We start from the raw sequence: 144,179 nt of genomic DNA on the forward strand, positions 1-144,179 counted from the left end.
CCACATCTTAAAAACAACACTCAACCAAAGCTGGGAGAACTCCAACTTCACTCAAAGCTGAGGCAGAAGCTCAATATCACCATCACCCATTAAGCTTCTGAAGTACAAAAATAAATGGCATGTTATAAAAAATTTAATTAGGATAATTTTACCCTTCAATATTTTAGTAACTAATATTTTAAAGTTTGACATTATATTATAGAAATAAAATTTGTCAATGTTGTCATCTATACTACTTTTGTAGTCACTCTACTACACATTTATGAGACTCAGTTGTCACCAGCACATTGAATGACAACACTAATCTTTGTGCATAACAGAATGTAATTCGGGAAAATGGTTTTCCGTAACTTATTTGCTTGAAGGAACTGACTACCCAGGAAAATCTCAAAAATACCTTATCTTCAACTACCAAAAAAATGGCTGGCAGACCATAACAAAAAATTTGATAAGCTTTTTATTTTAATTTGTAGTTTCTGTGGCCTCAAATCTATAAGAAATTGTTTTCTTGGAAGTATTCTTGTGGCATCTATTTTTAAGTTTATTAGAAGGAAAAAAATACCTAGTTCTCTAATATTTTTTCCCTACTGTTTATACACTTTAGTGTATCTATTTGGATTAAAGATAGTTCATTATGGGTTTATTGTATGTTGTTTTGGATTTTTTCTCCTTGTAAAACTGAGATGGCAGAGTTAACATTATGATTTTAATGTCACTCTCATGAGATGTGTAGAGCTTTCAAATAGGATTTTGGGGGAAAAGATTCTTGACTTAAAGGGGGGTTTTTAAAAACTTAAAAATCAAAAGCAGTTCTTACAGATTATTTTGTTTAATGATAGGATCATGAGTACAACAAAACTCTGAAAAGCTAGGAAATCATGATATAATCACTATTACCTTATGTTAGTAATTAAATTTTTATATAAATTTATTGGCTCCAAAAGTACATAATGTTCTTTCTCAAATTAACTATCTAAAACACTCTTTATAAAATAATAGCTTTCACACTATTCATTTATATTGCAGCATTCACTCTGGCAATTATAAATTTATGTAGCTCTTTAATTGACAGAATTTCAAAACAGGAAGCACATAAGGAGATTTTCCTCCAAGTTATATTTAGACTGCTTAATTATATTTGAAAGGGCATCTTCAGATAATAACAAATCCATATCACGGTTATTCCTATTATTGACATTGTCACATTGATTGGATGCGCTGGGGGCCTGGGCGCACACGTGGTCACTGAGCTGCGCAGTCTCGGGGATGCCGGAAATGACGTAGGAGCGGCGGGGGCTCCCCCACCCCCACTGCCTGGTTGAAATCCCGCAGAAGTTAAAAGCACGAAGGCTGGAGTCAAATGCCATTACCTCCCTAAAATACGCGTTATTTATTTCTAAACCGGCAGAAGGATGGACGTGAAAGCTGCGTGAGCACGGGGCGCCCAGTCCATCCGGAGAAGCGTTAAGTTGGGGGTGGGCGTCCTTTCCCTTTGCTGAGGCGCAGTGACAGCTAAAGATAGGGAGCCATCAGAGCTCACCTGGAGGTACCCACGCTGCCCCGTACAGCGGCGACGTGGATGCGCAGGTGAGCGGCGCGGACGGTGACCTGAGGGTTCTCTGTGCATCTCACCACGTGCAGCCGCGGTCTGCATTGTAAAGTGAAGACGCTTTACAGGTATTCACTCCTTCGACCCTCACAACAGACCGCGGGAAACGCACTTGTATTTTACAATTTACACTTAGCAGACCTGGAAGTCACATCGGAAGGGGGTGTGGCGACCGCTCCTCATCCACGGACCCAGGACGCGGAGCCCCTGCCTTTGGATGGAGGCGGGAGCACTTCCTTCTCTCTCCAGTTTCAGGCTCGGGGACTCTAACCCGAGGGGCTTGGTGGGTAGGGAGGGCCTGAGCATCCGAAGCGGGCGGCTGAGGACCCGGAGGGGAGGGAAGAAACCAAGGGTGCGCGCAGTGCCTCTAACCTGCCTGGGGAGCCCTGCTTCAAAAACAAAAGTAGTACTAAATAATCAAATTAAGTCAGGTAAACACTTCCTTTTCCTCTTCTGGTTTCCCGTCCCTCGCTCCTCCCCTTTTCCTCCTCCTCCTCCTTTTTCTTCTGCTTTTCCTCCTCCTCCCCGCCCCTCCCCCATCTCCTCCCGCCCCTCCCCCATCTCCTCCCGCCCCTCCCCCATCTCCTCCCCCTCTTCCTCCCTTCCTGTCCCTCCCGCTCCTTCTCCTCCTACTCCTTTTCATTTATTTCTCCCTAAAGATGATATGGAGAAAAATTCAGAGTGTTTAAAGTTCTTAGGTACTGGTGCTGGTGCTGGGTTAGATTTTGTCACCCAAATTTTTCAGGAAGAGGCAAATTCTTTTTTTAAAATACATTTTTAAAAATTGTGTGTGTGGGGAAGACATACAGTATTAAATTTACCATTTTAACCATTTTAAAGTGTACAGTTCTGTAGTGTTCAGTGCACTCACATTATTTGCGTGCTTAGTAAGCTTTTAAAAGTCAAAGTAAAACATGCATACAGAAAAAAATGACCCAAATCATAAGACATAGCATGAAAAATTATCAGAGTGTTCACTCATAGACAGCCTCCACTCAGGCTAAGAAATGGAATATTCCCAATACCCTCTCAAGTGCTGCTCAGGCCCTCTTCCAGTCATTAGCCGTGCCCCCAAAGGCAGCCTTTAAACTGACGTCTAACACCAAAGGTTAGTTTTGCCCATTTAAAAATTTTGAATAGGTGGGATCGCACAGAATGTATTCTGCAGCATCTGGCTTCTTTCATTTAGCAGTACGTCTGTGAGAGGCATTCATTTTATAGCGTGTGGCCGTGGTTCATTCATCTCTGTTGCTATGTGGCATTCCATAACACGAACATAGCACAGTTTTATTTACCCATTCTAATGATGGACACTTGGATTTTTTCTAGTTTGTGGGCTTGTTACAAATAGCGCTGGTACGTACATGTCCCTTGGAATGGAATTGATGGATCATAGGTTCTGCATGTGTTTGACTTTAGTAAATATTGCCAAATATTTTCTAAAGTGGTTGTACCAATTTCCATTCCCAAGAGCATTGTATAAAAGTCGTGTTGCTGTATGTGGAAGGAAGAATAATGCCCACACCCCTCTCCCTGCCCAAAATCATGTCCATGTCCTTATTCCTGGAACCTGTGAATATGTTACCTTATGTGGCAAAAGGACTTTGCAGCTGTAATTAAGTTACGGATCTTGATGGAGAGAGATTATGCTGGATGACACAGGTGGGCCCGTGTCATCACAGGTTCTTAAACGTGGAACAGAAAGGAAGCGGGTCAGAGGCAAATGTGACTGTGGAAGGGTGGACCCAGAGATGCAATTTTGCCGGCCTTGAAAATGAAAGGAGGCCAAGAGCCCAGGACCATGAGGGTCTCTAGAACCAAAAAGGCAAAGAAATGGATTCTCCTCCAGACCCTCCAGAAAGTAGTGCAGTTCTGACACCTCAATAAGCCCAGTGAAACTGTGTCAGGCTTCTGACCCACTGAACTCTGAGATAATAAATTTGAGTTGCCTGAAGCCACTAAATTTTTAGTAATTTGTTACAGCGTCAATAGGAAAATAAGACTCCACATCCTCAACAGTACTTGATATTACCTTTTAAGTTATTTTTTATTCTGATGGGTGTTTTATGGTAGCTCATCATTGTTTTAACTTACATTTCCCTGATGAGAAGTGAGATTGAGCACCTTTTCATGTGTTTACTTGCCATGTGGATATACTCTTTTACGAGCTGCCTGTTTGCATATATTGCCTGGGTTCCTATTAGATTGTCTGTCCTTTTCTTAATGACCTGTAGTTTTTTGACTATTCTGAAGATACACTCTTTTCAGTTATGTGTGTTGCAGTGATCTGCCACTTGATAGCTTGTGCTCTCTTAATAGTGTCTTTGGGTAACAGAACTTCTAATATGGTCCAGTTTATCTTTTTCCTGCATGGTCAGTGTTATTGTGTTTGAAATCATTCCCTATCCCAAGGCCAGGAAGATATTCTCCTGTGTTATCTTTTGAACCTTTTTTTTTTAAATTGGAGTATAGTTGATTTACAATGTTGTGTTAGTTTCAGGTGTACAGCAAAGTGATTCAGTTATACATATACACATATCTATTCTTTTTCAGATTCTTTTCCCATTTAGGTTATTACAGAATATTGAGTAGAGTTCCCTGTGCTATACAGTTTGTCCTTGTTAATTATCTATTTTATATATATGTGTATATGTTAATCCCAACCTCCTAATTTATCCCTCCCCGCCACCTTTCCTCTCTTTTGAAGCTTTATTGCTTTACATTTCATATTTGTGTCTCCTCTGGAATTGATTTTTGTATATGGAGTGAGGTAAGCATCGAGTTTCATTTTTTTTCCTCATCTGACACCCCAGTTGACCCAGCTCCCAGGTCTGCTGCACTGCTTTTGTCTGTCTCTTGCTACCCTATGTTGCCACTGTTATCATAAATCAGGCATCCACATGTGTGTGGGTCTGCTTCTGGACTCTTCATTTTGTTTTATCAGTCTGTTTGTTTACGTTCACTCCAATACCACACTCTCTTAAGTATTGTAGTTTTGATGTAAGTCTGGATATCCAATAGAGGAAGTTCTTCCCATATTGTTGTTCTTCAAAATTAGTAATAGCGGGCCTCCCTGGTGGCGCAGTGGTTGAGAGTCCGCCTGCCGATGCAGGGGATACGGGTTCGTGCCCCGGTCTGGGAGGATCCCATATGCCGCGGAGCGGCTGGGCCCGTGAGCCATGGCCGCTGGGCCTGCGCATCCGGAGCCTGTGCTCCGCAACGGGAGAGGCCACAACAGTGAGAGGCCCGCATACCGCAAAAAGAAAAAAAAAAAAAAAATTAGTAATAGCATTTCTAATTTTTTTTTTTTAGAATGGCCCTTTGTATTTTTTTTTTTTTTTTGCCTTGGCCCTTTGCATTTTTGCCTTGGCCCTTTGCATTTCCACATAGACATTTAGAATCAGATTGTCACTATCCACACAACAAAAAATTGCTCAGATTTTGATTGGGAATGAATTGAATCTATGAACCAATTTGGAAGACAATTCACATCTTTACAAAACTGAATTTTCTATCTGTGTCCTTGCTGTAGCCTTATATATGTATTTTAAGAATTTAATAGATTAATTTATCTCAATAATTTCTCTAGTTTTCTATATAATGGTCCTGCATATCTTTCACTAGATTTGTTTGTAGAATTTGACTTTTTTAAAATTGAAGTATTGTTGATTTACAATGTTGTATTAGTTTCAGGTGTACAGAAAAGTGATTCAGTTGTACATATATTCTTTTTCAGATTCTTTTCCATTTTAGATTATTATAAGATTTTGAATATAGTTCCCTGTGCTACACAGTAGGTCCTTGTTGATTATCTATTTTATTTATAATAGTGTGTCTGTGTTAATCCCAAACTCCTAATTTTATCCCTCCCCCCATTTAGAATTTGACTTTTTTTTTTTTTTTGATTTATTTTTGCCTGTGTTGGGTCTTCGTTTCTGTGCGAGGGCTTTCTCTAGTTGCGGCAAGCGGGGGCCACTCTTCATCGTGGTGCACGGGCCTCTCATTATCGCGGCCTCTCTTGTTGCGGAGCACAGGCTCCAGACGCGCAGGCTCAGTAGTTGTGGCTCACGGGCCTAGTTGCTCTGCGGCATGTGGGATCTTCCCAGACCAGGGCTCGAACCCGTGTCCCCTGCATTGGCAGGCAGATCCTCAACAACTGCGCCACCAGGGAAGCCCAGGATTTGACTTTTTAAAATGCTATTGCAAACGGCATCAAATTTTAAATTTTTGTGTATAACTATTGGGTGCTGACTTATAATTATAGAATTGACCTTGTGTGCAGTGACTTTGCTAAATTTACTTCTTAATTTTAAGTTTATTTGCAGATTCTTGTATTTTCAACATATACAATCGCATCATTTGTGAATAAAGACAGCTTTACTTTGGAAGAGCCACATTTGATGTAGGGAATATGGAAAAACTGGGTCTCTCATGCATTACTGTTGGGAATATGAAATGGTGTGGCTGCTTTGGACAATAGTTGGAAGTTCCTCAAAATATTAAAGTTACCATATGATCCAGCAATTCCACTCTAGGTATATACCCAAGAGAATTGAAAGCATACATTTGCATAAAAACTTGCATGTGAATGTTTATAGTTGCATTATTCATAATAACTAAAAAGTAGAAACAACCCAAATATCCATCAACTGATAAGTGGATAAATAACATGGTGTATGTCTATACAATGAAGTATTATTTATCAATAAAAAGGAATGACATACTGATCCATGCTACAATATAGGTGAAATTTGAAACCATGATGCTGAGTGAAAGAAGCCAGTCCACACGCTGTATCAGTTTATATAGAAGGTCCAGAACAGGCAAATCGGTACAGACAGGAAACAGATTAGTGGTTGCCAGGGGCTAGTGGTGTATGGGGGTGGTAGTGGTGGGTGACTGCTAATGGGCTCAATGAGAGAGCCCACGTGCCGCAAACTGTAGAGCCCACACGCCCTGGAGCCCACGTGCCACAACTAAAGAGAAAACCTGCACACCGCAACTAGAGAGAAGCCTGCACACAACGAAGAGCCCACACTGCAAAGAAAGATCCTGCATGCCACAACTAAGACCCCGTGTACTGCAACTAAGACCCGATGCAGCCAAAAAAATAAAGAAAATAAAAATTAAATAATAAAAGAAAGACGGGCCTGATGTGTTAATGGAAGTAAAAAAGAAAAAAAAATGATACCAAGACCATACATGTGAAAGGACAGAGGCTTTCCTGACGCCAGAGAAATTGGCTGAGAGGCAACTTTGATGGAAAAGTCATGAACATGATATACAAATCCTATTAGCATCATTCAGAATCAGGATTCCAGCGTTTGAATTCCAACTCCCTTATTTGCCATCTGACTTTTGTCAAAATTTTAACCTCTTTGAGCTTTGGTTTCCTTTATTTGAAAAACGTAAATATCAATACCTACTTCACAGAGCTGTTTGCGTTGAATCTGAAAGTAAACGAAAGCACCTAACAATGCCTAGTACATACATCTCAAAAATATTGCAAAACGTACAATATTACTATTGGGGGAAGCCAGCTGAAGGGTACACGGGACCTCCCAGTACATTCTTTGCAATTTCCTGTGAATCTAATTATTTCAAAATAAAAAGTTAAAAAATGGAGTAGTTACCTTTTGTATGAATTGTGTTGTGTCATGGTACCCATATATGTGTATATTTTATAAATAAATATATATATATATATATATATATATATGTATATTTTAAACCAAATGAAGGAATCAAGGACCAGGAACAGAAGGAATTTTGTTACAAGGAGTTAGTTACACAGAAGTGAAATTGGAGTGGAAACTTTTGTTCTGAATCATAGAACCAGAGGGCAGAGGTAGTATGAAAAGACTTTAGAATCAAGGCATAGTTTAATCACTGAGCTTATCTGGGTTTGACTATGTGGTTTACTTATGGTTTTTTCCTGGTTCAACTTGACTCATCCATTCAGATTCAGAATAATAAATGTTTCCTCAAGCACGTACTCTGCCAGACATCGGGGCAGGCTCTTCCACCTTGCTTTGAACATGGTTGCCACTGATACTTTGTGCATTTGGAGAGAAAGGCATAAAGGAAACCAACGCTGCCATTTTAATTCAGTAATGCTCACTATTTTCACATCTTAGTTTTCCTAATAAAATTAAAATGCGTGGAACAAATTGGATGGGTGCTGTACCTCAGCTGGAATAACCGCAAGATTCCTCAATGCAGAATCCTTTTGGTTCTACTAATCTGGAGCGCTGTGAAAAGCACTGGAGTCCTTAACATGGTGGATAAGAAACAGAGGGTTTACTTTCCTTTATACTCTGTTTACAATGGTGGTTCTAGGTTGCACTGTTTTGCTCAGAACAAGCCTATGCTAAGAAACTGGTGGTCTGGCTGACCATGGACAGAGTTGAAGTTCTGTTGCATCTATGGGCAGCCTTCAACTCCTGTAAATGGAGAAAGGAGAGCCTGAGTAGAGAGAACTCTGGACAGGGTTCAGTTCTGTAGCTATTTTCTCCCTCTAGTCTTTATTTTCCTAAGGTGGTGTGAGAAAATGTATCTTTAGCCAATGTGAATAAAGAGATCCAATGTCTTTGAAAAAGAAAGCCAAACTATGAAAGCTCTAGGAAAAGTTAAGATTTCACAATTTGGAATGTCATCTTGACATGGAGTTTTAAAGGGGGCTTAAAAGAAGCACAGAAAGGAAAGATAAAAATTTCAAATATTTACCTTTATACAATTTACCAAAACATGTATAGGAGGCTTTGGGTAAGAGATTGGCAATTAATAAAAAATTTTTAAAAAAAGGAAACTATTCTTTTTACTGGGGAGTGGCAGTTTGTGGGGGACATCAACCTGGCTTAAAAAAAAAAACCCAGAGATGAATGAAAATAAAGGTTAAAAATTTCTTTAAAAAACATTTTTATTGTATGTCTCCATTTACAGATTCATTCATTTTTTATTATTCAAAACAATAACTAAAAGATCTGCCTTTTATATACTTTCAGCTTTAGGATCATCCTGAAGAAAAAGTAAACAGTTCAATTACCAATACAAAAATTAATAAATGACACAGCAGCAAGCAATGTCAGGTGGGTTTTTTGTTTATTAGCATTTTTTCCCCATGATACTTATTATGTTTGTGTTTCAAGAGTCAAATTTATCAATGTCCAAGGCTCCTTGGCTACTCGTGAAAGTTTTCACTATCATTTGGAAGAGGACTTATTCTGAAAAATCCAGGCCTTAATAGCCATAGTTGGATAATACTTTTTAAAACAGTGACTTGTGACATTCCCTCTATTTTTCAGATTTCAGGGGCAGAGCAGACTCTGGGTTGTGCTCTGACCACTAGACACACAGTTTCCAGCATCCACAGGCGTGACACTGTAAGTACAGTTGGGGTAAGGGCATAGAATAATAATGGCTGTTCTTTAAATACCATCTTCTATGAGGAGGAAACAGTGCCTTTTATAGAGTGAATACTGGTGTAAAAAAAATTTATTGTATGTTTGAGAAAGGACTAGAGAGTGGGAGAAAACATCAAATGTAAAAAACATGCTTGTGCCAAACCATGAATAAGAACATCCTCACTGAAATGTCTAAAAACCGAGCTGCCTCAAGGGACCTGCTGTAACATGGGATGCAGGTAAGACGATAACCAAATGCACAGCTCCTGAACAATATGGACAAAACTATCCAGCCCCTCCTCCTTGGCTGCCTTCCCAGAGAACGTGAGATAAAACTCACTGTGCAGCCTCACTACCCAAGGCAGAGTTAGTTGATCTGTATCCCAGGCTAGCATTTGGTGCATAACCTCTGTTTTATCACCATCACTGAGAATTGTTAAGTCTGACTTTACTGGGTAGATGGTCCAGATCATTCTCTTCACCTTTGTGTGTCCAGGGGCTGAAGCCTAGTTGGCACTCTGTCGATTTTGTGTTGCTGTAGGGAGATCACCAGTTAGTGTAAAGAGCCAAATGCTCTGTCCTCCTACCCAGAATTGCTAAAATGGTAGGTGTCAGCAAGGCAAAATTCTCACGGATTGAGTCAATTGATAGTTTGTGAATTTATAACTCCTTGTCATTTTGAGAGTTAGTATCAGCTGAATTCACATAAGGGTGTGAAACTAGATTGTGCCCGTTTGGCTTTTAGTTTTAATTATTCTATGTTTGAGAAAATTAGACACACACCTAGAGTTAGAGATGCTATTCCAATTTTTATTACTCTCAGAAACCTAATACATACTATGCAATATGCGTTCCATCCTGTAACATCTGAGAGGGAAGTTTTTGGAATAGCTACGTGTGACCCATTTTATTACCCAGAATTATGGATTTCAGAGGCTCTGATGTAATATATTGTCCTTGATTAAGACCACCGTGCAGACTATTCAGAATTTTGTCTCCTCCCCCAGAGCCCAACGTGGCATCACTTACACAAGTCCCTGTGTTGTCTCCCTTGAGGGCATCACCATCTTGGAGGCTTTGGGGAGACGGGAAGGTGGGCTGCACTCCTGGACACAGGACAGTGGGAAGTGGGTCAGAAATCCTGGGTTGGGCCCCCACTCTGCACTGGGAGCTTGCGTTCATCACTTAACACGTGTGGAATAATAGAGTCTGTGCTACACATTTCAGCTGAGCACCTCAAGGGCTACCAAAATTATTAAAGACAAAAAACTAATGCTAGGCGCCGTTCCCCCAGCACCTGCGGGATGCCCAGTACACGGTGCTCGGTTCCGGCCGTTCTTCATTAATCCCGACAATCCCGGGGGCGAGGGTCGCCCGTCCTCCTACAACCGGGTCGCACGCCTACCGCGCGGGCGGTGGAGCGGACCTGAGCCCGGGTCCGGGACGCGGGGGACCAGCGGGGAAGCCCGGCCGTCCACGCGGCTTTGTTCGCGGCGCCCGGCGGCCGGCGCGGAGGCGGTGCTTCCCGCCCGGAGGTGGCCCCGCGGCCCCCGGTGCGCGCGGCCCGGCGGGCGACGCCGGTGACCCAACAAAGCGCGTGGGAGGCCCCGCCCGGCACACGGCGCGGGGCTCCGGCGACGGCAGCAGCCGCGCCATCACACTCCGCGAACCACCGGGCCGGGCTGAGCCGAGAGCGCGCCGGCGGGCGGAGCGAGAGAGGCGGGAGGCGGAGCGGCGCGCAGGCGGGCGGGGCGGGCCGGGTCCGCCCGGCGTCCGGAGCCACCCCCGGCCCGCCGCCCTCGGCCCGCCCTGCGCGTCCCCGCGGCGCCGCCCCCCGCGCGCGTCCACTGGCCGCCGCGCGCACCGCCCCTGGAGCCCCGGGTCCCCGGGCGACGGCGGAGGAGGGGGCGCCGCAAGATGGCGGGTACGGGCCCCGCGGCGGGCGGCGGGCGGCAGGCGGGGGCGCGGGGCGGCGGGAGGCGGGCGGCGGGCTCACGGCCTTTCTTGTCTCCCTCGGCGCAGACCTGTCGCTGCTGCAGGAGGACCTGCCGGAGGACGCGGACGGATGTGAGTGAGCGGCCGGGCCCGGGCCGGGCGGGAGGAAGGGCGGCGGGCGCCCAAGGCCTCGGCGCGGGCTCGGGGGCGGCCGGCGGCCGTTCGGGCGGAGCCCCGGCGGCGGAAGCGGGAGCGCCCCCGTTGATTCCCGGCGCCTCGGCAGGGACGGGGGCCGCGGGCGGGTCGGGGCGCCGCCCGCCGCACGGAGCCTGCCCGAGGCCGCCCCAGCGCCGCGGCGTCCCGGGGTCCGGGGTCCGGGGTCCGTGGCCGCGGAGGCGGAAGGGGCGGCCTGGGCGGGATGGGCCGGCTTCACCGACCGTCTTTCTTCGGCGCAAATGTTGGCGACTCAGCTGGGCCTTCCTGCATCTTCACATCTCGGCTTTCTCGGCGACAGTGAAGTTTTCAGGGCTTGGTCTTTTGCTTCAAGAAAAGCAGAAAGTTTGACATTGTTCCCGGAGGAGTGTCAGAAAGGAAGTGTCTCTCTCTTATGCGCTCTTCCGAGGTCGGAAGATAATTTGGAAATTGCCTTCGAGTTGAAGTGGTGACCCGGGCGGGACGTGTGGGGGGCTTAGGGGAGAGCCCGCCCGGTGCTGAGACTCACTGACCCTAATATCATCCAAGTCGGGAATTCCGAGGTGGCTGCGCTTTGAAATTGCTCTTGTAAATGCCTTGGAGTTAATCCTTATAGCATGTCTAATGTGGTTTCTCGTGCCCACATTAAGCTTACTTTTTAAATTACTGGGTGTTTTGAGTGAAGTGAGGGGAATTTACTCTTTAGGAGTCTCTAAAAAGAAGTATTTCGAAGGTGAATTAACCATATGTAAACTTATCTTTTGCGAAGTCTGGGTTTATGTTTTTTCAGTATAACTATCTCAAGGCAGCAGTGCTCATGTAGTGAAGGACAGCGTTTACATTTCCTTAACGTTGTACCGTAGGACTCTGGGCTGCCTACGAGTAAGTTTGAAATGTTAGTTAAGGCAGCTCTTGATTTTCTGCAAAGTTAGGATGGGAGAGGTTTGGAGAGGTGACTGTCTCCAGACGGGGGCCTCTCAGGCTTGTATTTAGGTTCAAGGCTTTGCAGATAGAAGACGCTTTTCTTCAGCAGGTGTCGGGGACCGTCATTCATTTATTGTCACTTAGGCGCCGTGCACACTTAAAGCTTAAAGGATGAGCTGTACTTTTGCCCTTCGCCCTTAAGGGGCACAGTCTAGAAGGAGCAGCCTACCTGTGCAGGACTCAGCAGTGATTTCTCAGGACCCTCCAGACTTCTGCTTGGTACTGAGGATAGGGCAGTGTGAAGGATGGTCACAATCCATGCCCTCTAGTGGTTTACAGGCAGTTTTAATGTAAGTGTGACAATGAAGGTGTCAGAAGCATCCTAGCACACTTGTTAATAGACAAGACTCGGGAGCTGAACTGCTATTGTTCCGTTCTTGGCGTTGTCACTTTGGATGGACTCCTGCAGCTCAGTTGAACTTTTCTGTGTCTAAGTGTTGTCATTTGTAAACAGCTGTAATTAATATTACCTGCCTTATAGAGTTGTTTAGAGCCTTACATAAATTAATGCATGTAAAGCACTTAGAATAGTAGCTGGGAAATAGTGACTATTTTGTGTTGTTATTATGAGTAAAGAGTGAGGGAAGCTGGAAGGAAAGTGCAAGGAAGGGAACACTGATGTCGACCATTACACCACGGAATTTACATATTTACAGTTGCTGCTAATGCTTGCAATTAACTTTTTTTTAAGGTCCAGTTCATTCCCAGTGTGGTTTTTTTTAAATTGAAGTATAGTTGATTTACAGTGTGTTTTAATTTAGGATAAAATGTTCGACCTTTGAAGGCACAGTTTATTTGCATATTTATAATTTGGTTGAAGTCATTGTTAGAATAATTGCTTGTTTTCTTAGTTGCTATAGTTTCTACAGGTGATAACTTTTACCCAGAATATTCAGGAACAAGGGATCTTGGAACATATGGCCAGCTGAAGGACCACTCGGCATCTGTTTTGAAGGGAGGAGGGTGAGAGGGGAACCTAGCGGTGGGACCTTGGTCCAGGGCGAGATGGACGGGCAGGGAATGGAGAGGCTCGGCACATCCTGGAGAAGGGAGAGGACCAGAGACGTTAGAGAGGGGCTTGGGCTGCCCGCACAACTGGGCTGTGTCTCCTGAGCCCGGTCTTCTGTCTCGGGCAGCGCTGGTGGAGGCCGCCTCCAGACCTGCCCCTTCGGCCAGGCCAGGGCTGAGTCGGCCTTTGGGAGGGGAAGACACTGTTCTTTGCTCCAGCTCTATATTCTTGGTCGCCTTTCTAAACGCAGAACCTAGACTAAGACGGAAGAGAGAGTAAATACTATTCTACAAGTGATGAGAAGCTGGGGCGCCGGCGGGGAGGCCCTAGGTGGGGTCCAGATCTTGAAAGGGGGGGCATTGCCAGACCCTGAGATGAGGCTCTCAGGTCGTTCATTTGATTTGTTTCGTTTTAAGCCCCCAAGTCTCTGTGTAGAATCAGTAGAAAAGTGGGTAGAACTGGAAAAGGGTTGGTCAGAGATGGACTTGACTGGTAACCCTTGGAGAAAAAGAAACAAAATCCTAATGTGTGAAAAATGGCGCCTTGCATGTACATCTCAAAAGATCATAAAGATAAGTAAATATCATCGTAAGGTACTATTAAAATTAAGTTTAGGAGAGTAATGCATTGAAAAACTAAGTTTGTTTTTGGTTAAAAGTGATACTTCCAATACTGTCCGGTGAAACACACTTTGAATTTCAGAGTGAAAGCAGAGCAACTTCCGAGTTGGGTGAACCCTTCCTGTGCCTGGAATGATGGGAGTCAGTGCAGAATTATGGATAGACTTTCAGAGAAAGAGTTTTAAATTTCAACTGTCAGTTCTTCACAGATGCAATTTTGATGTACATTGAAGTTGCTAGACTTCTAAGATAGGTGAGATGGGACTTAAGATAGAGTAGGATTTGGTGAGTTAACGTTTGTAAAAATAATTTCACAGAAGGAGTTTGATTAAAATTTAAATTTCTGTCAGAGTAATATGTTGAAGAAGATTATTTTTTTAAAAAAGATGACGTAACACTTAGTGGTTTGCAGTAGCTTTTGTATGCGGGTGGGTCTTCCCAGTAGCCGTGGGCGTGTAGGCTCTGGTGTGCCGATACTAATAAATAAGTCAGCTGATACGCAGAGGGGCTAAATCATTCTCTCAGTAGACAAAATTCTTAAGTACCAACCAGAATTTTAAGCCAGGCCTCCTGATTCTAAATATTGTATTTTAAACACTGTTTTTTCTTAGATTGCCCAGTTTACACCGTCGAGCAGCCCCAGCTTGCGTAGGCGATTTGTTTGAACCTGTGCTTAGAATAAATACCCTTGAAGATGAATCTAGCATGCTGCCTGAGGTTTAATTTAACCTAGAGGGAGGGGATTCAAATGAGGCTCAGGTGTAAGTCTTTATGTTAACCTCTCTCAGCTGTGACTAGCATGCTGTGGAAGGGCTTTTGGAGCTGTGTTCTGGAATATGACACAGCACAGAATTTTTCCTGTTAAAGTTTTGGAGTCCTTTTACATGATACTGTTTTTCAGGTTTGAAACAGTGAATTAACGATGGATCCAGAACTAATTGGGTGTAACTACCTGGACTAAACTCCATCCAGAGTCTTTGGGCCCTCGACTGTTTCTGAAAACTGGGTTTGATAAGCTTCTTAGAGTCTCGCCACCTGGGGAAGCGAGGCGTGAAAGGTTGGGGCTGTGTGCTGTGGTGGCCAGGGAGTCAGTCGAAAACCTGAGGAAGGTGCCCTTGAAAATCATAATATTTAGAAGTGTTGTTAAATAGGGATTTGGGAGAGTAAGTCATGAGACTTGTAGCATGTTTTGATTGCTACCAGCAAGACTGGACAGGAGAAGTCTTTGTTTAGAGATAATATGGTTGGTGTCTTAGAAAAGGTGCTTAAAAATGGTTTTAGTGGTACCCACATGCATATAAAATCAGTTAATGATGCCTTGGGTCATAATTCCCCATACAGAATTTCTAAAAAAAGAAAAAATGGGAGAGTACTCTTTGTTCTCTGTAACCGTGCATGTCAGCCGCTTGGGCTTGTAGCTGCAGGATGGGGGCGTGGGGGACCCAACACCTAAATGCATAGGTTTTTATTTGTTCTTCTACCTGTGAGAGAGAACAAGCCCTTGCTGGGTGGAGTTCTTAGTCTGCCACGTGTTGATCACTGGTTTATTATTTCGGGTCCTTTGGCCTCATTTCCTCGTCTCATCAAAACGAAGATTTTGTTTATTAAACTACTGTTACTTCACTCCTGTGTTTGCCTTATGTTTTGGAATTTTGCATTTTTCTGTCTTGATGACAAAGAATTTTTGCCATCAGCTACATGAGAGGGTGGGCAGTTTCTGCACTTGAATTGGGGTGTTGTTTTGCTTTTAACTTGGATCTGAAAATAAACATGATTTAATGTTTTGGGAAGAAGAGCGGGTGACACACCTCTGCAACTTTGGTGAAGGTGGTGAGGAGGCCAGTGCTCCCTAGGACTTGTAGGAGGGGACTTTTGCACAGTCTCCCAGCTTGCAGGTCCCCCGAGGGCTACCTCCCCACGCCCGTCCCCAACTCTCTCCTTACAAGTCAGTCTTCTTGGCTCCCTTTCTCCACAGACCTAGGAGCAGACTCCTTTTCTGGCCTAATTGGTATCAGTTGGTTAGTATTCGAGCATTGATCGTGCTGTGCTTCTGGAATATGTCCCGGTATAGTTTAGTAAAGGGGGAAGAGTGCTGGGCTTCATAAACTTAGAGCCAGGTTCAGGCTCTGGCCATTTATTCACTGTATCATCTTGAGCAAGTTTACTTCACTTCTCTCAGGTGTTCTGTCTTTAAGATGTTTCTAGGTTTTCATTTCTTGGCTGTTACAGCTCTCTCAGGTGCAAGTCTCTGTGTGGATGTAACATTCCCTTCTCTCGGGTAGATAACCTGCCAGGCTGTTTTCCAAAGTGGCTGTACGGCTTCCTGCCCCGACCAGCGTGTGTGGGAGTCCAAGGTGCCCCACATCCTTGCCGGGCACTTTAGTCTCTTAAGAGTGTTTTTCTTTGCAGTTTGAATTTGCATTTCCTTAAAGTCTGATAATGCTCATCTTTTTATGTGCTCATTTAGCATCTGTTTATCTTTTTTGGTGAAGTGTGCAAATCTTTTTTTATTGGGTTGTTTTCTTACTATGTTCTGAGAGTTCTTTGTATATTCCGGATTCAGGTCCTTTCTCATATATGGAATTTGCAAATATTATTTTCCATTCCTTGACTTTCTTTTCGTTGTCCTAACAGTGTATTTTGAAGCGTGGAAGTTTGAATTTTGCTGTTCAATTTATTATTTTTTCACAGATGCCCTTTATCAGGTTGAGAAAAGTCCCCTGAGTTTCCTGAGACCTTTATTTATTTATTTATTTATTTATTTATTTATTCATTCATTCATTCATTCATTCATTCCGGTACACGGGCCTCTCACTGTTGTGGCCTCTCCCGTTGCAGAGCGCAGGCTCTGGACGCGCAGGCTCAGCGGCCATGGGTCACGGGCCCAGCCGCTCCGCGGCATGTGGGATCTTCCCGGACCAGGGCACGAACCCGTGTCCCCTGCGTCGGCAGGCGGAGTCTCAACCACTGCGCCACCAGGGAAGCCCCTGAGACCTTTTTTGAAATTAGGAATGAATGTTGGATTTTATCAAATGCTTTTTCTGCATTCATGATTTTTTCTTTTTTAGTCTTTTAATATTATGCACTACATTGATTTTTTAAGGTAAATACTGTTCACTTTTTAAATGGGAAATTTCGGAAATACACAAAAGCAAATGAGCCATCATATACCCACCTTTTACTTACTCTCCTCTAACATCTGAACTTTTGTGGGTGGGGGTTGGGAGGAGGCAGCTAGAGTACTTTAAAGACATCCCAGTGTCATTTATTTTAACTCTGAATATCTCACAGGGCATATACCTGCAATGTGATGTTGCAATCCGCGAACAGAAGAACATCTGAGATTATGGTGAGGTATGGTAGTTTATGAAAGTTTAAATGATTAAATTCTTGAGACATTTTCCTTGCTGGTTCTACTGTAATGAAGCCCACCTGTATAATCACTAAATTCACTTTCATCTTAATATTGATCACCGGATTAAAAGAAGCAACATCTTGCTTGTTTTTTATCATGCTAATAAGCACGTTTCACCATTTCGGGTCAGCCTTAATGGTAACAAAAGAATATTGGTAAACAAAAGTTGAATTTTATATTTTAAATTGGTTTGCTGTATCATCCAGAGAATCACATAAACTTAAAAATTTGAATTGTGCTATCTATGCCTGTCGTGAGCCAATGATTCCAGAATTACAGAAATCAAGAGCTAGAGGACAGACTATATATTCATCCTTCTCATTTTAAGCCTGAAAAAGTTTGGACCCAAGGTCTTGCACACACAGATGGCTTGGTGGCAGAGGGTAAAATACTATTCAGACCTTGTAGGTTTTGAAGTTTTTTCCTCAGATATCCTCTCACATAGTTCTTTAACTTGCTGCAGAAGGGAAGTGGGAGAAATTTCTGGATTTTGTTCATTTTTAAAATTACCACGTGTTGGGCTTCCCTGGTGGCGCAGTGGTTGAGAGTCCGCCTGCCGATGCAGTGGATGCGGGTTCGTGCCCCGGTCCGGGAGGGTCCCACATACCGCGGAGCGGCTGGGCCCGTGAGCCGTGGCCGCTGAGCCTGCGCGTCCAGAGCCTGTGCTCCACAACGGGAGAGGCCACAGCAGTGAGAGGCCTGCGTACCACAAAAAAAAAAAAAAAAAAAAAAATTACCACGTGTTGTCATACTGTGTGTTGGGTGTTGTGCTATCATCTTGCTGACACTATTCCCCGGTGAGGTGTGTAGCCCCACAAATTTACAGAAGTGGCACCTGATGAGGCTTACCTGAACAGTTAAGTAATTTGCTCAGTCACCAACCTTGCATGTGTTGGGTTACATCTAGACCTGGCTGACATGGTCTTTATTACTTTATTACTCTTTATTACTGTACTCTTCCTGCCTTTCAGTTTTGACCTCCCTTAATTTGTCCCTTATTTAGGTTATCTAACCTAGAGGTTCTGGGCGATGTGAAGGTCATAGCATGTTCCAGTTATTTGGTGGGTAAATCATTTTTGTCCAGGTAGTGCCTGCCATGGGAATGTTGGAAGCACAATATACCCTTTTTCTTTGTGTTTTAAAACACTCGTGTATAAGGGAGCCAGTCATTGGAGCAAAAGTGGGTAAGAACACCGGCGTGATCTGATATGTCTGATCCTGGCACTACCTAATTACTGAAGTGGTCAGTCCAAAATCTTATTGCTGAATTTGTATTTAAATTTATATACTGCTTTGAAGTTGTATTCAAAGTCAGATTTGATAGAAATTATTTTCACATTTAAATCTATCAAGTTAGTTTTTGGTAGAAATAAAACCTCAAGACTTTAGATAAATTCAGTACCTCATTTATGGGGACTGGTGATTATTTGGACCTGGATTAGCTCAAGTTTTATGTTTGGATTACGTACAGAAAAAAGGATTACTAACCAAAGCAATTGGGTTAATAGGACTGCAAGGAAAATGTTTGCACACTGGAGAAACAAACACCACATCTATAATGTATGGGAGTCCACACCTGTAAATGCTCTGATATTCTGCATCTCTGACCAGTAGATGCTGTATAGAAAATGTGATCTTGGGCCTCCCTGGTGGCGCAAGTGGTTGAGAGTCCGCCTGCCGATGCAGGGGATACGGGTTCGTGCCCCGGTCTGGGAGGATCCCATATGCCGCGGAGCGGCTGGGCCCGTGAGCCATGGCCGCTGAGCCTGCGCGTCTGGAGCCTGCGCGTCCGGAGCCTGTGCTCCGCAACGGGGGAGGCCACAACAGTGAGAGGCCCGCATACCGCAAAAAAAAAAAAAAAAAAAAAAGAAAATGTGATCTTGGTACCTAAGTTGAAAGTAGATAAACACGCCCCTTCCTGTTTTATGTGCATATATACTTTAGGGAAATGTTTTTTGAAATATTCATAGAGTAAACTTTAGCACATTATTACTGCTTAAATTCAGTTGTGAAATTAAATATGCTCTAGGACAAATTTATACTTATTTACTAGTAAAAATCACTTCTAAGAATTTAGTGAACTTTTAATATTTATTTTTGAAGAAAGGATTTCTGATAAGCATATTGTCACACATTGAAACTTGACATACCTGTTGCTTGAGGATATATATCTGGAACATTTTTATTCTTTACCCATAGCAGACAGCCCAGCACACAGTAGGCCTTCAGTATATAGTTGCTGAGATGAATCGTGATTTTCTGGCCAAGCTGAATAAGGCCATAAACGTATTGTAATTTGCGGTAAAATAATGAAATGATTTGTTTTCAAATTAAACTTATTACTTTGAGAACTTTACGACTTACACAAAGGTTGCACAGGTGTTATAGTTAATTCCCCAAACATCACCTCCATTCAACATTGTTAACATTTTGGCAGTTTGCTCTTTGTTTCTCTATACGATTATAATTACAGACACACAGTGTAATGTATAGGTTATTCTTAATCTTAATTTCTTTGTTGCACCTTTTTAAGAAGTTGTAGACCTGACCATTAGCCTGTATCTCTTAAGAGCGAGGCCAGGCTCTCATAATCAGCACTCAAATTCAGAAAGTGTAGCATTGATGCAAATCAGCTATGTAATATGTAGTTCATTCTCAGATTTCAGCGATTGTCCAATAATGTCCTTTATAGCAGCTATCTTGCCAATCCAGGCTCCTGCCATTGCATTTAGTTGTCATGTCTCTTTAGTTTGGAACAATTTCTCAGCCTTTATCTTTCATGATGTTGGTAGTTTTGAAGAGTCAACTTGGTTTTATCTGTTTCCTCGTGATTTAATTCAGGTTATGCTCCTTTCTCCCTCCCTCCCTCTTTGTGTGTGTGCAGAGATGCTATGTAAGTAATTCCATGATTTTCTCAGTGCTTCATCTCAAAAGGCACCTGATGTCAGTTCTCCATCATTGGTGGTGGTAATTTGATTTTAACAGCTTGGTTAAGGTGTGATGTCTACCAGATTTCTCCACTTAAAGATTCTCTTTTTTTTTTTTCCTGTATCAAAATTTGATAAGAGAAGTGACTTGACGCTGGGGGATATCCCATTCCCAGACAAACATTCACCCGTTAGTATTAGTGTGTGTAGATGATTCTTACCTGAATCAGTTACATTTCCTTGCTGGCTTTCTGCTTTTCAGAAGAGCTTGCCTTTCCTGTTTGTTGGTTTATTTGTTAAAATATTTAAAGCCCCAAATGTTAAGGTAACTCTTATAAATGATTAAATCTGTATGGTGTGTCTCGTTATCTTTCATTTTTTAAGATGTAAAGGACTTGGGAAACAAACAAATTCGGCAAGTTTATTTGTGGCCTTAGCATTATCAAGGGAAAGATTGAAGGAGGACAGACCATCAGCTTTTTTCTGTTTTAGTGGATATTCCTAGAGGCTGTGTGGGGAATAGAAGGATGTTTTCATCAAGCTTGGTGAAAGTTAAGTTGTGCAAATTAATCAGTTCTCTTGGATGTAGTACTTCTCAAAGGTGCTAATATGCTAATGGTCTTGTGAGTGTCTTAGGGGAGGATAAAGTGCTATTAAAAGACCCTTGTCTCCGCAGGTGTCTCTGTGGACTACCTTCTCACTAACAAATGTTAATGAATAGGCATTCTTCTGGAGAAGCATTAGACCCCATTTTTTGGTTTTGTTTGTTTGTTTAGGTAATAAAAAGATTAGCAAGACAGGCTTTGTCTTCTGGGACTTTACCTGTGTTTCGGTTGCGGGGATGGGGGGAACAAAAGGAAAAATAAAGAAGAAAAAATAAAACACTGCGATTGCTGGTGGAGTAAAGCGCAGGCCCCCAAGACTGTGGGGAGTTCACAGGAGGAAGAGCTCGTCATCAGAAAGAGTAGGAAATAACTTCCTGGGTGGTATTTATAAGAAGGTGAGTTTAAGCTGAGATGAGGGTAAAGAGGGCAGACATGGAGCAGATGGAAAAGTGTGAGGCACCTGCAGAAAACGGCCCACAGCCTAGGCTGTGTGCGGGGTTTGTGGGGGCAGATCAGGGGGGCCCTTGGATTACGGTGGGAGAGCGGTGGTACCTTCATCCAGACGGGTGGGGGAGGGGAGGGAGGAAGGGCTTTCGGAAGGCGGAAGTGTTTCTGATTTGCAAACCGGGTGAGGATGAGGAGACTGGAGTAAGTGGACTGACCGTTGTGAGAGTCGAGAGCAGTGGTCTTCCAACTTAATGACTGGATACCTTCTAAAATAATCTCGGAAATTTTCTCTCAGACATTTTCAAGTTTAAAGGTATTTTCAAAATGAAACTGTCATAATCACTTTTAAAAATGGAATCTAAATGTAGCACTTCACACTATCATCCATTTTTCAAAAATTCAAGAATAAACTTAAAATTGGGAATTTTACATTGTTCTTTTTTCTTCTTGATCTTTCTATTTCCTGCACAAAATTTTACCTTAATATATTTTTATGCTTGCAAGTTTTATTGATCACCCTATCACGTTTCTTTGCACTAAAGATATAAGGAGAAATTGAAATTTTTAATTTCCTGTGGCCATAAAAAAACTTTAAAACTTTGTTTTCTTTATTAATACTCAGTTGATCAACCAGAATGTATTGCAAATTATGATAAACACTTGGTAAACAAAATTTTATTAAATAGGTGTCTGTTAATAAAATGGATGGAGCTTTTAAAAAGTAACATGTATTCATGGGTGAATATAATTTATTGCTAGAATAAGACAATATTTAGCATCAATTTCTACTTTTTATTTTAAGAGCTATAAGCCCAGAGAAATTTTGTTGACATAGATAAGTGGATGGAAAGGGTTTTACTAGCGATGCCACTAATTTCCTTGAACTTCCTCCAACCTATGTGTCAAAAATTTGAAAATTATTTTTAATGAGCTATCGGTCTTTCGATTTTTTTGAAAGCAAAGGGTTGAAGAATGAATACCTGACTTGTAAAAGTATATATTACAGCCTTTAGAGAGTTGAACTCTTTAACACTTCATCAGTGTTGCAGAGGGTCCCTTTGCTTTGCAGTGGAGGCTTTTCTGCATGGGGGCAGTGCAGCACTGCAGCCTTGAGGTCACAGGAGGTGGGAGGTTGTGAAGGGAAAGCCTTCGATCCACAGCCCAGGCACATTTTTGTGAGGGAGTACTCCTGCAGGTTGGGGTCTGGTATAGCCCTTGGAGTTATCTGCTTGATTTATTCCTCAGGAAAGCTTCATGTACCTTATGGGGTTCAAATACCCCAGTTTGCTCTAAGCAGACGATGTCAGAGCCTCTGAATTAGGGTATTGGAAACTGAGAGGTGTGGGAATACAGAGTACTTCATAGAAGTAGAATTTCTAGTTCTTAGCGACTGATCAGGTGTGGCGGCAAGAAAAGTGCCTTACAGAGTAACTGAAGGCCTCAAGTTTGAGAACTGTAGGTTACTGGGGAAAATGGTGGTAATCAGAAAGTCATGAGGAAGAGCTGATTTTTTATCAGGTTGGTTTGGACAGTTTGGTTTTCAGAACACACGTGACATGGAGGTGCAGACTCTGAAATACCTGCAAACCTGGCCATGGGGGTCAGAGCAGGAGAACTTTGGGGTCCTCTGCACTGTGAATGGTAGTGGAAGCTGTGGCTTATTGAGGGGAGGAGGGGTGTGTGTGTGTGTGTGTGTGTGTGTGTGTGTGTGTGTGTGTGTGTGTGTGTGTGTGTGTGTGTGTATACAATGTGTATAGGAGGACAAAGTGGGGGGAAAGAAACTACCTACACAAAAGGGTTAGAGAGAAGCAAGAATAGTCTAGAAAGGTAGAAAATATTCCAAGAGAATCCAAGAAAAGAGAATTTAAGATGAGGGTGTTGGGTAGGGGAGTCAGCCTCGTCCCTAGTTTTGGCAGGTTATTGCCAATCTTTGAGAAGAGTCACAAGAGTGAAAGAAATAGGACAGATTGCTTTTGTCTTGATGAGGAGGTGAGCTACAGCTTTAAGAAGTCTGATGAAAAGTCATTTTAGAGACTAGCAGGCTTAAGTTCTGGATTCAGTGTTTCGGGAAAAGCCCAGGTGGTCAGAATGGCCCTTACTTACCTTGTGTTGCCCCTAAAGTGTGGTCCCGGCCACGTGTGCAGGGCCAGCAGCCAGCCTTTCCTTTCCCTCCGTGTCGGAACGTCGTTTCTGTGGTTGAGTCCTCGGTGAGGGGGTTGGTGTTTATGGCCGTGGTGGGAGAATCTCTGTTTAGACAGGGCGGTGAGGTGCTATTCTGAGGCGCGTGAGAGCAGCTGAGCACCTGTGCGCTGCCTCCCGCTGGCCTCAGGCAGGAATGTGGACAGGTGACCCCTCACGCCGCTCTTCCCGTGCTCCTGTGCTCATGGTTGCTGGCACGTTCTTTTTCCTGACTTGGCATCAAATGCATGTATGGTAGTAAGATAGGAATGGAAGGTGATTTTTTGAAGGTAGTTCTGGGGACTTGGAATAGAGGTTTGGGACGTCTGAGAGAAGTGTAAGCTTTAAGAAGAGTAGGCTCAGAAGTCTTGTTGAGTGAGCATGAAATTAGCATGAATGTGGAGCATATCTGAGCCTTGTTGATGGGGAGTAGGACAGCGGCTCATGGTGCTGATGCAGGCAGAGCTAGAATTGCCTCCCTCGGGTGAGAAGTTCTGCTCCTGGGGGGGCCGAGGGCTTCCACGATGGTTAGGGGAGCGAAGCGAGGCTGGCGGTGGTGCTCTCGGAATGCCATGCGCTGACCTGCAGGCGGCTCGGCTTGGGAGAGACACCACGATCTTTGCTTCTTTCTTAATTAAAAAAGAAAAAAGATGGTTTTAATTAATAATTGATCATTTAAATCACATTTTATTATAACATAGTTGAATAAGTGTCTCCGCTGCCCGGAATTTTCACTCAAAGGAGATAATGGTTGAACTTAACTCCGTTGTTGCTTAGAAAATCTCAAGCGCCAGTCCCAGTTACAGGGCGGCAGTGCGATTTCTCCAGCCAGGTAGGAGGAGTTTGCAAAATGTAATAATGTTACTCTGTTAAAAACTAGAAGGCTAAGTTGATTTTGGTTGGTCACTGTCCCCTCCTCCTCCTGCCTCACTTCTGTGTGAACCCTGTGCCCCACGTGTCCTGAACAACTACTCATTTTCTAGACATGACTTGGTTTTCCTCGACTCCCTGTCTTTGGGCTTCTTGGCTTAGGACGCCCTGTTCCGCCTTCTGTCCTGCTTGGCAAACCTCAGTGTATCTTCCCAGAATTGGCTGGGCTTTGAAGCCTTCTCTTGCTCACCAGGGCAGACCTAGAAGTGTAACAGTGGACAGCACACGTTGTGTGTATGTACTCTTACACCGTGCATCTTTCTTGGTAGCATATTTTTGTCTGTGTGCACACACATATATACACATGTGTGTACATAGATACATGCATACAATTTCTGTCTAGTTTTTATATCTGTGTTCCCTGTTGAGTGCCTGGCACTTAAAGTAAACAGTAGATGTGCCGTCCTACTTGTTGAATGAAATGAATGAAAACATTTTAAAACACAGGGAAACCACGATGAGATTCTCTGTATCAGAAACAAATGAATTGCGGGTTCGAGGGAACATGGACGTACTAGCCTGACACCGTATTAGGTGCGTTATAGATGTTATCTTTGTCTGTGTGTCTTAAAGTCTTGACAACAAATAAGTATTTTACATGTGAGGAAATGGAGCCAAATTAATTAATTACTTGCATTAAGTCCACATGCATAGTTCACAAGGAGCAGAACATGAGATTTGGACCCAGATCTGTCTTAACTTTAAAAAGCCTCTGCCCTTTTCACGTCACTGTTGATGTAATTGTGTAGTGATAATCATCTTTAAAATTTCAAATGGGTCCAACTTCTAAATTTTTACGTTTTAGACGCTGTTTTCCTTACATTTAATAGAATGGGATGTTGGTTTCTATAGCTCTGGGTTTCTGCTGGAGCTGGAGCTGGAGCTGGAGCTGGAGCTGGAGCTGGAGCTGGTGCTGGTGTGGGGAGTGGAAAGTGGATGGAGCCCTTCCTGAAATGCAGGGGTGACTCTCTCTCTCGTGCTGCATGGTCTCTTACCTTCATGCGAAGGGGGGGATTCAGTTTTACAAGTAACAAAGATAAATGTCCTTGTTTTATCATTTCTTTCTCTTGTCCTGTTTTTCTGGATGTTCTCTTTAATTTGCATTGTAACACATTTGATTCTTGTCCTGATTTGGAACTGGAAGGATCTATTGAGTCTGATTTGAGGCCAGATGGGCTAACCCTTCAGTATAAGACTTCAGTTCGTATCCCAGGTTTCTATTCCAGTTAGGAATTCTGTTAGAATTCACTAAAAAACACAAGAGTTCATTGACACTTTTGTCATTTAGCTTCTTCAGGGAAGCTTTTATAACTGAATATTAAGTTTTGAAAAATGAGGGTTTCCTACGTAAGTGTAGGGATTCTGTCTCATGTTGACCTTTTAGGTCATCTTCCTTTTTCCTTTCCATCCTGGTCCCCCTTCAGCTACGGAAGACAGTAAATTTACAGGGGAAGAGGGAGCACTGGAATTTGGGGAGCATAGATATAATTTGAAAAAACATTTCAAGTGATCATTGTTTTCATTGCTTTTAAGTCATTTTGAAATTTCAAATAACACTAAAAGCTGACATGATTTCTTCACTTCTTCAGTGTAGGAAATTGGATTTTTAAGGCTGTGAACACTGTAAGGGGCTCTTGCTGCTGTAACGTCCAAGAATCCAGAATCAACTTAGTGACCCAGAAAGGAGGGGCACTGGGGCACAGGTCGGGTGATGAAAGGTCTCTCTTCATCTTCTGTAATGCTCCTTGTCTTCGTCTATTTTGTCTGGTAATAAAATAGCCACTCTGGCTTTCTTATGCTTACTGTTTCATGTTTTATCTCTCTCCTTTTTGTAATCTTTTTCTTTCAACGCATGGGTTGAAATTTTGACTTTAAAAATGTGTTTCTGGTAGACAGACTATAGTTGAGTAACAACTGTAGTTGTTGCCTTGTTATTAGTTTGGGATTCTCTACCTTTTGACTTAAATGTTTAGTCCATTTATAAGTAATGTAATTATTGATTTGGTTGCTTATTTCTATTTGTCTTTTTTTTTTCTCTGTTGCTCCTTTTGTGACTTTCTTTGGGGTTAACTCAGTATTTTTTAGCATTCCATTTTAACTCTCGGTTGGCTTTCTAGCCATCCTTTCTTGCATGTTTTAGAGAGTACTTCTAAGGGTTGTAATTTACATCTTTAATTTACCATAATCTATTTAAAGTTAATGTACTACTTTGCATAAACTATATGATTCTTGTAGCAGTATAGCTGTGTTTACTCCCTCTGTTTTGTCTTTTTTATCTGAGGATGTTATTGACTGTACCATCATTTATGCTGTAGGATTTTTCTTTCTTAGTGGTGATAGTTTTGATGGATTATTTTTTTGTTTCTCCTTCTTGTAACCTGTGGCAGGCATTTGTAGGGTGGCTGGGTAAGACTTAGGTATGCAGTCTGTAGCCATGGTAATCACATCCTTGCAGCCTCCATAGATATGAAATGCAGAGCCATTTAGTCCAATCAAGACTTTTTTAAAAATTAATTAATTTATTTTTGGCTGCCTTGGGTCTTCACTGCTGCACGCGGGCTTTCTCTAGTTGTGGCGAGCAGGGGCTACTCTCTGTTGCGGTGCAAGGGCTGCTCATTGAGGTGGCTTCTCTTGTTGTGGAACACGGGCTCCAGGCATGTGGGCTTCAGTAGTTGTGGCTCGCAGGCTCTAGAGCGCAGGCTCAGTAGTTGTGGCACGCAGGCTTAGCTGCTCCGCGGCATGTGGGATCTTCCCGGACCAGGGCTCAAACCTGTGTCCCCTGCATTGCTGGTGGATTCTTAACCACTGCGCCACCAGGAAGGTCCCAGTCCAATCAAGAGTTGATGAGGAAATCCTGAATTTGGAGAGGAAGATTCAGGACAAAACAGTTCCACAGTTATTGGCAGGAGGCTGCAGTTCTGGGAAATAGAAATGCACCTTTGTCCCCAGTGCCTCTGCTGGAGTGGAACACTCCCTTTTGTACAGAAATAATTGTCAACCATAATGGGTAGAGTGGTAACGTAAGTGGAAGCAAAATATGATTTGTTACCCTCTCAGCATATGTTTCTTGAATACAGTTGTTCAGCAATCTGCATTTGAGCTAGTTGGGGGTATTTATTATAAATGATTGCTCCTGGGCCTCACTCCAGACCTGCACAATCAGGATCTGAATATGAGATCTGGGGTCTGAATTTTAGGGTAAGTGCTCCAAGCTTGTCCTAAACACAGCAGTGTTAGACTGTCACTGCTCTAGGACTCTTCCCAAAAGCCCCTGACTTTTTATGGACCTGAATCAGTACTATTAATGTTTGTCTTCAAGATGAACAAGTGTGTGACTGATGGAACAGTTTGGTCATAGTCATAGAACTCTAGAGCTTGCATAAAGGTGCCTTTGAGGTCATGCCAGCTCAACAGTCTTAGAGGAGGAAATAGGTCAAATGAGAGTGTCTGGGTGGTTTTTACGACTCTGATTCATAATATATAAGGTGCTTTGCTATGAATTGTAGATCAGAATAACCTGTTAAAACTTTTCTGTACTATGTAAGGAATTATTTTCATGTTAGGTGTTATTTTTAATCCAGTTTGACAATCTCTGCCTTTAAGTGGGGCTACTTAGAGCATTTGCACTTAATGTGATTATTGATATGGTTTGGTTTTCCTCTCTCATCTTGCTATTTCCCATCTGTTTGTCCCATCTTTTCCTTTTTCCTTTTATTCTCTTTTTCTGCCCTCTTTTGGGTTCAGTATTTTTTATGATTCCATTTTATGGCCTTTATTGGCTTACTAGCTATATGTTTTGGGTGGGGTTTTTTTGGTGTTTAATAGTTGCTGTAGAGTTTATAATTAGTATGCGCCTTTGACTTATTACTGTCTACTTTCACGTAATATGTATAACAGAACTTTAGGACAATATTCCCCCCTGGTATTCTGCCTTTGTGCTATTGTAATCATATATTTTACTTCTACACATGTTATAAACCCCACAATACATTTTTTATTTATTTTACAGTACATACTTTTGCCTTAAACAGTTAATTATCTTTTAAAGAGATGTTTTTCTATAAGAAGAGGCTTTTGTGTTTGCCCACCTATTCACCATTTCTGCTAGTCTTCATTCCTTTGTTAAGATCCAGATTTCCATCTGGTATAATTTTCTTAGTATTTCTTGTAGTGTAGGTCTGCTGCTGGTGATGGTTGTCAGCTTTTGTATGTCAGAAAAAGTCTTTATTTCACCTTTGTGTTTGAAAGACATGAATTTCAAAGATATTTGAACAATTTCTGTTTACTGGGTATAGAGGTGTAGGTTGACTTTTTTTTTTCTTTCAGTCCTTTAAAGATGTTGCTCTTCTGTCTCTGGCTTCTCATGGCATTCTTTCTGATGAGATGGCTGCTGTCTTGTCTTTGTTCTGTATATAATGTGAGTTGTTCTCTGACTGCCTTGCAGAATTAACTGTCAGTGTTTGACAGTTCATTTATTTGCAAGTTGTTAGTGTTCTGGTTAAACGTGTAAATTCTCAGGTCTGTGTGATCACTCTTTTCTGATCACTCTGTTCCTTGATCACCCCAGACTGAGTTTCTCCTGACCCCTGTGCTTCTAGGGGCGGTTAGAACGTATCTGTAGAAAAGGAGAAGAAGCCTCCGTCAGTCATTCGTGGCTTCTGAACCGATTCTGAGATTCTCTTGTGCCTTTTTGTGCCACTCCACAAGCAATACAGAGCAGTTTTCCTTGTGCTGCTTCGGAGAGGCAGGGGTACCTTTTAGTGCGACAGTGTTACAAGGAGTATTTCTGATGTCTCTGATAGTTGGTGTGGATGACTGCAGCTCAGAGTCTGATGTGATTGTTGTACCTTCAGCCCTGGACTTTGTCTCACAAGATGACATGTTGACGCCCCTGGGGAGACTGGACAAGTATGCTGCGAGTGAGAACGTATTTAACAGGTATGTGCGTATGCTTTCCATTAAGGTGGAAGCACAAGTGTGGCTTTTATTGCATGGATTTCAGTAAACAGACGTATCCAGTTGAAAGTAGATGTCATTACCGCGTGGTCTGAGTCACCCAGCTTCACTGCTGGTCACAGCCGTGGCCACCTTTACAGTCGTTTACTCCTCCATCCTGTGAGCAGGCAGCACTCCTTCTTGGCTTTTTGGCAAAAACAAAACAAACAAACAAACAAACTGCTTTTTTGCTATACTAGGCATAATTTTAATGTTCATTAAAGTGGCTGCTGAGGCGTCAGTTCCTCCTCCAGCAGGTGGTGGTGTGTGCCTGCTGTGGGCCAGGTGACTGGTGGCCAAGGGGCGAGGAACACGGCAGTGACCAGAGCTCAAACTCTCCCTGATGCACTGTTTGTCCACCTAGGGCCCCCAGACCACCTGTATCAGACTTCTCGGGGAAATCTCAAAGTCTTTGCTAATAAAATTGAGTATAGATGTATAAAACTCATTGAGTAAAATGTGTAAAGATAACGTTTTACATAATGAAGAATGATTGTACTTTCCCATATTTATGATAATTGAAGGTAGCTAGTTGAAACAAATTTTCAGTGACCTTAGAAATTTGTCAGATCAGGTAAAGGTGAAACATATTTTGGTAAATATTCAATCTCATCTTGTTAAAATAAAATCCATACTGGCATTTGTCACTTAGGAAATTAGGGACTTAATATGTTATAAAATGTATTAAGAAAAATGTTCTTTTAAACTATATGGATTCTGCCTTTTAAAGTTCTGAATACTAACTATTAATGCCACTGAACATCATATAATTTTCTTTTTCTGTGTAGACAAATGGTGGCCCGGAGTCTGCTGGACACACTGAGGGAAGTCTGCGATGATGAGAGAGATTGTATTGCTGTTTTGGAAAGAATTAGCAGATTAGCTGATGATTCAGGTATATATTTATGCAGAGAAAGGTTTCTTTTACTAAATTATGTTTCTAAAAACTAATGAAAAACTTAGTGTAATGTGAGATTTCTTTGAAATATTCCCTAAGTAAATTATCAAACCCATCAGTAACAAGAAAATAAAAACCTGTTACTAAGATCCAAACATTTTATAGTAGGCCCATTTAGTTTAACTTTGAAAATTTCTCGTAAGAAAAAACTAAGAACATTGTTTTGCATCATGTACATTAATACTATTTTAGGATTAATAAATTCTTTTGAAAAATAATTTTGAATAAATTAAAAGGATGGAGTGGGCTGTAAATTTTTTGGCAAATATAAAATGCATTCTTACTTATAAAAAATGTTTATCACCCCTTGTAAAACTAAGCCTGTTTGTCTCTAAAGTGAAAAGAGGAGGAGAGTCTGCTTAAGAAAGAGGTAAACTTGTTTTGAGGCTTTGAATACGGTTTATTACGTTTTTAAAAAATATTTTTTATGGTGGTAAAACATACATAAAATTTACCATTTTAACCCAGTATTGTTTTGAGCATATTTTTATATTTGATTTTAGAAACGATTCAAAAATCAAATAAAAAAATTTTTCTTAAATCCATGACCTCTTTATTAAAATGTATTATTTTTCAATTTATCAAACTTTTGACATGGCAACAATTCTCATCCTTTAATTTTCAGATGAGCTCATCTTTTGGTAAGCAACTAATTTTATGGGAATATGTTTACTATTTATGTAAGCCTTAAGTATTTTTTTTCTTATAGAAAAAAACATTAGTAAGCTTCCTAATATTCTATCTCTTTATGATGTTCTGTGTACATAATTGCTCATGTATATGCTTATTCCAGAATGGTTTTAGGAGGGTCTCATCAATTATGATTTTTACTTATAATTTATTTTTAGATTTAGCAGAGATAAACAATTTAACTTAAAATTTTGGCACTATTGCATTCCATTGTGTTCATTCCTTTCATAGTAGAGGTGTAGATATTCTTTAAGGTGGAATTTGTGTTTATTTTCTTTCACCTGTTTACCAACTACAGTGCTGTTCTTTACATATATTATATTCTATATGTGTTTTAAAATATATCTCAAGTTGTTGAGTTCCTGATAAATATCTCTCTTGACCTTTACACTTTGAATTCATTCAGTAAACGTGAAAACAGTGCATACTCTATGCCAGGTTCTAGATTAAATGCTGGAGCCTTACTGAGATGAGTAAGACTCCCTGTCATCAAGTTAACAGTTTAACGAATGCAACCGACATACTAACAGTAAATTATACCAGGGAGGGTTGGGGCCCGCTTTGGACAGTTGGTGGCATTTGAGTTGGGTTTGATGGGGAGGGAGGGGAGGAGGGGGCTCGGGAGAGGAAAGGACAGGTGTAGAGGTTTGGGGAGCTCAGGACAGTGGCCCGTTTGGCCAACAGTGAGTTTACTGGGCCTACAGTTTAGAAGAATGAGACTTAAATAAGGTGGTTGAGGGCCAGATTGTAAAGATTTATACTGTGCCAAGCCAGAGAGTTTCCTTTGTTTGTGACTTAGAACAGAAACACAGCAGTGTGGATTGACTTGAGGAAAAGATGGGTGACGGAAGGCTGGTTGGGAGATTCCTCTGACTGTTAGGAGTAGTTTGGGAGGAGTGTCAGGGCCACTGTGATGGGAGCTTCCATGAATTTGAGGATTCTTGTCTCTCCATCAGATATGGGAAAGTTGCAGTCTTTAATATTTTTAATATTACCTCTCCTCCACCCCAAACTCCTTTTTTTTTCATTTTTAAGTTTACTTTTGTTTGAGTATATGTTTTGTACATGGTTCAAAATACAGAACTCCTGTTAGCTACATCTGTTGTCTATAATGAAGCCTTTATAAAGTGAAAGTAGCTGGTCTTAATTAATTTTGGGGTTTTGTTTGCCGTGAAAGGGCTTCCCACCTCAAGATTCAACTTTTTTCTTTTTTTGGCCACACCCTACAGCTTGCAGGATCTTAGTTCCCCAACCAGGGATCGAACCCATGCCCCCCTGCAGTGGAAGCATGGAGCCCTAACCAGTAGACTGTCAGGGAATTCCCTAAACATTTTTTTTTTTTTTTTTTTCCAGTACACGGGCCTCTCACTGCTGTGGCCTCTCCCGTTGCGGAGCACAGGCTCCGGACGCGCAGGCCCAGCGGCCATGGCTCACTGGCCCAGCCGCTCTGTGGCATGTGGGATCTTCCCGGACCGGGGCATGAACCCGTGTCCCCTGCATCGACAGGCGGACTCTCAACCACTGCACCACCAGGGAAGCCCCCTAAACATTTTTTATGTTGTCTTTTAGTGCTTTTTTTTTTTAAGATGAGCATTTTTTTTTAATGAACTAAGTAATCATATCCTTTGCCATTTAAAAAATTTTTTTTTTATTTTTGGCTGAGTTAGGTCTTCATTGCTGCGCACGGACTTTCTCTAGCTGTGGCGAGCAGGGGCTACTCTTTGTTGCGAGGCTCGGACTTCTCATTGTGGTGGCTTCCCTTGTTGTGGAGCATGGGCTCTAGGCACGTGGGCTTCAGTAGTTGTGGCAAGCAGGCTCAGTAATTGTGGCACACGGGCTTAGTTGCTCTGCGACATGCGGGATCTTCCCGGACCAGGGCTCGAACCCGTGTCCCCTACATTAGCAGGCGGATTCTTAACCACTGCGCCACCAGGGAAGTCCTGTCTTTTAGTGCTTTTGATCTTTAAAAAAGAAAACAACATTTGGATCTTTTTTTTGTGTGTGTGTGGTACGCGGGCCTCTCACTGTTGTGGCCTTTCCCATTGCGGAGCACAGGCTCCAGACGCGCAGGCTCAGTGGACACGGCTTACGGGCCCAGCCATTCCGTGGCATGTGGGATCTTCCCGGACCGGGGCACGAACCCATGTCCCCTGCATCGGCAGGTGAACTCTCAACCACTGCGCCACCAGGGAAGCCCAACATTTGGAACTTTGATTCACCTAGAATTTATGTATAGAGAGCAGTATAGGAATCTTATCTTTTTTTCTCACATAACCTGCTGACTTTCCTACCATTACCTGTGGAACAGTTGATCTTTTTGAAATGCCATATCTGTCACATTTAAAGTACACTCGGGTCTTTTCAGATTTTTTAGTTTTTTTAAATCTGTTGGTTTCCTTTAGCATTCACTGACCCTTTATCATCTTAGTTAAGTCTAACTGTAAACCCTCCACTGGCTGGCTGCAATTAGATTAGGACCCAGTCCTTACGGCTTGTCCTGGAGGTTCTGAACTAGCAGAGTTTGAAGATGATGCTGTGTTATACTCGATGTGAGTTCAGGTGAACAGATCCAGTCCTCACAGGAAGTATTGCAGGCTCTGAGGACAGAGGCTGGGATGGGGTCGACCTCACCATGACTGTGAAAAGGATCGCAGGCTGCAGAGCATTTTCTAAGCACTCATGATGTGATGCGAGGGGAAGAGTCCTGAGCTTTCCTGAGGACTCCCCCGCCCGGCAAGGATCTGGTTCTGGGGAGGATGCTTCAGCTCACCTTTCTGTTATTTCCATAGAACCAACTGTGAGAGCAGAGCTGATGGAGCAGGTGCCTCACATCGCCTTGTTTTGTCAGGAAAACCGGCCTGCGATCCCGTACGCTTTTTCCAAGTACTTGCTACCCATTGTGGTTAGATATCTCGCAGATCAGAATAACCAGGTAGGAGGGCCCTGCCCACGTTCTTACAGAAATGGGTGTAGTCTGGGGCACTCCTGGCAGCCTACTGGGTGGTCTCATTGGGATGTTCCTTCCTCTTTGACTTTGTTGTTTTGTTTTTCAAAATGAGGCTGTGAAGAGTCTGGGAGGTCACAGCAACAGACAGCGCCTAGTGGCTGCTGCTCACCTGCTGCCCTCCCAGGCGGCCCTCAAAAGGGTTGGCGCTTGGTGACCTCTTTTCCAGGAATGGCTTTTCTGTTCCACTTCATCTGTTACAGCACACCCTACCAAGTTCTGTCTTTGCAGAATAACCACAGATTTTTATTGGCAAGGTTTTGCCAGTTGTGAACCCCCTCTAGTTGGGTGAGGAGTCCTCAGATTTGTGAAATTCAGGTGTTAAGTTTTGTTACACTGTGTGTGTACTTGGTTTACGTGTCTGTTTTTTCCTAGGTCAGGAAAACGAGTCAGGCGGCCTTGCTGGCCCTGCTGGAGCAGGAGTTAATTGAGCGGTTTGATGTAGAGACCAAAGTGTGCCCCGTCCTCGTAGAGCTGACCGCCCCCGACAGCAATGACGACGTGAAGACAGAAGCTGTGGCTGTAAGTAGAGCTCAGCAAGAATTAGTCACTGGCTTGACTGATAGGAGGCGCTTGTTAAATATGACACTGTATTACATGTTGTAGGTTTGACACATACTGGGTCTCAGAGTAGCCACAAATCACTACATTTGAAATGTAATGCTGGGCTAGAAAGGGACATAGGCTTCCAAAGGAAAAGGTGTCTTTTCTGGGGGCCCCATGCTGTGCAGAAGCACTTGGGAATTCAATGGCTCTATAACTGGGCTCTGAGAAAGCAAGATACACAGCAAGAAAATAATAAATTAACTGTAAATTCATTATCAAAATGGAAAAATAAGATGGCAAAAATAACCAGTTGAATTTTAAAAATCCTGTATTGAATGAAGAAACATTTGAGCTCCTTGAATTGCTGTCGAGCACTTTTCTAGGCACCGTGTAAGCACAGTAGGAAAAAGAGGGATGCTGCTTGGCTACCGTACTTGACAGTATGGTCTTTGCAGGAAGGAATATATGATATAAATTATGATTATTAGAAAAATACACAGATTAAGTCATTATGCACATAATAAAGTCAAGTATTATAGTGAGTTCTCTGGTGTTTTGGACATGGTTAGCAAATATTTTGATTATTTGAGAGCCATCATAAATAGGGTATGAATTTCATATAGTAATATCTGTTATAATTCACATCTATGGTTCCTCAGTTCAGAAAGTAAGAATTCTTATAATAAAACAGAAAAGTGATAAATCCATCTGAAAATTTATTCAAATCTATTTGGATAGTGAGAGTTTGCTATTTAAACCTAATATAATTGCATTTTTGATATGAAAAAAGTTACACTAAAAATAATTTTATAGTGCTTCTGGATCATTCATAGGATGAATTAGATTTTCTCTCTAGTTCCTTTCCGTTGGAAATTCCATTATTTTATTTTTAAATACTCAGGTATCAGTTAATAAATTTAGATATTTTTCAGTAATACCATTTTTATTGAAGTGAACTTCACATAATATAAAATTAACCATTTTAAAGTTTACAATTAAGTAGCATTTAGTACATTCATAATGTACAAAGCACTACCTCTGTCAAGTTCCAAAACTTGGTTTTTTTTTTTTAATTTCACAAGCTTCTCAATAAAAAGGAAATCAGTTTTGGCATAAACGTTGGTTTATATTGAGCAGAGTTTAACTTGCTTTATTATAGTTTTTGACGGGTTTTAAGAATAGTAAAACATTATAATTATAATAAAAGGCTATATCCAGCGCTAGTGTGAAACCTGTGATTCTCTCACAATTGGTTTGTGTTAACTTTGCTATGTTTGGCATTCCCTCCCTTCCCAGTTGTTTGTTTTGGGAATAATTCATTCTAAGAATTTTAATTATGCTAGATCAGTGATACTGTGTATCTCTGGATCGTTAACTTGGGCTTGGAGATGCCTAGAAGCAGTCTGGAGTCAAGAAACAACACTGCTTTGGGGATTGGGGGGTGTCAGTGTCACCTGCCACTCTGAGGAGGCCAGGGCTCTGATAGGGATGGTGCCAGCCTAACAGTGCGTGGGCAGATCTCCGTTTATGTAGGTCTTTTCTTCATTTCATCAATGTTTGGTTGTTTTCAGAAGACACAGCATGTGTGTGTTTTGTTAGATTTCATGTTTTTTAAAAACTGTTGTGAATGATACTGTTTTTAAACATTTTCAGTTGTTCGTTGCTAATTTATAGAAGTACATTTGTTTTTTTTATTCTGTCATATGTCCTGCAAACTTCCTAAACTCACTTATATGTTCCAATGGCTTCTTTGTAGATTCCTTGGGATTTGGTCTGTAGACAGTCATGCATTTATGAATAGAGTTTTCTTTTCTTTCCAACCAGATGCCTTTGCTTCTTGTCATATTTGCATGAGCCAGGAGTAGATGTAATAGATAAACGACGACAGTCAGATTTCTTTATATTCTAACTGCATGGGGGCAGATATTTAAATGCGTTGGGCTGGTTTTCAAAAGGTTCATCCCCACTTTGCCCAAAACTGTTATCTGAATCATGTGTGACGCATATCAGATTTGTGTCCTTGTCTCCCTTGGAACCCAGGCTTTGCAGAGTAAGGACGTGGTCCCCACATGTGTGAGTTTCAGAGAAAACGGTACTTTGCAAGATGAGGACTGCCTCTGTATAGTCATTTCTTAGCAATGCAGATACACTAAATCCAGATCCTTCTTGTGGATAATCTTCTGAAAACTCACCATTTATTCTCTTATCGGGAAAATGTAGGTTTTTTTTTTAAATTTTAAATTTATTAGGCAAAATGATGAATAAGATTGAAACTTTAGGTAAAAATGCAATTTTTAGGATTTTCTCAGGGTTTATTGTACCTTTAATAATGATCGGTTGATTTTAATGGTAGTAGTTAACATCTGTTTTTCTGTCTTCAACTTGGATAAATAAGATGAATTTTTTGTGATGTATGCAGTATAATGATGTCATATCATTTTATACTTCCTTAAATTATATACTTTTAATAAATTAGCAAGCTGGAAGAGTCTTAGTTTGAAGATATATTCAGTGTGGTTTGTTCTTATTTATTTTAGATAATGTGCAAAATGGCTCCCATGGTTGGGAAGGACATCACAGAGCGTCTTATCCTCCCTAGGTTTTGTGAGATGTGCTGTGATTGCAGAATGTTTCATGTTCGAAAGGTATTTTTGTTGTTGTTGTTTAAGAATACGTGGTTCTAGTGGTTACCATATTGATCTGTGAAATTTAAAAGATTATTTTTAAAGAACACTGTAAGATTTTGAAATGTCAGTGATGCTTTTGTTGTCAGGTCTGTGCTGCCAATTTTGGAGATATTTGCAGCGTAGTTGGCCAGCAAGCTACTGAGGAAATGTTGGTAAGTATTGCAGAAATTAACTAAGGAGACTGGACTCGCCCGGTGGTCCACTGGTTAAGACTCCATGCTTCCAGTGCCGGGGGCGCAGGTTTGATCCTTGGTCAGGGAAGTTCTGCATGCTGAGCAGTGCGGCAAAAAAAAAAAAAAAAAAACCAACTAAGGAGAAAGCAGTGCATTACAAAGTAGCACGTGAAGTTTGAAATACATAGTTACCCCCAAAGTGTATTAATATTGGCTTGGCCAAAAAGTTCGTTCGGGTTTTCTGTACTATTACAGAAAAACCTGAATGAACTTTTGGACCAACCTAATACAATTCCATGGATGTAAACCAGAAAGATAATATGACTTTAAGAGTTTAAATTTCTGTAATCTGGGCACTTGAATTTGTGTTTTATTAAGGCTGGTTTGTTAAAAATGCAGATGTGTTAAGAACCATTGATCCCTTTTTAATTCCCATTTCTATAAAATCAATTCTTATTTATTCAAATGAATCTTTAATTTTATTGCAACCCTCAAGTATTTTAGTGACAAATTAAATTTACAGCAGGTGATTTTTAAATGGTTAGTTCCTGGGATAAAAAATGCTTAATGTACAAGTTAATGTACTTGAAGAGTTTCTGAAACCATCCGTTATGCAGAATAATTAACTTTAAGTACAAGCTCTTGGATAATATTTAAGCTGTACATGTTGGGAGCATTTTTGATTTTCCATAGTCAGTAGTGGAATGAATTAGGTGTGATTTATTTAAAACTGCTAAGTGTTAATATTAAATGGGTCTTCTAAATTTCATTAAGAAGATCTAATGTTTTAAATGCTGTGAAAGCAGAAAATGAAATAAAAGTAACCCCTGAAGCCTGCTGTGTGTCTGCCTAACGAAACACCATCCTCTTCGCACAGCTGCCCAGGTTTTTCCAGCTTTGTTCCGATAACGTGTGGGGAGTCCGCAAGGCCTGTGCTGAGTGCTTCATGGCGGTTTCTTGTGCAACATGTCAAGAAATTCGACGGACTAAGTTATCAGCACTATTTATTAATTTGATCAGTGATCCTTCACGTTGGGTAAGGTTTTGTTTAATTATCATTTTTGTAAAAGGATGCATTTTACAGAAGATGTGATTTTGATTTCATAATTTAAGAAATAATTTATCATGTAAGGTATGTTATTGCTAATACTTTTAGGAGCAGACAGTAGACTACTGTATTAACTTTTTTTTTTTTTTAACTGGATGAAATTTCTGTTCCATGCAAATGTTTTATAGGGTCTCATATTCACATTCTCATGGTTTAAATATCCAAGCCAAGATAAAAAATTTTTAAGTAAAAAGGAGAAAATAATTGATGGGGGGGCCTCCCTGGTGGCGCAAGTGGTTGAGAGTCCGCCTGCCGATGCAGGGGATACGGGTTCGTGCCCCGGTCTGGGAGGATCCCATATGCCGCGGAGCGGCTGGGCCCGTGAGCCATGGCCGCTGAGCCTGCGCGTCCGGAGCCTGCGCGTCCGGAGCCTGTGCTCCGCAACGGGGGAGGCCACAACAGTGAGAGGCCCGCATACCGCAAAAAAAAAAAAAAAAAAAAAAAATAATTGATGGGGAACTGTAAATCCTCGCTGAAGAAGGATTGGTATTTTATTCTGTCCTTTTATTCTTCTTAGGTTCGGCAAGCAGCTTTTCAGTCTCTGGGACCTTTCATATCTACTTTTGCTAATCCATCTAGCTCAGGCCAGTATTTTAAAGAAGAAAACAAAAGCTCAGAAGATACATCAGTAGAAGACAAAAATAGGTATGATTTTTTAAAACTTTGCTTTCCAGTTTTACTGCTTGTGAGCATTTTTTTCATTTTCACTATTTTTATAATGTTCTTTTTGGAGAGTTTACTATTTCTCTTGATTACAAAAATTGGTAAATATTTTAATAGAGTTTTATTTTAAATACATTTGTTAAACATCTCTTTGGTTAATTACATATTTAAATGAGAAGATGAAGGTACACGTAACACAGTTAGCTTGGTGCTGGGCATATAGAAAGCTGTAGTGATAGATTTGATACTAATTTTTGTGTAAGTTTATTTAATAAATAATTTACCTAGTAAACCATCTGTTAACATTTAGAATATACAAAGTAATGGTTATACAATTTAAAGGGTTTGGTTTTATAAGGAGTAAAACCTAATTTAGGAATATGTGTTACTACATAGTCAGTTTCTTACTATTATTTTCCTTTTTAGTCAGTTAATTTTATTGTGGATCTTGGATTCTCTGTCTACGGAATAATGATTGTAATCTCTCAATTGAGGGAGAAAGTATTTTAATGATTAGCACCAAATTAGTGCACTTACTAACTAGAATATCAACTTTTAAGAGCATTTAATAAGGCAACCAGATTTTCAAATAAAGCTTAAAGAGGACATCTCTGATTTTTATTTTTAATTTTTTTTGCATTAAAAATTTAATTGAGTTTTAGTTTTTAAAATTTATTTTAGTATATCCTTAGGGGGAAAACGGTTCAGACCTAAGTTAGTGCATGGGAAATAATGCACAGACTTTGACAGGTGTGCACTTGAGCTCAGTTAAGTGCCTGTTTCTGAAACAGCCCTGCCTGTAATGCCTGAGTTACCAGAGTGCCTTGTCCTCCCTTGTCATGATGCTAATGGACATTTTCTTCTGTAGGTCTTGATACTGTGATATTTGCTTTCTTGGTGTTTTGATTTGGCACTTCTTTCTTCTGTGCTGCCTTGTTTTACCTTTTTGCCCATTCTCCTATTGTCCTGCTGAATAGCCAAACAAACCTGAGGTACTGTTTTTTGTAAAGGAAGAAAAATCACTCTAAACCTGTCTTCCTGGCAAGAAAAGTCTGTCAGTTCTTTTTTTTTTTTTTTTTTTTTTTTTTTTGCGGTACGCAGGCCTCTCACTGTTGTGGCCTCTCCCGTTGCGGAGCACAGGCTCCGGATGCGCAGGCTCAGTGGCCATGGCTCATGGGCCTAGCCGCTCCGCGGCATGTGGGATCTTCCCGGACCAGGGCACGAACCCGTGTCCCCTGCATTTGCAGGCAGACTCTCAACCACTGTGCAACCAGGGAAGCCCATGTCAGTTCTTTTGAAAATAGCTGCTGTAGGGAATGTGACAGGGTGATGAAGTGGAGGGGGAGGGGTGTTACCTGCTCTTCAGTTTTAAAGTCAGCCACCCTTTCACTAATGGTACTAATTGTATGAAGACTGTCGCATAGCTTTTATTTATTTTTGTATCTGGAGAGAGTCTAGGAAGTGAAAATACAAATTTACAGAGAATTATTAGGACGGGGTCAGCAAACTTCCTGTAAAAGACCACGCAGTAAATATATTCGATCTCCGTCAGAACTCCTGCTTTGTGGGAGCAGCCGTAGACGGTCCATGATGCATGGGCTCAGCTGTGTTCCAGTAAAACTTTATTGACAAAGACAGTTGGTGTGGCTACCATGGCCGGTAGTTTTGCTAACTGCTGGTATAGGACATTATTGGAAGAGCTATTTAAAGGCAGTTAGTTATCTTTTAGCTACAAACCTTAACTCCTCTTCCATTGTAGTGAGGTCTGTCTTAGTGTCAAGTCAACACTATTTGTAGCATTGGATTTTCAGTATATTATTAGACTTCATTGAATTGTGTTAATGATATAAGGGAGGGAGGAGACAGTTCCTGGCTGAGAAAGGAGTTCTGTTAAATATTTTAAAAGCTGTTGTGTAGTCCTAGGTATTACTAATCTCAGAGCCATTAACTAATTTGCCCTCTCTTAAATACTGCACTGGCTTTTGTTTTGAGCTGTCTTAAATCTAGTTTTGTTATTTAAGGTTGACTGATTGGTTGATTATGCAAAAATTAATTGAGCACATGAACCAGCGACTGTAGACAGATGAACCAGGACTTGGTTCCCATTCTCGAGGTCCTCTCAGTTTCCTAGAATTCAGATTTCTCAAACGAACATCTCACAAAATAAGCAAGTTTTTGGCAATATATTTCCGCTACCATTTATTTCTTTTGTAGTGTTTCATCTGATCCTGGAAACATTTAATATCACTTAATACTCTTTGAAGCATTTATTGATTATAAACCTCTGACTTTATAAAATACCAGGTTTATCTCTCACTCACCCTGGATCAGGGTGTTCATACTTCTTTGAAGGTGTTAATAAAAGCTGTGCTTCCATGGGCTTCCCTGGTGGCGCAGTGGTTGAGAGTCCGCCTGCCGATGCAGGGGGCACGGGTTCGTGCCCTGGTCCGGGAGGATCCCACATGCCGCGGAGCAGCTGGGCCCGTGAGCCGTGGCCGCTGAGCCTGCGCATCCGGAGCCTGTGCTCCGCAATGGGAGAGGCCACAACAGTGAGAGGCCTGCGTACCGCAAAAAAAAAAAAAAAAAAAAAAAAAAAGCTGTGCTTCCAGAAGCAGAGTTAAGCATTTAGATTTTCACTTTTAAGTTACGTGAAATGAGCAGCCTCTTTTCTGGTTTAGTTAAACCAGCTATTACACTGCTCTCCGAATACACTGCCTTCTTTGGGTTCTCCCTGTTTCTGTCTGGGACACCATCCTGTTTCATCCACACCTCATTTAACAGAGAGAATGTCTGGACAAACTACCTCCAAGAATCTTGGAGGAAATTCAGAGCTTTTGCATCCTGGCTGTTCATAGCACTGGCACATGAGCACTAATTTTAGTCGTATCTCTTGGTTGTGTATTTTGCACACATCCAGGGGACTGCACGTCCCCCCGCGTAGCAGCCTGGTTTTTATCTTTGTGTATTCTGACACCTTCACCAGGCCTGGCACACGCTCGGCACATGATAAATGTCGAATGAGTTATTGTTAGAAAATAATAGATTTTATCTCAAAAGCCTTAAGTAACTGCACTGCTCTTGCTAGTTTTTGTCAGTTTAGCTTAAAGCTAACTATGTGTAAGTAAAATTGTTACTGGTACAAATCTGGAAGTATTTCACTGATGTTGAGACTCCATTATGAAGTCACAGCACATGGAGGCTGTGTCTGCTCTCATCTCAGGATGCAGTGTTCTGGGACCAGATGTTCCCAGGGCACTTTCCTAGGCCACAGTCTTGAGTTACTAGGTCTCTGAAGATACTAACTCTCAGCTTAGGCACCAAGGAGGCATAGGTTCTCTTGGAGATGCGTTTCTGGCTGACGCTCTGCCGCACTTGTTCCCTACACCTGCGAGGAGCCGGGCTACTCCACTCCTCATGCGAGCCCTCAGTCTCCTCCGTTCTCCTCAGTATAGCGTTTGCTTGTATGATAGCGTTTGCCAGACTGACCATTAGGAATGTCAGAATTCTGGCGTTTAGCAGCTTGATTGTGCACTGACTGTTACCCAGCTCCAGGAAAAAACGTATTTAGAGAATTTATATTTTTGACGGTTTATTTTGAAGCAGACGGTTTATTTGTACAGAATTTAATACTTCCCAGAATTTCATGAGGGAAAATGTTTTTGTCTCTTTAAAACCGTACAAGGAGTTTGAACTTGGGACAAACTAGTAATTTTTCATAAGGCAAATAGAATGACTTGGCCAGTGATTCTCTTTGTTTTTCCTGCTGAGAATATTAAAATTTAATTTTAATGCTAAGATGAGATAGTGATCCAGGAACTTCAGGCCCTTGGAATAGTTTCCCATACTAAATGGCCTTTTAATTGGGTTCTTTTTGCGAATTTTAAGTGGAAGTTTCTTAAATTCATCAGATAACAAGTGGAGTCTTAAGTTTCAGCCATTTGCTCCCCACCACCACCAAACAATGTCCTGTTACTATAATTTTTATTATTATTTTTTTAATTTTAAAATATTTATTTATTTATTTATTTTTGGCTGCGTTGGGTCTTCATTGCTGCGCGTGGGCTTTCTCTAGTTGCAACGAGCAGGGGCTACTCTTCGTTATGGTGCGTGGGCTTCCCATTGCGGTGGCTTCTTTTGATGCAGAGTGCGGGCTCTAGGCACGTGGGCTTCAGTAGTTGTGGCTCGCGGGCTCGAGAGTGCAGGCTCAGCAGTTGTGGCGCACGGGCTTAATTGCTCCACGGTATATGGCATCTTCCCGGACCAGGGCTCGAACCCGTGTCCCCTGAACTGGCAGGCAGATTCTTAACCACTGCGCCACCAGGGAAGTCCCTACTATAATTTTAAAAATTCAGTTTGCATGATATCAGAAAAACTGTAAAAATAGCCAAAGAATCCCATAAACACTTCTTCCAGATTCTCCAAATGTTAACATTTAACCATACTTGCTTTATTATTATTTTTTTCTGAATTCTTTGAGATAAGTTTTAGACATATTCTTTTCACCTTTCTTAAATATTTCACTCCTCAAAACACAGATACTAATACATAACCAGACTCTAATTACCAAAATTAAGAAATTAACACAGATACAATACTGTCATCTAGAGATTTTATTCAAATTTTACCCATTATCCCACTCGTGTTTTAAAACAAAAGAAAAAATATCTTTAATAAAGGCATGATTGGAAAATATCATGTAATTCTTACACATATAGAAGACACTTATTTTGCATAAGAGCACTTGCTTCGGGACTGTTTTGGAGAGGGAAAGGATGCTACAGACATCGAGGCCAGTCCCTCATTTTATGAATAAGGAGTAAACGTGGAATCTGCAGCACCAGTGCTGGGTGAGACTCGAGTTCTCGCAGTTAGTGTGTGCATGTTATGTATTTTATGATTATAAGCATGGTGGAGAAACACCAGAATTTTAAATGCTATCACTGTGTGGTATGTTTTCAGATGAAGTATTAAATATTTTTATCTGTGTCTAAAAAAATATTTTTTAAAATAATCACGTGTTTTTTAAAAAATTCGTTTCTGAAAACAGTGTGAACATTACTATGAGATAAAGTGCAATCAGGGAAGTTGGTGATCTCCTGAGAGCACATATGGTGGCTCTGTAACTGGGATATCACATCGGTGGTAACGTCACCTTCCAGGGCACAGGCCGGGTGAGCCTCCTGTTTAATGTCTTTCATTGTGTATATTTAAGGGCCCATGTTTCAAGGGAGCACCCCACCCTCACCTGACAAATTTACCTACATATCCATCCTCACTTCCCTTTCATGTTTCTTAGAAGAGCTGCCTCTCACCCATTTAATCTGTCCACCTGTGTTCTCGAGCCCCTAGCCTTCCTTCTCAGAAAGACATTGCTTTATCAGGGATTCCATCAGTCTCCTGTGTTTTCAGTTCTTCATCTCTTCTGACCTTTTTCTCTGAGCCTGAAGAATGCTCGTCTGAAGCATCCTCTTGTACAGGAGAAATGCCGTGCTCTCTGTCACTCTGCACGACTGTCATGACACGTATGCAGGCCAGTCCTTCTGAGGTGCCCTCCATTCTGTCTGGGCTCTGACCAGTTTCCCCGGGACGTCACCACGTGGAATTCCATGAAGATCCCGACTCAGCCCACCCAGACTGAAACCCCCTCCTCAAACTGCCCTGGTGTTTTTCACTTGCAGTCGGTGCCACCAGCACCTGTTCAGTCGCTCGGGCCAGAAATCTGGAAATCTTCACAGGTTCCTCCCTTTGCTTCTCATGCCCCGCGAGCGGGAAGTGAGCAGTCGCGTTGGCGTTGGCGTCATTTGAGTGTGTTCCCGTCTTCTGTAGCCCCGACACACCACCCTGTTCAGAAGGGCACCCCTGCCTCTCTTCACCTGCTCTGCTGCAGTCCCTGCCGCCGGGCGCACCTCCAGCCCGCTTCCTGTCCTGCTTCCGGGTGGCCTTTCTGAAAGAACGCATCTCAAAATGTAACTCTCTTCACCCCTGCCTTGTCTCCTGTACCTAGGGTACGTTCCGGAGGTGTTTAGTGTGGGGCTCGGTGGCTCCGCCGACTTTTCACTTTTCCATCGGTTCCCTCTCTGAGCCATCGTAAACTCATCGCCGTTTCCTGAAGGTGTGGCACCTCTCCTGTCACCCCTGCCTTTGCATATGCTGCCTGAGTGCGGGTTTTCCCTTAGCCGCGTAAGCATGTGTTGGTTGCTCCACCCACGGCTCCTGTCACTCCCTGGAAAGCCTTTCCTTGCCGCTGGCGCCTCTGCCTCCGGGCCCTGCGTGCTTGCTCCCTCCTTACCACTCTGAGGGAAGTGTTTACCTCTGATGCTAATCTCAGGAGCAGCAGCTGCCTCTCATTCACATAGGAACCCTCACCACCAGGGTCGCCCCCTGGCTCCTAGCAGGTGCTCAGCATGCGTTTGTTAAGGGTAATTGAGTCAGATAAACTCTGAGGGGCCGTAGAGCCTCAGCGTAGGTGGTGGATGGCGGTGACCCGTGGGCCGTGGCCCCGGGGCTTGTACCACCTCTCTGTCAATTAAGTCACGGCTGCAGGGGGGAAACTTCGGGGAGTAGAGCTGCAAGTGTGGAAGGAATAAAAATAACTTTCTTTACACTGAAGGGGACTTTAACGTAATTTGCGGGATAGTAAATAAGGATCTTTTCTAATGCTGTGTAGAGGGATTTTTTTTTTTCTTTTCTGTGTAAGCAAGGAGGTTTTAATTCTCAGCTTTTCGATAGGTCATTGGAGCACAGTGGCAATACCATATCCTAAAAATCAGATAATTTTATGGTGTATTTAGCTTAAAATGCATTGTGAGAATTTATCTTCCTACTATTTCTTTTTAGTTTTTTTATTATTGAAATTAGCATGGTATTATAGAATCCCGGGGTTCTTAAATGTTATCTCCTCCAACTGTTACGTAATACTTTAATATCTAGACTTAACAGATGTTTACATCATTGAGCACAGAACAACTGATGGAAAAGGAAGCATTATCAGTAATATAAATAAACTACTGAATTTATATGGATACTTTGTAATTTTTAATACTTGTCTAAATGCTTCATGTAGTATCTTTCATTGTTTTTCTTTCAGTAATTATTTTTATACTTTCACTTTCTTTTTCCCAAATAAAACGATAAAAGGACCAGAGATGAAGAAGTCCCAGAGGATGCACAGATCAGGCCAGAGGATGTTCCTACGGACCCCACTGTTTGTAATTCCAGTGTCAAACTGGAAGGTGCACCAGACCCGGACATCGGTGCTGAAAGCCCTAGGAAGCCTCCAGGGGACAGCTCATTACCTTGTCCTTTGTCCTCAGAGCCTAATCAGGAGGCAGCTAGTCATGAGGATGATAAAAAGCCCGGCACCTGCAGGTCTGCCTGTCGGTTGGAGGTGGGCGCCAGTGCACAGGACTCAGCTCCCCTAGATCAGGAGTTGTACAACTCCTTCCACTTCTGGAGGACTCCTCTTCCCGAAATAGATCTAGATGTGGAGCTGGAGCAGGGCTCTGGGAACAAACTCAGCCCCGAGGGGCTGGAGGGAATGCCTGAAGCCACCGCCCCGGCTTCTGCAAACATCACCATGGCCACCAGAAAGGAACTGGAAGAGATGATAGAAAACCTGGAGCCACACATTGACGATCCCGACGTGAAAGGTATGGGAGTCAGTTCTTTATTCTGATAAAAAATGTTATTTCCTGACTTTTTCCCCAGGAAAATTGCCTTTTAAAAATCTATTTTGACCATTGTCATCATGTATTCTTGTCTGGATAAATGTGATTAGTCTGAATTTTAGGAAATAAATTTCAGATGAGCTCGTCACTGTGTTCCTAAGTGTAGCATGTACAGATGTGTTGGTTCAAAAATCGTCCTCTGACTTGTTCACACTCACTCACTGTTTTTACAATTTTAACCCTTGAGTCCTGCCTTAACTCTTCTGCTCTGGATCTCATAAACCTTTTATAAACAGCAGATGCAGTGCTGTGTTTTACGGAAAGACTGTAGTCTGTTAGCAGTGGACAAAGATACGTATCTTCCTGTGGAACGTGGTGTTTTAAGAGCTGTGGGCGTTTGCGAGGGTCTTGCTTGTGTCTTTGTTTCTCAGTTGGGACCTTGTTCCATTGGGTTACACTTGTGTCACCTAGATTCTGCCATTGTGAACGGCAGCCTTGAAGGTTGTTGTGTGTAAAAATAACAAGTTGCTCTCGCTCAGTGGAATAGGAGTGTGGGAATGAGGTCCCAGGCCACCCCACTCTGCCTGCTGGGGCCAGGGGGTGGTTTACGGTCTGGGGGCAGGAACCTGATGCCAGTGACATCAGAGCTCCTACTGAGCACGCTAACCAGTGAAATCTGAAATGTTACCGTAAAACAAAAAACAATTTTGAAAAATCCCCAAACTGCAAGGCTTCAGATCCTTTATCACTTTGTGGATTTTTTTTTCCTTGTTCATTCTAGAAGCTAAAATTTCTAAACTGTCAGTTTGCTCAATGTTAGCAAAATACCTATTTTTAAAGCAGACAAAGCGAAACCTTCAGTGTCCTTCTAAAACACGCAAAACCTTGTTGTGTTTAAACTTGGAAATTTCATCCGTGGAGGTGATATTAGCAGTTATCTTTATTTGGCTTTAATGTATCACGATTTTTAAAGATTTCCTGTGGTAATTTTATGCTTGGAGAAAAACTAAATGATTTGTTTGATTAAAGGCAAATTCGTATCCTTGATGGTTGAAAGTTATTTTAGTTTGACTGGCAGACAGTCACCTTTTCCAGAATGCTGTGAATAGTATCGGGCGCCGTGAGCCTCTCTTGAGTCTGTGTGTGCAGTTTATCCTCGCCATTCGTGGACCAGTAGTTCATTCCTCCTCCTTATGAGTGTTTTCCGTAGAATGTCCTATTTTCTATCCCTCGCGGTGGATTAGTTTCTCTGAAAACCTCACAGCTTTACTGCTCTCGCTAGTTCCTCATTGTGGCTCCTGCCCTTGATTTTTACCCCCTTGAGCCCAGAATTCTGCATTTTATGACAACCTGGTGATGTAGCAAATACTGAGGTTTGGTTTTGTTTGACGAATTAGAATCTTCATCAGAATCTCTTGCCTTTGCCCTCTCCCTTCCACCCCAGATGAGGAGGATGGAGACAGAATTACACCTCAGATGTGCACATCTTGGGGTGGTCAGCTCTTGATAAATGTTGTCTTTACAGGTTTCTGCTTTTTGTTGAAATAAATTTTATCATTTGTCAACTGAAGTTTGATTCAGTTGATCAAACTTCAGTAACTTTTAAGTTTTGTTTTTTTGTTTTTTTTGTTTTTTGTTTTGTTTTGTTTTTGTTTTTTGCTGTATGCGGGCTTCTCACTGTTGTGGCCTCTCCCACTGCGGAGCACAGGCTCCGGATGTACAGGCCCAGCAGCCATGGCTCACGGATCCAGCCGCTCCGCGGCATGTGGGATCCTCCCGGACCGGGGCACGAACCCGTGTCCCCTGCATCGGCAGGCGGACTCTCAACCACTGCGCCACCAGGGAAGCCCCTCAAGTTTTGTTTTTTTTGTATGCTCCTTACCTTTATGGAAGAAAGATTCCTAACTGGCCTTTGGCCTGTTCTGGGAGCTCTCCCTGTACACACCTGCTAGTCAGTTCTTTGACACGTAGTAGACACCTACTAAATATTGATGGAAATATTGAATAAGCTACTTTAAATGCTTTTTTTTTAACAAATAAGCTAAAAGTAATATGCGTAGTTTGCTTTTTTAAAAGCCCTACATGGGGCCTCCCTGGTGGCGCAAGTGGTTGAGAGTCCGCCTGCCGATGCAGGGGATGCGGGTTCGTGCCCCGGTCTGGGAGGATCCCATATGCCGCGGAGCGGCTGGGCCCGTGAGCCATGGCCGCTGAGCCTGCGCGTCCGGAGCCTGCGCTCCGCAACGGGGGAGGCCGCAACAGTGAGAGGCCCGCATACCACAAAAAAAAAAAAAAAAAAAAAAAAAAAAAAAAGCCCTACATGGACACATATGAGCTTCAGGATATGACTTTGTGTTTCAGAAGGTGACTAACACTGTTTGACTTAAACTTTACAGGCTGCAATTGAGATTTTAGTAGTAATACTATATTATGATTTGATCAGTTCTCTTTCTAATTCAACTCTTACACCTGTTAACAATTTAAATTTGTCATGTTGTTCTTTCTGTCCATAATGTTGATACTTTTGTAACATATTCATCGATTGACTGATTCATCCAGCATCACTTATCGAGCACCTATTATGTGCCAGCTACTCTTCCAGGCAGTGACTATATACCAGCAGCAGACCAGACAGAAATCCCAGCCTCAGAGAGCACAGAGGGTGAGACACTTAGTGTGTAAACTGCCTGTGTCAGATGTTTTGCAGCAAAACATTGGTGGGCAGGGTTGGGGGCGGGAGGGCTTCGGCTGCAGAATTCCCGAGCATATGAGGGCATACTAAACCCGTGTTAATTGTAGTAACTATTTCTGACTTTTCATACTATTAGAAGGTGTTTTGGGTTTTTGAAGGGTGTACCTTAACTGTGGGTGCTTTTTCTTTTCTAGTCTGCGGTTGTGGACAGTCTGTCAGAGAATGTCTACCTTTTTGAAAGGCAGAATTAACCCCAAATTGGAAACTAAGTTCTGGCCAGGGACTCAACTAGTTATGTTGCGTGTGTGTATTCTTGACTGGGGGCAGGGGAACGTCAGGGTGAGGTGGACCCTCAGAGTCGAGTTTCTGCTTTCACGAGCCACTGGGTCCCTTGTTCTTTTCCATGCTGTTTGGTGGGAATGTCATGGGACACAAGAGCAAGAGTTGGGATTTTTTTCCTCTAAGGCAGCCTTTGCTTCACAGTCTTAGCAATTTAACTCTTACCTTCTTTGAAGCATTGATAGATTAATTTTTTTTTCTTTGTGGGTCTCTAATCAAAAAACTTAAGTGTTTCCAGGAACTAGAATGAGATGTTCCTGTCAGAAAAAGAAGGCCCTTTCTCAGCTGTGGAACAGAAGTAGATCCTACGTGGAAGGACAGAAAGGGAGGTAGTAAAATGGGAAGAAGGTGTAAGAGAGCCCCTTTTCCAAACTCCCTGGCGTGTGGCATCACCAGGCTGATTCAGGATTGAGCCACGGCTGAATAGTGACCGGTGCCGGTTTGATTGGCTGTGGCCAGTTCACAGACTGCAGAGGGGAAGCTGGCCAGGCCAGCAAGTGCAGAGCTCTCTCCAGTTTCGTTAGGGCCAGTGGAATAACTGGGTCCACTGGACAGTTGTGGTCTGAAAAATCATATTGTTCGTTGATTGTAAGCAAGAAATTGTTAGGAACTTGTGACTAACCTCCAGGACGGTGTGCGAGAGAGATGGAAAGGGTGAGCTCAGCCAGACCAGCGCTTCGGGCGGGGGCAGGAAATTCCAGGTTCCAGGCTGTCCCCGATTCTGAGCACGAGTCACCAGGGACCGCGTGGGCTCTGATCCTGGGGTTTCCGCCCGCATCGTGAGGAAAACGCAGACGTGGTGAAGGCCTGTGCTTCAGTTTCCTTCCGCTGGTCGTGGTGAGCCATCCACTGAGTCTCAGGCAAGCCTGGGTTCTCCGGGGCCACGGGCTCTCCGTGAGTGGACATGAGGTCGTCCTCATGACCTTTGTGCCAGTCTTTTGAAGGAGGTAACCTCAGTGTGACGCACTGAAACTTTTGTGAACATACAAACCTAAAGGTACAGAGTAACATAGACAAGGAGGAGGCTGTCGTTTACTCAGGTTGGTGGCCTGTGTGAGGCGTGTTCTGTGAAAGGCTTCCCAGGAACAGGTCGTGATGCATGAGGGAGCCCACCCTCACACCCCCCGCCTGCATCTATGGGGGCAGAAAGCATGTTCCGGGCCATCGGCCTCCTTTAGTTCTGTTGTGATTTCATTGTGGAAATTTGGAGGATTCTAAAAGGGGAGCTGAAGTGAGTAAAGGATTAGTACAAATTGCAGCTGGAATTCCCAAAAGAATGAGGATGCTTTCTGTGAGTAACTTTTCATGATTAGACACCTTCAGTTTAATCTGTTCAGTTAGGTCATCATCCTGTATGTTTCTTGTGTCTGTCTTGCTGGGTACCTTGTATACTTAACTAGAATTTTATAAATGCTATAGCATAGTAATAGGTTATCTTAATAAAATACTGATTGCTTTTTAATAATCTTTAAGTAGAGTGGGAGCACACTTTCTAATCTTTGTACTAAATAAATTTGCAGGTAAACTTTATAAATTCCTATATTTTGAGCATCCAGGTGGATTGTTACTTGAAATAATGCTAAACAATTTCTTTTTGCTAAATTCTTCATTTATTTTGGGGGGAAGGAAGAATGCTTTATCTTCACTTTGAATGACTTTTATAAAGAAGATGTAACTCAAAACGTAGACAGTGCCATTTGCCAGGCTTCAGGGCTGCTGCTTGGTTATCTGTCATTTTGGTTTCCTGCGAGTGAGACAGTGCTCGTTTGGGATCCCTGTGTTTGGGACAAAAGTCACTAAGTTCACTTTCAAAAAGAGTTAGAGAAAAGTAAAATAAACAGGAATGAGATACGAGATGTTTAAATGTGACTGCCACAGAAATCTTTGTAATTCCCATTGTTTTATGTTGGCAGGGTCTGTGTGACTGCTCTCCTGCTAAGATAGCTTAGTAAGTAAGCCTCGCCAGTCCCGCTCATGTGTTCCCAAAACATAGTTCACTGACCCTGAAATTGACTAGATAGCATCTCTCTTTTCATACTAACGCAGAATAATGTACAGTAGTGGGTAAACATTTTTAATCTCATGAAAGCATATTAGTTTTCTACTTTTTCCCTCAGAGAACTAATGATTGACCACAGTAGAGGTTTTTTCCAGCTTTTCGATGGCAGTGTCCCAAAAGCACTGCGTCTCATTGATCCCATAACCCTGCGCAGGGAGAGCCCGGGCACCCGCGGCCCCGCGCTCACAGCCCTGTCGTTCCGCCCACAGCACAGGTGGACGTGCTGGCCGCCGCCCTGCGCGCCTCCAGCCTGGACGCCTGCGACGAGGCCAGCGAGGCCGCCCGGAGGGCCCCGCGGGATGAGCTCCCTGGCTGCAGACTTGACCACGGCACCGCCGGGCCTTTGACGAGCGAGGCCGTCGAGGTGAGGGCTCCACAGGGTGTGCACAGTGAGCCGGGTGGCCCCGGCAGCGTTTGCGGGGCGGCCATGGTGCTCGTCACGGCCCAGTTACCACGTCCTGTCTGTCGCTGGTTTTCTCCGTCTCCCTCCTGCATAAAGTAAAAGTCATCGTCACCACGTCCTGTCTCTGTGACATGAGTGTCATGTCCAGAGCTTGGAGTTAATAGTCAGCCCCGGGACTGTCTACATGACCACTCCGCAGCTTCAGTGTGGGTGTGGCTCACTGCAGTGAAATAATCTTACTGGAGACAAAGCCCTTTATCAAGAGTAATTAACTCTTCCCTTTTCTTTTTGGAGGGGTGCTTTGTTTCTGATGGGACCATTTCACTGCAGCGAGCAGCACAGTATTCTGAGCGGAAGATCGGGACTTGAGGCCGTGTTGCGGGATTATCTGGACCCTGGAGTGTGCGGGTGGGTACTGTGACCAGCCCGCCTGCCTGTGTCCTGCACCGTCCTTCCCAAGCCCCCCAACCCCCAACCAAGCCAGCACCACGCGGTGTCAGTAGTTCTCACCCCTTGTGTGTGTCGGCGGGAGAAGGAACACATGCTGGTGGCCAGAGGCAGGTGGTCTCAGGTCAGAGCGGCCTGGACGCTGAGCTCAGGGAGGGGGGCCTCATACGCATGGGGGCACGGGGGTCCCAGGGCCCCAGTGGATTCCTGGCTTGTTTTCTGTTAGATGACACCCGGTATAGTTAGAAATCTTGCATAAAACCAGGGCTTCAGAATGCAACCCTGACCACTTAGTATCATCGGAGATTTCAGTACTTTATCTGAGTTTTAGAAGGTGTTTTGTTTTCATTTTGGGGTTGGCGGGAGCTGTTAAAAAAGTATTGGGTCAGCCAGAAAGTTGGTTCGGGTTTTCCTGTAACATCGCATGACAACCCCGAATGAACTTTTGGGCCAGCCCAATATATTTGTGAAATTAGAAACAGCCAGGAATAGAAATAGTAGAAGAAAAACTGTATGACATACCATACAACAGTTGCCTGAAGCCCCCTCTAAATACTGTTTTATTGATAGCTAATTTTAGATATTGGGACCTTTTCAAAATTACTTCTAAATTTACTTTTTAATTACATTTGTTCTGGAATTTATTTTCATACATTTAGCAACCTATTCTGAAAGCTTGATTTAAGGGCAGGGGAATTCTTATGAGGTCTTAGGTCTGTTTATAAATGTTTAAGAGCATGAAGAATTTGTACGTATTCTTATCTTTTGGTGGCCTTGAAAGGTGAGTAACTTAGTAAGATAGTTTAAATGAAGGGAACTCGCAGACAGGACAGTTCTTTAAGTGGCCGTTCTCTCCCGACAGAATATGGAGTCCACCCTTCGCTACATTCATGATGATTCAGACTCGGGCACCAGTGGTGGTTGTAGCCCCGATGAGGAAAGGAGAGCTAAAGTGCAGGTAGGTGACCCAAAACTCTTTACTTTGTGTGGGTGCTGTTAAGTCCACTTTTAAACCCGTTTCTCACCAAATTTGGCCCTTCTGATAATGTTTTGAAAATGAGGGCTGATATATCATACTTCTGATAAGAAAATTCAAGCGGTCGAGTAAAATACAAGCAGAAATCTTCCTCTTCTCACACCCGTGACCCCTTCCCCTCCAGGGTGACCACGACCATGGGTCCTCTTGTATTTCCTCAGCGCACCTAGGCGGACGCGCCAGCGCGTCGGCGTGCACCTTTGTCTTTCAAAGACAGATAGAGCCAGGCCGTCACGCCTGGGTCTTCATGCCTGAGTTGCCAAGGATTGTAAGGTAGAGCTTGACTTCAGAGAGGAGAACGTGGGAGTATGGCCCAGAGCCACTGTAAAGTGCTGTCGGCTGGCAGGGTGACTCGAATCGGAGGCTTTACATGTGGGGTCGTTGGAATGTGGTGATGCCTGTCTTTCTTTTTTCTTTTCTTTTTTAAAGAGTCGTGTCTTGGAGCTCTTTGCACAGGAGCACAGACTCTCCCCCTTCCCCGCCCCAGCACAGCACCCACGCGGCCCCGCGTGAGCAGGGCTGGGACGGGCGTCCAGATGTAGGTGTGCTGTGATATTACAAGTAAAGCCACATTCATCGTGATCATGTCTGTGCTTTGCTCCTGGGACTGTCTGTGCATTATTATAAGTAGATTGCCTAGGTCAAAGGGGGGTGAGTCCTTTGTTTTTGTTTGTTCTATTTATTAAAAATGGAGTTGGTATTCATAGTGTTTTAAAACATGCTTTTTCAAGCCAGTGCATACAGATTGTCTCATTCCTTTAATGAATTTCCATTTTAATTTATTTTTTAAAAATAGATAATACGTTTACAAAGTTCAGAATTCAGCTTCCTTCTCAGCTTTTCTCCTCCAGCACCCACTTTGCTTTTCCCCCAAAGCAGCCAGTTTTATCTTTATTTTGTAGCTCCTTCCAAAGCTATATTTCACATACATAAGCAAGATCGTAGATGTGTTCTTCTTGTCCTCGCATTTATACAAGTGGTTAGAGGTATGTACACTTTAAGTTTCTATAGATAATGGCTAAATTTCCATCCAAAGGCGGTTGTTGTCGTTTTAAGATCCTTGTTGGTGACAGTGCAGAAGAGGGCCTGCTTAGCCTCACCTGCTAGGTTAGCCTCATCCACTAGGTTAGCCGCATTCAGTAGGTTACCCCAGACTCTGTAATCTCTGCCAACACTGAAAGGTGCTGATCTTATTTTTAATGTATCTCTTAAATTTAGTAAGCAGCTCTCATCATCCTCCAAGCCGTTTTCTGTTTTAAGATCTTGTTTGTTGTTTTCCTTCTTGAAGCTGCTTTTATTCATTTATACATGTATCTCCCTTAGCGTGTTTTCTTATCTCTTTTCAGTTATTGGAAACCTGAAACTTGGAGATTGGTTTTTCACTACTATATGAGGTGCAAGTATGCCTAATTTACAAAGTCTGCACTCTCTCTTGGTTAGGACGTTGTGCCCCAGGCCCTGCTGGATCAGTATCTCTCCATGACCGACCCCTCCCGGGCGCAGACAGTGGACACGGAGATCGCCAAGCACTGCGCATACAGCCTGCCGGGCGTGGCACTGACGCTCGGCCGGCAGAACTGGCACTGCCTGCGCGAGACCTACGAGACGCTGGCCTCCGACATGCAGGTGCGGGGGCCCTGTGCACGTTGCCTCGCGTGCAGAGAGCTTGCCGGTGACACCAGAGCACTCCCCCGTGGGTCCAGGCTCCTCCCTCCACCTGAGCAGCCTCTCCTCTTTTTTGTCTGAAGTGCTAGAATTAACTTCCCGTTTGACCTGCTGAGGTTCCTAACTCAAAGGTGCTGTTGTCTAAAGTTTACATGCAGATGAGTTCTCGAGAATATAGGGTTTCATTTTACCCCAGAAACAGTGTTGTACATGCTCCCTCCCTGATATTTTTCAACCTTAGCAGAACTGCAGTCGTGTTAGCGCTGCCCAGGTCTGGGCCCGGCAGGCAGCGCAGTGTGGGTGGGAGAAAGTTGATGGGTATGTGCGTGCCCGTTTGTGCACACGTGTGCTCACCACCACCACCCGTTTGAGAAACAAGAAATGGGAAACATTGACCCTTGGTCGTTTGTGGCTTTTTGTGGCTATTTTCCCAGGCTTTGCCGACTTCATCCCCCCGTCCTTGGGTCTGGCTTCCATACACCCAAGTCCGTTTTCCTTCAGCGACCTTCATCTCTCAGTTATTCGAAGGCATCTACTGAGACTAATTTATACTGAGTTGTGAATGGTTATCCCTCGGTGTCTCAGTTGACTCGGCAAGTTGGAAGTCGAGAATCCCTTTGGGAACATAGTTTAAGTCCCTCCTCCGACCTCTGGAGAAGCTGATCCCTGCTCAGCCCTCAGGGGTGGAACTGGGCGTGGGACACATGGCCAATGACCAGTGAGTGTTTCACCCTCTCTATGAGCGGCTTTCCACCTTTATTCTGTGGACTCTCGGAGCTGCTGGTGATGGGGGCGGCTCTGGATGGGCAGGGCTTATCCGAACATCCTGCCTTCTTCCATTTGATACATTGAACATGGGTACAGCATTTGATCTCAAGAACAGGTTCTTGTGTTTGGGGCCGGGGATAAAGCCTTTGTTCTAAACAGCTTCTCAGCAGGTAAAGCTTTAAACTAAATAACAAAGTAAAATTTTTAAAATTAAGGCCACATGAAGAAAAAGATGTTTTTGACATATAAAGTTTCCTGTAAATGGAGCGCATTTCTGTTCCGGTGTTCTTTTCTAGGGCTGCCTGCAAGAGATTTTCCCAATCTTGTCTCTTTTTTTTTTTTTTTTTTTTTTTTTTGGCAGTATGCGGGCCTCTCACTGCTGTGGCCTCTCCCGTAGCGGAGCACAGGCTCCGGACGCGCAGGCTCAGCCGCTCTGCGGCATGTGGGATCTTCCCGGACCGGGGCACGAGCCTGTGTCCCCTGCATTGGCAGGCGGACTCTCAACCACTGTGCCACCAGGGAAGCCCAATCTTGTGTCTCTTTAATTGCCAGTTCTTTAAAACGAGTTTTGTGGTTGTTTTTAATCCAGGGTAGTCTGTGCAGAGTCGGGAGGGGCACAGTGCAGGGAGAGGCACACCAGCCAGCCTTCGATCTGTGTGGGACGCCAGGAACTTGGGCATCCAGTGCTCCAAGAGCTACACTGGCTTCACCACCAGTGATCTCCAAGCATTTTTTTCCTTCCTAAGTGAAAGGGAGGTAATATATACTGTGCAGGGATTTTGCATTTTTCTGCCAGTTTTTGATAGAAAGTAGGCATTTAAAACTTGGTATCTATTATTACTATTTTATTCTGATTTAACTTGAGATTAATAACATTCAGATATAATAAATTAACCTTCATGCATTGTGCAAAAGTTAAAGTACCAAGACTTTGTGATCAGCTTACTCACGCAGTTGTCTTTATTTCTGCAGTGGAAAGTTCGAAGGACCTTAGCCTTCTCCATCCACGAACTTGCAGTCATCCTTGGAGATCAGTTGACAGCTGCAGATCTGGTTCCAATTTTCAATGGATTTTTAAAAGACCTCGATGAAGTCAGGATAGGTGTCCTTAAACACTTGCATGATTTTCTGAAGGTAATTTTTAAGTTCTTTTGTATAAAAACACACTAAAATTCTACTGTAGAGTTAAAGTTTTGACTTTATGCTGCCATCAAGATAGGTTTCTGTAATGTTCTATGTAACAAATGTAGCCATGAGTTTGATGGTACCATGTGGTTAAAAAATAGTCCCCTTCTGGTCAATTTTGCTAGTGTCACTTCAGTGTTTAATTTAAAAATTATGCTAAATTTCATTTTTAAATGACATTAGATCATGGTTAAAAACATTTGTACCTTTTTTCTCATAATTACTGAACTAACATGTAGGAAATTACATGGACATTAAGCCTTCTGTGGTGTGTCCTCACCCCTCTGATGTGGATCTCTGGTCTCTGACATGAGCAGTGCTGACTTTACAAATTGTTTTATCCCGGAGAACTATTGTAGTCGTAAAGTTTGAGGTGCAGAAGTATCATAATTGAAATTGCTCTAATTGTCCCAATAATGTCCCCTCAACTCAGAATCCAGTGGGGAATTGCACACAGAATTTAAATATCACGTCTCTTTAGTCCTCTTAAATCTAGGACAGTTTCCCTGACTTTTCACCTGTAATGTCATGGACCTTTTTGAAGGGGCCAAGCCAGTGGTTTTGGAGAATGCCCCCCAATTTGAAATTGCCTGAGCGCTGTCACACAGTTAGATTCAGGTTAAACAGGTGTTGTCTGCCAGGAGTATTACCTCTCTACCTAGGTCCCTGGGTGTTTTTCTGAATGGGTTGCGTCAGGGGTAACACGATGTTGGCTCTTGGGTCCCTGGTGATGCTGAGTCCGGTCCCTTGGCCGTGGGTCAGCTTACTTTTCCATCGAGGTTATTGACTCCTCAGTGGGCGATTCTTTCGAACTCTGAACAGCTCTCTCCCTGAGTCTTTCACACAGTGCTTTTGCATTTCTGCATCTGTACCTGGTTCTTGCCTGAATCACTTGTTACTGTGTGAGTTGTAAAATACTAATTTTCTGTTCTTTGTAATTCCTTCTGTGTTTACTAGTTAGTATCTCCTGTAAAGATAACCTTTACCTTCTCTTCCTCTGCCTTTTTGGAAGTTTTTTTTAGTATCTGTGGACTCTAGAATTACTTTTTTATTCCGTGTAATATAATCGATTTCTGTCGGGTTTTTTTGTTTCTTTGTTTTTTAACATCTTTATTGGAGTATAATTGCTTTACAATGGTGTGTTAATTTCTGCTTTATAACAGAGTGAATCAGTTTATACATATACATATGTCCCCATATCTCTTCCCTCTTGCATCTCCCTCCCTCCCACCCTCCCTATCCCACCCCTCTAGGTGGTCACAAAGCACGGAGCTGATCTCCCTGTGCTATGTGGCTGCTTCCCACTAACTATCTGTTTTACGTTTGATAGTGTATATATGTCCATGCCACTCTCTCACTTTGTCACAGCTTACCCTTCCCCCTCCCTGTATCCTCAAGTCCATTCTCTAGTAGGTCTGCATCTTTATTCCCATCTTGCCCCTGGGTTCTTCTGATCATTATTTTTTCTCTTTTTTTTTTTTTAGATTCCATATATATGTGTCAGCATACAGTATTTGTCTTCCTCTTTCTGACTTACTTCACTCTGTATGACAGTCTCTAGGTCCATCCACCTCATTACAAATAATTCAGTTTCGTTCCTTTTTATGGCTGAGTAATAGTCCATTGTATATATGTGCCACATCTTCTTTATCTATTCATCTGTTGATGGACACTTAGGTTGCTTCCAGGTCCTGGCTATTGTAAAAAGAGCTGCAAAGAACATTTTGGTACATGACTCTTCTTGAATTATGGTTTTCTCAGGGTGTATGCCCAGTAGTGGGATTGCTGGGTCGTATGGTAGTTCTATTTTTAGTTTTTGAAGGAACCTCCATACTGTTCTCTATAGTGGCTGTATCACTTTACATTCCCACCAACAGTGCAAGAGGATTCCCTTTTCTCCACACCCTCTCCAGCATTTATTGTTTGTAGATTTTTTGATAGTGGCCATTCTGACCGGTGTGAGATGATATCTCATTGTAGTTTTGATTTGCATTTCTCTAATGATTAATGATGTTGAGCATTCTTTCATGTGTTTGTTGGCAATCTGTATATCTTCTTTGGAAAAATGTCTATTTAGGTCTTCTGCCCATTTTTGGATTGGGTTGTTTGTTTTTTTGATATTGAGCTGCATGAGTTGCATGTATGTTTTGGAGATTATTCCTTTGTCAGTTGCTTCATTTGCAAATATTTTCTCCCATTCTGACGGTTGTCTTTTTGCCTTGTTTATGTTTTCCTTTGCTGTGCAAAAGCTTTTAAGTTTCATTAGGTCCCATTTGTTTATTTTTGTTTTTATTTCCATTTCTCTAGGAGGTGGGTCAAAAAGGATCTTGCTGTGATTTATGTCATAGAGTGTTCTGCCTATGTTTTCCTCTAAGAGTTTGATGGTGTCTGGCCTTACATTTAGGTCTTTAATCCATTTTGAGTTTATTTTTGTGTATGGTGTTAGAGAGTGTTCTAATTTCATTCTTTTATGTGTAGCTGTTCAGTTTTCCCAGCAGCACTTATTGAAGAGGCTGTCTTTTTCTCCACTGTATATTCTTGCCTCCTTTATCAAAGACAAGGTGACCATATGGGCGTGAGTTTATCTCTGGGCTTTCTATCCTGTTCCATTGATCTATATTTCTGTTTTTGTGCCAGTACCATACTGTCTTGATTACTGTAGCTTTGTAGTATAGTCTGAAGTCAGGGAGCCTGATTCCTCGAGCTCTGTTTTTCTTTCTCAAGATTGCTTTGGCTATTCGGGGTCTTTTGTCTTTCCATACAAATTGTGAAATTTTTTTTCCTAGTTCTGTGAAAAATGCCAGTGGTAGTTTGATAGGAATTGCATTGAATCTGTAGATTGCTTTGGGTAGTAGAGTCATTTTCACAATGTTGATTCTTCCAGTCCAAGAACATGGTATATCTCTCCATCTATTTGTATCATTTTAAATTTCTTTCATCAGTGTCTTATAGTTTTCTTCATACAGGTCTTCTGTCTCCTTAGGTAGGTTTATTCCTAGATATTTTATTCTTTTGGTTGCAGTGGTAACTGGGAGTGTTTTCTTAGTTACACTTTCAGATTTTTCATCATTAGTGTATAGGAATGCAAGATACTTCTGTGCATTAATTTTGAATCCTACTACTTTACCAAATTCATTGATTAGCTCTAGTAGTTTTCTGGTAGCATCTTTAGGATTCTCTATGTATAGTATTATGTCATCTGCAAACAGTGACAGCTTTACTTCCTCTTTTCTGATTTGTATTCCTTTTATTTCTTTTTCTTCTCTGATTGCTGTGGCTAAAACTTCCAAAACTATGTTGAATGATAGTGGTGAGAGTGGGCAACCTTGTCTTGTTCCTGATCTTAGTGGAAATGGTTTCAGTTTTTCACCATTGAAAATGATGTTGGCTGTGGGTTGGTCATATATGGCCTTTATTATGTTGAGGAAAGTTCCCTCTATGCCTACTTTCTGGAGGGTTTTTATCATAAATGGGTGTTGAATTTTGTCGAAAGCTTTCTCTGCATCTATTGAGATGATCATATGGTTTTTCTCCTTCAATTTGTTAATATGGTGTATCACGTTGATTGATTTGCGTATACTGAAGAATCCTTGCATTCCTGGGATAAACCCCACTTGATCATAGTGTATGATCCTTTTAATGTGCTGTTGGATTCTGTTTGCTAGTATTTTGTTGAGGATTTTTGCGTCTATGTTCATCAGTGATATTGGCCTGTAGTTTTCTTTCTTTGTGACATCCTTGTCTGGTTTTGGTATCAAGGTGATGGTGGCCTCATAGAATGAGTTTGGGAGTGTTCCTCCCTCTGCTATATTGTGGAAGAGTTTGAGAAGGATAGGTGTTAGCTCTTCTCTAAATGTTTGATAGAATTCACCTGTGAAGCCATCTGGTCCTGGGCTTTTGTTTATTGGAAGATTTTTAATCACAGTTTCAATTTCAGTGCTTGTGATTGGTCTGTTCATATTTTCTATTCCTTCCTGGTTCAGTCTCGGAAGGTTGTGCATTTCTAAGAATTTGTCCATTTCTTCACGGTTGTCCATTTTATTGGCATAGAGTTGCTTGTAGTAATCTCTCATGATCTTTTGTATTTCTGCAGTGTCAGTTGTTACTTCTCCTTTTTCATTTCTAATTCTATTGATTTGAGTCTTCTCCCTTTTTTTCTTGATGAGTCTGGCTAATGGTTTATCAATTTTGTTTATCTTCTCAAAGAACCAGCTTTTACTTTTATTGATCTTTGCCATCCTTTCCTTCATTTCTTTTTCATTTATTTCTGATCTGATCTTTATGATTTCTTTCCTTCTGCTAACTTTGGGGGTTTTTTGTTCTTCTTTTTCTAACTGCTTTAGGTGTAAGGTTAGGTTGTTTATTTGAGATGTTTCTTGTTTCTTAAGGTAGGCTTGTATAGCTATAAACTTCCCTCTTAGAACTGCTTTTGCTGCATCCCATAGGTTTTGGGTAGTTGTGTTTTCATTGTCATTTGTTTCTAGGTATTTTTTGATTTCCTTTTAGATTTCTTCAGTGATCTCTTGGTTATTAAGTAGTGTGTTGTTTAGCCTCCATGTGTTTGTATTTCTTACCGATTTTTTCCTGTAATTGATATCTAGTGTCATAGCATTGTGGTTGGAAAAGAGACTTGATACGATTTCAGTTTTCTTAAGTTTACCAAGGCTTGATTTGTGACCCAAGATATGATCTGTCCTGGAGAATGTTCCATGAGCACTTGAGAAGAATGTGTATTCTGTTGTTTTTGGATGGAATGTCTTATAAATATCAATTAAGTCCATCTTGTTTAATGTATCATTTAAAGCTTCTGTTTCCTTATGTGTTTTCATTTTGGATGATCTGTCCATTGGTGAAAGTGGGGTGTTAAAGTCCCCTACTATGATTGTGTTACTGTCAATTTCCCCTTTTATGGCTGTTAATATTTGCCTTATGTATTAGGTGCTCCGATGTTGGGTGCATAAATATTTACAATTGTTGTATCTTCTTCTTGGATCGATCCCTTGATCATTATGTAGTGTCCTTCTTTGTCTCTTGTAATAGTCTTTGTTTTAAAGTCTATTTTGCTTGATATGAGGATTGCTACTCCAGCTTTCTTTTTTTTTTTTTTTTTTTTGCTGTACGCGGGCCTCTCACTGCTGTGGCCTCTCCCGTTGCGGAGCACAGGCTCCGGACACACAGGCCCCGCGGCCATGGCTCGCGGGCGGCTGTGGGATCCTCCGGGATCAGGGCACGAACCCGTGTCCCCTGCATCGGCAGGCGGACTCCCAACCACTGCGCCACCAGGGAGGCCCTCCAGCTTTCTTTTGATTTCCATTTGCATGGAATATCTTTTTCCATCCCCTCACTTTCAGTCTGCATGTGTCCCTGGGTCTGAAGTGGGTCTCTTGTAGACAGCATATATATGGGTCTTGTTTTTGTATCCATTCAGCCAATCTGTGTCTTTTGGTTGGAGCATTTAGTCCATTTACATTTAAGGTAATTATTGATATGTATGTTCCTATTCCCATTTTCTTAATTGTTTTGGGTTCGTTATTGTAGTTCTTTTCCTTCTGTTGTGTTTCTTGCCTAGAGAAGTTCCTTTAGCATTTGTTGTAAAGCTGGTTTGGTGGTGCTGAATTCTCTTAGCTTTTGCTTGTCTGTAAAGCTTATAATTTCTCCGTCAAATCTGAATGAGATCCTTGCTGGGTAGAGTAATCTTGGTTGTAGGTTTTTCTCTCTTTCATCTCTTTAAATATGTCTTGCCACTCCCTTCTGGCTTGCAGAGTTTCTGCTGAAAGATCAGCTGTTAACCTTATGGGGATTCCCTTATGTGTTACTTGTTGTTTTTCCCTTGCTGCTTTTAATATTTGTTCTTTGTATTTAATTTTTGATAGTTTGATTAATATGTGTCTTGGCGTGTTTCTCCTTGGATTTATCCTGTATGGGACTCTCTGTGCTTCCTGGACTTGATTAACTATTTCCTTTCCTATATTAGGGAAGTTTTCAACTATAATCTTCTCAAATATTTTCTCAGTCTCTTTCTTTTTCTCTTCTTCTTCTGGGACCCCTAAAATTCGAATGTTGATGCGTTTAATGTTGTCCCAGAGGTCTCTGATGCTGTCCTCAATTCTTTTCATTCTTTTTTCTTTATTCTGCTCTGCAATAGCTATTTCCACTATTTTATCTTCCAGGTCACTTATCTCTTCTTCTGCCTCAGTTATTCTGCTATTGATCCCTTCGACAGTATTTTTAATTTCATTTACTGTGTTGTTCATCTCTGTTTGTTTGCTCTTTAGTTCTTCTAGGTCCTTGTTAAATGTTTCTTGTATTTTCTCCGTTCTATTTCCAAGATTTTGGATCATCTTTACTATCATTATTCTGAATTCTTTTTCAGGTAGACTGCCTATTTCCTCTTCATTTGTTAGGTCTGGTGGGTTTTTATCTTGTTCCTTCATCTGCTGTGTGTTTCTCTGTCTTCTCATTTTGCTTAACTTACTGTGCTTGGGGTCTCCTTTTTGCAGGCTGCAGGTTCGTAGTTTCTGTTGTTTTTGGTGTCTGTCCCCAGTGGCTAAGGTTGGGTCAGTGGGTTGTGTAGGCTTCCTGGTGGAGGGGGACTAGTGCCTGTGTTCTGATGGATGAGGCTGGATCTTATCTTTCTGGTGGGCAGGAGGTCCACATCTGGTGGTGTGTTTTGGGGTATCTGTGGCCTTGTTATGATTTTAGGCAGCCTCTGTGCTAATGGATGGGGTTGTGTTCCTGTCTTGCTAGTTGTTTGGCATAGGGTGTCCAGCACCGTAGCTTGCTGGTCATTGAGTGGAGCTGGGTCTTGGCGTTGAGATGGAGATCTCTGGGAGATTTTCACCATTTGATATTACGTGGAGCTGGGAGGTCTCTTGTGGACCAGTGTCCTGAAGTTGGCTCTCCCACCTCAGAGGCACAGCCCTGATGCCTGGCTGGAGCACTAAGAACCTGTCCTTCACACGGCTCAGAATAAAAGGGGGAAAAGAAAGAAAGAAAGAAGAAGATAAAATAAAATAAAAAAGTTATCAAAAATACGAAAAAAAATTTTTTTAAGTAATAAAAAAAAAACGGACAGACAGAACCCTAGGACAAATGGTAAAAGCAAAGCTATACAGACAAAATTACACATAGAAGCATATACATACACACTCACAAAAAGAGAAAAAGGGAAAAAAATATATATATATATCGTTGCTCCCAAAGTCCACCTCCTCAATTTCGGATGATTCATTGTCTATTCAGGTATTCCACAGATGCAGGGTACATCAAGTTGATTGTGGAGATTTAATCCACTGCTCCTGAGGCTGCTGGGAGAGATTTCCCTTTCTCATTGTTCGCACAGCTCCCAGGGTTCAGCTTTGGATTTGGACCCGCCTCTGTGTGTAGGTCGCCTGAGGGCATCTGTTCTTCGCTCAGACAGGACGGGGTTAAATGAGCAGCTGATTTGGGGGTTCTGGCTCACTCAGGCCAGGGGGAGGGAGGGGTATGGAATGCAGGGCGAGCCTGTGGTGGCGACAGAAGCCAGCGTGACATTGCACCAGCCTGAGGTGCACTGTGCGTTCTCCTGGGGAAGTTGTCCTTGGGTCCTGGGACCCTGGCAGCGGCGGGCTGCACAGGCTCCCAGGAGGGGAGGTGTGGATAGTGACCTGTGCTCGCACACAGGCTTCTTGGTGGTGGCAGCAGCAGCCTTAGCGTCTCATGCCCGTCTCTGGGGTCCGCGCTGACAGCCGCGGTTCACGCCCGTCTCTGGAGCTCCTTTAAGTGGCGCTCTTAATGCCCTCTCCTCGCACACCAGGAAACAAAGAGGCGAGTAAAAGTCTCTTGTCTCTTCGGCATCTCCAGACTTTTTCCCGGACTCCCTCCCGGCTAGCTGTGGCGGACTAGCCCCCTTCAGGCTGTGTTCACACAGCCAACCCCAGTCCTCTCCCTGGGATCTGACCTCCGAAGCCCGAGCCTCAGCTCCCAGCCCCCACTCGTCCCGGTGGGTGAGCAGACAAGCCTCTCGGGCAGGTGAGTGCTGGCCGGCACTGATCCTCTGTGCGGAAATCTCTCCGCTTTGCCCTCTGCACCCTTGTTGCTGCGCTCTCCTCCGTGGTTCTGAACCTTCCCCCTGCCACCCCCAGTCTCCGCCTGCGAAGGGGCTTCCTAGTATGTGGAAACCTTTCCTCCTTCACAGCTCCCTCCCACTGGTGCAGGTCCCGTCCCTATTCTGTGTCTCTGTTTTTTCTTTTTTTCTTTTGCCCTACCCAGGTACGTGGGGAGTTTCTTGCCTTTTGGGAGGTCTGAGGTCTTCTGCCAGCGTGCAGTAGGTGTTCTGTAGGAGTTGTTCCACATGTAGATGTATTTCTGATGTATTTGTGGGGAGGAAGGTGATCTCCGCATCTTACTCTTTCGCCATCTTGAAGCTCCTCCTGTCATTTGTTTTGACCATCAAATCTGGCAAATAAGAGCCCCTTAAAGCCACCTCCTCTGTCCTTTTGATCGGCCCCCTCACTTCCAGGCACATCTTACTTTCAGGCCTACCTTCTCCTTTCTCTCCAGCCGGGAGTCAGGATCTCCCCGAGGAGCCCTGGTCTTTTCTGGTGGAGAGTTGGGATTTAGAAGCCAAGATCCAGGCATTAGATGTGCTCATTGTTCCCGGACGTCATTTCTTTTAGGCTTTTTCAGGGGACAGGAGCTAGGAGGGGGTTTTTTGGTTTGGGTGTTTAAAAAAATTATTTAGTTCATATTGCATCTTCCAATCCAGTACCATTTCCTCTCCTTTCTTCACATTTTTTTTCTTTTCTATTGTGGTAAAAACAGTTTTCGAAAACGTTCAATTATTTAGTCATTTGCTCAATTCTATGTTTTAGAACTGTTCCAACATCAAATTAACCAAGTAATGGTCAAGATTTCCTTCAGCACTTTCTGTCATTAGAACATGTTCCATGAAGATATATGGTCAGAATACTGAGTTTAAACTTAGACTTTTTCATTGTGACTCTTATCTGTTTGATGTAAGTTAAATTTACTTGCTTCTGTTTATATCAACTTGTAGGGTTTTCCCCCTTGTATAAATATTTATAGAATGGTTATTGGGATAAATTTATTTTTTTCACTCAAATATTTATTGAGCACCTACTGTATGCCATCATAGTGCTGTCCACTGGGCTCACACTATGAGTAGGAGCATAATCCCTGTCTTCAAAGGATCTGTGACAACAAGGATGTCACAGGAGTGTTCTAGTAAAGCTTTGCCCGGGGACAAGGGACAGTAGAGGCCACTTACTAGCTCAAGAAGCAAATATTTCAAAAGGGGAAAATGACTCTTGAAGATAAACGGGATTATCAGGGAAAATGGACTTAATACCAATTTTTAAAACAAATGTACCTACTACATCTATTCTCCTTCAGAAGAACTAACCATGTGATTTAGAGTCATTTTTTTTAAGCAGTCTGGTAAAGGAAATAATGTCTCTGCCAATGTCCTAGTGAATATTTTTATTTGTTTCTTCAGCTTCTTCATATTGACAAAAGAAGAGAATATCTTTATCAACTTCAGGAGTTTTTGGTGACAGACAATAGTAGAAATTGGCGCTTTCGAGCTGAACTGGCTGAGTAAGTTCTCATACTTCATCAGACTGTGTTTCGGGGTGTGTGTGTTGCTTCGTCTTTACCTTTCCTGGATTTCTTCATCACTTTGTGTGGGTCCAAGTTTTTGCCTGGTATCCTGTTCCTTTAACACTGCCTGTAACACAGGTCTTGCTGGCAGTGAATTTTCTCAGCTTTTTTTTATAAGACCATGTCACCTTCACTTTTTTTTAATTGTGGTAAAATACACATAACCACTTTTGCTGCTGGTGCAGTGTCCCCCCGTATAGTTGTAGAACATTGCGTCCTCCCAGAAGGACACCCCGTGCCCATAAGCAGCGGCCCTGCAGCCATCAATCCGCTGTCTCCGTGCGTGTTTGCGTTTCTGAGCGTTTGCTCCAGATGCGCCGCGTAACCCCCAGCCTCTGTGCACGGCTCCCTCACTCAGCGCAGTGTTGTCGGGGTCCATCCGTGCGGCAGCTGCGTCAGAACGTCGTTACTTGTGATGAGTGAATAATCCTCTGATGTGAACGTACCGCCTTTTAACCCATTCATCTGGGTGGTTTCTGCCTTCTGGCTGATGTGAGTGGTGCTGCTGTGAACATTGATGTACTGATACAAGTTTTTGGACGTGGATTTGCCGGGTCATCCAGTAATTCTGTGTTTAACTTGTTGAGGAACTGCATGAGTGTGTCCACAACGGCTGCAGCGTTTTACATTCCCACCAGCAGTGGATGAGGGTTCCCATTTCCCCACATCCTCCCTGGCACTTGCTGTTTTCCTTTTTTTTTTTTTTCTTTCTAATTGTAGCCAGTAGTACAGTGGGTGTAAAGTAGCATCTCACTTGGGTCTTGACGTGCATTTCTTTAATGTTTAGTGATGTTTAGCACCATTTCGTGTGCTGTTGGCCATCTGTATATATTCTCTGGAGAAATGTCTATTCAAGTCCATTGCATATTTTTTAATCAGGCTGCTTGTCTTAAATTGGGTTGCTGAATTGTAAGAGTTCTTTATTAAATATTCTGGATTCTGGACCTCACCTGCATTTTCAAAAGATACCTTTGCTGGGTATGGAGTTTGGGGCTCAGTTTCTTTCAGTGCATGACAGGATAACTGCCCTGAGTTCTGTCTTGCCTGGCCTCCTCTGCAGCTGTTGTGGACGGCTGAGCCGTCCAGGCAGCAGGTGCTGGGTTGGTTGGTTGGTTGGTGGTGTCTCCGTATGACCTTCTGTGCCCTCTGCACTTCATTTCGTCCAGCCGTGGGCTGCTGCTGCCTTTTGCTGATGGTGGAAGCTGGGGCTGGGGGCCTCCTCGTCTCATGCTCTGCGAACCCTCTGCCCCTGTATCCCTGTATCCCTTCATCCCTTCAACCCCCCGCCCCTCTGCCCCTGTATCCCTCCGCGCCTGTATCCCTCCGCCCCTCCGCGCCTGTATCCCTCCGCGCCTGTATCCCTCCGTGCCTGTATCCCTCCGTGCCTGTATCCCTCCGCGCCTGTATCCCTCCGCCCCTCCACTCCTGCGTTCCGGCATCCCTTTACTCCCCTGTCACTCTTCTCTCCCCAACCCCCGCGCACGTACCTCTCGTTCCCTGTGCCCCGGTTGCCACGTGGTGGAGGGCGCCGGGTGCTGGGCGAGGGGAGGCTCTCTGCCCCTTGATTCTGCCTCGGTCTTGGGGAGGTCTGTGTGCTGGGCTCCCCAGAGCCCCCACCCGCCCCGGGGCTCGTGTCTCAGCCCTGTGCCCGTGCTCGGTCAGGGCAGTGCTTCCCACGCCTCCCCAGCAGGACGAGACTTGCGCTTGGCTCCGAGGCTCTGCGGCCCCACGCCGGGAACGGGCTTTTCCCGTCCCCTGTCTCCGGCTGCAGCCTGGCCTTGCCCGGGCGGGGGCGCGGACAGGCTTTGCTGCCCCTCCACCGGCCGCAGGAGGCTTTTGCTCCTTGAGAGCGAGGCCTCCCCGTGCGCCCCAGGCTGGGAGGGGGGTCTTCGGGGCGCCTCCCTGGGGATCCGCGTGCCCTCGGGCGGGGCGGCTCATTGCTGTTTGTCTGTGTTGTCCGCCTCCTGCCGATGGCACACGTAACTCGCCGCAGACACGCAGCCCGGGAGGTGGGAGTCTCAGCATGTCTGCGGTCCTCCTGGGAGGGTGTCGCTGCGTCCTCCACTCGGGCCCCTGGGGGACGCCCTGGTCCCCGGTTCTCGGTGACTTGGTGGGAGTAGGCGCAGGAGGGGCCTCCCCGTGTCCCCCACCCCTGGTACCAGAGCCTCCCTGAGAAGCTTCCCGGAGCCTGACTGGTACACAGCAGGCTGCCTGAGGCTGCTGGCACCTTCTCACTAGACGGCTGCTGTGTGGACGGGAGTTTCCCAGCAGGTCCTCAGCAGTCACTGCGGGACCGTGTCCCGTGGCCCCATGGAGCCAGCCGGGACGCGCTTTGCTCTGTGTCCGTCGCCGTGGATACAGTTCCGCAGTGTTTGTGTCCTGAACGTGTGTGTTGTTTAGATGTAGATCCAGACACGCAACGTCCAGGCCAATCGCTGGTCTCTGCATGTGTTCCTCTCACAGACACGACCCTGGTGACTCATGCTTCACACGAGCAACCTATTTTCATTTGTCGTGTTTATTGTTGAATCGTAATTGTATTTTTATTTTTATAATTCACTTTGTAGACAGCTGATTTTACTTCTAGAGTTATACAGCCCCAGAGACATTTATGACTATCTACGCCCCATTGCCCTGAATCTGTGCGCAGATAAAGTTTCTTCTGTTCGTTGGATTTCCTACAAGTTGGTACGTGTTCAAGTTCTTACAGCCTTAGCCCAGCACATGTTTGGTGAGAACACCGGGCAGAGGTGTGGCTCACCAGTGCGTGCCCCCCTAGGTTGGCGAGATGGTGCGGAAGCTGCACCGGGCCGCGCCGCCCACCTTTGGGGTGGACCTCATCCGTGAGCTGGTGGAGAGCTTCGGCCGCTGTCCCCGGTGGTCCGGGCGGCAGGCCTTCGTCTTTGTCTGCCAGGTGAGTGCGGCCGCACCGGCTGCCTGTCTCCTTGGGCCCCTTGCCCCCCTCCACACCCTCGCTCTCATCCTTGAGAGCAGAGCTTCGCCATCTGGCTCACCCTTCCCCGCTCCGTCCCCCGAGCTCCCGAAAGCAGTGCTGCCCTGGCCGTCGTCCTGGTCCACGGAGTTTGCGAGTCTGCGGCTGTGAACATGACTGTGATGCCAGGCCTCCGTGGGGCAGGTCACAGCTGTGCGTCTCTGTGGGGACTTAACTGTATCACTTTGTTTTGAGCTCCTGAGTGCCTGAAATATTGTTTTAAAAAGCTGTAACTGAAACCTGAGGCACTTAAGTTGTTTCTAAAAGGTTTTGCGAGCTGGTATTACTTACAGCCTGTTGGACTGAGCTGGCAGATTGAAGCAGGTCTTTCTGTCCCCAGACCGTCATTGAAGATGAATGCCTGCCCATGGACCAGTTCGCTGTGCATCTGATGCCACACCTGCTCACCTTGGCAAACGATAGGGTTCCGAATGTCCGCGTGCTCCTCGCGAAGACGCTGCGACAAACTCTGCTAGAAAAAGGTAGGCGGGCGACCCACGAGGAGAAGGGTAGGTGATGGGGACACGGGACAGGTGGACGCCCGAGCGGAAGGGTTGGGGTCGTAGGAATAGTCTGGTCCGAGAATGTACTGCGACTTAGTGGTGGTTCCTGTCGAGAAAGGACACAAAGCCGATTAAGGGGCGAGGAGAGCGGTGTTGGATTTTCACTGTTCTGTTCTAGGTGAATTTTTCTTTATAATTTAAAACTTAGTAGTTTGAAAAGTTGGAAATTCAGTGAGGACTGTGTGACGAATACTGCCTTTGGTTCGCCCCACGTGAACATTTGTCGCTGCCATTGGGGCGGGAGGCGTGTTTGAGTTTCCTCCTGCGTTTCATTCATTAGGTGGAAGACGTGCCCCTTAGTGTTTGCTTTGCTGCAAATTATGAGCACCTTAAGATTCAGGTTGTTTAACTTATTGTAATCCCCCAGAAATGCCTAATAAATATCCTTTGAATGCGTGAATTCATGAACAAAGCACAGAAAGAAGTTGGTAATAGACTTCAAAGAATAGGGGCAAATTAACGTTGCTTCTTTTTTCTCCTTTGGAATTTATCATGTTGAACAGACAGAGAGGACTCTGGTTTTGTGTGTGTGGTTTGTATTTGGAAATGTTTTTCCTTTTACTGAGCTAATTAATAGCTAATTAATAGCTGTAACAAGTACAAGTTTCAACATATTTACTAACATTGCTGCCATTAAATATCATGAGATTTAGTCTGTTATTAAAACAAGATAGGCGCTTCCCCGGTGGCACAGTGGTTAAGAATCCGCCTGCCAGTGCAGGGGACACGGGTTCAAGCCCTGGGCCGGGAAGATCCCACATGCTGCAGAGCAACTAAGCCCGCACGCCACAGCTACTGAGCCTGTGCTCTAGACCCCACGAGCCACAACTACTGAGCCCACGTGCCACAATTACTGAAGCCCACGCACCTAGAGCCCGTGCTCTGCAGCAAGAGAAGCCACAGCAGTGAGAAGCCCGCGCACCGCAATGAAGAGTAGCCCCCGCTCACTGCAACTAGAGAAAGCCAACAGCAACAAAGACCAAAAGCCAACAGCAACAAAGACCCAACACAGCCAAAAAAAAAAAAAACAAGATAAATCTTCTAATTCTCCTACATTTGGGGATTTTTTTCATAGAACACAAGTCAATTTGGATTACTGTTTATAATCCAACAAAGCTAATTTCATTTGTGATTTGCTCTTCCCGTTTCCAGAGTATTTCCTAACCTCTGCCAGCTGTCACCAGGAGGCCGTGGAGCAGACCATTATGGCTCTTCAGATGGACCGTGACAGTGACGTCAAGTACTTCGCAAGCATCCACCCAGCCAACACCAAGATCTCTGAAGATGCCATGAGCACGGCCTCCTCCACCTACTAGACGGCGTGGACCGGGGTCTCCCCACTTCCGGGGAGCCGAGGTTTGGCTCGTGACCACACATGGCCTGGGACAGCTGTGGGGGACCTTCCTCCCTTGCAGACTTGATTGCAGGTGCAAGTTGCCTACACCGATACCAGGGATTTTCAGAGTCAAGGGATAGTACAGTAAACACTATTATCTTGACTTGAAGGGAAAATAATTTCTCAGAGGATTATAATCGTCACCGAAGCCTTAAATCCTTCTGTCTTCCTGACTGAATAAAACTTGAATTGGCCTAGCATTCTTCTTGTGGAAGGGATGGGACTCCCAGAGGCCTGCGTTGCTTTCTGCTGGTTTAATTTAATGACTGAGAGGTGGAAGTGCAGCCAGAAGGCAGCCGCGAGCCGGGATGGGGAAGAGACCTCCAGTATTAACCCTCGCTGTGTCCACACCGGCAAGGCCCTGGTGGGGTCTGAGGCCAGCTGCCCAGTCCAGCCCCAAGTGTGAATAGTTTTTGACGTGTGTGAACGGGAAAGGAGATATTTTTTGGATTTCTCCTAAGGGCTTGATGCTAACACTAAGTAGAGTCTGATTTTAACTCTTAAATGCAGCATATTGCTGTGCACATTTACAGAGCCTTTGCTGAGTATCTATGTCCTGATTTTTTTTCATGCTGGTCATGACCCGAAGGAAATTTATTAGCACGTATACTGTATGTCAGGTGTTTTTGACTTGATCATGATCAGCTCTGAGGTGCAACTTTGTCTCACATACTGTACATACCTGTGCCTCCCCTGGGGAGGGCCGCAGTCTGTAATCATGCTGTTCAACTCTTGTGCACAAGTTCTCTTGTTCAAATAAAATTTATTACTAAGATCTATACAGAGAGATAGATACACTTTTGACTGTTTTCTAGATATCTGCGAATAATTGCAATTTGTGACCTGTATTAATGATTTTAGTATAAAATGGGAAAACTAGATTAAAATATGTCTTTTAACTAGTTCAGTAATTTCTTTGAAATCTACGCACACCCCCGGGCCAGTTCTGCTCTTGGCTGGCAGGGGGGCCTCCTGGGCAGCCCCCCACCGAGGGCAAGCGTGCACCTGGGGCTCACCCAGGGGTCTTCACTCCCAGGAGAGGCCTCAGAGCCCAGGTCTGCCTGTGCAAGGGGCGGTGGTGGAGCCTGCCTGCCCACGCGTGTCTGCATCAGGTGAGATGCTGCGTGAACGTGCTTTTATGAAGGGCTGTGGAGAGATGCTCGTTGCTTTTTTGAGCCCAGGTTGGAATACTCTTGGCCTCTGAGCGGCCGCGGTGCTTCTGTGATTTTTGGTTTTGTCTCCTCAGCTAGTGGGGACTCCCCAAGTTTGTAGTTAAGCCGAGTAGGGCCTTAAACCTTGGCAGGTAGATTTGGGGATACACAGGGTGCTTCCTGTATATGTCATTACAGATGAGCCTTTGGTCTCTTGCTTTATAACCTGGATATTTGTGCACTGGGAATAATGTGTGACCAGATTCCACTGAGACAAATGAATCAGTAAACACAGGTAAGGTGGGGCACAGGTAATAAGGGTTGGGCCGTGGAGTGGAAGGTGGTAGGTGGGTGGCGGCTGGGGAAGACGTCTTGTCAGTCAGCCTCAGAGCAGAGGTTGAAGGAGAATGAAATCTCTTTTGATGTCATTTAGCCTGATTTTTGAGGTGCACGTTCTCTGCTATTGAGCTATAATAATATACTTTGCCCCTCCCCCAAACTTTGGTTCTGTAAATTAATAAGAATTCTACACTAATAACTGCAATCTTTTAAAACAGTGGTAATGATAATAGTCCATTTTGGGGTAAAGAACTTGAATTTAGGCCAGCTCTTCCTGTGTGGCCTCGCGCAGGCCCATGTCACCGAGCCGCGTCCTCACACCCTCGGATCCCGAAGAGCCGTGATTCCAGGTTCCCTCCACAGCAGTGGACAGGGAAGGACACCAGCATTGTTTAATGGCTGAGGCCGCCCCGGTTTGAACCATCACTGACGGCGCTCAAAGAAGACGAGGCTGGACCGTCAGCTCCTGATTTCAGCTCTTACTTTAGTGGCGACAGTGCAGCCCCCCCGCGTGGCCCCGGGTCCTCCGGCAGGTGTGGATGGAGTCATGGCCACTGAGCCCAGAGGATGGAAGGAAACCGGCCCCTGGAGGCAGCGGGACACTTTCGACTCCACGGTTCTTCCAGATCCCCCAGAGGCAAAAACAGCCTGCAAACCAGTTAGTAACCAAATCTTTTAATTTCACGTAGAAAAATGAATAATGATATGTCCTCATAGGTAATTGATATTGGGTAGCTAATCTCACGAGAAATTCTGTGATGATGTGGGACTTTTGAGTGACCAGGGTGAAGAGGAAACTTTTTTTTCCCCGGAATTGGAGCTTCCTGCTCAGCCGATGTCCTTGGCCGTGGCCGGTGCTTCTCTTCCACCGCCTCCTGCAGCCCCTTCCTCGCCTGCCTCCTCTGGCCGGGCCTGGTCCCCGGTCCCTGCATCCCTGCCCAGGAGGAAGCGCCTGTGAGCTCTCGCGAGTACGTGAGTGTCCCTCCCTGAATCTGCCACCGCGAGGCCACCAGCCCTCCTCTTTGACTCTTAGTGGCTTGGGGGTCACCTTTTTGCCTATGAGCTTTGTCCTTAAGCCCTGGAGATACTTCTTTTTTTTTTTTTTTTTTTGTGGTACGCGGGCCTCTCACTGTCGTGGCCTCTCCCGTTGCGGAGCACAGGCTCCGGACGCGCAGGCTCAGTGGCCATGGCTCACAGGCCCAGCCACTCCGCGGCATGTGGGATTTTCCCAGACTGGGGCACGAACCCATGTCCTCTGCATCGGCAGGCGGACTCTCAACCACTGCGCCACCAGGGAAGCCCCCTGGAGATACTTCTGATGCCAGACCCGTGCAGTTTGTCTAGAACCCTCTAGAACCCTGAATTGGCAAGGGCTGAGGCCCTCGGAGCTGTCACAGAGCCAGCCTGGCAACTCAGCCCGTGGGGGACCCTTGCACCCCTGCCCGGCGCCAGGTGGGCCTCCTCCTGGTAGCACTACGTCCCAGGGAGTGGGTGCCAGGGCCCAGAGGGCAGGCCCGGTGTGTCGGGGATGCTCCCAGGAGGCGGGAGCAGCCGGTGTTAAATTGACCCCCGACAGGAAAAGCGCTGCGCCCTGGGCCCCGGACACCCGTGCTGCTTTTCTTGTGCGGTAACGTTTTCTGTGCAGGATTCCAGGAGTTGGAAGCAGCGAGCGACAGGGAGGAAAAGGTGGAGGCTCCCAGCAGCTCAGAGCCGAGCCCATGCCTCTTGGAAGGTGACGATCCTCTGACTGAAACCAGTTACAGAAGGTGAGCCTGGGAATAGACGTGAGTAAGCAGGACCTCGAGGTTTCCTGCGTTCGCCTTTATAAACGCATCAAGAGCAGGGTGCGTGGAGAGGGACAACGGGGCCCCGCGGAGGGCTGCTCCCGGGTGACCTGCCTGGGGCACAGCCCTGGGCTCATGTGTCTCCTCCCCACCAGAAGCTGGACTCTCAAATCCTCCACCAGAAACTCCCAAACTGGGTGTTTTGTGACCCCTTGAATATGAGTGTTTTGTCCTGGTGGAGGTTTGACCTTGAGAACATCTTGACTATTTGTAAACACAAAATACCAACTGTGATTCATTTTTGTTGAACTCCTTTTCTGCTATGAACCCCACTGACCCAAGTTAATTCCTGGACCATTTTCATAGGGAACTAATGGACTAGTTTTAGTCTCATCTAACAGAAGTTATTTTCCTTAAAAATTCTTTTCCTAGAAACTTAACAAGTGATCAGATTTTAGTCCCCAGGACGTTTTATAGCACTGTTACAGTTTGATGTCTGACAAGTCTTACGGAGGGTATATTTGGCTGATTTAAATTTGGCAAGATTTGATGCAGAGTTTTTAGTCTGTACCCTAATCAGCTGTGTGTAGTGTTCATGAGCTGATGGTGGTTATTAATTGGATGCGAACATCTACTGGGCAGTGTCGTTACATGTTCCATGAGGAAGCTGTGAGCAGCTCCTGGAGGCCTCTGAGGTGGGTGGCCTGCAGCCCCGTGGATGTCACCACACTGACTCAGAGAGGTGTCCCAGCCAAGAGCAGGCGGGCCTCCACTGTCAAAGATGCTGCAGCAAAGGACGTTGTAGGGACTGTTCCCCAGGAAGACGCCCAGGGGAGGGAGAGCAGGATGAGGCGGGGGACCTCTCACAGGGACACTGGGACCGTCTCACTGCAGGCGGGGCCGGGCCCAGAGGACGTTCCCAGGGCCTCAGGCAGAACAAGAACAGGAACAGTGGAGTGTGTATGTGTTTGTGTGCAGCTGTCTTGGATGGTCCTCTATTCTGAGATTTTTCTGGGGTTTTGGTGTGTTTTGGTTTTTAAGTATCTCTAGTAAAGTGCTGGTGATTTAGGACAGGGCCGCTGCAATGTTGCTGTACGTTCAGTCACCCTGGATCCCGTTAAAATGCACGTAATGACCCAGCAGGTCCGGGGTGGGGCCTGAGGCCTGTGCTCCTAACAGGAGCAGGGGGACATTGTTGATGACAAGGCCCTGGAAGACCCTGTGGGTGTGGGATCTTACCTTTTCCAGATTAACACTCTCCATAAATTTGATACATTAATTCCAACAGCACAGAATCAAAAAGGTTGTTGTCTGGCATTCAGTATTTGTACTCTATTTTCTCAGTTGCAAGTCAGTGCTTTGATGCGTTCGGAGTCCGTGCCCACACGGAGACAGGAGGTCACGACCACAGCAGCTGTGCTGGCAGCACGGTGCTGAGTGGCAGGCGAGCCCAGAGCCCAGGGTTCCTAGGGCTGCTCTCCTGCAGGGGCCCCACGGCCGAGAGGCACGGCAGGCACAGGGTGGCAGGATCAGGTGGCGGCCCCCCTGCTCCGTTTGGCTCGACATCTCGTAGAGCTGCTTCCCTTGGTGCCCAAGTTCAGCCCACAGGTACCAGCAGCAGCCTGTGTGCATTTGCTTAGCGAGTGTCCCCACGATTTGACAGTCAAGGCCAAGAGCCAAACCTGGTCAGGTCTAATCCATCCTCCCCCAGGTCCACCCCACGTCGCCTACGTGTACTGTCTGTGGGTCGTGCACTTTGTCTTACGTTTACTACATTGGGTCACCTCCCATCTCTCTCAAGGAACAATAGCTCTGACCTGTACAGCACTTGGGGCCACTTTGACCTTTTGTACTACGTGTCATCAGCCCAGTTGTTAGTTGAGATGCTATGGTAGGGTGGCCAGACTGAAAATAAACATACAGAAAAGGAGAGAAAAGCCAGGAAAAGAGTATGTTATTGAGGTTACTGCTTTAGGCAAAAAAGCTCAGGAAAAAAAAAACAAAAACAGGACACCCAATTAAGTATTAGACAACCTTATACTCAAATATTAGTCACTGTTGATCTGAAATTCAGCTGTAACAGGGTGTCTACTTTTACATGGTAACTTCCCAGTAAGGCCAACCCTAAGTCAGCAGACTGAAGCCCGGGAGCAACACCTCTCCTCAGGAGACTCTGCCCCCAGGACGGTGGCCCTGAGGTAGCGTGTGCCGTGGGCAGCCCCACCTGATGGCGAAGCTAACGCTTCATCCAGAGAACTCACCATTCCTTCTGTACTACTGCGCCCAGTTTGAAGGCCAACATCAGATGGCATTGAGACAACCTTATTAGCAGTAAATGATATATTTTTTTATCCCCATGTGAGAAACGCAAGAATTTGGGGTGGGACCTCCTTCAGAAGGCTACAGACACCCCTCCCCCCAACCCCAAGAGCAGCTCTTCCTTTCTCCAGTTGTAACTGGGATGTGCAGCAGCTTCTTGCCTTTAGATGGACCTGTGACCCTCGGTTCAGATGAGCATCAGGCCTGTTTCTCCCCCCGCCCCCCAAATTCATTTGTTTTGACCCCATTGGAAGTTTGGGCCCAGGGGTCCTGCAGGCACCGCTTCATTCCCTCTCAGTCTCGGGGCTGTGCGGTGATGGTGCAGGCAGCCACCCCCAGGGGCTTTAAGCCTCAGTCTAGACTCTGGCCCCAAATGGAGCCCCACGTTACCACACCTAGACTACTTAATTAATTACCGTCTCAGCTCTCCTAGAAATGGAATCTTAAACCAGTCAGTTGGAAATCGCCTGCTCTGCACTAGTTGGGTCATCTGACTGATAGACCCCTGACATCTCCTAAAGGCAAATACAGGCACACCTCATTTTATTGTGCTTTGCAGAGACTGCTTTTTTTTTTTTTTTAATAAACAAATTGAAGGTTTGTGGCAACCTTGAGTCAAGCAAGTCTATCGGTGGTGCCATTTTCCAAACAGCAATTATTTTTTAATTAAGGTATGTATATTGTTGTACACAAAACGCTATCACACACTTAATGGACTACAGTATAATGGAAACATAACTTTTATAAGCACTAGGAAACCAAAAAATTTGTGTTACTTGTTTTATTGCGATATTCGCTTTATTGCGATGGTCTGGAACTGAACCCACAATGCCTGAGTTCTGTAACTTTGCAATAACTAACCCACTTTTTTGCCTAAGATAACTTCCTTGTTCCTGCTCCCTTTTGCCTTTCTTTGTACAGCTTCTTGGAACTCCTTTTATCTGCCAGATTGGATGCTGCCTGATTCTATTTTTGCTCAAATAAACTGTTACATTTTTTAATATGCCTCAGTTTATCTTTTAACAGTTCTCGTGTCAGAAGTGGGATCTGAAGGAGAACCCTGATGGCCCCAGGAGCAAGGAGCAACCAGGCGTAGGCACCCGCTGGGCCCTTGGGGCTTGCTGCCTTCTCAGGGCGCCTCTGGAGGTCATGAGGCCCTTCTCAAATCCTAGTTCTACAGCTTTTGCGTCATGAGCTTTCAGACTTTCTTTGAACATTTCTTTTTCTGGACTGGGTTTGGAAATTGGCTGGAGTCAGACTAGGTGGAATTTAGAAACTGGACTGAGTCTGGGTTCATCTGGATCTGACTTGTAAACCAGACTGTGTCTGCAGTTGAACTGGGTCTGACTTCAGCTGTGCTGGGTCCATGAGGCCTCGGGTGAATAAAAGTTTAAGACTGAACAAGCAGGTTAGCCTTACCAAAGATAATCTTGAATTACAGTGGCTACAGAGGAGAACTTTTAATCTAGGTAAGTTTATCCATTTCTGAGGTGTCCTAGAGAAAAAGGGACCTCAGCCAGGCACTCACTGTAAAGGGTGAGGGAAATTTCTCTCTCCTCCTCTGCAGTGTCTGGTGACCGGGAAGACACCCCCTGGGACACCCAGCTCACCCCAGCGCCTGCAGACAGGATCCTGGGAAAACTGAAGAAGCCGGTGAAGGGTGAGAATTCTACCAAAGTCAGCTCTGCCAGGTCTCCACTGCTGTGCCTGGTTGAGAGGAAGGTAAAAATGTCATGTTGTCACTCACTTTCCAAATTCAGACTAGCAGGCAAAAAATACTTGTTAGAGTTAAGTATTGATGGTGACACATGACTGTGCTTTCAGGTACCCAGTGGTTGCTGATCCTTTCTCTCCCAGGGACAGCTATTGCCATCTTGTTGTGTCCTGAGAACTTGGCTTAGTTACCGTCAGGTTGGAGGCCCCCAAAATATGGCCAGGCAGAAGTATGGGCTGCACCCCGTTTGCGGCCAGGGTCCTACAGACTGTCGCCAGCTCTCAGGATTGTCTAAAGCTTGCTTTCTTTACGGGTGGCTCTGCATCTTGGGTATCTTTTGCACCCTCATTGGGGATGCCACTTGCATTCATGGGGTTGTTCACTACTGCCGATAATATTCAGAGTTTGTCCTGGCTGAAACCTGACAAGATATTTGAAAGGATTTTTTTTTTTTTGAAAAGTAGCTCTATGGGCAGAAGTTGGCCAAATTGGAAGCTGATATTCAGAGCCTGACAGGAACTTCTTTTAGGCCTTCTGTCCAAAGCTGGAATGAAACTATATACCCAGAGGGAAAGAAAAACATTCTGAAGCCTTTGGAATGTTTTACTAAGTCCTTCTGCAAACACACACCGCTCTAAATCTAGAACTTAGGAATCTTTTGATTTCCATCTTAGTTGACCTTCCCCCTGATATGAAGAAGCAAATGTAGTTGGCTAGGTGGGCAGCCCCTTGGTACCATTCAGGTTCCCACCCAATTCCTTGAAGACTTAAAAACCACTGTACTTGTCTTACGAACCGAGTCTTTACAAGAACAGTAATGCGGCTCTAGAAACAATCCAAAGCTCATCTGTGCTTTTTATCAATCCTCGAACCTCCCCTGTTCATCTCAAAAGGCTTGTAGGTGTCATAAAAGATCTGGATTTAGGGAGCAAAAGTCCTTGTTGGTGGAACATTCTTCCTCTGTGCCTTTTTTGGTGTAAGTACTCTCCCCGGCCTTCTCTATGCAATTCTCATCAGGGAAAAAGGAGAGAGGCTACTGAAAACGGGGGCTATGAAAAACCTTTAAAACTGTCACCAGATATTAGTGAAAAGTTGAAGCCATCTGAGCCAGTAAACTTATTCCATCTGCCAGAAACGCAATTTGGATCCAACTGTTCTTTTATAAACTAGTGAGTTTTGCATTATTATACCTGTCTTGTGGCTAAAATTTTATTTAATTGAAATATAGCTGATTTACAATTTTATGTTAAATACTGCTGTACAGCCAAGTGATTCAGTTACATGTATATATGTGTTCTTTTTTTAAATATTCTTTTCCATTATGGTTTATCACAGGATATTCAATATAGTTCCCTGTGCTGTACAGTAGGACCTGGTTCTTTATCCATCCTACCTCCCACTCCATCCGTCTCCCAACCCCCTCCCCCTTGGCAACAACTAGTCTGTTCTCTGTGTCTGTGATTCTGTTTCATAGATAGGTTCATTTGTGTCATATTTTAGATTCCACATGTAAGTGATATCACAAGATATTTGTCTTTCTCTTTCTGACTTACTTCGCTTAGTATAATCTCTAGTTGCATCCATGTTACTGCAAATGGCATTGTGTCATTCCTTTTTATGACTGAGTAATATTCCATTTGTGTGTATGTGTGTGTGTGTGTATACACACGTATATACATATACATACCACATCTTCTTTATCCATTCATCTGTCAGTGGACACTTAGGTTGTTTCCATGTTTTGGCTATTGTGAACAGTGCTGCTGTGAACATAGGGGTGCATGTATCTTTCTGAATTACAGTTTTGTCCAAATATATGCCAGGAGTGGGATTGCTGGATCATATGGCAAATGGCAATTCTATTTTTAGTTTTCTGAGGAACCTGCATACTGTTTTCCATAGTGGCTGCACCAATTTACATTCCCACCAACAGTGCAGGAGGGTTCCCTTTTCTCCACACCTTCTCCAGCATTTGTTATTTGTAGACGTTTTTTTAATGATGGCTATTTTACTGGTGTAAGGTGGTACCTCATTGTAGTTTTGATTTGCATTTCTCTGATAATTAGCAAAGTTGAATATCTTTTCATGTTCCTATTGGCCATCTTCTCTCTTTGGAGAAATGTCTATTTAGGTCTTTTGCCCATTTTTGGATATGGTTGTTTTTTGTTGTTGCTGAATTATATGAGCTGTTTGTATATTTAGGAAATTAAGCCTTTGTTGGTTGCATCATTTGCAAATATTTTCTCCCATTCTGTAGGTTGTCTTTTCATTTTGTTTATGGTTTCCTTTGCTGTGCAAAAGCTTGTAAGTTTGATTAGGTCCCATTTGTTAATTTTTCTTTTTATTTCTATTCCCTTGGGAGACTGACCTAAGAAAACATTGGTACAATTTAAGTCGGAGAATGTTTGCCTATATTCTCTTCCAGGAGTTTTACGGTGTCATGTCTTTTATGTCTTTAATCAAGGCTAAAATTTAAAAACAAACACTACAAGACATCTGCCTGTGTCTGTCTGTATGTTTATGTCTGTGTGTATATGTGTCAGTTTTTTCTACCTCCAAATGGTATTACCAAAAATTTGTAAAGAGTTCTATTTAATTGGCTTAAAGACAAACAAGTGTTATGTAAATCATGTATAGTCCCAGAAATATGGAAACTAACCCAAATGTTTTTCAGGTTCACCTGATGTAGGATAATCTTCAGTAAATAAAGGCTAGTTTAAGTTTGTTGGTTTAATTAAAACAGGCATGTCTTTAGAGTTATCAGCATAAACTATAATATTAATACTTTTACTCTACCTAGGTTTATAAAAAATCAAATAAGCTTATGTTACCTCTGTTACAGAATTTGTCAGCAAGAAAGATAACTTAAGATGATTAGCTGTTTAATGTCTCATGAAATTTTCATGACTAAACATTAATGTTAAGAACAAGTGAATTAAATAGATGTAACATAAAAATTTATAAACTTTTCAATAATTACACTTTATGGTATATCCACTTAAAAATAGTTTCCAAAATCTTTTTTGTAACTTGAAACCTTAAAGTTAACTTATCTCAGTATAAATGATGGATATTCATTGAATATCTAGGTCATTTCCAAATAAGATAAAATACTGAAACATTAATTACTGAACAAATGTTGATCTACTTTTGGCTTCCTTTTTATAGAGGAACTAAAGATATTTGGGTCTATTAGCAAACAAGTTTTGTGCCACGTTGGGAAATTTAATGAGGATATGTGCTTCTAGAAATTAGAAAATGTATTTATAAACTTGCCAATCAACAGAATGATAATGTAACAGTCCACAACTACTTACTTCTTAGTGTTCACTAGGAATTTAGGATTCTAAGGGTTAAGAATTCTAATCACTATAAGTCGTTAAAACTACTCAAATAATATGGGTGAAAAGAAACTGTATGAAAAGTAGTAAGGCAAGTAAAATGATTGCTTCAGAATGAGAAAGGTAAAAATCCTAGGACAAAGCCTGAATGGAGAGCAGAAAGCTGTAGAATGTTCGTGGAAAAGGCATCTTGGGAAAGGAATTTTAGATGTCATCAAGCTGGCTATGTGTTTTTTTTGTATTTTTTCTTAATGTCTTTTTGTTTTCTGGGGGCTTTTTAAAATTTTTTTTTATTCAAACAAAAAGCCACAAAAATTATAATCATCCTCATCAGTTCACTCAGTCCCATGTAATTTTTTTCATCTTAATCTTTTGTTAGCACTTTTATGAATTCATCAGTTTTCCATTAGAGTTCTGAAAATGCGTATTCATTCAGTTCAGCAGTATAGTCAGTTACCAGAAACCTGTATTTTTCAGAGTCTTTTTGATGAATTCCTTGAAGATGAAACCCTTTTATAGAAACATTTTTGCAAAAGCATCAGAGTACACCCAGAACTGTCTGTAAATGACAAAAGACTTAAAAAATGGCCATGGTTAAAGATTTGATGAAAGTTCATAATAATGCAATTGACAAGAACATTTAGTTATTTCTGAGATATACATTTTAAAGTAATAACTAGAGTTATGACTTACATTATACCAGAACATAAAAGATTTTTAGAAACTTCATGTAATGTCTGAAACATTTATATTAACATATTTCCATACAAATAACCCAAAGAAAGTTTAGCATTAGTTGTTTTGTTTTTTTATACTGCAAGTCCTTATTAGTCATCAATTTTATACACATCAGTGTATACATGTCAATCCCAATCGCCGAATTCAGCACACCACCATCACCACCCCACCGTGGTTTTCCCCCCTTGGTGTCCATACGTTTGTTCTCTACATCTGTGTCTCAACTTCTGCCCTGCAAACCGGTTCACCTGTACCATTTTTCTAGGTTCCACATACATGCATTAAATTACGATATTTGTTTCTCTCTTTCTGACTGACTTCACTCTGTATGACAGTCTTTAGATCCATCCACGTCTCAACAAATGACTCAATTTCGTACCTTTTTATGGATGAGTAATATTCCATTGTATATACGTACCACAACTTCTTTATCCATTCGTCTGTCAGTGGGCATTTAGGTTGCTTCCATGACCTGGCTGTTGTAAATAGTGCTGCAGTGAACACTGGGGTGCATGTGTCTTTTTGAATTACGGTTTTCTCTGGGTATATGCCCAGTACTGGGATTGCTGCATCATATGGTAATTCTAGTTTTAGTTTTTTAAGGAACCTCCATACTGTTCTCCATAGTGGCTGTATCAATTTACATTCCCACCAACAGTGCAAGAGGGTTCCCTTTTCTCCACACCCTCTCCAGCACTTGTTGTTTGTAGATTTTCTGATGATGCCCATTCTAACTAGTGTGAGGTGATACCTCATTGTAGTTTCGATTTGCATTTCTCTAATAATTAGTGATGTTGAGCAGTTTTTCATGTGCCTCTTGGCCATCTGTATGTCTTCTTTGGAGAAATGTCTGTTTAGGTCTTCTGCCCATTTTTGGATTGGGTTGTCTGTTTCTTTAATATTGAGCTGCATGAGCTGTTTATATATTTTGGAGATTAATCCTTTGTCCGTTGATTCATTTGCAAGTATTTTCTCCCATTCTGAGGGTTATCTTTTCGTCTTGTTTATGGTTTCCTTTGCTGTGCAAAAGGTTTTAAGTTTCATTAGGTCCCATTTGTTTATTTTTGGTTTTATTTCCATTACTCTAGGAGGTGGGCCAAAAAGGATCTTGCTGTGATTTATGTCAAAGAGTGTTCTTCCTATGCTTTCCTCTAAGAGTTTTATAGTGTCTGGTCTTACATTTAGGTCTCTAATCCATTTTGAGTTTTTGTGTATGGTGTTAGGGAGTGTTCTAATTTCATTCTTTTACAGGTAGCTGTCCAGTTTTCCCAGCACCACTTATTGAAGAGACTGTCATTTCTCCATTTTATATCTTTTGCCTCCTTTGTCATAGATTAGTTGATCATAGGTGCGTGGGTTTATCTCTGGGCTTTCTATCTTGTTCCATTGATCTATGTTTCTGTTTCTGTGCCAGTACCATATTGTCTTGATTACTGTAGCTTTGTAGTATAGTCTGATGTCAGGGAGTCTGATTCCTCCAGCTCTGTTTCTTTCCTTCAAGACTGCTTTGGCTATTCGGGGTCTTTTGTGTCTCCATACAAAGTCTAAGATGTTTTTTTCTAGTTCTGTAAAGAATGCCATTGGTAATTTGATAGGGATTGCATTGAATCTGTAGATTGCTTTGGGTAGTATATTTTCACAATATTGATTCTTCCAATCCAAGAACATGGTTTATCTCTCCATCTGTTGGTATCATCTTTAATTTCTTTCATCAGTGTCTTATAGTTTTCTGCATACAGTTCTTTTGTCTCCCTAGGTAGGTTTTTTCCTAGGTATTTTATTCTTTTTGTTGCAATGGTAAATGGGAGTGTTTCCTTAATTTGTCTTTCAGATTTTTCATCATTAGTGTATAGGAATGCAAGATATTGCTCTGCATTAATTTTGTATCCTGCTACTTTACCAAATTCATTGATTAGCTCTAGTAGTTTTCTGGTGGCATTTTTAGGATTTTCTATGTATAGTATCATGTCATCTGCAAACAGTGACAGTTTTACTTCTTCTTTTCCAATTTGTATTCCTTTTATTTCTTTTTCTTCTCTGATTGCCGTGGCTAGGACTTCCAAAACTATGTTGAAATAATAGTGGTGAGAGTGGACATGCTTGTCTTGTTCCTGATCTTAAGAGGAAATGCTTTCAGTTTTTCACCATTGAAAATGATGTTTGCTGTGGGTTTGTCATATATGGCCTTTATTGTGTTGAGGTATGTTCCCTCTATGCCCACTTTCTGGAGAGTTTTTATCATAAATGGGTGTTGAATTTTGTCCAAAGCTTTTTATGCATCTATTGAGATGATCATATGGTTTTTATTCTTCAATTTGTTAATATGGTGTATCACATTGATTGATTTGTGTATATTGAAGAATCCTTGTATCCCTGGGATAAATCCCACTTGATCACGGTGTATGATCCTTTTAATGTGTTGTTGGATTCTGTTTGCTAGTATTTTGTTGAGGATTTTTGCATCTATATTCATCAGTGATATTCTGTAATTTTCTTTTTTTGTAGTATCTTTGTCTGGTTTTGGTATCAGGGTGATGGTGGCCTCATAGAATGAGTTTGGGAGTGTTCCTTCCTCTGCAATTTTTTGAAAGAATTTGAGAAGGATGGGTGTTAGCTCTTCTCTAAATGTTTGATAGAATTCACCTGTGAAGCCATCTTGTCCTAGGCTTTTGTTTGCTGTAAGATTTTTAATCACAGTTTCAATTTCATTACTTGTGATTGGTCTGTTCATATTTTCTATTTCTTCCTGGTTCAGTCTGGGAAGGTTATACCTTTCTAAGAATTTGTCCATTTCTTCCAGGTTGTCCATTTTACTGGCATAGCGTTGCTTGTAGTAGTCTCTTAGGATGCTTTGTAGTTCTGCGGTGTCTGTTGTAACTTCTTTTTCATTTGTAATTTTATTGATTTGAGTCCTCTTCCTCTTTTTCTTGATGAGTCTGGCTAATGGTTTATCAATTTTGTTTATCTTCTTAAAGAACCAGCTTTTAGTTTTATTGATCTTTGATGTTGTTTTCTTTGTTTCTATTTCATTTATTTCTGCTCTGGTCTTTTTTATTTCTGCTTCATTGTTTCTGCATTGTTTCATTTATTTCTGCTCTGATCTCTGCTAACTTTGCTGCATCCCATAGGTTTTGGATCGTCGTGTTTTCATTGTCATTTGTCTCTAGGTTTTTTTTTTTTTTTTTTTTTTTTTTGCGGTATGCGGGCCGCTCACTGTTGTGGCCTCCCCCGTTGCGGAGCACAGGCTCCGGACGCGCAGGCTCAGCGGCCATGGCTCACAGGCCCAGCCGCTCCGCGGCATATGGGATCCTCCCAGACCGGGGCACGAACCCGTATCCCCTGCATCGGCAGGCGGACTCTCAACCACTTGCGCCACCAGGGAGGCCCTCTAGATATTTTTTGATTTCCTCTTTGGTTTGTTCAGTGGTCTCTTGGTTATTTAGTAAAGTATTGTTTGGCCTCCATGTGTTTGTGTTTTTTATGTTTTTTCCCATAATTCATTTCTATTCTCATAATGTTGTGGTCAGAAAAGATGCTTGATATGATTTCAATTTTCTTAAATTTACTGAGGCTTGATTTGTGACCCAAGATGTGATCTATCCTGGAGAATATTCCGTGCACACTTGAGAAGAAAGTGTAATCTGCTGTTTTTGGATGGAGTGTCCTATAAATATCAATTAAATCTATCTGGTCTGTTGTGTCATTTAAAGCTTCTGTTTCCTTATTTATTTTCATTTTGGATGATCTGTGCATTGGTGTTAAGTGAGGTGTTAAAGTCCCTCACTATTATTGTGTTACTGTCGATCTCCTCTTTTACAGCTGTTAGCAGTTGCCTTATGTATTGAGGTGCTCCTATGTTGGGTACATATATATTTATAATTGTTATATCTTCTTGGATTGATCTCTTGATCATTATGTAGTGTCCTTCCTTGTCTCTTATACCATTCTTTATTTTAAAGTCTATTTTATCTGAGTATTGCTACTCCAGCTTTCTTTTGATTTCCATTTGCATGGAATATCTTTTTCCACCCCCTCACTTTCATTCTTATGTGTCCCTAGGTCTGAAGTGGGTCTCTTGTAGACAGCATATATATGGGTCTTGTGTTTGTATCCATTCAGCAAGCCTGTGCCTTTTGGTTGGAGCACTCAATCCATTCACGTTTAAGGTAATTATTGATACATATGTTCCTGTGACCATTTTCTTAATTGTTTGGGGGTTGTTTTTGTAGGTCCTTTTCTACTCTTGTGTTTCCCACTTAGAGAAGTTCCTTTAGCATTTGTTGTAGAGCTGGTTTGGTGGTGCTGAATTCTCTTAGCTTTTGCTTGTATGGAAAGCTTTTGATTTCTCCATTGAATCTGAATGAGATCCTTGCTGGGTAGAGTAATCTTGGTTTGGTTGTAGGTTCTTCCCTTTCATCACTTTAAGTATATCATGCCACTCCCTTCTGGCTTGTAGAGTTTTTGCTGAGAAATCAGCTGTTAACCTTACAGGAGTTCCCTTGTATGTTATTTTTCATTTTTCCCTTGCTGCTTTCAATAATTTTTAATTTTTGCCAATTTGATTACTATGTGTCTCGGTGTGTTTCTCCTTGGGTTTATCCTGTATGGGACTCACTGCGCTTCCTGGATTTGGGTGGCTATTTCCTTTCCCATGTTAGGTAGTTTTTGACTATAATCTCTTCAAATATTTCCTCTGGTCCTTTCTCTCTCTCTTCTCCTTCTGGGACCCCTAGAATGCGAATGTTGTTGCATTTACTGTTGTCCCAGAGGTCTCTTAGGCTGTCTTCATTTCTTTTCATTCCTTTTTCTTTATTCTGTTCCACAGCAGTGAATTCCACCATTCTGTCTTCCAGGTCACTTATCCATTCTTCTGCCTCAGTTATTCTGCTATTGATTCCTTCTAGTGTAGTTTTCATTTCAGTTATTGTGTTGTTCATCTCTGTTTGATCTTTAATTCTTCTAGATCTTTGTTAAATATTTCTTGCATCTTCTCGATCTTTGCCTCTATTCTTTTTCCAATGTCCTGGATCATCTTCACTATCATTATTCTGAATTCTTTTTCTGGAAGGTAGCCTATCTCCACTTCATTTAGTTGTTTTTCTGCGGTTTTATCTTGTTCCTTCATCTGGTACATAGCCCTCTGCCTTTTCATCTTGTCTATCTTTCTGTGAGTGTGGTTTTTTTCCCACAGGCTGCAGGATTTGGCTATGTTTTTTAAAAAATAAGTTTTATCATCAAAATACACAGGTGCAAAATTAGAATTTGACTTTTCCCTCTTAAAAAGACAAAGTTCTCTTCGATTATTGGTCTGCTCTTTAAAGAACTAGTTTTTGTTTGTTTGTTTTACCTTTTAATTAATCTGCCTGGACAGCCAAAATTTTGTACGTTACCAAAATAACTGACTCTGCTTCATGTTGTCTTTATCAGGTCTTTTCTTACTTAACAAAACCCAGTCTTCTCAACATAAGGAGCACTAACTTTTGTTTACCTTCTCTATTTGCATTTAATATCTGGTACTGTCAGTTTGGTGCATTATTATATCATAATGATTTGTGATCCTATTTAATCAAATGTTTGATCCTTTGACATTCTCTTAAAATCAAATTACTAAATAAGAGTCTTTTTGACCTCATAGTAAACTTTGAGGTTTCCCAGAGGGCTCCTGGAAAATCTCAAAGGATTTGCCTCTCACCTTGTGAAACATAGATGTCAGATTACATTTTTAAGTCTTTTGTCATTTACAGACAGTTACTGTTTTACTCAGATGCTTTTGCAGAAGTGAGACTCACAGAAAGGACCCTATTGAGGACTCTTGACCACTGACACCGCTGCCAAATTACAGGGTGTTGAACCTCGGGTATTTCACAGCTGAAAAAGACTCCACCGGACATCTGGCCCCGTGCAAACGCTGGAGGCCTCAAATCAAACCGACCAGGAAGAGGAGCAGCTGACATCAAGGTAGGATGCTTCCTCCCAAGATGTCAGATCAAAAGGTTTGAGAACCTTTCTTTCCACATTTCTTTCCATTCCTCCTTCCCTCCCTGACCATCCTTTTCCTAACTCCTACCCCATGAAGGCCCTTCTGATTCTTCTGTTCACCTTTTGCTTTTGCTCTGGCCTGGAAAGAGAATGCCATTGTCTCAGGCCATCGCCAAGCTGGGTGATCGGACCTCCAAGTAACTGCTGGACTTGCCAAGAGGCTGATGATCAGGTAGTTCTGTCCATCACAAACTTCGCCCTGATTCCCAAAGTGACAGTTTCTCTGGAACAAACTCAGCCTTCTCTCTATCATATCAGGACCCTGGGTCCACTTCCCCATCTCTGGTTAGCAACCCCAAACCCAGGGAATATTGCATCCAGGCTAAAAAAGGGACACGAGACAAGGGTAACCAGAACAAAACCACAAGGGTAACCAGAACAAAACCACCTGTGCAGCCCGCGGATCCTAAAATTTTACTGGCCTCCCTGGCTGTCACCTTTCCACTCCTGAGCCACAGACTCAAGCCAAAATTACCAGAAGGCATTCATGATTCAAAATTCACTTCCCTCAGCAAATCTCCACTCTCTTGGCTAGGAGAAAGTGCAAGTGAGGCTATGATCAGGGACCTCTCCTTAACTCTCAAGGATACTGCAGAATCTGCTGCTAAACCAAGAGCTGCCCAGCAAAATATCCCCAGACTCTCTGGCCAAAGTTGTTCTTGATAATAGGATAGCTCGTGGTTACCTTTTAGCTGAGCAATGAGGTTATCTGTGCTGTGGCCAACACCACCTGCTGCACCTGGATTGACACTTCTGGGGAAGTGGAAATTCAGCTCCATAAGATCATTGAACAAGCCACATGGCTGAAGAAAATGATTCCTTCAATAGGCTCTTTCTTTGACTTACTTGACTTTGATTGCTTAGGGTCTTGGGGACCCCAGACATGGGATGATACTGCTTGGAATAATCATAGTAGCCACGCTGGTGCACTGGATTCTCTCAAAAGTGTTCAATGCATGTTTGCAGCCACTAACCACCGAGCAAATGATCTCCCTAAGACTGGAACGTCAGAAAAGGAACAAAAAGAACAACCAGCTTAAAGAATGTGAACCCACATGGACGAAGCAAAAGCTGTGAGAGCTCCAGAGCAGTAGCTGGGAGTAGGGCCAATGCCTGAAATATTGATCACAATTCTCAGGCTGAGAGTCTGATTAAAAGGGGAGAATTGTTAAAAGACAAAATAGTGGGCCCAAAATGGAGTCCCCTAAACCAACGGCCCCCAATGTTTGTGGCACCAGGGACCGGTTTCATGGAAGACAATTTTTCCATGGGGGTGTGGGGCAGCAGTTTTGGGATGATTTAAAAGCATTACATTATTATTACATTGTAAAATATAATGAAATAATCATACAACTCACCACAATGCAGAATCAGTGGGAGCCCTGAGCTTGTTTTCACTTGCCACTCACTGATGGGGTTTTGATATGAGTCTGCAAGCAACTGATTTATTATGGTCTCTGTGCAGTCAAGCCTCTCTGCTAATGATAATCGGTATCTGCAGCCGCTCCCCAGCACTAGCATCACTGCCTCAGCTCCACCTCAGATCATCAGGCATTAGATTCTCATAAGGAGCCGTACCCTAGATCCCTCACATGTGCAGTTCACAGAAGGGTTCACACTCCTTTGAGAATCTAATGCCACCGCTGATCTGACAGGAGGTGCAGCTCAGGCAGTAATGCGAGTGATGGGGAGTGCCTGTAAATACAGATGAGCTTCGCTTGCCTGCCGTTCATCTCCTGCTGTGCGTCCCAGTTCCTAGGTCTATGGCCCGGGGTTGGGGACCCCTGCCCTAAACGAAGCCCCCATGTCACCAAACTGAGACTAAATCATAGTTTTTGCTTCCCCAGAACTGGAACCTGAAACTGTCAACCGGGAGTCGCGTGATCAGCACCAGGCAGTGATCTGCCTGACCTCTGCCATCCCCTACAGGAAAGTGACCTGGCCATGACCAACCTTTCTGCCAAATCAGGCCAGCTGACCTGTGCATCGGCTGGAAGGACAGAGCTCACCTCCCACCGGAACCAGGGCATTGCTCACAGAAGCAGCTGCAGATCCAGGCCAGCTCAGCACAAGCCAGTGTGGAAGAGGAGGAGGATGGTGGCAAAGCCTGCTGACCAGCAAGTGGGCGTTGACTCTGCCGAGGTGAGGGATGCAGTGTGAGTTGACACACAAGGTTCTGTGCGCTACTGGACCTTGAATGACTATCAAACCAACTCCTCGCCAGCTACAGGCCACTGAGTTATTTCAAAGAAAGAACAGGTATGAAAAGTGGAATTTTTTTTTCCTCAAATGGCTGTTGAATTTATTTGCTTGATCAATAATGGTCCTGGCAAAAATTAGTTAACACTGAGACAACTGTGATGAAATACTAATTTTAAAAATTCATGACACTGTGATAGAAATGAGAGTTTTAACATAAAAGAATCCCTTCAATATTGCCAGCAAATATAAAATGAATGTAACATGACCGACAGGACGGCAAGAAGGCTTTTTATACACTTATATTTGACACCTGACTGTATTTTCAGTCACCGTAATATCTTCTCTCCGGATTTAAAAAAATAGTATGCTGATTTCTATAACAAAGCTTTTTTCGTACAAAAATCAAATAATGGCCAACAAGTCACAACAGTGCAATAGGTAGAGAATAAAAAACCGCATTAAACAGGTGCTGAAAATAAATACTAACCAGGAGGAGAGGACAGAGCCCTCGGGGGCAGGGGGTGTTTCCATCACCTTGAGTGTGTGGGGTTTGTCTTCACAGCCGTGAGAGCCGACAACCTCGTGAAGCCACTGACTCGGACACAGCAGGACTGGACCACGTGCCTACAAGCCGGCCTCCCAGACACCTCGGGTTGCCAGAGACGTGGTGGGGTCAGGACTACGGCTGACCCCAGAGGAAAGCCATCTATCGCTCAGCCTGGTCAACTGGGCACCCAGCAGCAGTTCACCCAGCCCCTGTGGACACTGACATCTGAAATCATGTGTAAGAGCATAGCTACCCATCCATATGGCTTATTCAGGCAAAGAGATGCTTACATTCTAGCCCAAGCAAGCAACCCACAACGTTATGTTCTAGTGGCAGGTTGGAGAAACAAATCCTCTGTGTGGATGACCCAGGTCTGGGCAGCCACTCCCACGACCCAGCGACAAGCATCTGCTGACCCCAGGCGGCAGGAGCCGGGCGGCTGTGGTGACCCTGGCCGGCAGGCAGGCTCCGGGGCAGCTGTGTCTGTGGCTGCACAGGCTGCTGTAGTGACTTGGGCCCGGGGTGTGGGGCAGGGAAGGTCACCCCCGTGAGAGCCACTCAGGCCAGTCGGGAAATGTGAGGCGGCTCCCAGGACAGAATCTGCACTGCGGAGGCATGAAGGCACAGGCGAGAATGGCGGGCAGCAGAGACCCTGGAAGGGGACACGGCACGGGCAGGAGTGGGGCTGCCTTGTTTGGTTCCCCCTTGAACGAGAGAAAAATCCTGATTCTGCCGTAATAAAAAGGAAAGAAAGACGATTTTTGGTTTAAAAAGAAGCCACTCAAGGGTTAAAAGTTACTTTAAGTTAACAAAGGAAATTAATCTTCAAAGAAGCTGACACTAGCTGGAAACTCATCTGTGCCCAACAAGCCCGCACCGCGTGCTGCTCTGTCCTCCTGTCACCTGCGCTGAGCACCGCCCACATGGAGGAGGCGTCTTTACAGTGGGGACAGTGGAGGCAGCGCTGATGGGGCTCCAGGCCGCTGCTCCGGGCAGGCAGGTGGCGCTCAGATGGACGTTTCCTTCCTGTCCCTGCCGGGTGAAGGCCGGGGCTGCTCCTTGCCACCCGGGGGCAGCTCCCTGGTGACGGGCTCGGGCTCGGCCTGGGGCTCAGGCCGGGCGCGCTGCAGCTGGAGCAGGCGGAGCTGCACCCGCAGCTCGATGATGGCCTCACGCTCCTCATGAATTGCCTGGTTCAGGTGGTTGTTCTTGATCTTGAGGGACAGGGACAACAGTGCTCATGTCAGCAAGAAGGCTGCAGGACGACAACTCCCGCTGACCACAGCAACCTGGCGCCACACCGGAGCTACCCGCCCTCAGTCAAAGAAGTCCAGGTGACGCCCCCGCCCCGCAGACCTCCCTCCTCCTGCAGGGGCGGCTGCTCAGCCCCGCTTGCTCGGCGCCCTTCCCGGGGCCCGTCCCTTCCTTTCCTGCCCACTCCAAGCGGCCCTGTGCCGACCCGGGGGGCAGCCGCCCTTGTTCAGACCGGGGGGCTGTTCCCTTCATTGCAGCAGCCTGACCTACAGCCCAAGCGCTGAAGTTCTGGAGGACCGTTTTCCTACTCAGCATGTTCGTATGCTCTGTAAAATGCTGAGCAGGACAAGGTGCTGCCAGCTGGCCCGTCTCCCACAGCCCCCTGGCCTCGGCCCGCGGCTCTGGGGAGAGGACTCCCGAGCTGGGATCCGGTGTGGAATTGCTGGTCTGTCCCGGCACCTGCCTGAGGGAGGGGAAGCCGCCCATGGCCCTCGGGCTCCTCTGTGAGGGGGGGAGGGCGAGGAGGGAGACTCTGGTCAGCGTGCTGCCGGCTCCCCGCGCCGTGTACGCCCTGCGCGCTCCCGCGGGGACACGCCCCGAAGTCCCCCTCCTCGGCCTGCCCGTCAGTCACTGAGGGCAAGCAGAACACATCTGCCGGGAGCCCCGCGCTTGCCGCGACCTCAGTGCAGCCTCGGGTCCCGCGCGCCCACCTCCAGCTCCTCATTCTGCCGCTGCAGGTCCTGCAGGATGAGCTGCAGCTCGTCCTCGTCCTCGCTCTCACTCTCACTCTCCGATGAGTACTCCTCGGTCTCGCTGCGGCCGTGCTGCTGGCGGCTGCGCAGGGGCGGGGACAGGGCGGGAAGTGCGTTACCGGCCAGCAGAGACAGGCCCGTCGTCTGCCTCTAGACTGACCAGCTTTCCGTGGCTGCACTCGATACCGCACCGTCCTTAAGACTTAATAAAGAAGAAACTGAAGGGTCACTCTGACGCCTCCACACGGAAGGCTGAGCACTGGCCACCTGTGCTCATGCGGCAGTCGGCATCCCTGGAAACCAGCCCACGGCTCTCCCTCACCTCTGGATCTCGGCGATCTCCGCTCGGAGGCGTTCCATCTCTTCTTTCTCTGAGGCGATCTGTCGGCGCAGGAACTGCTCCATGGCCAGGAGCTCCTCCTGTTCAGTCAGGATCTCATTCTCCTAAATAATGACCACTGGTGAACACCTTGAAGAGTCTGAGTCTAGGAAATTTCACTCTTTTGGGGTATCCTGTCACCCTGAATTGTTTCGCCCCATACACTAACAAACACACAAGCTATGGGAAAGCTTGTTGTACTGCACACCCAAAAAATACCCCATTTCCCTAATGTCAAGAAAAGGCTTCTTTGAGAAAAGGTAGACTAAGTTGTTTGGGAGCAATGACTAGATTTTTCTCCAGACATAAAACGCCACTTAGGAATCCTTCTTTTGCAAAGGCTCTGCATGCCGCCAGCACACTGGGCACAAAGCAAAGTTCAAGTGACTCCGTGTGTTTTTGCTTCCCAGTCCTTTCTGAATGCCTACCCACTGAGAGAATCTATTTTAGGGCCATGGTGGGCTTTGACAGTGTCACTAGGAAAGAAGGACCCAGGAGATGAGCAGCTGGTATCAGCATCACCTGAAAGTAGATCTAGTGATGGAAAGATGTTCACAGAAGAAATCTTTTTTCCTCACCACAAGCCACCATCCTCCACAACCCATGTCCCCAGAGATAATATTTAAAAAACAGTAAATATTCTCCTTTAACAGAATATGCATTTCTAAAACTGATTAGCTCACCTAAGGGGATAAATCCCTATCTGCCCAAGATCTAGCTAGCCCTTTCAACCTACTGAAAAGAACCAAAGCAGACAAAACTTAGGAGGTAACAGAGATGGAAAGCTACAGAAATGAGCTGGAGGCAGCAAAGGTCTACAGCATTTTTTTCCAAACTAACAGGTAGTGAGAGGATAAGAACCTGTGATCAAACATGAAAGATGCTAGGGTCAAGTTCTAAAGTCAGCTACCCAAAGCCTCCCATGTGCATAAAGAGTCTCTCTCGGAGATGTGATATACATATTCCCCAGGTGTTTCCAAACGCCTGGAATACAGTAGATACTCAAGAGCTGTTTGCCAAATCGATTAATGAATAATCAAACAATTCATCTCCAGCAATTAACTTTCACCTGCAAGGAATAAAATATCTAAAAGGTGTTATTAGCAACAACTATCAGCTAAAATCTGTTACATTTCAAGGATCTCAAACTTTGTGACATCAGGAAGAACAAATTTTAAAATACTGAAGTCCAATCTCATTAATATGGAACAACTACACTAATTTGTAAATTAGGAGAAATACCTATAACTCAAGACCTGTGTGTGAGTGAAATGAGATGAAATAAAACATCTAGAACAGTTTCCAGTAAGAAGCAATCACTCAGTACAGCTGAACATTTACGCAAACACCACATAAAGGTTAGGGCCAAATACAACAAGTAAACCCCTCTAAAACCTCTAAATCTTCTTCTAAGTTTGGTTAAAAGATTCATACCTCTGTAGTTAAGCTTCTCAAATTATAATATAAAATGACCATCAGCAGTCTGGCAACACACTCCTGAACAACCAATGGGTCAAAGAAGAAATCAAATATTATCTTGAGGCAAATGCAAATGGAAGCACATCATACCAAAACTTAAGGGACGCAGAAAGAGCAGTTTGGAGAGGGAAGTTTATAGTGCCAAATGCCTACACTAGGAAAAAAGATTTCAAACAGTGTATATACCTCAAGGAACTAGAGAAAAAACAAACTAAACCTAAAATTAGCAAAAAGAAGAAAATACTAAAATCAGAGCAAAAATAAATGGAGACGAGAAAAGCAATACCAAAGGTCAATGAAATGAAGAATTGGGTTTTTAGAAGATAAACAAAATTGACAAACCTTTACCTAGATTTAGAGGGGACTTAAATAAAATTATAAATGAAAGAGGAAACATTACAACTGATACCACAGAAATACAAAGAATAAGATACTACTATGATGCCAACAAACTAGATAACCTAGAAAAAATGGGTAAGTTTTTGTTGTTGTTTTGATTCCCTCTGTTTGCCATTTCTTCCTGGGTAAGTTCTTAGAGGCATTAAAACCCACCAAGACTGAATCATGAAGAAATAGAAAATCTGAACAGACCAATAATGAGTAAAAAGATTGACCCAGTAGTCAAAAACCTCACAACCAAGAAAAGAGCAGAACCAGATAGCTTCATGGGTGAATTCTAACAAACATTTAAAGAAGAATTAACACCAATCCTTCTCAAGCTCTTCTGGAAAATTGAAGAGGCAGGAACACTCCCAAACACATTTTACGAGGCCAGCATCACCCTCGTGCCACAGCCAGATTACAGACACCACAAGAAAAGAAAGAGGCCACTATCCCTGATGCACACACATGCAAAAGTCCTCAAAAAACATGCTAACAAACCAAATTCAACAATACATTAAAAAGATCATACACCATGATCAGGTGGGATTTATCTCTGGGATACAAGGATGGTTCAACATAACACAAACCAATAATGTGATACACCCGCATTAACAAAATGAGGGATAAAAATTGTATTATCACAGAAGATTCAAAAAAGCATTTGACAAGATTCAACATCCTTTCATAATAAAAACTCTCAACAAAGTGAGTATAGAAGGAACATACACAGTGACATGATATGCTCATATGACAGGCCCACAAATAACATTATACCCCAGTGAAAGGCTGAAAGCATTTCTTCTAAGATCAGAAAAAAGACAAGATGCCCATTCTGTTCAATATAGTACTGAAGTCCTAGCCAGAGTAATTAAACAAGACATAAAAGGTATCCAAACTGTAAAGAATTAAAATTGACTGTCTGCAGATGACATGATCTTATACACAGAAAACCATAAAGATTCCACCAAATAAGTGTCAGAACTAATAAACAAATTGAATAAAGTTGCAGAATACAAAATCAACATACAAAAATCAGTTGCTTTTCTATATGCTAACAACCATCTGAAAAAGAAATTAAGAAAACAATTCCATTTACAATAGCATTAAAAAAAGGCAATAAATTTAGATATCCCATGTTCATGGATTGGAGGAAATAATGTTAAAATTTCCATACTACCAAAGTGAGCTACAGATTCATTGGAATCTCTATCAAAATTCCAATGGAGTTTCTCACAGAAATAGAAAAAACAATCCTATAATTCACACAGAACCACAAAAGACTGTAATAAATAGCCAAAGCAATCTCTCTCTCTCTCCCCTTTTTTTTAGCCAAAGCAATCTTAAACGAGATGAACAAAGTTAGAGGCCTCATCCTACAATCAAAACAGTGTGGTACTGGCATAAAAAACAGACATATACACCAATGGGGCAGAACCGAGTCCAGAAATAAATCCACACAGTTGTGGTCAATTGATCTTTGACAAGGATGCTCCTACACAATGGAGAAAGGACAGGCTCTTTAATAAATGGTGTTGAGAAACCGGTTTTCCACATGCAAAAGAGTGAAAATGAACCCTTACCTTATCTCACTCCATACACAGTAATCACCTCAAAATGGAGTAAAAACTTAAATATAAGACCTGAAACCATAAAACTATTAGAAGAAAACATAGGGAGAAAGTTTCTTGGCATTGAGTCTGAGCAATAATTTTTTAGATATGACCCCAAAAGCACAAATATACAATAGACAAATGGGACTGCATCAAACTAGAAAGCTTCCACATAGCAAAGGAAACAAAGGAGTGAAGAGACAACCTATGGAATGAGAGAAAATATTTGCAAACCCTACATCTGATAAGGAGTTAACGTACATATAAAGAACTCAACAGTAAGAAAACAAACAACCCAATTAAAAAATGGGCAAAGGACCTAAATAAACATTTCTCAAAAGAAGACATACAAATGGCCAGATATATGAAAAAATGCCCAGTGTCACTGATCATCAGGGAAAAGCAAATCAAAACCACAATGAGATAACACCTTCCACCTGTCAGAATGACTTTTATCAAAAAACAAAAGATAACAAATGCTGGCGAGGATGTGAAGCAAGGAAACCCTTGTTCTGTTTTAGTAGGAAGGTAAATTGATGCAGCCACTATGGAAAACAGTATGGAGGTTCCTCAAAAAATACAAAATAGAACTATCACATGATCTAGCAATCCCACTTCTGGATATATACCCAAAGTAAATGAAAACAGGATATTGAAGAAATATCTGCACCCCCATGTTCACTGCAGCATTATTCACAATAGTCAAAATATGAAAACCACCAAATGGTCAATGGATCAATGAATAAGGATGTGATATATATATATTTATAATACACATGTATACACACACACACACACACACACACACATATATAAAAATATATAAAAAACATATAGGGACTTCCCTGGTGGTCCAGTGGTTAAGAATCCGTCTCGCAATGTTGGGGATGCCGGTTTGATCCCTGGTTGGGGAACTAAGATCCCACATGCCACAGGGCAACTAAGCCCATGCGCCATAACTAGAGAGAAGCCCGTGCACGCACTGCAACAAAGCGAACAGCCCAAGCACCGCAATGAAAGATCCCACGTGCCACAACTAAGACCCGACACAGCCAAAAACACAAATAAATATTTAAAAAATAAAACGTAAACACATACATATAAATACACACACCATGAATATTAATCAGACATAAGGCAATCCTGTCATTTAATACAGCATAGATCAACCTGGAGGACATTAGGCTAAGTGAAATAGGCCAGACAGAAAAAGACAAATACTGTATGATCTCACTCATTTGTGGAATCTAAGAAAAAGTTGAGTTCACAGAAGCAGAGTGTCGAACAGTGGTTACCAAGGGCTGGAGGGTGGGGAAAATAGGGAGGTATTGGTCAAAAAATACCAAGTTGCACTTAATGTTGAATGACTAAGTCTAGAGATCTAATGATGATGATGAGAGTTAATGATACTGTACTGAATACTGGAAATATACTACGAGAGTAGACTTCAGGTGCTCTCATCACAAAAGAAAGGTAACTGTGTGAGAGGATAATGTTAATTAGCTTGATTGCAGTAATCATTTCACTATGTAGAGGTGTATCAAATCATCATGTTGTACACCTTAAATATATACAATTTTTATTTTTTAAAAAAGAATCTTACAAAATAGAGAAAAAGAGTTTAGGGCCTCCCTGGTGGCGCAAGTGGTTGAGAGTCCGCCTGCCGATGCAGGGGATACGGGTTCGTGCCCCGGTCTGGGAGGATCCCATGTGCCGCGGAGCGGCTGGGCCTGTGAGCCATGGCCGCTGAGCCTGCGCGTCCGGAGCCTGCGCGTCCGGAGCCTGTGCTCCGCAACGGGGGAGGCCACAACAGTGAGAGGCCCGCATACCGCAAAAAAAAAAAAAAAAAAGAGTTTAGCTTACCTGGGCAAGAAGAATATTTATGACTTCTTCATTTTCATTCATTTCTTCTTTGGAAACATCCTCCTTTGAAAGACTGGCTATCTCTTGTGCAATCTTGGTTTCACACTCCTGTCAAGTGAGAGAAATGAAAAGCACTGGTCAGCCTACTGTTAACACATTCAACAAATTCACACCATCACCAGTCCAGAAGTTTCCTTCTCACCTCCTAGAACTGAAAAAATAAGAGTGACACAGCCAGCTGAACCATCTGGACATATGGGCATCTGCTAACTGGGCTTTGAAAATAATGTGTGGATCTCAGTCTGTGGCTGCACTGGAAGAAAAATGTTCAATTTTAATGTGCTCACCATTTCTGGAACCCTCCCACATAAATTACCTTGTGTAATACTTTTTTTTTTGGAGGGGGTTGATTTTAAGCATACAGTTCAACTGGTTTTGACAACTGTATACAGTCAAGTAACCACCATCACAATCACGACACTGAACATCTCCATCACCACGAAGTGCCCTTTGGCTCTTCCACCATCTGCTGCCCCTGGCAACCACTAACCTGCTTTCCACTGCTCTGGTTTTGTCTTTTCTTATGTTTCATATAAACTGAATTAATCAGTAAGTAGTCTTTTTTATCTGGCACATTGCTAATTTTGATTCATCTATTTTGTCGTTTGTATCAGTAGTTTACCGAGTAATATGCCATGATGTGAATGTACTCCAATTTGTTCATCCATTCACCAGCTGATGGACATTTCGGTCCTTTCTAGTTTTGAGCAATTTTAACAAGACCTGTTATGAACACTGTGTATTTGCTTTGTGTGGGTATATGCCTTCTTCTGTTAGGTAAATACCTAGGAGTGGGATTGCTGGGTCAGATGGTAACCTCATGCTTAACTTTAAAAGAAAATGCCAACTGTTTTCCAAAATGATTGAACCAAGAGCAATACAGGAGAGTTCCACCTGCTCCACATTCTTGTCAGCACTTGGTATTTTTAATTTTAGTCATTCTGGTTGGTGTGTAGTAGTATCTTGTGATTTTAAGTTGTATTTCCTTAATGACTAATGATGTTCAGCATTTTCACATGTGCTTATTTACCATCCATATATAATCTTCAGTAAAGTGCCTGTTCAAATTTTTGCCTTTTTAAAATTGAATTGTTATTGTAACAAATGTACCACTCTGGCAGGAGATGCTGATAATGAGGGAGGCTAAGCATGAGGGGGGAAGGGGTATATGGGAACTCTCTGTACCTTTCCCTCAATTCTGCTATGAACCTAAAACCGTTCTAAAAAAATAAAGTTTAAAAAAAATTGGTTTAAGAGTTTTTTATACATACTAGTTCAAGTCCTTTATCAAGTGTGTGTTTTTTGCAACTATTTTGTCAAAGTCTCTGGCTTGCATATTCATCTTCTTAATATCTTTTGAAGAGCATGTTTTGATGAAATGTAATTTACCAAATTTTTCTTTCATAGTTCAAGGACCTTGTGTCCTATTTAAGAAATCATTCAAACAGCTCATACAACTCAGTAACAAAAAAAACAAAAAACCCAATCAAAAATGGGCAGAAGGGCTTCCCTGGTGGTGCAGTAGTTGAGAGTCCACCTGCCGATGCAGGGGACACGGGTTTATGTCCCGGTCCGGGAAGATCCCACATGCCGCGGAGCGGCTAGGCCCGTGAGCCATGGCCGCTGACCCTGCGCGTCTGGAGCCTGTGCTCCGTAACGGGAGAGGCCACAACAGTGAGAGGCCCGCATACCACAAAAAAAAAAAAAAAAAAAAAAAAAAGGGCAGAAGACCTAAATAGACATTTCTCCAAGGAAGAAATACAAATGGCCAACAGGCACATGAAAAGATGAAATCATCATCGCTAATTATTAGAGAAATGTAAATTAAAACTACAATGAGGTACCACCTCACACTGGTCAGAATGGCCATCATTAAAAAGCCTACAAATAATAAATGTTGGAGAAGGTGTGGAGAGAAGGGAACCCTCCTACACTGTTGGTGGGAATGTAAATTGGTGCAGGTTCCTCTAAACACTGAAAAATAGAGTTGCCATATGATCCAGCAATCCCATTCCTGGGCATATATCCAGACAAAACTATAATTTGAAAAGATACATACACCCCTATGTTCACAGCAGCACTATTCACAATAGCCAAGACATGGAAACTACCTAAATGTCCACTGACAGATGGATAAAGATGATGTGGTATATATATAAAGGAATATTACTCAGCCATAAAAAAAAGCCATTTGGGCCTCCCTGGTGGCGCAAGTGGTTGAGAGTCCGCCTGCCGATGCAGGGGATACGGGTTCGTGCCCCGGTCTGGGAGGATCCCATATGCCGCGGAGCGGCTGGGCCCGTGAGCCATGGCCGCTGAGCCTGCGCGTCCGGAGCCTGTGCTCCACAACGGGGGAGGCCACAACAGTGAGAGGCCCGCATACCGCAAAAAAAAAAAAAAAAAAAAAAAAAGCCATTTGCAGCTACGTGGATAGACCTAGAGATTATCATACTAAGTGAAGTAACTCAGAAAGACAAATACCATATGTATCACTTATATGTGGAATCTAAAACATGACTCAAATAAACTTATCTACGAAACTGAAACAGACTCACAGACATGTGGTTGTCAAGGGGGAGAGGGGTAGGAGAGGGATGATGGATTAGGAGTTTGGGATTAGCCGATGCAAACTAGTATATATATAGGATGGATAAACAACAGGGTCCTACTGTATAGCACAGGGAACTATATTCAATATCCTGTGAAAAACCATATGGAAAAGAATATGAAAAAGAATATATATAAAAAATATATATAGGGCCTCCCTGGTGGCGCAAGTGGTTGAGAGTCCGCCTGCCGATGCAGGGGATACGGGTTCGTGCCCCGGTCTGGGAGGATCCCATATGCCGCGGAGCGGCTGGGCCCGTGAGCCATGGCCGCTGAGCCTGCGCGTCCGGAGCCTGTGCTCCGCAACGGGGGAGGCCACAACAGTGAGAGGCCCGCATACCGCAAAAAAAAAAAAAATATATATATATATATATATATAAAGAATATATATACATATAACTGAGGTACTTTGCTGTACAGCAGAAATTAACACAACACTGTAAATCAACCATACTGCAATCAAATTAAAAAAAAATCACTGCCTAAGCCAAAGTCAGTAAGATCTTCTCCTCTGTTTACTTCTGGAAGTTTTTTTAGGTCTTAGTGTATGATTCATTTGGAGCTGATTTCTGTATATGTTGTGTGGAAAGAGGGAAAAAGTCAGGTTCTTTTTTTTTTTTTTTTTTGCATATAAATATCCAATTGTTCCAGCACCATTTGTTGAAAAGAAAATCCTTCCCTAGTCAATTGTCTTCGCATCTTTGTTGAAAATTAACTGCCCACACATGTGTTGGTCTATTTCTGGACTTTCTTTTCTATATATCTATCCTTATCCAATATCGACTGTCTTGATTACTATAGCTTTACAGTAAGTCTTAGTATCAGGTAGTGTGAGCCCTCCAATGTTGTCCTTTTTCAAAACTGTTTAGGCTATTCTAGGTCATTTGTATTTCCACACAGATTTTAGAAGAGCTTGTTAATTTCTACCAAAATCACCTGTTTAGATTTTGAATGGAATTGAATCCACAGATCAATTTGGAAAAACCTAACATCTTAACAATATTGAGATATAAATATATTTTTAATTTATGTCTTTTTTTTTAGGTTCACTATCCAATAGTTCATTGCGAATATACAGAAACACAGGAGACTTGTACATCTGATCCTGTATGCTACAGTGTCGCTAAAGTCACTTATTCGATTTTGTACAGATTCCTTAGGATTTTATATAGAGACAATAACATCATCTACGTATAAAGACTGATTTCTCTCCAATCTGTATGCCTTTTTTTCTTGTTTTAGTGCACTGGCTAGAACGACCTCCAGTACAATGTTGAATAGAAGTGGTAAAAGCAGAAATCCTTGCTTGTATACCCAATCTTAGAGGAAAGCATTCAGACTTTCACCATTAAGCACAATGTAAATCAGAGATTTTTTTCTGTAAGTGCCCTTTATCGGGCTGAAAGGCAGTGACTGCGAGTTTCTGTCACGAGTTAAGTGTCAAATTCTGCCAAATGCTTTCTCTGCATCTACTGACACGATCTTGTGGTTTCTTATTTTTAGTCTGTTAATATAATGAGTTATATTACTTCTATCTTTAAAAGTCATTTATTCCTCAAAGTTTAAATCAACTTGATGGAACCTTTGGAGCACTTTGTGAATTAACAAGCAGACATGAAAAGATAGCATCGGGCTTCCCTGGTGGTGCAGTGGTTGAGAGTCCGCCTGCCGATGCAGGGGACATGGGTTCGTGGCCCAGTTCGGGAAGATCCCACATGCCGCCGAGCGGCTGGGCCCGTTAGCCATGGCCGCTGAGCCTGCGCGTCCGGAGCCCGTGCTCCGCAATGGGAGAGGCCACAACACTGAGAGGCCCGCGTACCGCAAAAAAAAAAAAAAAAAGATAGCATCAAGAAACTGGCAAAGTAGAGGTAATCCATCCCTTTCTATATTGGCTCTGGTTTGCTATTTCACAATTCCTTTATCCAAGAGAGATGCAGGAACAAGAGAAAGGAAGCCGAGCCCACGTGAGCCTGTCCTGGGTCAGAGACCCTTCATTAAAGGCTGATGGGCAATGCCACATGGTGGACAGTGACCACAGGAGGACTGGTTGGTCTGTCACTAAAACCTGATTCCAGGCCGAATCATGAAGGGAATAATTAATTAATTAAAAACAGGCACTGGAAGCAAAAGATAGATAATCTGGCAAGTGGGGAAAAAGGAAGAAAAATACGCAGAGGGCGTCTGCTAGTCCTAGAGTGCAGGTGTAGAAACTCCATCACAGCTTCCTTCCTGACAAAGCTATCCCCACATAAGTGCAAACTGCTGCCCTCGAAGCAACATGGGTTGTCTTGTCTTTTAGCAAAACCACAACTGCGACCCACCATGGACCATGCTGTCCCACTCCGACAAATGCTAACTCATGTTCCTTGGAAGTGCTCTTTGGACCCTGGCATTGGATCTGCACATGGGTTGTAAGAGGGTCCAGAGATTTGGGACCTCAGCCTTGGCGTGGCTGGGAAACTCAGAGTCCCAGCACCAAGCAACACACACTAAACTAGAGAGAGACCAACAGTCTGGCTCACGAACCCCAAGCTCATCATGAGACACACGCCACCCTGCCTGTTACCAGGTAAAGAAAGCCCCTCCTGATCTTCGGTACCTCCATGTGTTTCTAAAGAGCTGACTCAAAGCCCTCAAACTCCCCTGCAGTCTTTGAAACATATCACCATCTGACTGCTTCTCACGCCTGGAAACCTGTTCACAGGTACAACCAAGCAGGAAATGACAAAACATCTTTTAGCCAAACAGTCTGTTTAATTAAAAAACTCAACTTTCTAAATTAAATGAAGCATTTCCCTGATACCAAGCTGAAGGATCAATAATCCAGAAGTAGGAACATGTAAACAAATCTCCCATAAGGGAACTTTCCCTCAAAAGGTATTTACACTGGGTTGGCCAAAAAGGTCGTTCAGGGCTTCCCTGGTGGCGCAGTGGTTGAGAGTCTGCCTGCCGATGCAGGGCACATGGGTTCGTGCCCCGGTCCGGGAAGATCCCACATGCCGCGGAGCGCCTCGGCCCGTGAGCCATGGCCGCTGAGCCTGCACGTCTGGAGCCTGTGCTCCGCAACGGGAGAGGCCACAACAGTGAGAGGCCCACGTACAGGAAAAAAAAAAAAAAAAAAAAGGTCGTTCAGCTTTTTTTTTTCCAAACAAAAACCCGAACGAACTTTTCAGCCAACCCAATATAAATTGGGTCGTACTTTAAAAAAATAACTTAAAATGCTATATAAAAGATTCCAGTGCACTCTTTTTACATTTCATTATAAACATGATGTGCCAAAATAATAAATTTACTCACTTGTCTTTTAGCTTCTCTCAGTTTTCTTTTGAGGGCTGTCAAAATTCTTTGTACTTCCCATAATCTTTCCTCTTTAGATAAATCCTTTATCCCACCCTGAAGATCTCGATGTAAACAGTTCAAAAGAAACTCCTAGAAAGTAACACACCACACACTGTATAGGATTCCATGTCTTGTCATCTTAAAATAAAACCACATGCAATTTCTAAAAATGCAGAATCAACTACTTTTCAATTATCATTAAAAAAATGACATAATGGGGCCTCCCTGGTGGCGCAAGTGGTTAAGAGTCCGCCTGCCGATGCAGGGGATACGGGTTCGTGCCCCGGTCTGGGAGGATCCCATATGCCGCGGAGCGGCTGGGCCCGTGAGCCATGGCCGCTGGGCCTGCGCATCCGGAGCCTGTGCTCCGCAACGGGAGAGGCCACAACAGTGAGAGGCCCACATACCGCAAAAAGAAAAAAAAAAAAAAAAAAAAAATGACATAATGCACGAATTGTTTTTTCAAGGCTATGACTGAAAAATCATCTTTATTTTTTCTGCCTGAGCATTGGGCTCTAATCCATCAATTTACAATGGTTCCCAGTAGTCCATTCACATCCCTTCCTCCAACACATCAACTACTAAGAAACGGGAGCTCAGAGCAGACAAAAGGGAAGAAAGGCAAGCAGGGATTTGATAACTTGTATGCAAACAAAAGATGTAATAATTATCAAATGTAAGTAAACGTCTTAGCCTTGAATTTCTTATTGAGCTTGCCAAACACACACAACCAAATGGCACTGTTTCAGTAGCACAGTGGGAAAACAAAGGATTTGGGGTCAAATCCTGGCTCTTCAGCTTAGTCATCAGGTGACACAGCATAAGTTATTTAACTTCTCCAAATTTCATTATTCTTATCTGTAAAATAAGGCCAATAAAGCAACCTTGTCCAGATAAGCTAACATTTTTGGACTGCTTACAACATACCTGGCACCATGGTGAACGCCTTTAACACATTATTTAATTTAAGGTTATCTTCAATCAAACCTAGAGAGGACTCAGTTTTACATGCAACCCCCGAGGCTTCAGGAGGTGAAGCAACGTGCCTAATTAGGAGCGGAGCAAGAGTTTAAGCCAGGTCTTCTGACTCCCAAACCTGTGCTCTGTCCACTACGATGTTCTGCCGCAACTGGCAGGACATAGTGCCAGATGGGAAGTTCTGGCTTCAGTGTGCCATGAAGAGTGTGCCTGACACAGCTCCAGACACTCAGGAAGTGTTCAAGGAACAGGAGGCCATCGTCCTCAGCACTGCAGTCTCCCACAGGGTCAGAGCGAGGGCTGGCTCTGGGGGCCGGGAGGGGGGCTGCACGCACCTGTCTTCTTATCTCCTCCTTGATGCTCTCCTGGGTCTCAGGCAGTGTGGGCATCGTGGCCATGTTAGACCATCGCAGAGGTTTCGTCACTTGCTTCAGTGTCACATTTCCGAAAAGCTCTTGCACGTGTGTGAAAAACACATATAGGACACGATTGCTAATCTAAAAAAAAAAAAAAAAAAAGAAAAGATTTGCAAGAAAAATATTAAAATTATCATTTCATTTCATTTGTGTGTCTGTTGCCTAAGTGCATCCTCAGTAGGGACTAGACATGTTTTGCTAATTAGTCCAATTTAAAGAAGAGAATGAGAAAGTATGGACTCAGCACTATGAGGAACTGCGGGGAAAAAGCCAAGAAATGGATGCAGAGGCCAATGATCATCAATCTGTTCTGTTTTAGCACCATAACATTAACTGATTTTTTAAATCTTGTGTTCTTTATTTTCAAGTTACTGTGATATATTTTAACACATGCAACTGGATCTACTAAGGAACAAAGGAGCCTGCAGCTGCAGAGCTGGGCTGAGTGTGGTAGTGGGGGCTCCAGAGACGAATGCTTCTGGGCAGACTCCAGAGCCCGTGTTTAAATAGATGCTCCAATGCTAAGAGACCAGGAAGTTAGGCTGGCTAAAAAGCTAATAAAAGAAATTATTTCCTACCTAACACTTATTCTGATAACACACCTGAATCTTCTGTGATACCTACACCCCTACTACTATTATATTAAGTAACAATGTAATATTTACCAAATTCTGAAAACTTGACTAATATGAAATTTGAGAAACATTTTGCTTCCAAAATATAATCAACAAGCAATAAAGGAATCTTCAGTGAAAGAAAATACACTCTTATATGTAACGGTGTGTTATAACAGTGACCAATAATAACCTGGTATATTGGCCAAAAAGGCTTAAAATAAAAACCATAACCCCATCTCATGTTTTGCCCTTTGTTTTTGGCCTGAGTGAAATATCAGTAACTCCAATTAAAGGAAAACACATGCTCTACGCAAGCACCAAGTGAGCAGCAGAAAACGAAGGCCAGGAATGTATGTTGTAAAGAGACACCGATAGCACACCACCCACCTCTCTGAAACGCCTCCTCAGATGAAGATTCTGTAAAATACTCTATCTGCACCTCTTCATCAAGTCCTCAGGTCAAACCCCTGACCACATGAATAACGTTAGGCCCCCTTGAGCCTGAGTCTGTATGTGTGTGTGATATGACTAAGCAGTAACGCTCTTTGATGAAGTAACTGAAATCCTTAAAACACTACAGATGAACTGTAACTGCAGGAACCTCGGGTTCCTCTTCCACTAAGGACATGTCACTGTCATCAGGAACTGCTCACAAACCACACCAAAGGCTGGACAATATTCAAATTTCACAGCCACAGCTAAAAGGCCAACATGCTCATTACCTTACATGCCAACACTGTCCACACTGTGAAAGAAAAAGGCCAACATTCAGGCTAACCCCTTACCCACCGTTCCTGGTTCACTGCTTGGTATGTGACTCAGCAACAGGAAACCCTCCCTGCATCCCCAGGGCCGGCCGTGTACCTGGACAGTCGGGCTGAGCACTATAGAAATGTTCTGGATGTTCATTTTTGTTTCCAGCTCCTTGGCGATAACGTGGTCCATGTGCACGATCAGCCAGGAGACCAGCAGACGGTTACACTCGGGCAGCTCCTCCAGCAGGTGCTGGAACTCCTGCACCTTCTCGCCCTCCGAGCTCCGCCCACAAGCCTCTTCAAAGCGGGGCAGCAGCTCCTTGGTCAGCAGGTTCTCGGGCAGGTCCCGCAGGTATTGCTTCAGCAAACTGGCTACAGTGTTAGGCTCATACTCTTCCAAGTTTGGAGACTCCTCTCTGTCATAGGCTGCTTTCAGCTCATCCACCTTGGATTTAATTCCTTAGAATATTCGAATTCAAAAGAGAAAGAAAGTATCAAGAAAAAAAAAAAATCAAACACACAGCTTTTTTCCCCCGTGTGCCTACCCCTGGGGGAGATCAGAGAAGGGCCATCCTGACCATATGAAGTGTTAATCTGCACACGGTTCATACAATTCCTCCATTAAAGCAGATAAAAGACTACACTTAGAGGATGAATTTAACCAAAAGCTAAATGATAATGGACAAACTCAATACTCAAAACAAAAGTCAGAGTAACCACAGAAACATCAAGCAAATATGCCAATCGATTCAGGGAAAAAAATTGTTTTTTATTTAAAGATAGGTAGGTAAAAATTCAGGCAAAAATTAACTACAATCCAAGCATATGCCTTGTTCTACATGAGCGGCCAACTGCTTTTCCTAACTAGTCACAAGACTGACAACATAAAATACAACTCAGTACATACAAGCACGTTGCAAAAAGTTGTGGGTGACTACTCTTTTATAAGTAAAAATTTTATCATAAATGCAAAAGGTGAGTTCACTATCTAAACAAACTCTTTGATAATTATTCATTACATAATACCCATCTAATTTCTAAGTTTAAGTTCTTTACATGTTTTCTTAATCTGAAACAGGGTTAGAATAAAAGAAAAGTGAAATTTTGGGTTACTAAAATCGAATTGTTTTGCTTTTCTTACTGGACAGAAACACACACAAATGTTTTTCAGACACTAAGTACTTTAGATTTTTAGTCCAATGTGCATTTAAGTGACATAATTCAGTGACGCTGATTGCTCATGAGAACACAAGGTAGCTTTCTGTTGTTTTCAATACTTAAAACTTTAGGCCAACACAACAGAATACTATTCAGCTATAAAAAAGAATGAAATCCTGCCATTTGCAACAGCATGGATGGACCTAGAGGGTGTTACGCTACGTGAAATAAGTCAGAGAAAGACAAAATACTTCATATGTAGAATCTAAACAAATAAAACAAACTATATTTTGAATATAACAAAAAAGAAACAGACTCACAGATACAGAGGACAAACTAGTGATTACCAGAGGGGAAAGGGGAGGGGTGAGGGGCAAGTGAAGGGTAGGGGATTAAGAGGTACAAACTACCATGTATAAAATAAATAAGCTACAAGAATATATTGTACAGCACAGGGAATATAGCCAATATTTTAGAACTATAAATGGAGTATAACCTTTAAAAATATTGAATCACTATGCTGTATCCCTGAAACTTAAATAATTTTGTACATCAACTATACATCAATTTAAAAAAAACTTGAGGCCAATTATTGGAAACAAGCCACAAACTAAGGCGGACAGATTGTAATGGTAAACACAAACACTCGAGTGTCACCTAGTCTGAGCAGCATTTTACAATCAATAGTGCTTACATCTGGGCTCTGACATTCCTTATGTGAAAACCTTTTAATGCCATCACAATAAATCAGTAACTTAATCTAGCACTGACAAAATGAAGTCAACAACTCCAAATAGGAGATAATAATATGAATCTTATTTTTGTGTAATCTTTATTTTGAGGCGGAAAAGTTAGAAAATAATTCCTTTTTTTTTTTTTTTTTTACTTTTACGAGTAAAACATGGTGTGTGGTAATTTTAATTGAAATTCTTGACGAAGACCTCCTCTCTCTCTCACATACATTTTATAGATTTGTAAATTTCCCCCAACAGTGCCTGCCCAGAAAATTGCACAAGTGAAAAGTGCACAAATTTCCAGGTACAGAAAGAGCATACGCAAAATCATAGATTAGCTTTAAAACTGGAACTTATATATGGATAAGTGAGAATCAGAGTTCTCCACCAGAAAACAATACTGTTAGCATTCAAAAAGAAAAGTCACAGCCATAAACTCTGTAGTCCAGAGTGCTGAATGCAGCATTTTGCCAGAGCTTCAAAAATAAATACAAAATTGATCAAAGCAGCAGCTTGGCCTCTAAGGAGCCAACAACCAAAGGAGCAGCTCAGTTTGAACACTGTGACACGTGAATTCAGAGAAGGAGTCCCACACCTCCGACTCCAAAAGAATGCAAACATCAAAAATAGGTAAAAGATTGGGCTTCCCTGGTGGCGCAGTGGTTGAGAGTCCGCCTGCCGATGCAGGGGACACGGGTTCGTGCCCCGGTCCAGGAAGATCCCACATGCTACAGAGCGGCTGGGCCCATGAGCCATGGATGCTGAGCCTGCGCGTCCAGAGCCTGTGCTCCGCAACGGGAGAGGCCACAACAGTGAGAGGCCCACATACCGCCAAAAAAAAAAAAAAAAAAAAGATCAAAGACAAAAGAATCCTTTGAACAAAGCTGTAGGAACTCTTCAGAGAAACTTTCACGTATAACAAAATTTCTTCACACCTATCAAAATCACGTGAGAGAAGCAGCTATGTTAGTACTGTGTAGATCTTTAAAAATCCATCATAAATTTTTCTTAAAAGGCAAGTTTCAAATTCATTTAAATGTGTTTATTTTTATGTAACTAAGGACTTATAAATTCAAATTCAGTGCCTAATTCATTTATCTTATTTTCTATAAAATAGTAGCATTTTAGCCAAAACACTCTTAAATGATAACATGTTACCTGTGGGATTATGTAAAGGTCTCCCCAGTGATCAAACATGTTGGCCCTTTCTTAACAAAGCTTAAATATCAAATCCACCTTCTAGAAATGTGCATGAACCAATTAAATGGAAAAACTAAATCTAGTCTCTTTATTCTAAATGTGTATGATTTAACTCATCATGAAATATGCATGAGCAACAGTGAATGTTATAGCCTCAAGGTCCAGGACCAAGACACTGAACCATGGGAACATGATGACAACAGCACGGATGCCACACAGGTCAGGACTTGCATCCTACACCAACATGAAGCCACCCTGCTCTGTAAGAAACAGAGTCTTCTACTTTAGACAGCATGCATTTTCCTTGATTTTAGACACCCAATATGAATTACTTTCCTGCCAGTATGAAATGTAAGTTTTCATACACACAGAACATAGAGAAATGGAACCTCAACTTCACTAATGCACATAAGAGCCGCGCCTGGACACAGAGGTATCCACATCTGGGACCTAAACATTTAGCAAGAACATTGTGCATCCCTCAGCTGAACTCAGGAAATACTTAAACGACTGTCAGTAACTGTGTCTTGTGGCCAAGAAGCATCCTAAACCCAGATGTCCTTCCTCCCTGCTGACCACCCTCCAATGCCCAGCCTCACGGAGGCACCCAGGTGAGGGGCACCCCCCCACACACACACACACACAGAGCGTGGGGGTCTTTGTTCAACGGGAAGGATCAAGGAAATGAATGAGGTTTAGGACCTGTGTCACAATTTTCCTCCCAAGTGAGTATTGTTCCCTTCCTTTGAAAAGTGGAAGTGAAGCTAATCTTTATAAACCAGTACATGTGGCACAAGCCCCATACCTGACACTCTGTAGATGCCTTCACACTTCATGCCATGCTTCTCCACATAATCCACACACTCCCGGAAGACGGCCGGCAGCCGAACACCATCGTACATCATGGTCCTCTCCACTGCATCAGCCAGAGGAATCCCAAAGATGGGTTTGAGATTCGGGACATCTATCTGAGGCACCTCTGGCTCCTGAATTGGCTTCTTCTTTTTCTTCTTTTCCTTCCACTGTTTAACCACGTCAGCTGCTGTCAAGTCTTTTGACTTTTTCTCTTTATGTTTTTCCTCTTTGTGTTTTTCTTCTTTATGTTTTTCCTCTTTGGGTTTCTCTTTTATTTTAAAATCCTTCTCTTTCTTTTTAGAAAAGCTGGGCTTCTTGAAAACATGGATCCCCTTGGACCTCTTCATTTTGGAAGGACTTTCGGCTTCATCTCCAGAGCTATCTTCCTGAAAGGCGGCATAGCCTTCAGCTGCCAAAGAAATGCAGGGAGCATGAGTCAGGTGTCTGCTGAATGTCAAACTGTCCATTTTCAATGTCTGAAAACAGGACAAAGAAGTGCCACCTGGCCCTAGCTACCTAGCTTTTCATGCCATGGCCAAGCCCTCCTGGTACTCTCAGCAATTCGTTCAACGGCTTCCCAGCTAAAATGAGGCGTTGCCGTGACGTCTCCTGACCACAAGAGGGCGACGAGCAGAGAGCCAGTAACCCTTGCAACTGGTTTTATTTTATACACACATGCAATTGGAATTTTTGCAAACCAAATTATTATAAATAATCATTTATTATCTTAATTTATGTATTATCTACACAGAGGGCTAATGGAGAGAATCCCTATATAATGCACAGCATTCTTTCATCAGCTGAATAAGGCCCCTCTAACTTACACTCTACTTAGCTTAGGTTTCTTCATATTTGGTTCCTATAATGTGAAGCAATCTCCAGTCATGACACGAAATGCACTACTGTTCAGACGCTCCCGTCATCCCCATCACACTTTGCACTCCTGTCTCCAGCTGTTAAGTTCTTTTTTTTTTATTAGTTTCTGCTTTATAACAAAGTGAATCAGTCATACATATACATCTGTTCCCACATCCCTTCCTTCATGCATCTCCCTCCCTCCCACCCTCCCTCCAGCTGTTAAGTTCTTTCTGCAGATGGCAGCTGGGACTGAAGCCTCATTTGGGGAGAACAGAACCAGGAAACTCCCTAATCTTGGGATGGTGGCCACTTCCCTGCGTCAGAAGCCCTGGTTTCACACTGATAACTGCTTAGTATCAATATTAGAGTTATCCTTGTTTGGTTTCACTGTTCTTTTTTTTTTTTTTTAACATCTAAAACTCTCCTTTTCTTTAGCCAACTACCTCACAAGCTATTTTATAACAAAAATGAAAGGTATTGCATACGTTTCCCTCTAATTAAAGTACCGATACTACAAACCCCACACCAACCAGAATGGCCAAAGTCTTAAGGGCATAATACCATGACAGAAAGCAACTGGAGTTCTCAGACACCACTGGTGGGAGTGTCAACTGGTACAGCCACTCTGGAAATTGTTTTGCAGGATCTACAGATACTGAAATGAGCACGGCCTGTGAGCAATTCCACTCCCAGGCACACACACAACAGAAATGCATAAACTTGAACAATGACGTTCACAGAAGCACGATTCATAACACACACTGAAGACAACCCAAATGACCAATAACAGTAGAATGGAAAAATAAATTCTAGTATATTAGTGCAAAATCCAGCAATAAAAATGAACAAATTACTGCCGTATGGAATAACACGGATGAATCTAACAAACATAACACTGGGCAAAAGAAACTACCCACAAAAGGAAACCTACTTCCATGTACAAAAGTCCAAAATCAGGCAGTGTCCAGATGTGCTGGGCATTCCCTCTGAAGGAGCAACAGGCAATTTCTAGGATGCTGATAAGGCTCTATTTCCAGAGCCTTGTACAATAAGTAATTAGCACAGGTGTATCCGTTTGTGATTCATCAAGTTGTACACAATTTGTGCATTCTATCCAAATGTTATGCTTCAAATACAAATTAACTTAAAAATACCGTGAAACTAAAATCACACTTACTTAAAATAACTCACCTGATTTGCTTTTAACATGCTAAAAAGCTATGTCTAAACGATTCATCCTTACAGAACAGGAATCATAAATGGAATGCATGGTGGCATTTGCTTAAGAAAACGAATACATACTTTTTTCACCATGTACCCCAACTGGCCTACACAACCTCGCCAAGAGAGTAAGACTGTATAAGGACAAAATTTCAATATTTACTTTTATTTAAAATTTAAGAAACCTCCACCAGAAAACTTCACCATTTCTGGAAATTCAGTATTTTTATTTGTGAGAATAACACCCTAAAATACAAAAACTGAGATGCAGAAAAATAAAGAAAATATAAAACAAGAGTCTTTGGATATATTTCTACAAGATAGCAGGTACACATGATGAAAGTAGAAATTTATCTAAACTTTAGCTACAGCACAGAGAAAATGGCACTTACTCCTTTTTTCCTTTTTCTTAAATTTTCCTTTTTTCTTCCCATGGTCCTTCTCATCATCAGACACTATATCGGGAGGCTCGTGGAGGCTGTCATGGGGAGGCGAGGGCTCGCCCGTGCGGTACAATCCAGGAAACTTAGTGGGGCTGATCTCCTCAGAGCTGGGGGTGCGGGTGAGCCCACTGCCATGCTCCACCCTGCGGTGCTCACCAGGGCTGCTGGTGGGGGGCAGGAAGCACTCGGTCATGCTGCCTCCCTGACGACAGTGAGGAGGGCGTCTGTTACCTGCCCATCACCCCTGCAGAGGGAGAGAGCACATCACAGTCACCCAACGACCACCAAGACACAAGGGCGCCACACACACACACAACACAGCAACTAATCTTGCATTTACAAATCAAAAATATTTTTCTTCACAACCCCCCTTTAAAAATAATTGTTCATTTTGTCATCTCAAGTTACATTCATGCACCACACATTTCGCTTCTCAAAGAGTTGGTTGAAAGCACTGGATCTTCAAGTGTGAAAAAAATGAACCAAATGAAAGTGGGTTCTTAAAGTAGGACACAGAGTTTCCTCTCAAAAAGAACCCACCATTGTAATGGGCTTCATTTTGGATTGCTATCCAACATAAAATCCTAATTTTTTTAAAATTATGGCCAAACAACCATGAATAATAAATTAAGAAGACTGTTAATATAACTACACATGAATAGCTCAGTATCAAAATTTACAAAACAATTAAAGTGATATATACAGATCATTAGCCGTAGTTCTGTACTGCACTGGACAATTCATGTTGATAACAGCTATTTTATCTTGGACTGGAATTACGTTGAAAGAAACAATGGAACCCTCATTTGCTCAGTGCTAAAATACACACACAATAGTTTCGCTAGAATGGACACTACAAAGGACAAATGCGGATAAACAACAAGGTCCTACTGTACAGCACAGGGAACTGTATTCAATATCCTGTGGTAAACCATAATGGAAAAGCATATGAAAAAGAATGTGTATATATATGTATAACTGAGTCACTTTGCTCTACAGCAGAAATTAACACAACATTGTAAATCAACTATACTTCAATAAAGAATTTAAAAAAATAATTAAAAAATCCAAAGGACAAATGTAAGAAAAGTCCAAGATTTGTTTGCATTTTTTTCTTCATTAGACAGATGGTACACAGTACTGTGTTTAAAAGTTACTTGGATTAGTTCTTATTCCTCTTTAATGTCTTCATGATATTAATTTGAAAAACTATTAGAATCACTTGTTTCTCTTTGCACTCACTTTTAAGGTGATTTTGCAATTTTAAAAATCCACAAACACAAGTGATAAGACTGCTATTTGTGACCATAAACAAAGTCAAAACACAAACAGATGTGAAGAAAATGTGTAAATTATGAGCTAATTTCTCTAAAAAGCAAAGAGTTCTCACAAATCAAGACACCTACACAAAGAATGTAAAGCAGTTCATAGAAAAATGACTAATATCCACATGAAAGTAATGTTCAAGTACAATTACAATTTTAAAAACAAAACAATAAGTTACCATTTTTCTAACATCAGACTGGCAAAGAACAAAAAAGGTGATTAATACCAAGTGTTGGTAAGGATGTAATCAAACATTTGGGAGAATATCCACTGACAGCTGAAGCGCAAACTAGCACAGTCTTTTTTGAAAAGCAATTTGGCAATATCTATCAAAATTTTATTTTTTAATTAATTAATTTATTTTTGGCTGTGTTGGGTCTTTGTTGCTGTGTGCAGGCTTTCTCTAGTTGTGGCGAGTGGGGGCTACTCTTCGTTGTGGTGTGTAGGTTTCTCATTGCGGAGGCTTCTCGTTGCAGAGCATGGGCTCTAGGTGCGTGGGCTCAGTCATTGTGGCTTGTGGGCTCTAGAGCGTTGTGGCGCACAGGCTTAGTTGCTCTGCAGCATGTGGGATCTTCCCGGACCAGGGCTCGAACCCGTGTCCCCTGAATTGGCAGGCGGATTCTTAACCACTGAGCCACCAGGGAAGTCCCTATCAAAATTTTAAACGTGCTCTCTTTGATCCAAGAATTCCTCTTTTTAGGAACTTACCCTTCAGATATACTTTTACAAGAATTCAAAGATGTGTACATGAAAATACACGTTTTAGCACTGTGACAGCAAAAACAACATAATCTAAACGGCTATCAATGGAAGATCAGTTAAATTATGATTGATCCAAATAATGGAATATAAACTCACACACATGCAATTTCTGAAATAGTTAACAACTGTTAACTCTTGGAAGTTGTAAAAGGGGAGGGAGAGAAAGATTTCTTTATTTTTTATTTTATCCTTTCTACATATTTTGAGCCTTACCATGCCCATCTATTACTTGTATTACTATTACTGGGTTTTTTTTTAAACGAACAGGCCACTTTTTTTAGTCTCATAAAAATTGTGTTTTTGACAATATTTAATAGTGTGGGGAAGGCAATTTTATTTATAGCACAATATCAATTTTTAAATAAACATGCAAAAAACTGTAAGAACAAGGGAACTTTAAAAATAATTATCTGTGAATTATAAGATTATAAGTGATCTTTTTACTTTTCTGCATTTCATAAGTTTTCTACCCAGTATACATTACTGCTTGTCTAATCAGGAAAAACATTAAACAGGAGAAATTCCATCAAAGTAGCTGTAAGCATCACTGTAATTTTTTAGGTTTTCTTCATGGGTCCTGACTTTGGCTACTATTTTTCCAAAGTACATTCTATTTTTCCCTTAATTGAAGAGATGGTTTTGACCATCCCAGGTTTGAGAGTTTAAAGAGAGCCAAGATCCCACCAGCCTATCAGTTACACATCACAGGTGAGGAAACTGAGGTCCAAAGACACGGGAAGCCAAAGCACAGGTGCGGGGAAGGAGCATAGCTCGACACAGACAGACCACTGACGGGCATCCTGTCCCCATGGACCCATGTCGTACGCCTCCCTGCATGCTGTCTTCCTCATGCCCTGGAACCCAGCCCTCCTTCCAGGATCTTTGCAGGGCCAATTCATACTCGTCTTTTAACATTAAGCCTGCAGATGGGCAAAAGGAATCTTTCTGGAGTGAGGAAAACGGTCTAGATTTGACTGTGGTGATGGTTACAAACCGTAAATTGACATTTTAAGTGGGTGAATCTTATGGTATGTAAATTATACCTAAAAAAAACTGTTTTAAAAAAAGGATCAAGTACCAGTCACGCTTTCTCCAGGAATCCCCCCTCATGCCCACCCCGCCCAGTCTAAGCCATGCCCCCTTCCTGTGCACGCAGAATCCGCGGAGCACACCTCCAGCGCTGCACAGGCCTTGCTGGGCTTTAATGACCTGTGCGCACAGGGCCGTCTTGCCCAGTAATTCGCGAGTCCTAGCATTTCACACACAGCACAGGCTGCACAGGAAGTAGTCATATGTTTGTTTACTTAACAATCTAATTAGTCTCTTCTATGTTCTCAACAGGCTGTGTCGGCTAACGACACAAAGATGAGAAGAAATGAACCAGCCCTTAGCCTCAACTTTTTTTTTTTTTTTTGCGGTACGCGGGCCTCTCACTGTTGTGGCCTCTCCCGTTGCGGAGCACAGGCTCAGCGGCCATAGCTCACGGGCCCAGCCGCTCCGCGGCATGTGGGATCTTCCCGGACCGGGGCACGAACCCATGTCCCCTGCATCGGCAGGTGGACTCTCAACCACTGCGCCACCAGGGAAGCCCCCTTAGCCTCAACTTTTAATTACAGAAACAAAGAAAGGAAACCCACATTTTATTTGAGTTCCTGTGGCTTCAGGAACTTTCATATACATTAACTAACCTTATATGTCCTGCGAGAAAAGTGTTTTTCCATGTTTACAAACTGCAGAACTAAGGCTCAGAGAAGTGAAGTAACTTACCCTATGCCACACAGCAAGAGATAAAACTGGGATCTGCTTGACTCGAAACACACATTCTTTCCAGTAACCTGCCCTCTACACACACACACAAGAGGGCACACTTATGCCAGGAGGAGCAGGGCATTACAGACACAAGCAGAAATGTGGGGCTTGTTATGAGAATGGCAAGAAGACAAGTCTGATGGGAGCAGTTTCACGAAAAAGCAACAGAAAAGACACTGAAAGACAAGGTGGCTCTGAACTGAGAGCCAACTGGAGCCAAGCTGAAGGGCTCAGGCACCATGCGTGGGTCATCACCAAGTCCAAGGCCAGGAAGTGACAACACTGGGGCTAAGAGGAATGAGGGCAGGACCGCGAGCAACAGAATGCCGGGCAGGTTCGGACCATTCCCAGCTCTGTGCTGCTGCAGCAGCTGGTGACTTACAGTTCAGTCTCCACAATGAACTGACAAAGAAGAGAGTTTTGTTCAAGACGCACTGAACAGATTATCTTGCAAAAACTACTCCAGAGAAATAGCTGTTGACCTGACTCAGCCACAGTTGGAAGGAAAGGAAGGGGAGCGGCTATCGGCACACAGGAAGGAGTGAGGCCCTAGTAGAGGGCGATTTCAGAGGAAAGAACACGCTGGCGCTGGGACAGTTCTGAGCACTGGAGAGCCACAGCAAGCCTGAACCTCGCTGAATAAGAGGGCAGGAGAGGGAGGCCTCGAATGGTCCACAGTAAATTTCAGCATAAGTAGCCAAAGGAAATAAGATAAAACAAATTAAAAAATTAGAAATTCCTACTCCTGAGGCAAAAGGGGAAATGATGTAAACTTGTAAACATTTAAGAAAGGATACGTATCCCTATTCCTCCTGGTGAACACAGCTAAGAGAAGACAACAGACTGACAGGTAGAGCAAGAAGGCAGACAGGCTAGGGACCTCGGGATCCGAGGACCAACACTGGTCCCTGAGTTTTCTTTTTGTCTCTACACCGCTGACTTACAGCAAAAGAAGCCAGACAGACGGGCGGGCTCAGATAAAAACAACAACAGAAGCCTGCCCTCTCCAGCCGAACCACCAGAAAGGGACAGCTCTGCCAGACAGAAAACTTTCAGATAACAGTGGTCTACTCCAGCCAAACACCACAGAAAAGTAATCAGGACAGCATGGTACTGGAGCAAGGACAGACAGACAGGTTAGAAGAACAAAACAGAAAATTCACAGGGACTCACATGTACACAGTCAACTGGTTGTCAACAAAGGTTCCACAGGAATTCAGGGGGAAAGGCAAGTCTTCAACAAGTGGCATGGATAACCATGTGGGGAAGAGAGGTGGTCAGCTCCTCCATCACATCACCCACAAAGTGTAATTCATGATAAATCACAGACACGAGACTTAACTGCTAAAAACTGTAAAACTTCTAAAATAAAACATATTTTTGAGAACTTGGGAGAAGAATATCCCAGACAGGACCAGAAAGCATAACTATAAAATTAAAAATTGACAAAGTAGACTTTTTAACAGAAGCAAACACTTCTGCTCAAAAGACACTATGGGGACTTCCGGATAAGATGGCGGAAGAGTAAGACGCGGAGATCACCTTCCTCCCCACAGATACACCAGAAATACAGCTACACGTGGAACAACTCCTACAGAACACCTACTGAACGCTGGCAGAAGACCCCAGACCTCCCAAAAGGCAAGAAACTCCCCACATACCTGGGTAGGGCAAAGCGGAGAGATTCCCGCACAGAGGAGCGGTGCCGAGCGGCACTCACCAGCCCGAGAGGCTTGTCTGCTCCCCCGCCGGGGCGGGCGGCGCTGGAGCTGAGGCTCGGGCTTCGGTCAGAGCGCAGCGAGAGGACTGGGGCTGGCAGCGAGAACTCAGCCTGAAGGGGGCTAATGTGCCACAGCTAGCCGGGAGGGAGTCCAGGAAAACTCTGCAGCTGCCGAAGAGGCAGGAGACTTTTTCTTCCCTCTTGGTTTCCTGGTGCGCGAGGAGAGGGGATTAAGAGCGCCGCGTAAAGGAGCTCCAGAGACGGGCGCGAGTCGCGGCTGAAAGCGCGGAGCCCAGAGACGGGCGTGGGACGCTGGGGCTGCTGCTGCCGCCGCCAAGAAGCCTGTGTGCGAGAGCAGGTCACTGTCCACACCGCCCTTCCGGGAGCCTGTGCAGCCTGCCACTGCCGGGGTCCCGGGATCCAGGGGCGGCTTCCCTGAGAGAACGCACGGCGCGCCTCGGGCTGGTGCAACGTCACGCCGACCTCTGCCGCTGCAGGCTCGCCCCGCACTCCGTGCCCCTCCCTCCCGCCGGGCCTGAGTGAGCCAGAGCCCCCGAAGAGGCTGCTCCTTTAACCCTGTCCTGTCTGAGCGAAGAACAGACGCCCTCCGGCGACCTACACGCAGAGGCGGGGCCAAATCCAAAGCTGAGACCCAGGAGCTGTGAGAACAAAGAAGAGAAAGGGAAACCTCTCCCAGCAGCCTCAGAAGCAGCGGATTAAAGCTCCACAATCAACTTGATGTACCCTGCATCTGTGGAATACATGAATAGACAACAAATCATCCCAAATTGAGTAGCCAGGAGTCAGTGCTGTGCCTCTGAGGTGGGAGAGCCAACTTCAGGACACTGGTCCACAAGAGACCTCCCAGATCCACATAATATCAAACGGCGAAAATCTTCCAGAGATCTCCATCTCAACACCAGCACCCAGCTTCACTCAACGACCAGCAAGCTACAGTGCTGGACACCCTATGCCAAACAACGAGCAAGACAGGAACACAACGCCACCCATTAGCAGAGAGGTGGCCTAAAATCATAAAAAGTCCACAGACACCCCAAAACACACCACCAGACGTGGACCTGCCCACCAGAAAGACAAGATCCAGCCTCATCCACCAGAACACGGGCAGTAGTCCCCTCCACCAAGAAGCCTACACAACCCACTAAACCAACCTTAGCCACTGGGGACAGACACCAAAAACAACGGGAACTACGAACCTGCAGCCTGCAAAAAGGAGACCCCAAACACAGTAACATAAGCAAAATGAGAAGACAGAAAAACACACAGCAGGAGAAGGAGCAAGATAAAAACCCACCAGACCTAACAAATGAAGAGGTAATAGGCAGTCTACCTGAAAAAGAATTCAGAATAATGATGGTAAAGATGATCCAAAATCTTGGAAATAGAATAGACAAAATGCAAGAAACAGTTAACAAGGACCTAGAAGAACTAAAGATGAATCAAGCATCGATTAAAAACACAATAAATGAAATAAAAAATACTCTAGATGGGATCAATAGCAGAATAACTGAGGCAGAAGAACGGATAAGTGAGGTGGAAGATAAAATAGTGGAAATAACTGCTGCAGAGCAAAATAAAGAAAAAAGAATGAAAAGAACAGAGGACAGTCTCAGAGACCTCTGGGACAACATTAAACGCACCAACATTCGAATTATAGGGGTTCCAGAAGAAGAAGAGAAAAAGAAAGGGACTGAGAAAATATTTGAAGAGATTATAGTTGAAAACTTCCCTAATATGGGAAAGGAAATAGTTAATCAAGTCCAGGAGGCACAGAGAGTCCCATACAGAATAAATCCAAGGAGAAATACACCAAGACACATATTAATCAAACTGTCAAAAATTAAACACAAAGAAATCATATTAAAAGCAGCAAGGCAAAAACAACAAATAACACACAAGGGAATCCCCATCAGGATAACAGCTGATCTCTCAGCAGAAACTCTACAAGCCAGAAGGGAGTGGCAGGACATAATTAAAGTGATGAAGGAGAAAAACCTGCAACCAAGATTACTCTACCCAGCAAGGATTTCATTCAGATTTGATGGAGAAATTAAAACGTTTACAGACAAGCAAAAGCTGAGAGAATTCAGCACCACCAAACCAGCTTTACAACAAATGCTAAAGGAACTTCTCTAGGCAAGAAACACAACAGAAGGAAAAGAACTACAATAACGAACCCAAAACAATTAAGAAAATGGGAATAGGAACATACATATCAATAACTACCTTAAATGTAAATGGACTAAATGCTCCCACCAAAAGACACAGACTGGCTGAATGGATACAAAAACAAGACCCATATATATGCTGTCTACAAGAGACCCACTTCAGACCTAGAGACACATACAGACTGAAAGTAAGGGGATGGAAAAAGATATTCCATGCAAATGGAAACCAAAAGAAAGCTGGGGTAGCAATTCTCATATCAGACAAAATAGACTTTAAAATAAAGACTACTAGAAGAGACAAAGAAGGACACTACATAACGATCAAAGGATCGATCCAAGAAGAAGATATAACAATTGTAAATATTTATGCACCAAACATAGGAGCACCCCAATACATAAGGGAAATATTAACAGCCATAAAAGGAGAAATCGACAGTAACACAATCATAGTAGGGGACTTTAACACCCCACTTTCACCAATGGACAGGTCATCCAAAATGAAAATAAATAAGGAAACACAAGCTTTAAATGATACATTAAACAAGATGGACTTAATTGATATTTATAGGACATTCCATCCAAAAACAACAGAATACACATTTTTCTCAAGTGCTCATGGAACATTCTCCAGGATAGATCATATCTTGGGTCACAAATCAAGCCTTGGTAAATTTAAGAAAATTGAAATTGTATCAAGTATCTTTTCCGACCACAATGCTATGAGACTAGATATCAATTACAGGAAAAGAGCTGTAAAACATACAAACACATGGAGGCTAAACAATACACTACTTAATAACGAAGTGATCACTGAAGAAATCAAAGAGGAAATTAAAAAATACCTAGAAACAAATGACAATGGAGACACGACGACCCAAAACCTATGGGATGCAGCAAAAGCAGTTCTAAGAGGGAAGTTTATGGCAATACAATCCCACCTTAAGAAACAGGAAAAATCTCGAATAAACAACCTAACCTTGCACCTAAAGCAATTAGAGAAAGAAGAACAAAAACATCCCAAAGTTAGCAGAAGGAAAAAAATCATAAAAATCAGATCAGAAATAAATGAAAAAGAAATGAAGGAAACGATAGCAAAGATCAATAAAACTAAAAGCTGGTTCTTTGAGAAGATAAACAAAATTGATAAACCATTAGCCAGACTCATCAAGAAAAAAAGGGAGAAGACTCAAATCAATAGAATTAGAAATGAAAAAGGAGAAGTAACAACTGACACTGCAGAAATACAAAAGATCATGAGAGATTACTATAAGCAACTCTATGCCAATAAAATGGACAACCTGGAAGAAATGGACAAATTCTTAGAAATGCACAACCTGCCAAGACTGAATCAGGAAGAAATAGAAAATATGAACAGACCAATCACAAGCACTGAAATTGAAACTGTGATAAAAAATCTTCCGACAAACAAAAGCCCAGGACCAGATGGCTTCACAGGGGAATTCTATCAAGCATTTAGAGAAGAGCTAACACCTATCCTTCTGAAACTCTTCCAAAATATAGCAGAGGGAGGAACACTCCCAAACTCATTCTATGAGGCCACCATCACCTCGATACCAAAACCAGACAAGGATGTCACAAAGAAAGAAAACTACAGGCCAATATCACTGATGAACATAGATGCAAAAATCCTCAACAAAATACTAGCAAACAGAATCCAACAGCACATTAAAAGGATCATACACCATGATCAAGTGGGGTTTATTCCAGGAATGCAAGGATTCTTCAATATACGCAAATCAATCAACGTGATACACCATATTAACAAACTGAAGGAGAAAAACCATATGATCATCTCAATAGATGCAGAGAAAGCTTTTGACAAAATTCAACACCCATTTATGATAAAAACCCTCCAGAAAGTAGGCATAGAGGGAACTTTCCTCAACATAATAAAGGCCATATATGACAAACCCACAGCCAGCATCGTCCTCAATGGTGAAAAACTGAAACCATTTCCACTAAGATCAGGAACAAGACAAGGTTGCCCACTCTCACCACTCTTATTCAACATAGTTTTGGAAGTTTTAGCCACAGCAATCAGAGAAGAAAAGGAAATAAAAGGAATCCAAATGGGAAAAGAAGAAGTAAAGCTGTCACTGTTTGCAGATGACATGATACTATACATAGAGAATCCTAAAGATGCTACCAGAAAACTACTAGAGCTAATCAATGAATTTGGTAAAGTTGCAGGATACAAAATTAATGCACAGAAATCTCTGGCATTCCTATATACTAATGATGAAAAATCTGAAAGTGAAATCAAGGAAACACTCCCATTTACCATTGCAACAAAAAGAATAAAATATCTAGGAATAAACCTACCTAAGGAGACAAAAGACCTGTATGCAGAAAATTATAAGACACTGACGAAAGAAATTAAAGATGATACAAATAGATGGAGAGATGTACCATGTTCCTGGATTGGAAGAATCAACATTGTGAAAATGACTCTACTACCCAAAGCAATCTACAGATTCAATGCAATCCCTATCAAACTACCACTGGCATTTTTCACAGAACTAGAACAAAAAATTTCACAATTTGTATGGAAACACAAAAGACCCCGAATAGCCAAAGCGATCTTGAGAAAGAAAAACAGAGCTCGAGGAATCAGGCTCCCTGACTTCAGACTATACTACAAAGCTACAGTAATCAAGACAGTATGGTACTGGCACAAAAACAGAAATATAGATCAATGGAACAGGATAGAAAGCCCAGAGATAAACCCACGGACATATGGTCACCTTATCTTTGATAAAGGAGGCAGGAATGTACAGTGGAGAAAGGACAGTCTCTTCAATAAGTGGTGCTGGGAAAACTGGACAGGGACATGTAAAAGTATGAGATTAGATCACTCCCTAACACCATACACAAAAATAAGCTCAAAATGGATTAAAGACCTAAATGTAAGGCCAGACACTATCAAACTCCTAGAGGAAAACATAGGCAGAACACTCTATGACATAAATCACAGCAAGATCTTTTTTGACCCACCTCCTAGAGAAATGGAAATAAAGACAAAAATAAACACATGGGACCTAATGAAACTTCAAAGCTTTTGCACAGCAAAGGAAACCATAAACAAGACGAAAAGACAACCCTCAGAATGGGAGAAAATATTTGCAAATGAAGCAACTGACAAAGGATTAATCTCCAAAATTTATAAGCAGCTCATGCAGCTCAATAGCAAAAAAACAAACAACCCAATCCAAAAATGGGCAGAAGACCTAAATAGACATTTCTCCACAGAAGATATACAGACTGCCAACAAACACATGAAAGGATGCTCAACATCTTTACTCATTAGAGAAATGCAAATCAAAACTACAATGAGATATCATCTCACACCAGTCAGAATGGCCATCATCAAAAAATCTAGAAACAATAAATGCTGGAGAGGGTGTGGAAAAAAGGGAACACTCTTGCACTGCTGGTGGGAATGTGAATTGGTACAGCCACTATGGAGAACGGTATGGAGGTTCCTTAAAAAACTACAAATAGAACTACCATATGACCCAGCAATCCCACTACTGGGCATATACCCTGAGAAAACCATAATTCAAAAAGAGACATGTACCAAAATGTTCATAGCAGCCCTATTTACAATAGCCCGGAGATGGAAACAACCTAAGTGTCCATCATCGGATGAATGGGTAAAGAAGATGTGGCACATATATACAATGGAATATTACTCAGCCATAAAAAGAAATGAAATTGAGCTATTTGTAATGAGGTGGATGGACCTAGAGTCTGTCATACAGAGTGAAGTAAGTCAGAAAGAGAAAGACAAATACTGTATGCTGACACATATATATGGAATTTAAGAAAAAAAATGTCATGAAGAACATAGGGGTAAGACAGGAATAAAGACACAGACCTACTAGAGCATGGACTTGAGGATATGGGGAGGGGGAAGGGTAAGCTGTGACAAAGTGAAAGAGCGGCATGGACATATATACACTACCAAACGTAAGGTAGATAGCTAGTGGGAAGCAGCCACATAGCACAGGGAGATCAGCTCGGTTCTTTGTGACCGCCTGGAGGGGTGGGATAGGGAGGGTGGGAGGGAGACGCAAAAGGGAGGGGATATGGGAACATATGTATATGTATAACTGATTAAATTTGTAAAATAAAAAAAAAAATTAAAAAAAAAAGACACTATGAAGAAAATGAACAGTCAAGGTAAAGACGTGGAGAACAATTTACTGTGTCTATGTGTGTGTGTCTGTGTGTATGCGCCTCACAAAAGACTTACACCCAGAATATATAAAGAACTTCTACAATTCAACAATAAACAGACAATCCAAAACAAAAATGGGCAAAAGAGTTGAGCAAACAATTTACAAAGGAAATTATATGACTGGTCAATAAGCCCACAAAAAAGCTCCACATCACTAAACATCAAAGAAATGGAAATTAAAACCACAATGAGCTATCAACAGACACCATCTAGAAGGGCTAAGATTCAAACAGAACTACAATTCCTAACATTGGTGAGGATGTGGGGCACTGGAAAGTTAAATATATTGCTGGTGGGAATGTACCATTTAACCACTTTGGAAAAGCATCAATATTTGGCAGCATCTTTTACAGTTGAACCTTTACCATATGACCCAGCAATTCCACTCCTAAGCATTTACCCAAGAGAAATGGAAACATATGTTCATGCACAGACATGATCCGAGTAACTTTATTCATACCAGATAAAAACTAGAAACACCTGCATTTCCAGTAACACTGGATAAACAAACTGTAATATGTTCACACAATGGGATATTAGCGTTTTTTAAAACGAACAAACTACTCATGTATACGACAGAACATATGAACTTCAAAAGACAGCACACCAGACACACTAGATTACATAAGGTGAGACTATTTATAGGAAGTTCTGGAACGGGCAAACTCACCTCTGTCCAAAGAATCGAGGCGTGTGGTTGTGGGGATGTGGGGGAGAGGCAGGGACTGAGCACAAAGGAGCACGAGAGAACCTTCTGGTTTGATGGCTACGTTCTGTCTCTTGATAGGCCTAAAGTCATTTCAATACTATTGACCATATTCCTTATGCTGCATGTTACATCCCTGGAGCTTTTTTTTTTTTAATAACAGGGTTTGTACCTCTTAATCCCTTTCACCTATTTCAACCCTCCACCTCCCTCCCTTCTGGCAACCACCTATTTGTTCTCTGTATCTATGAGTCTATTTTCATTTTGTTTTGCTTGTCTTGTTTTTTAGATTCCACATACAAGTGAGATCATATGGTATCTGTCTTTCTCTGTCTGACTTATTTCACTTAGCGTAATGCCCTCTAGATCCACCCAAGCCGTCACAAAAAACATTAAACTGTGCATATCACTGAAAATAAATTAATAAAATCAATAAAATCCCTCAGATGGGGGGGAAAAAGCCATGGAAGCTATATAGAGATGATCATGAGCCATTAAAAAATATGAACTCTCCTCAAACGTTGCTACTCCCACCTTTACCTTCAGCATCCCACCTCCCCCCACACCCAAAATCACTACAACAGGAATGTCTACTTTCAGTCTTTCCCAACTGAAAGCCTGTGGCTGGTACCTGTGCGAAATCTCTCTCCAGAGAAAACTGAAGGTATAAAAAGTTACTTCTGCAATATCTAACAAAAACTATTAAAAGTATATAGCAAAAACCATACATCTAGAATTTTACTTTAGAACCCCCCCAAAATTATAACATTGAAATGCAATTTTTCACATAAAGAGAACAGTTATGACAGTTATAACTGAGGTAAAGCCAAAAAAAAAAAGGTTTCATAAAACTAGACTCAAACTTAATAATCGCTTAAAAACATCCACTCCTCCAAAGAACTAGGATATGCATTGTTCTTAAAATAGTCTTTTCTGCTTATGTACCACTCTTAATCAGCACACATAATAATAATCATTCACCCATGCAAAGGGACAAAACAATATAAGTAGGAAAGACAGACTGCTAAATTAAAGTCTCCTGAAATGAGCTTTTGAGAATAACGCCAATGATTTATTAAACTTGATAATTCAACACAGAAAAAAGCCTCGTCAAGAAAACCCATAGCTTGCTTAACTAGTTCACACGTTAAGCAAATCCAGTATTTATAAACTTTCTTTATTAAATACCAGGCTGTAAGTCACTGGAAGCAGCTTTTCCTCATTTTTACAGTTTTTAAAAATAATCTGTAAATTAAGTCTCTAACCCAAATCTCTACAAGGGAGTCCAAACACTGATTCATTAGTACCTCACATACTGAACACTAACCAGCATTAACCTACCATCTGGGAATGTCCAACTTTGTAAGCAGTATTTGCACGCCCAGTACATTCTTATTCTTCAAATTTTCTCAGAATTAAAGGACAAGAGTGTCCAGATCACAAGGGACCACCTCACACCATACATGAAGAGACCCACGCCAAAGCACATCATGAGGTTTCGGGGTACAGAGGACAGAAGGATCATCCTGAAAGACTCCTGCCAGGCAGGGAAGAGGGCAAGCAACTTACATACAAAGGATCACGATCAACTTGTCAACGGGAACACTGGAAACTTAAAGACAATAAAGGAATATCTTCAAACCTCTGACAAGACAGCTAGTTCCAAGGACCATTCAAGTGCACAGGTAGAATAAAGATGTTCCAGACACACAGTGGCAAGGACTGTACTCCCCCCGTACACTTGTTCGAGAATCCTGATGCCCTGAAATGAGACCCTGATGGGCGGCAAGGAACCCCATGAAAAGCAGGCCTGTGACCAGGTAGTGACACAGTCCCTGTGACCCAGGGGAAGAAGGGCTCCAAGGACAAAGGGAGTCACAGACATCTGACTGCGGAAAAGAAGAGTAAGACCTGGTAAAGAACTGCTGGAACTTTTGGAATATATCTGTCATGAGAAAAGAGTAAAAAGCAAATAAAAATAAGAAATAACCATTAACTCTAAGAAAAAGGGAAAGGTAGATGAGAAAACGAAATTGTAGTCCACTGCCTGGCTCAGGGTCACACAGTATTTGTGTGATCATCACCATGAAAACGATGGGTGCTGACAGAATCAAACACCATGCAGGGCAGGATGATGCCGGAGGGCTGGGGGCAGGGGGCCCGGCGAAGGTCTGAGACACCCAAATCCTCATCTACCCTAACACGTAGGTTAACACAAGACGTCCAAAACTGCTATCTTCAAAAACAGCAGCTTAAGGATATTATTTAGATAAAGGAAATAAACACCAAAAAAAAAAAAAAATAGCTGAAAGGAAAAAACTAAGACCGAGAGGGGTGCAGGAGCGAGGCGGGGAACAGTGCAAGTCTTTAAACTGGGCTGGGGTCCCCAAGACCACCCGCAAGGTCGGCGATTCACTAGATGGACTCACATAAGTCAGCAAACAGTCATGCTCACGGCTGCGATTCATTACAGAGAAAGGACACAAAGCAAAAAAACAAAGGAAAAGGCACAAGGAACCAGGCACATGCTCCCGGAGGTCCCCGGGCAGTGGAGTCACAGGGACATGTGTGAAGCACCATGTGCTGGGCAGCTCCTCACTCACAGCCCGAGGTCCCCGTGGAGCCCGGTCACATCGGTGTTCTCCGCCGGGCGGGTACCGAAATCCCAGACTGCCAGAAAGACGGCAGGTGTTATGCGTAAACCACACTGTTTTACAAACCGCTGAGGCCCAGTAAGCTACTCTTCTCATTTAGAGGAAGTTTTATATGCTGTAGGGAACAGGTATATAAAGAGAAATCCCCATCAAGGGATTTTTCTTAAAACATGAATATTACTATCCAAGAAAACAAATGTTAAGTTTATAAACTGAGGTGAGACAAATAATCCTTCAGACGAGGCAGATAAGGTTTAGAGGGTTTCCTATCATCCACAGTGAAATCCTCACCATGCAAATATGTGCGAGGTTTATGGTGTGTGCCCCGTGATGCAGACCAGTATACACAGTTACAGGACTGAGTAATTTCTCATGCACACTCCCACAGACCAACTGTCAGCCCATTAGGCTGTTACATAATTAGTCCTTTCAAATCTTCCAGCATTTGCTTAGGTCTATACTTCAGTAGAGATTTTACTCTTGGGTTACTGTTTCTTTTCCGTACTCTCCTTATAGATCATCAAACTTAATCTTTATTTTAGTTTCTCCCCTACCCCCAGGAGCTTATCCAAACAAATAAACTTTCAATTAGCATCTCACATGCCACTCACAGAAATTCACTGAATGACATCGTGATTTAATGTTTTCCACTCAACATTCTCAGTGTCACTGATTAAAACAATATGCCTGAGATAAGATATGTGTGTAAAATCAGTTTAAAAGATGTGAAATTCCGAAGTTCATCATAATGAATACGAACGTATGAATGTCTTTTTAAGGCTGACAATAACTTTTACATGACTGATAAGAAAACAGAAAAATTCACAAGTTATTTTAGGACACTGATATAATGCAAAATGTAAAAATCAATGTCCAGATGAAACAGAAATCTAAAGGGCACAGATTATGCCCATTATTTAAGTGAACGTTCAAACTCTGAGGATCAGAATGCCAGGTGCTGGAAAATGAGCAGCCAAAACATACAGGATCTAGCAGCCAGAAATAATCCCACCTTCTGCCTGGGATGAAAGGCTGCAGAGGACACAATCCAGCTCTACATACAGCTGTCCAAATCAAAGAGTATGTATGTGTATTAAGTATGGGGAGAAAAGTCCACATTGCCTTTACACAAAATCAAAGGTGCTACCATCAGCAGTCACTCTAATTCAGAGGACAAAAAAAAAAGTTTTCTTATTAAAAAAATAAATATCGGGCCTCCCTGGTGGCGCAGTGGTTGAGAGTCCGCCTGCTGATGCAGGGGATACGGGTTCGTGCCCCGGTCTGGGAGGATCCCATATGCCGCGGAGCGGCTGGGCCCGTGAGCCATGGCCGCTGGGCCTGCGCATCCGGAGCCTGTGCTCCCAACGGGAGAGGCCACAACAGTGAGAGGCCCGCATACCGCAAAAAAAAAGAAAAATAAATAAATAAATAAAAATAAAAAATAAAAATAAATATCATTTGGTATTTACCAGTAAAACAGCACATTTTTAAAGTAGTGATATATCCTTTGGCTGGGGAGGAGAGTGGTGTCTTTCCTGCCACATTTCATAATCACAAAATCTATTCTCAAGTAAATGGTAAATTAGAAGTTAACTTGGGGCCGGGGGAGACCAACAAACGTTATTTAATAATTTTTGAAATGCACACCATTGGTTACAACAGAAACTGGGTAAAAGTATCTAGTCCATGGTTCCCAGACAGTGCGCAGAGGCACCCAGAGCACTGTAAGCAAACTCATCCCAGCCACGGGGAGCTTAAGGGAAACAGAGCGGTATTCAACATCTGCCAGACGCTGTACAAACTACCAACTAAAAGAAGTTCAGTTTCAACATTAGACTGTGCACATTCCTTTCAACAGCATACCTCTGTGAAGCTGGGTTTTCTGGGGTAGCTATGATTTAAAGAAAAAAAAGAAAAATGGGGGACTTCCCTGGTGGCGCAGTGGTTAAGAATCCACGGGTTCGAGCCCTGGTCTGGGAAGATCCCACATGCCGCGAAGCAACTAAGCCCGTGCATCACAACTACTGAGCCTGCACTCTAGAGCCCATGAGCCACAACTACTGAGCCCGTGTGCCACAATTACTGAGCCCGTGTGCCACAATTACTGAAGCCCACACGCCTAGAGCCTGTGCTCTGCAACGAGAAGCCACCACAATGAGAAGCCCACGCACCACAACGAAGAGTAGCCCCCGCTCGCCACAACTAGAGAAAGCCCACGCGCAGCGACGAAGACCCAATGCGGCCAAAAATAAATAAATAAATTTATTTATTTATTTATTTTTAAAAAATCAACATGGGACAAGAAGTAAGGGTGGTGCTGTTCAATATGATTGCAATGTATTATAAGCTGTGTGGTGTCCAACAGGCACACACAGACCACTAATTTTAGTTATTTAAGAGTGAAATAATTTATTTTCTCTTTCAGCTTATGTGTACTATTTTTCAAATGGTTACTAACTTGCCAAGCCATAAGTACGAATTTAGTTGTGTGGGCCTAACAACATCATTCAGCATACTATTAAGCATTTCCATTAGGCTGACACCAGGTCTAAGAGCAAGATATGTATAAGATGAGGCTGAAATATCGTGTCACAAAAGAAAGATGTTATGAAAGATGCTTGGAATCAAGACAAAAGGACTCAGAAGTCAACTAGAAGAAGCTCTCACTGGCCAAAGATGGGACACTATATGAGCGCCAATAAAATTAATAACTGCCATGAACTAAAGTATCAAGTATATTTAAATCCACGAGTTCATAATGATACTCAAAAATAAAATTTGGGCTTCCCTGGTGGCGCAGTGGTTGAGAGTCCGCCTGCCAATGCAGGGGACATGGGTTCATGCCCCGGTCCGGGAAGATCCCACATGCCACAGAGCGGCTGGGCCCGTGAGCCATGGACGCTAAGCCTGCGCGTCTGGAGCCTGTGCTCCGCAACGGGAGAGGCCACAACAGTGAGAGGCCCACGTACAACAAAAAAAAATTTTTTTTAATAAATAAAATAAAATTCATTGGTCACTTTGGAGGATGCTAGAGAACCATGTAATTATTTGGAATAACTGGTAAATAGAGGGGGTGGGGAAGCATTTATCCTGAATCTGCTATTCAAAGTGTTGTTCAGTGAAGTTTCTTTTAATCAAAATCTTCCATCTAATAAAGAAATAAAAGACTGTCACCACTTAATAAGCAATTTAAAAATAGATACTGGCAACGATCAATGACTGCTAACAACACAGACAAAAAAGAGAGAAAATCACACCAGCCTCGCAAAAATAAACTAATGAAAACTTAATCTGATTAAGCCTCAAAATCTGGGGATATGCAATTTAGTTTCTTTAGTTAATACCAAAGAAAAAGAGAGGGGAAGGAGGAAGAGTGGGGGGATGAACTTAAAAATTAAGAGACTTAAGACCAAAAATGAGAAGACAAGCCACAGACTGGGAGAAAATATTTGTAAAAGATATACCTGATATAGGACTATTATCCAAACTGCACAAAGAACTCTTAAAACTCAACAATAAGAAAACAAGCCAATTGAAGACACTTCACCAAAAAAAGATATACAAATGACAAATAAGCATATGAAAAGATGCTCCATATCATGTATCATTGGGGAATTACAAATTAAAACAAAAATGAACGTGACTAAAATAAATCTAGATTTTTAAAAATTTATTTTTAAAAAAAATTTTTTGTAACTGTGGTGACAGATGTTAACTAGGCTTATTGTGGTGATCATTTCACAATATATACAAATATCAGATAATTATGTTGCACACCTGAAACTAATATCATGTTACATGTCAATTATACCTCAGATTTTTTTTAAAATGACCTTAAGAAAGAAATAAGATACCACTATACATCTATTATAATGGCCAAAATTCAAAACACTGACAACACCAAGCACTGACGAGGATGTGGCACAACAAGAACTCTTATCAGTGCTGGTGGGAAGGCAGAACGGTGCAGTCACTTTGGAAGACAGTTTGGCAGTTTCCTACAAAACTAAATATACTCCTTCCATACAATTCAGCAATCATGTCCTTGGTGACTTTGGTATTTGCCCAAGGAGTTGAGAACTTATGTCCTTACAAAAACCTGCACATGGATGTTGACAGCAGCTAACTTATAGAAGTACGTTTATTCATAATTGCCAAAACTTGGAAGCAACCGAGATGTCCTTTGGTAGGTAAATGGATAAATAAAACTGTGCTAGAATCCAAACAATGGAATATTATTCCACAGTAAAAAGAAATGAGCTCTCGAGCCATGAAAAGACATGGAGGAAACTTAAATGCCTATCACTAAGTGAAAGAAGCCAGTCTGAAAAGGCTCCATAACGGATGATTCCAATTGCATGACATTCTGGAAAAAGCAAAACTATGGAGAAAACAAAAACATCAATGGTTGCTAAGGGTTGGGGGAGGAGGGGGAGAGAAGGATGAACAGGCAGAGCACAGAAGATTTTTAGGGCAGTGAAAATACTGTATGATACCATAGTGATGGATACATGTTGTTATAAATTTGTCCAAACCCACAGAGTGTACAACATCAAGAGTGAACTGTAATGTAAACTATGGCCTTCGGGTGGCAATGCATGTCAATGTCAGGTCCTCACTTGTAACAAACGTCCCATCTGGTGGGGGATGCTGATAATGGGAGAGGCTGTGCATGTGTGGGGCTGGGGGCGTATGGGAAATCTCTGTACCTTCCTCTCAATTTTGCTGTGAACCCAAAACTGCTCTCAAAAAATAAAGTCATTTATTTTTATTTATTTATATATGCTCATTTTCTTAAAATGCTAAACTTAGTTGAAAAATGTAGCATGGTATCTGCTGCTTTTTAATTGCTTGTTACCATTCTAGGGGGATAACAAAATGGACTCCAGTGAGCTTTTTCCTCATTTTTATATTCACACTTTCTTCTCCCATAATTTTCCGCAGAAAGTCAAAGTTCTTTTTTTTTTTTTTTGGCCGTGCCACGCGGCTTGCGAGATCTCAGTTCCCCCACCAGGGACTGAACCTGGGCCATGGCAGTGAGAGCCTGGAATCCTAACCACTAGGCCACCAGGGAACTCCCTAGAAAGTCAAAGTTCTTGATTCGCTATTTCTACTTTGGAAGGAACAACTGAAAATTACTAACATCTTAAAATTACAGCTTCAATTTATGAGTTTTCCTTTAAAAGCTTTCTTCCCAGTGGGGGAGAGGGGAGCTTTCTTCCCTCATCTCCCCCTCCCTCCTTTTTCTCAATAGTAGTTACTTATCCAAATATATTTATCTAAAGGCACCTATCACTGGCAGGTTGGCGAAAGAGCTTATTCATAAAAAGATTAAGGAGAAAGTCCCAATCACATAAAGACACTGTTTTTATAACTGAAAAACACACCTCATTTTTAAACAATGGCAAGGGCATGCACTTTTATTCTCAACCTGTCACAATATCTGGCTTTCAATTTGTAGTGCTTTTGAATTAATTTAACTTTCAATTGAGAATGAAGGGTCATGCTTCATTACATCAAGGTACCAGCTCTGAAGCAATTCCAAATGAGTACTAGCATTTTTGTTTTTAGTTACCTTTTAGGCAAAAGCTTCATATTTAAATATCTGTACAACGTTTCAAGGTGATCAGTTTGAAGGGCTTCATTCAAACTGATCAAATGTAAAGAAACAGGCCTAGTGCTTGGTACACAGTAAGCACTCAACAAATAAATGCCTTATTCCACAATTTACATCATGACTGTTTAGAACAGAATTATACATGTTTACACATTCTTTGCCTGTATGTGTATAAAACATCTCTGGAAGAATATACAAGAAAATATTAAGGTGTGGTCTCTTCAGTGGTATCTTTAATGGCTGAGGAAAACACAATCATATTATTTCCATCTCACCCAGGCCCCCATTCCTCAGTAAAGAAACTGGGAGATACCCTGATGGAGAAAGAATACGGTAAACAGGAAGTAATACAGCACAGTCGTAGGCTTGACTAAGTACCATCACCCTTCATAGCCTGGGCTTCCCTATCTGTAAATACTGACATCTACCTGGCACGGCACTGCCAAGACTAAACAAAATGGTATTCCTGGTACTCAGTAAGTAGCAATAATAATTATTAATCAATATTTAACTCTGCTATTAACTATACAAAACACTACAAAAATATCTAGACAAAACTTGAGATTTTATAAACTATATCCTCCCCCCCAATAAAAGTGTGAAAAAGGAAGAGTTTTACTGCTTTTTCCTTCCTTGACTCCCATTTTAAAAGACCTTCACAAAATCATAAGCACATTGAAAAAAAACACCATAAACAAATGTAAGAAGCCAAGAAAAAACTTAGGGAAAAAATACTGGCACTAGACATGACAAATACTTTTCAAAATTAATTTTTAAAAAAGAAAAATGGTTGAGGATTTGAACATGAAGCACACAAATACTTTTAAAATGAAAAAACAGGGAATTTAAAAGATGTTCTTTTTCACCCACCAATTTTCTAAAGATGAACAAGTCTGATACCCAAAAATGGGAGGGTGTGAAGAAAGAGACACGTTCACACGCTACTGGTTAAAGTGTAAACTGTTACATTTAGAAGGACAATTTAGCAACACCTACCAAAAATTAATATTCTGACCTAGCAATTCACTGTTAAAACCTTAGCCCCCCTTCCCTGGTGGCGCAGTGGTTGAGAGTCTGCCTGCCAATGCAGGGGACACGGGTTCGAGCCCTGGTCTGGGAGGATCCCACATGCCGCGGAGCAGCTGGGCCCGTGAGCCACAACTACTGAGCCTGTGCTCCGCAACAAGAGAGGCTGCGACAGTGAGAGGCCCGCGCACCGCGATGAAGAGTGGCCCCCGCTCGCCGCAACTAAAGAAAGCCCTCGCACAGAAACAAAGACCCAACACAGCCAAAAATAAATAAATAAATAAATAAAAATTAAAAAAACCCTTAGCCCCCAAATACACAAAAGTAAGCAAAGCACTGTTTATGTTTATTATGTTACATCTCTACAAGCACCTCAAATTCCTTAGAAAAAAAGCAAAGAACAGAGAAAGAGAAAATACTAACCCAACTATATGCTGTCTACAAAAAATTCACTTGAACTATAGTGACAGAGGCAGCCTAAAAATAAATGGAGTACTAAATAAACAGATGGAGTGCTGTAAAACGACAGCTTAAGGAACTCCAAAAGTTCACCCCTCCATAAAAGCACCTAAACTCGGTCAGAATCAACTTTTTCACAACACTGGAAACTAAGCAAAAGCTTGCAGCAATCCAGGGAGCACTTATTCAAGAAAAACAGCTGAATCTTGCTTAAGAACATAGAACGTTGTGGTATTTAACTTTCTCTAGTCCTATCCTGGGTTTCCCAGATCAGTGGCACCCTTGAAAATAACAGCCCACATTCCCAGCACAGGTTCAGCAGAACAAACCTCATTTGCAAACAAACTGAAATTATTATTCCAGGCTCCCTGGAAGACCTACCTGCTGAAAAGGCTTGCTTTATCTCACCTAAATGCTGCTAACTCAGAACCCCTCCAGGGTAAGGCCACTAGGGGGCTGGCAGAGGTTTTAGCTGCTACCACCCGAAGCATCAGATAACAGCTGGGGCAAACACTACGACCAAAACCTTGAGAGGTGTTTTGGGGAACAGTGACCTTGAACAGCTTCAACAAATTCCTGGAAATCTAGGAGAAACGTGTGCGCGCAGGGCTATGTACAGGCTCAGAAGTTTCGCCAGACGAAGAATTCTTGGTTAGCATTTTTTTTCTTTCAATACTTTGACTATGTCATCCCACTGCCTTGTGGCTTCTACCGTTTCTCATGAGAGGTCAGCTGATAATGATATTGAGAATCCCCTGTATGTGATGAGCCACTTCTCTCTTGCTACTTTAAAGATTCTCTCCTTGTCTTTGTCCTTAAACTAGTTGATTAAGATGTGTCTCCGGTGGATCTCATTGAGTTTATCCTACCAGAGAAAGCCCTCCACCCTCACCTCTGGATGACCTTGACCTCTGTACAAACAGGAAATGAAAGCTAAGACAGAGTTGTAAAGTGGTTGAGTACTGAAGGTACACCCCCAAGAGATGCACAGCACCCCTCTGAAAATATTGGGAGATGTTTTTGGTACTAAATGTTTAAGGAAATCTCTGTCCAATCATTAGCTGAAGCCTCTGTTCTGTTAGCTTACTGGTCAGCTAATGACTGGACATTAGCTGCCAAAAGAATAAAACAGGAATAAATGTAACCAAGGAGGTGAAAGACGCATACACTGCTAACTACAAAACACTGCTGAGAGAAATTAAAGTAGACCTAAATAAACCCCTTTTTAATGGATTGAAAGATTCAGTATCATTAAGACAACAATGTATTGCTGTAACTCAGTGATCTATAGCTCCACGGCAAAATTTCAACAGCCTTTTTTGCAGAAATGGAAATCTGATCCTCAGTTTAATATGGAATTGCAACAGGCCCTGAATAGCCACAAAAAAATAATGAAGGAGAACAAAGTTAGAAGACTCACACTTCCTGATTTCAAAAGGTACTACAAAACTAGCATAACCAAAGCAACCTGGCATTAGGATAAACATATAGACCTACACAGTCGATTTGAAGAGTCTAGAAATAAACCCAAACATCCTCGGTCCATTGATTTTCAACAAGGGTGTCAAGACTATTCAATGGGGAAAGAATGGTCACTTCAACAGATGGGAACGGGATAATTAGATTTCCTCACACAAAATATGGATCCAATCTCAGACCATATACAAAAATTCACTCAAGATGAATCAACATCTAAATATAAGAACTAACCTAAACTAAGGTTTTAGAACTAAGAACTAAATATAAGAATAAAACTCCTAGAAGAAAGCACAGTGTAAATCTTCAAGCCCTTGGATTTGGCAATGGATTCTTAGATATGATACCAAAATCATGAGTAACAAAAGAAAAAATAAATTGTACTTCATCAAAAGTGAAAACCTTTGCCTTGGGCATTAACAAGAAAGTAAAACTACCCAGAGAATGGAAGAAAATATTTGCATATCATATATACTGATAAGGGTCCAGCATCCAGAATATGTAAAGGAACATTTACAACTCAACAACAAGAAGATGAACAACCCAATGTTAAAACAGGCAAAGGACTTGAATAACTATTTCTCCAAAGAAGATATACAAATGGCCAATAAGCACATGAAAAGATATTCAACATCATCAGCCACCAGGGAAACTCAGATCAAACCCACAATGAGATACCAATTCACACCTACCAGTATAGCTAAAATTTTAAAAACCAGAAAATAACAAGTGTTGGTGAGGATATGGAGAAATCAGAGTCCTTACACTGGACAGTGAAATGGTGCAGCTGCTTTGGGAAACAGTTTGGCAGTTCCTCATACTGTTCAACATAAAAGTCACCACATGATCCGGCAATTCTACTCCTAGGTATATACCCAGGAACAATGAAAACATATTTCTACAAGAAAACTTGCACATTCACACTAGGACTATTCATAATAGCCACAAAGTAAATAACAACTTAAATGTTCATCAACTGATGAATAGATAAACAAAATGTGGTATGACCAGACAGTGGAATATTACTCAGCAATAAAAAGGAATGGAGTACTGACACCTGCTACAATATAGACGGACCTTGAAAACATGATGCTGAGTAAAGAAAGACGGTCACAAATGGTTACATATATGATTCCATGTACATGAAATATCCAGAATAGGCAAAACCACAGAAACAGAAAGTAGATTAGTGGTTGCTAGTGAGTGGAAGCAGGGGGAATGGTGAATGGCTGACAATGAAGAAGAGGGGTAATGAAAAGGTTCTAAAACTGCTCGTAGAGGTGGTTGCACAACTCTGAATACACGAAAAACCACTGAATTGTTGTGCACTTTAAAAGGATCAATTTTATGTTATATGAATATCTCAATAAAGCTGTCATAAGAAGAGCAGGCTCAAGTCTCTGCCAAGTTAAAACTCCCTTCTTAACCCTTTATTACCCTCTGCTAACACTTCTTTCTATTCTTCCCTTCACAGCTAAGATTTGTTTATTCTTGAAATAACCTACATTTGTTTTCTCCACTCCCTGACCTCCCATTAACTCAACTCAAACTTAGCTCCCTCCCCAATTGGTAGCATTAAGTAGGATGCTAAGAAACTGCTCTCATTTAGTTAGCAAATTCAACAGACTCCTAAAAATCCATGTTTCACTCGAGTTCTCAAAGCATTTGAAATATAGCTTCCTTTATTCTTATTTTTTCTGGAGAGGCAGTTGTGAAGTATAGTTTCCTTTTGAAATGATCCCATTTGGGCTTCTACAACATCTCCTCATGATTTCTCAGCATTTCTCAACACATAGGAATTTCCCTTTCCAGTTCTTCTTCTCTCTGGCTTCAAATGCTATTGCTCTCCATGGCCTATTTCCAGGACCATGCTCCATCAGTAAACTCTTCCTATGCCGGGTTACCTAAATCAAAGGCTTCAGGAACCACCTATAACATAGCCTGATGACCCTCCTATCAAGACCTTTCTCTTGTGCTCCAAACCCACACACAAGCACTTCCACCTGGATGTTTTACAGGTAACTCCTACCCAGTGTATCCAAAAGCTAAAATACTGTTCCTCCCCAGATTTGCTCCTCTTCCTGAACTCCCTGTCTCAGCATACTTTACCGTTTGTTGTCTATTCAATCACCTAAGTTAAAATCCAAGTCATCTTATCCTACTATTTCTCTCTCACTCCCCAAATCCAAGTGTCACTGAACCCTATTAATTCTGCCTCCTAAATATTTGTGCTGTTAACTTATTCCTCTGCATCTCCACTGATCCTACCTTAGTTTCGGCCCTTACCTGTCACCTCAATTATTACAAAAACTCCTCACCAGTCTTCCTGCATCCTAATTGTTGTCCCTCCATCCCTTCTGAAATCTATACTCTACAATACCAGAATGATCTTTCTAAAATGAAAACCTTATCATGACTCTTTCCTGGTTAAAATCCATAAGCTCTCTTATTATCTATAGGAAAAGCCCTCGAGAATCCTCAGAACGGCACGAAGTACTTGAGGACTGATCTGTGCACCCTCATCGTATGCTACTTACCCTGTAAGCCCAATGCTACAGCTGCAGAGAACCACTTCCCGTTCTTGCGATGCTCTCGCTCCTCCTGTCCAACTTTCCCTTGGCCTTCCTTTCCTTTCCTAAGATTTCTGCCTCAGTCATGCCTAAACCTTCTTCGGGTTCAAGGACATAAAGTATAAAGCACCTAATACAATGCTTGACACACAGCAAGGAGTTACAGTGAGTTGAGAGGCTTAGACCTCTTCTTCATCCTGACTCAGTGACTCTTGTCTGCTTCGAGGTTAGGCTGACTTACATCACCTGTCTACAAGACTACTCCTAATTTGGTCTCTGCCTACGTCCCCAGTTTCACGTCTTGCCACCACCCTCGGCCCTCGTCAGCCATACCTGCAGATCCTACAACTCACTCTGTTCGGACTCCCGCACTTTTCTCACACTGCTCCTCCCGCCTAAATGCCCATCCTTTCTAAGCCTGTATACTCACTGCTCTCATCCTCTCCCATATGCTTTTCCTGACCACTGTCCCTTGCTCAATCTCTCCTCCTCTTCCTTCAAGACACAGACCACTGCCTCCTTTGTACACCCACTGCACTCCCCGTCCTTCCTCCGCTCAGAACAACCTTAAAAACATATTGTCCTTGTGGAAGTTGAAGTGAGAAAGTCTTACCACCCTGAAGGCAGGGGCACTGCCTCATCCATCTGTAAGTCTCCACAGTACCTGCTGCACAGAAATTACACTAAATGACCTGCATTTCCCCTTATTCCCTCTACATATACTAACCTAAGTTCCTATCAGAGATTTTCGTTCAAAAAAGAAAGAACATACTTTTGGGTTACATTCTGGGCCCAACCTCTCCTTGCCAAGCAAACACCTGTACAAATTAAAGTTAATATGCACTTTCTGATACCACTTCTGTTTTTTCTAAAGTAGGGGAGAAATGGTCCCTGGAAGATCTAAAATGAGAAAACTATTTTAAAGAGGCAGTAAATTATGTCGCATAGCTTCAAGATACTCTGTTTAAAGAATTATTTCCCAACGGTCACTGTTAAACTAGCCCACCTCGCTTACATCTACGGGTCACTTTGAAAAGTGGAAACCCTTCTCCTAACTTCCTTCCTACCTCCACTACTTGCCAATACAGTTTACAGCAATTACTCATTCTCAGGAAGATACTCAGAAAGGAATTATCAAGTCACCAAGATAATTCGGAAGGCAGAAAGTGAAGTTCCCTTTCTCATTCCCAGGCCCACTTATTCATTTAGAAGCGCTGCCTCCGTGGCCAGCAAACCACAGGTGGGCCTGTTCCTTATCATCGCTACTTGAATATTCTGTGAACTACCGCCCAGCATGATGGACTGCCTGCCACCCAAAGTGCTGCAGCGCGGGGACAAGCCCGCTCCACCCAACAGATCGTTTAGTGAAAGCTCTCCTAATGAGGCTCGTCGGTGTGTTAACTCAGCGTCCAAACGACGGTATTTGCACCTGCACGTTCAAAACCCCTCGAGTTAACATTTTAATTATTTTCAAGCATTCGATCAGGCCTTAGAGGAAAGATGCTCTGCTTGCTCAAGACGGAGGCTCTGGAGTCATGAATCCCCAAACCTGAAGCAGCATAAGGACTTCAAGTAAGGCTGAGATGTGGGATATCTGGCGAAACCTGTTTCACTCCCACAACGATAAACAAACACACACACGCACCCAGCTGACCTCCATAAGAGCCTTTGGGCGCCAGCCCGCTTGACAAGGAGTTGTGAAAAGAATTCCCAACTCGGCTCTGCCGGTGCCCTCGCAGCACCCAGGAGCCCCACCTCTTCCACGAGCCCTCCCTCCTCACCGGGCGCGCACCGGAGACCCGTCAGCATCCCGGCCGCGATTATGTAAAAGACCGAGTCCCTCTCCCCCGTCCGAGGCCCGGGCCCCGGGGAGGGCCCGGCTCCCCACCCTCACCGCCCAGACCCAAGAGCCCCGGTCAGCGAGCGGGAGAAACGGGCAGGGCGGGCCGGAGCCGCGGACAAGCCACCAGAACCAGCCGCCCCCGCCAGCCACGCCCCCGCCCAGCCGCCCCGCGAGAGCCCGGCCCCGTAGCCGCTTGACAGACGCCACGGGAAGGCGCGCGGACGGCTTCGGACAGCGGGGCCCCGCCACGACCCCCGCCCTCCCCGCCGCCCGCCACTGACCTGCGCCGCCGCCGCGCGACCGCCTGCCGCCGCCACCGCCTCCTGCGCTGCGCCCCCGGCCGGCCTCGGGTGCCCCATTCCCACCCCGCCCCAGCCTCCGCCTGTTTACAATGATTGGGACAGAACCGGGCGAGCCGGCTCAGAGCGCACGCGCACTCCCTCCTCCCGCTGCACCCTGCTTCCCGAGTCCTCCTCTCGGCGCTGACGGCCGGGGACGTCCAGGGCCGGCGCCCTGTGCCCCCGCGCGGGGCACGCTGGGATGGGTAGTCCTCGGAAACCCAGCGCCCAGTCCGCAGGCGGCCCTCCGCCGGGAGCCGCACTACAACACCCAGGAAGCATGGCGCCTGCCCGGCCGAGGGGCCAACTGGGGAGACCCGGGAGCGCGCGAGAGAACGCG

General features: G+C 43.0%; 2 protein-coding genes across 10 annotated transcripts in view; one reads left to right on the forward strand and one right to left on the reverse strand.

The window, feature by feature from the left end:
* Positions 1-1,345: 1,345 nt before the first annotated feature.
* On the forward strand, positions 1,346-72,726 carry PPP4R1 (protein phosphatase 4 regulatory subunit 1). Of its 8 annotated transcripts, none has more exons than XM_060118919.1 (22): positions 1,346-1,587; positions 8,614-8,697; positions 8,914-8,991; positions 11,035-11,079; positions 29,057-29,192; positions 30,038-30,144; positions 33,687-33,829; positions 34,277-34,423; positions 36,985-37,092; positions 37,221-37,286; positions 38,185-38,343; positions 38,933-39,060; positions 46,216-46,727; positions 52,042-52,196; positions 53,545-53,640; positions 55,159-55,344; positions 57,124-57,285; positions 66,833-66,933; positions 69,564-69,684; positions 69,776-69,910; positions 70,329-70,470; positions 71,704-72,726. In XM_060118919.1, the coding sequence occupies exons 5-22, from the start codon at positions 29,134-29,136 to the stop codon at positions 71,865-71,867; spliced, it is 2,691 nt and encodes an 896-aa protein (XP_059974902.1). In that variant the 5' UTR covers positions 1,346-1,587; positions 8,614-8,697; positions 8,914-8,991; positions 11,035-11,079; positions 29,057-29,133; the 3' UTR covers positions 71,868-72,726. The 8 variants fall into 8 exon arrangements, with proteins under 8 accessions (XP_059974902.1, XP_059974903.1, XP_059974906.1 ...); XM_060118920.1 differs by lacking the exon at positions 1,346-1,587 and adding an exon at positions 17,044-17,106; XM_060118923.1 differs by lacking the exon at positions 1,346-1,587 and adding an exon at positions 17,044-17,106 and having other exon boundaries at positions 29,108-29,192.
* Positions 72,727-91,637: 18,911 nt separating this feature from the next.
* Positions 91,638-144,179, reverse strand: part of RALBP1 (ralA binding protein 1) — a 52,710-nt gene continuing 168 nt past the window's right edge. Inside the window, exons 1-10 of one of the 2 annotated variants that reach the window (XM_060118074.1) lie at positions 143,783-143,862; positions 115,033-115,327; positions 112,512-112,970; positions 108,724-109,073; positions 107,162-107,323; positions 105,807-105,938; positions 99,843-99,950; positions 94,450-94,571; positions 94,086-94,209; positions 91,638-93,335 (exon numbers count right to left, since the gene is read on the reverse strand). In XM_060118074.1, coding sequence (XP_059974057.1) covers positions 93,129-93,335; positions 94,086-94,209; positions 94,450-94,571; positions 99,843-99,950; positions 105,807-105,938; positions 107,162-107,323; positions 108,724-109,073; positions 112,512-112,970; positions 115,033-115,276 — 1,908 coding nt within the window. In that variant the 5' untranslated portion in view covers positions 115,277-115,327; positions 143,783-143,862 and the 3' untranslated portion in view covers positions 91,638-93,128. Of the gene's footprint in view, positions 93,336-94,085; positions 94,210-94,449; positions 94,572-99,842; positions 99,951-105,806; positions 105,939-107,161; positions 107,324-108,723; positions 109,074-112,511; positions 112,971-115,032; positions 115,328-143,782; positions 143,863-144,179 lie in introns of those variants that run through there. The other variant, XM_060118073.1, reaches the window with a different exon arrangement.

The sequence above is a fragment of the Mesoplodon densirostris genome, chromosome 15, assembly GCF_025265405.1.
Source record: "Mesoplodon densirostris isolate mMesDen1 chromosome 15, mMesDen1 primary haplotype, whole genome shotgun sequence".
NCBI lineage: Eukaryota > Metazoa > Chordata > Mammalia > Artiodactyla > Ziphiidae > Mesoplodon > Mesoplodon densirostris.

Excerpts from the sequence above, each read along its gene's own strand:
- PPP4R1 (XM_060118917.1), top strand. Across the intron at positions 55,345-57,123 it reads CGCTGGCCTCCGACATGCAG|TGGAAAGTTCGAAGGACCTT; the intron begins GTGCGGGGGCCC and ends TTATTTCTGCAG. Across the intron at positions 66,934-69,563 it reads TTTCGAGCTGAACTGGCTGA|ACAGCTGATTTTACTTCTAG; the intron begins GTAAGTTCTCAT and ends TTCACTTTGTAG.